Raw genomic sequence first — 117777 nt, 5'->3', positions numbered from 1 at the left:
TTCGCCCCCACAGGGGCTTCAAGCCTTCCAAATCATCCTGGGAGATCTCCTCAGTATACATGTGTAAACCTTCACTCCATGGCTCCACTCCAAGGTTTACACACTTATACTGAGATCACCCAGCATTATTTGGAAGGCTTGCAGTCCCTGTGGGGATGAAATTGTCAGTTGAGTGAGAATCTGAATGGGGTTATTAAGAGCACTGGTCACTTGTTCAACATAGAACTACACATCCTATATGGAATTATGATTTTTTTTTTAGCACTTTATGGACTTACAAATTTATTTATTGACTACATGTTAAGTTTCATAAGCACGTTGCACATTCAGGAATATGCAAATGTTGATGATTTCTATTACTTTAGCACTTGACACTTTAAACTAGTGATTGACTGATATCGGTTTTTCGTTGCCGATACCGATATTTTGGCCAATGCATATCGGTATCGGCCGATATTGACCAATATTTTTGTACATTTTAAAACATTTTTTTTTATTTTTATCACTTGACAGGTACTCTTGTGGAGGGATCTGGGGGCCTAAAAGACCCCAAACCTCTCCTCTGCACTTAAAAGCATTCAAAACGCCAAGTTTTTCTGTTTTGAATGCTGTCATTTTTTTGAATCTGGCGCCAGTACCCGGAATTGATGTCATAACATCAATTCATTGCTTATATCTTTAATTTGTACATATGTGAGTGGCATATTCAATAACATTTGTAAACTGAATTATGCTATGTGACATCATTTTACCCTTACATGAGCAATATTTGGAATATCTGAAATATCGGCCAGTTCCGGGGCCGATACAGATATATCGGCAAAAGTCAATATCGGCCCTCGATATATCGGCCTTGCCGATAATCGGTCAATACCCACTTTAAACACCATATAGATAAGATTTCATTAATGGGTTACAAACAAGATAGGGTCTGTAGGTTTGTTCTTAAGTCTAATTTGTTTGCAAGTCGGAACAGGTACATTTTTTAATTGTACCACAGCCAAAAGAATAATTTAAACGTTTTTTGGATAGCATAGGTAAGGGTTAACAGCCCTGTACCATTTGTTTTGCTGTTTCTAGCCTTGTTCAGAAGATTTCACCTCACTTTCTGTCCCTATGACAATTGGATTTTGAAAATGTTGGGTTGTTGTGGAAACAAGGATTGGTGGTAAAGCTTCAGTGGAGACACCTTCTTCCCATGAGAACTCTTACAGGGGTGAGTTTCCCTTCCTGGGGCTAGATTTTTCCTCACTTCCTGTCGTCTCCCTCCGTTTTTAAGTCGGATGTTTGTAACCCGGGGACCGCCTGTATACCCTAATGTAGGAGGGTATTTCATGCATTCACTCAGATTTTCTATTACAAATTAAGCTTTTTTATTAGGAAAACATTTAATGGAAAGTCACATACCCACCATATACATGTAATATAACCCACCTTTACGTATATACCATTGTAAAGGGGTAGTGCAGTAATCCTTTAGGTGACACACTACAGTGCCTTGCGAAAGTATTCGGCCCCCTTGAACTTTGCGACCTTTTGCCACATTTCAGGCTTCAAACATAAAGATATAAAAACTGTAACTTTTTGTGAAGAATCAACAACAAGTGGCACACAATCATGAAGTGGAACGAAATTTATTGGATATTTCAAACTTTTTTAACAAATAAAAAACAGGAAAAATTGGGCCTGCAAAATTTTTCAGCCCACTTAATTTAATACTTTGTAGTGCCACCTTTTGCTGCGATTACAGCTTTAAGTCGCTTGGGGTATGTCTCTATCAGTTTTGCACATCGAGAGACTGAAATTTTTGCCCATTCCTCCTTGCAAAACAGCTCGAGCTCAGTGAGGTTGGATGGAGAGCATTTGTGAACAGCAGTTTTCAGTTCTTTCCACAGATTCTCAATTGGATTTAGGTCTGGACTTTGACTTGGCCATTCTAACACCTGGATATGTTTATTTGTGAACCATTCCATTGTTGATTTTGCTTTATGTTTTGGATCATTGTCTTGTTGGAAGACAAATCTCTGTCCCAGTCTCAGGTCTTTTGCAGACTCCATCAGGTTTTCTTCCAGAATGGTCCTGTATTTGGCTCCATCCATCTTCCCATCAATTTTAACCATCTTCCCTGTCCCTGCTGAAGAAAAGCAGGCCCAAACCATGATGCTGCCACCACCATGTATGACAGTGGGGATGGTGTGTTCAGGGTGATGAGCTGTGTTGCTTTTACGCCAAACATAACGTTTTGCATTGTTGCCAAAAAGTTTGATTTTGGTTTCATCTGACCAGAGCACCTTCTTCCACATGTTTGGTGTGTCTCCCAGGTGGCTTGTGGCAAACTTTAAACAACACTTTTTATGGATATCTTTAAGAAATGGCTTTCTTCTTGCCACTCTTCCATAAAGGCCAGATTTGTGCAGTATACGACTGATTGTTGTCCTATGGACAGAGTCTCCCACCTCAGCTGTAGATCTCTGCAGTTCATCCAGAGTGATCATGGGCCTCTGGCTGCATCTCTGATCAGTCTTCTCCTTGTATGAGCTGAAAGTTTAGAGGGACGGCCAGGTCTTCGTAGATTTGCAGTGGTCTGATACTCCTTCCATTTCAATATTATCGCTTGCACAGTGCTCCTTGGGATGTTTAAAGCTTGGGAAATCTTTTTTTATCCAAATCCGGCTTTAAACTTCTCCACAACAGAATCTCGGACCTGCCTGGTGTGTTCCTTGTTCTTCATGATGCTCTCTGCGCTTTAAACGGACCTCTGAGACTATCACAGTGTAGGTGCAACATTGCACCTACACTGTGATAGTGTAGGTCAACATTGGATCATTCAGAGATCCTCACTGAACTTCTGGAGAGAGTTTGCTGCACTGAAAGTAAAGGGGCTGAATAAGTTTGCACGCCAAATTTTTCAGTTTTTTATTTGTTAAAAAAGTTTGAAATATCCAATTAATTTCGTTCCACTTCATGATTGTGTCCCACTTGTTGTTGATTCTTCACAAAAAAATTACAGTTTTATATCTTTATGTTTGAAGCCTGAAATGTGGCAAAAGGTTGAAAAGTTCAAGGGGGGCAAATACTTTCGCAAGGCACTATATATTTTAAAAGCTTTATTGCAGCGCCACATCCACCTATATTGTAACTACCATACTAACCCATCTGTGGATTGGGTTCTGAGTGGAGGCAGCAGCATTCTTTCCTTTTGTTTTTTTCCACAGCACAGATTCACTTAATAATAATATTAAAATTAATGGCAACCCATATAGCTCACAAGATCCCCCAAAAAAAACAAAATGGGAGAACCCACATAGTATAAATTCATATAAAACTTTGAATGTAATTCAAAGTGCATAAACTGCTCACATTTTAACAATAAATCAGCATGTATGTATGAACAACATTCCCAGGCAATTTTGCAAATAGTCCAAACAATTACTGAATCCAGACAGGTTTGGCAATGTCACATGCATTAGCTTCGCACTACGCGTTTTGTAATAACTGACATAATCGGGGGCATAACCGTCACCCAAGTCCCCATACCAATATATACCTATCCTATAGGGGAGGTGACACCTTAATTAGAGGTTATCCAAGCCTCATTTCTTTCCCAAAATGGCTGACTGGACTAACCCAGCCACGTTTACAAACAAAGATTGCCTACAGACCCTGAGATAGCTCAGCCTCATTTTCAAATTAAGATAGCCGACCAGCCGATAACCAGGCCTCAATCTCAGTTTAAAATGGCTGACCAATCTCATAATATCCTGTGGGGGGTGGAGACCATGCCTCTGTGTAAAGTAACTAGAACAGGACATGTTCAAGCTTCACTCCTGCGTTGGAATGGCCAAATGGTAACAATAAAATAAAAAAATAATTCAAATCCAACTGCACCGCTATGTAGTGATGTGTGAACAAAAAAATGAATTAAAAGGTCATTAAGCAGATGTAAATTCTTGGTCGGAATAATGAAATACGCTGATTAAAATCTGCCCATTTCTGGGCAAAAGCGGCCACAATATTATAGAATTAAAAAAAGAATATAACTAAAAACATATTTTCATAAAAATTATGTATATATTTATTGATTAAAATATTAATATTTTAATGGTTAAAAGACAATAGAGTCTCCCCAAAATTTGGAAAAAAAGGTTGGTATCCCTAATTATATAGAGCACATATAAAGGACCACCACAAGATGATAAACATTTATGTGGGCACAGAGAGATAATTCTCTTTTTTTTTTCCCATAAAGTTTATTTTATTAAGGAACAAACAAATGTTACAAAGTACAGAAATGTTAAACATCTGTAAATCAGCATTAGCATACAACTGTAGGAGAACTTCAGCAATTTCTAACTTACAAAACCCGGTTCATCATAAAAAAAAGTAGCTGCCATTTACAACAAGAATACAGCATTCACATGGGAAACCAAGGGGATGGATGGGGGAAGGAATGGTATATAAGAAAAGGGGGACAAAGAGGTGAGTTGAGAGTATTTCTACCTCCTAAAATATGAGGCGGGAGAGTGTCAGTAAAGAAGAAGCGTATTCAATCGAAAGAATTAAGAATATAAACACGGGCCAGGTGATAGCCATAGGTGTCAATGATAGTTATGCCAAGCAAGAGTACCTTAAGGTATGTTGAGATATGTTATTGTTAGATAATTCTCAATTGTATCTAATACAAGATGTATCCATATGGTACATGGAACCAAACTACCTATTACCCCATAAGAACACAAAAACAAGAGAGTTTATTGGGGGTGGGGGGGGGGGGGGGGGTTACGACATTTGGGTCCACTTGTAATTGTAGGGAAGGAACTCCTCTGTAAATTACATTTGGTTTATTGGGTAAAAGAGGGCCAAAAAATTTTGTCATTTTTGAAAACTGTCCAATATGGATTCATTATACTTTTAACTTGTTTATGTTGCATGTGTAAGATGTGACAAGGGACCATCTGAATTGGTCAGGGGTGGCGATATCTTTCTCTTTATCCCATAATAAATCATCCCTATTAGTGTTTTTGACCTATTCTATCTCCTCATCTAGGTGCATTTGGGTGAAACCTTTTTGACGAAAGCAATCTTTTAAAATAAGTGCCTGTCTCTCACAGTGATTGGCTTCTGTGCAGTTGCAATGCAGTGTCAGAAATTATCTGCGAGGTACTGAATGCAGCCAAGACATATGATGACAGCTGTCCATGGGAATATAAGAATTATGAACCATACATTTAAAGTGTGTACAGGTTATTAACCTCCGATCCGCCACTCTCATTGCCCCCCCCCCATAAGCCCTCTTTTTTTTGTGATCTTATGGGGTACTATCCCTGCATGGAATGTTCTGTCTTTCAAATAAACCAATTTAAGAGTAGAAAATTAAGCACATTTATATCTATGAACACTTTAAAATTTTATTCTATTAATTCATTTATGACTTAGGATTCTAAGAATATTATTTACCAAATTTTTTGCCCCTATGGGACTATCCAATCTTTCTCAGTGTGCAATAGTGAAGATATTAGGAACCTCCAGAAAGTCATGAAAGAGCACAGTGTTCCAAAACATTATTCATGCTGTCACAATAGGGACCCTAAAGGAACCCTCTTCATAGCTATAGACAAGTATGAGGCACCTTGGAGAGGGAGATGACTAAAAAGGGGGGTTCTCAATTAAAATCCATGAATTGAGGACCTATAGTTCACATGGTATGAACATTACAGGTAGTTTGGTTCCATGTACCATATAGATACATCTTGTATTTGATATGACTGAGAATTATCGTTTTGTGCCCACATAAATGTTTATCATCTTTTGATGGTGTATATTCCTTCATATTCATAATACTGTGGTAGTTTTTGCCTGGAAATAGTCAGTTTGTAATATGCGTATTTCATTTTTCCGACCGAAAATTGACATCTGCTTAATGACCTTTTAATTTATTTATTTTTTTGTCCACACATCACTACATAGTGGTGCAGTTGGGTTCTATTTTATTTAACTCTATTTTTACTGTTATCATTTGGCCATTCTGATGTGGGACTGAGGCTTGGACATCTTCTGTTCTAGTTACATCACACAGAGGCTTGGTCTTCTTTCCCCACAGGATATTATGAGATTGGTCAGCCATTTTAAACTGAGATCGAGGCTTGGTTACCGGCCATTTGGCTATCTTAAAGGGGCTATCTTAAAGAGGAAGTAAACTTCCCTCTGTAACTTTTACCTATGGGTAAGCCTATGATAAGGCTCACTATTTACGTTACATTCAGCCAGTGACATCACTGGCGTATGCACTCTGAAGGAACGGCCATACATGCCGTTCCTTCAGAGCCCTGTGCCATGAGCAGTGGCTCCTGAGCAGGAGTGAAGTCATCGTGGCTTTGGCCAATCAGATGGCCAGAGGACGCGACCTCGAAAAGAAGACGAGTGAACATGTTGACTGTTTCAGCGGTGAGCAGGTGCCGCTGGAAGGGGCTAAGGCAGTATTTCATAATGAGCTAGTATGCGATGCATCTGGTTTCTAATTGAGAACCCCCCCCCCCCAATTTTTAGTGGTCTCCCTATACAAGGTGCCTCATATTTGTTTATGTGCTTAATTTTCTATGCTTGTATTGGTTTACAGTATTTGACAGACTGAACATTTCCTGCAGGGATATTACCCCATAAGAACACAAAAACAAGAGCGTTTATTGGGGGTGGGGGGGGGGGGGGGTTACGACATTTGGGTCCACTTGTAATTGTAGGGAAGGAACTCCTCTGTAAATTACATTTGGTTTATTGGGTAAAAGAGGGCCAAAAAATTTTGTCATTTTTTTTCATTTTTGTTCCGCCCATACGTCAACGTCACGTTTCGGGCGGAACCATACATCAACGTCACTTCCGGTTTGCAGCTCACCGTGTGTGGAACGCGGAAGCTCAACAACGCTGCATACACGCTCTGAATTGATCTGCTACAGCACAACCGTGAGTCACTGCTGCTCCCATTTGTAATTTCAATTACATACTACGCTATGAGGTGTTCTGCTTTGTACTCAGATGGGATCCACCGGTCCGTAAGGATAGATTGATGCCTAATCTGGGAAAGTTTATTTCTTGCTTTACCCTTTGAAACCAGGATCAGTACCTTGTCAAGGGGTGAGTGCGACCTCTAGTGGAAGTTGGGATCTAAGCAACTGAAGCTCACTATCACCATCTTAAGCACATTTGTGGACACTTTTTTCACTTATATTTACTACTATTGTATATATGCACTATACCTTATCTTGTCACATTCATTAAAAATATTCACCTATCACTTTTGTAATTTTTTAATCATCCTGCCATATACATCACAATTTATAGCTGCACGATAATCATTGGATATACATCAAATCTCGCAATAGCACCATATTTTGCACAGTTTTTAATACATGGTCTGGATCACTGGTTGGTTTTATTATTTATATATAAGGTAGCGCCGTTTCCAACTACCCCCCCCCCCCTCTTTATGAGACTTGACCCCTTATTTTAGGGTTTGGTTGGTGGCTGCAACCTTGATAATCCAATAAGTCTCTGGAATATCATCCATAGCGCTGTTTTTTTTTCCTTTGTATTTACTAGCTCATTATGCCTTTGTCTTATAGGTTTTTATTTATTTTTTTTATTAGGAGGTTTACAACCTCTTTCATTTGAAAATGAGGCTGAGCTATATCCTGGTCGGTAGGCCTTCTTTGTTTGTAAACGAGGCAGGGTCAGTCCAGTAGGCCATTTTGGGAAATTAATGAGGCTTGGATAACCTCTAATTTAGGTGTCACTTCCCCTATTGAATTGGCACATGGGGACTGACGTGACGTTTATGCCCCTGATGAAGTCAGGTACGACAAAAGTGTTGGGCAGAACTAACGCATGTGATGTAGCCACACCTGTCTAGATTGGTAATTGTTTGGATTATAAGCATCATTGCCTGATTTCTTTTTCTTTTTATATATATATATATATATATATATATATATATATACATAACCACTGATTTATTGTTAAAGTGTGAGTAGTTAATTTCATGCATTTTCGATCATATTAAAAATGTTATATGGATTTACATTATGTGGCTTCTCCCATTTTGATTTTATGGTGGATCTCTTGAGATACAGTATATGGTACATTTATTTTAATACACATTGGAGAGTGGAAGACTTTGCAGAATTCCAGCCAAACAGCGTGGTTTAAACCTCTTCATGATGAGACTATCACTTAAAGGCTGATTTTACTCTGTAACAGGGTCTATCTGTTCCAGTAAGAGTCCATTTCTTACAATGGTGACAGTCCAGGTGGTGATTACAAGATTTGATTCAACATGATATTTGTATCAGCACAATAATGATTTTCCATTCAATTGGGACTGTCAATATTTTTTTTGCACGCATCAAATAGGACTTTATGATCTTTCTTCGGATTTCACATAAATTGTATGATTAATTTGTTTGCACATCATCACAGTTAGCTTGGCAAGTTATTTATTTCTTTTAAAGCCTATTTACTGCTGAGTATGTAAACATTTGAATGACCCTAACTAGTTTTACTTTAACACTGCACTTACTAAAATATCACAACTGACAAGGCCTACGTAGCCTCCTCTTTCTGGGTCAGGTATACTCTTATTCCTTGCTCCTTTTCCTTCTATCCTCTTTCTCCTACTCTTCTTGATCAGTTGAATTCAATATTATTTGAGTAGGTATGGAGCCATAAGCCTACATCATAACTCCACCATGACTAACAAAGGGACTAGGGGCCTTTTTAGTAATTAATGTACTTCCTCGAAGTTCAAGCAGGGTTTGGCAATAGGTCTATGACATAGTCTGTATTTTTAATGCTCTTCCGATTACAACTCCAAGGGCTTGGTCAATCATTTGCAGCTTTAAATATGCTGAACAAATCTATAAATGCAACACTTGTTTTGCCCCCATTTTCCATGAGTTGAACTCAAAGTTCTAAGAAAACCAGATTTCACCTGTGAAGAGACCACCTCTCCAAAGTGCCAGATGCCATCGAATGTGAACATTTGCCCACTCAAGTTGGTTACGACGACAAATTGCAGTCAGGTCGAGACCCCAATGAGGATGACGAGCATGCAAATGAGCTTCCCTGAGACAGTTTCTGTCAGTTTGCGCAGAAATTCTTTGGTTATGCAAGCCAATTTTTGCAGCAGCTGTCCGGGTGGTTGGTCTCAGACGATCTTGGAGGTGAAGATGCTGAATGTGAAGGTCCTGGGCTGGTGTGGTTACACATGGTCTGCAGTTTTGAGGCCGGTTGGATGTACTGCCAAATTCTCTGAAACACCTTTGGAGACGGCTCATGGTAGAGAAATGAACATTCAATTTGTGGGCAACAGCTCTGGTGGACATTCCTGCAGTCAACATGCCAATTGCACGCTCCCTCAAAACTTTCGACATCTGTGGCATTGTGCTGTGTGATAAAACTGCACATTTTAGAGTGGCTTTTTATTGTGGCCAGCCTAAGGCACACCTGGGAAATAATCATGCTGTCTAATCAGCATCTTGATATGCCACACTTGTGAGGTGGATGGATTATCTCGGCAAAGGAGAAGTGCTCACTAACACAGATTTAGAAAGATGTGAACAATATTTGAGAGAAATAGGCCATTCTTCTCCTGAAGAAGTCACGTGGGCCGTGACGATACATGTAGAGATGCAGGGATATGGAAGTGCGGCATCACTGACCGCTCGTAACGGACAGCTGTATACACCGACTACTGTGAATTTAAATGTAAGTTGCTTTTTTTTTTGGTCAATAAATGTTGTGAAATACTACACCAGAGGAAGATTTTGTCTGCCCCCATTTGGAAGCACACAGGACATAAACAGCTCCCTCCCTCACCCCTGGAAGGTGGAAGTCGGATAGGATTCAATTTAAATACCCCCTCCTAGCATCCCCTTTGGATACACACAGGAACATGGGATTAACACCATCCAAATGCTGTAACCTTACAGCAGTAAGGTAAGGGTCGAGCACACCCAGAATTTTTGCACATCTCCTTATTACAATTCACTGGTTGATTCCTGGAATCACTCACCTGATTTTACACCACCTGATTTGAAGCCACTTTCACTGCATGATGATTGAAGCTGCTACAGATCACTGAATGGACTTGTTTTATGGGATTTTTTTTTATTTAATTGTTTATTGGTTTTATACATCATATTATCATCCTACTGTTATGCAGCTGTTGTGCACTTGTCACTTTGTTCACTATATATATTTTGGAGGTACAGTTAGACGTCACACTGGGACGAAGAGTGTATATGTATTGACGTTCCTGGATTTATATATAATCTTCTTGCACTTAGCACCTTTGTCACAGCAGTTTGCACTTCAAGGACTATTCATGCTATTATATATTTTATTTTTACACATTCGATGGCACTAGGAGCACTTTGAATATATTAATCATTTATTATTTGATCAAGCACATTATTTATTGTTTATTCACTTATATTTATTGATTTTATATAATTATGTTAGGATAAGCGCGGCTTTAATATTATATACAGGCATACCCCACTTTTAAGTACACAATGGGACCAGAGCATGTATGTAAAACGAAAATGTACTTAAAGTGAAGCAATACCTTTTTTTTATTTCTCAAATCATGTAAATCCACTAGCTCCATAGGAAATCTTGGTCAGCTTGACATGGCATTGCTCCCAAACCATGTGACAAGGACACCAAGCTTGGGGAGCATGTTAAAGGGATCCAGGACTATGACAAAGTAGATTACCTAGGCAAGCTGACCAGCCACAAACAGGATATGTTGTAGTCCTGTGTCCCCTCTCGGTGCTCCCTAAGTTTGGTATCCCTGTCACTTATGGTTTGGGAGCAGTGCCATGTCAAGCTGACCAAGATTTCCTATAGACGCCAATGTTACAAACCGGGAGTAGTGTCATGCCAAGCTGAACAAGCTGTGTCCTTACTCGTGAGTGTACTTAAAGTGAGTGTACTTAAAGCGGGGTATGCCTGTACCTATCTGTGGCATTGTGCTGTGTGATAAAGTGGCTTTTTATTGTGGCCAGCCAAAGGCACACCTGGGAAATAATCATGCTGTCTAATCAGCATCTTGATATGCCACACCTGTGAGGTGGATGGATTATCTCGGCAAAGGAGAAGTGCTCACTAACACAGATTTAGAAAGATGTGTAAACAATATTTGAGAGAAATAGGCCATTTGTGTACATAGAATAAGTCTTAGATCTTTGAGTTCAGCTCATTAAAAATGGGGGCAAAAACAAAAGCGTTGCATTTATAATTTTGTTCAGTGTATGTATTCAACCCCAATTGACTTGTTTTGCCCACTCAAGTCGGTTACGACGACGAACTGCACTCAGGTGGAGACCCCGATGAGGACAACAAGCATGCAGATGAGCTTCCCTGAGATGATTTCTGTCAGTTTGCTGGGTGTGGAGGTCCCGGGCTGGTGTGGTTACATGTGGTCTGCAGTTTTGAGGCCGGTTGGATGTACTGCCAAATTCTCTGAAACGCCTTTGGAGACGGCTTATGGTAGAGAAATGAACATTCAATTTATGGGCTACAGCTCTGGTGGACATTCCTGCAATCAGCATGCCAATTGCACGCTCCCTCAAAACTTGCGACATCTGTGACATTGTGCTGTGTGATAAAACTGCACATTTTAGAGTGGCCTTTTATTGTAGCCAGCCTAAGGCACACCTGTGCAATAATCATGCTGTCTAATCAGCATCTTGATATGCCACACCTGTGAGGTGGATGGATTATCTCAGCAATGGAGAAGTGCTCACCAATATCACAGATTTAGACAGATTTGTGAACAATATTTGAGAGAAATCGGCCTTTTGTGTACATAGAAAAAGTCTTAAATCTTTGAGTTCAGCTCATGAAAAATGGGGTCAAAAACAAAAGTGTTGCCTTTATAATTTTGTTCAGTGTATGTATTCAACCCTAATTGACTTGTTATATTTAATTCTAGTGCTTCCCCTGTTGATATATGTAAATGAAAAAGTTCCCTCCCTTTAGGGAAAATATAGTTATTGTGTCTTTGTATACTCTTTTTTTGGAAAAAAAAATCAACAAAAAGATTGAACTATAAAATATCACAAACAAAAGTCTGTTTTCCCTGAAGCATATTATTTTCTGAAAAACAACAAGATCAGATCTTGTCTGTACATTTCTTAACAATTGATAATTAAATCCCAAATGTGAAAAAAAAAAAAAAAATAGAAGTTGTTCACAAGACCAAATGAGGCTTTTGGGATGTAAGCAATACCCAAATGGAAACAGATGTTAGAGTAAAAACCTCTTTTAATTAGTGTGGTGCTGCACTGCGATGCTTTATAAAGGAAGACAAAAGGAGCAACTAAACTAAGCACTTCTCCTAAATTTGAAAAATAAGGGGAAGCAGTATTATAAATTGTTTCAGAAGACTTGGCGGTGCAGTGTTGCGAAAAAAATAGAGAAATAGAAAAAGAGATATTTGAGATAAGAAAATGCATCATTTTGCATTATTATTATTCATTGATTTTTTTTTTTTCAGCAAAGTAAATAAATAATAAGTAAGCTTAATAGAAAGGTAAGTTTAGGGTAAGTTTAAGGGTATTGTTTAAAGTTAAACTTTAGGCATATTTAAAAGACAACTTCAGCTTTGTAATCATTAATTAATTATTGAACCTATTCTAAAATGTCAGCTGGGTAAGCATATGACTTTGCTTACCCAGGGCTGGAGTGTAAAGGAAAGAAGCAGCGAAAACAGATAATCAGTAAATCTACTAACTACAAAAATGATGCTAGTGAATTGCAGCAAAAGTCTTTTTTTTTTTTTTCTTCTTTTAATGGGCTATTCATTTGCATCTTATTATTTCAGGCTTGAATTCTGCTTTCATGTTTCATGTGTTTCACATTGAAATACCTACATTGTGTACATGTTGTACTTCATGTAATTTTGCAAGTATGCATTTCTTACTTTTAATAATGTTATGGCACTTTGTACATATAGTGATGGTCTTCATGCATGCACTAATTCAGCCTCTACAGTGGTTGGAACAATATGGTTGACATAATGGTGGCCTACACATAGCCCAGTAGTTGTAAGCATATTGTGTGACATTCCTTGTTATGACAAAGAGTCAATATGGCCATTTAGAGTTTAAACCTTAATCATTTTGTTTGCTAAAGCCACGTGGATCATACACTGAACAAAATTATAAACGCAAAACTTTTGTTTTTGCCCCTATTTTTCATGAGCTGAACTCAAAGATCTAAGACTTTTTCTATTTACACAAAAGGCCTAATTTCTCTCAAATATTGTTCATAAATCTGTCTAAATCTGTGTTAGTGAGCACTTCTCCTTTCCCGAGATAATCCATCCACCTCACAGGTGGCGCATATCAAGATGCTGATTAGACAGCATGATTATTTTAAAGGTTTGCCTTAGGCTGGCCACAATAAAAGGCCACTCCAAAATGTGCAGTTTTATCACACAGTACAATGCTACAGATGTGTAAAATTAAAGGTGCGCTGATAAACTTTCGTAAAGCTGCTACCAAGGTGTTGTGCTTAAATGACTGTGAAAAATAATTGGTGCACTAAACTTACTAAATTTATACTATTCACAATAGTGCAAATGTAATAAAAGCATATGTGAAGAAAAAGTCCAAAATTAAGAGTCCATCCATGTGTAATAACGTGCAAAAAATGAACTAATAACCTTTTGTGACTTGAATGATGATGTGAATCTTGTTAACTCAATTCAATAATTGTGATATCCCCGTGAGACGATCCCCACCACCGACAGGTTAATCTTCTTACCAGATAAAACTTATATATAGCGTGAGTATTAAACATATAAAAATGTCAACTCGATTCCCATGCACCTTCACCCGGCGTGTATGCACACTGCAAGCCGCTTACCAGATGCCCAGAGGAACGTCACTTCCGTCGGGACCGAACAAGACGAGCGAAACTTCTAACTTTGAGATGGTGAATAATTGCCTGTTGGAATGTGGGGGAGAGCTGGAGATCGAGAGCCCTCGGTGCTAATTGCGGAGCCATAAGGAGACAGGATACCATCTATCTTGGGATTGTTGTATCAGTTGATAGCTATATTCTGGAGTGAGGAGAACTTTATTCCCTATGCTATGTTCATCTGACATCTGGTAAGCGGCTTGCAGTGTGCATACACGCCGGGTGAAGGTGCATGGGAATCGAGTTGACATTTTTATATGTTTAATACTCACGCTATATATAAGTTTTATCTGGTAAGAAGATTAACTTGTCGGTGGTGGGGATCGTCTCACGTGGATATCACAATTATTGAATTGAGTTAACAAGATTCACATCATCATTCAAGTCACAAAAGTTTATTAGTTCATTTTTTGCAAGTTATTACACATGCATGGACTCTTAATGTTGGACTTTTTCTTTACATATGTTTTTATTACATTTGCACTATTGTGAATAGTATAATTTTAGTAAGTTTAGCGCACCAATTATTTTTCACAATGCTACAGATGTCACAAGTTTTGAGGGAGCGTGCAATTGGAATGCTGACTGCAGGAATGTCCACCAGAGCTGTTGCCCGTGATTGAATTTTCATTTCTCTACCATAAGGCGTTTCAGAGAATTGGGCAGTACATCCAACCAGCCTCACAACCGCAGACCACGTGTAACCACACCAGCCCGGGACCTCCACATCCAGCATCTTCACCTCCAAGATCATCTGAGACCAGCCACCTGGACAGCTGCTGCAACAATTGGTTTGAATAACCAAAGAATTTCTGCACAAACTGTCAGAAACCGTCTCAGGGAAGCTCATCTGCATGCTCGCCATCCTCATCTTAACCGACTTGAGTGGCAAATGCTCACATTCAATGGCATCTGGCACTTTGGAGAGGTGTTCTCTTCACAGATGAATCCCAGTTTTCTTAGATCTTTGAGTTCAGCTCATGAAAAATGGGGGCAAAAAAACAAGAGTTGCTTTTTTAATTTTGTTCAGTATAATTAACATCCATTTTTTTATATATATTGTTTAAAATCTTTTGTTGCATCTTAGGAGGTATTTATATAAAAAGAACTGAATGTCCTTAAGGTGTATGAATAGGTGCAAACATAAATGTTATTAGGCTATTTTCTCTTCAGGTTAAATGTTTTTTTTTCCTTCATACAGAATAGAGTAGACCAGGAAAATAGTGATCTTGTTGACTACTTGAAGTTCAACCACTGTCAACTCAAATGCTCCAGAGATCACTATTCACTGGTAGATTACTCTTACCATGTTACTAGAGATGTACTGAACTGTTCGCCGGTGGACAGTTCCCGGCGAATATCGCTTGTTCGCGTCCGCAGCTGCGTGCGAACATATGCGATGTTCGGTCCGCCCCCTATAATTCATCATTGAGGCAAACTTTGACACTGTACCTCACAGTCAGCAGACACATTCCAGTCAATCAGCATACCTTCCTCCAGCACCCTCCCACCTCCTATAAAAAAGCAAACCAAGCAATCCAAGATCTGCAACTTCCGGGACGCTGACGAGCGAGCGGGGGTCCGGTAAGCGGCCGGCAGAGACCGTAGCACCATACATTGTCCATATGTGCTGTTTTTTCTTTTATTTGATGTGAGTGTAATGGGTGAGGGGGGAAGTAATCAATAAAGGTGCATGTTTTTATCCAAGCGGTATTGCCCTATGTGTATCTTTACTCCTTCCTTATGCACCGCATCTTTGAGGACATCACAGCCACGAACAGTTCCCATAGGGATCGGATCATTGGGAGAGTCCGGAGTGGAAATAGACCTTACAGGCTTCAATAATAAAGCTATCTGGTAATCGTATATACCCGAGTGTCTCACAAGTGGTGAGGTGGAGGTGCACATCGAGCAGCGCTACACAGGGAATATATACTACATAGCAAATCTACATGAAATACTGTTGGTGATGGACTTTCTGTTTCACGGACTCTGACCCTATTATATGTATTTTACATTATACATTTTATGCATTTTCCTTTGTGAGAGACCTATATATGATAGGTTTGGTTACTCATTCTTATAGATTGTTTGAGGTATAGCGCCGCTTGTGCGTATTTCAATATGCGCCTTTTTATTATAAATATGCACTGTTACTGTAGTAATGACACTGGCAGGGAAGGGGTTAACTTTATTGGTGATACAGGGGTTAAATGTATGCCTCATGTTTACTGACGTGTGTGAGGGGAGGGGATTGTGTGACACAGACACAGATAGCAGGTTCAGCTATGCTGAATCCTGTAATCTGTGACTGTCTGTCACATAGGAGATCCGCCCGCTTTGTTTACACAAGTGGGCGGATTTCCTCACTCGATCCCCGATGATCGGGGAAGAGCGGCGGTGATCACAGCCTCTCCTCCCCTGGCCCGACTCTCACTGTGTCTAAATACAGCAGGAGCAAGCCTCCGGCGGCGTGCGCGCCCCGCCGAGAGGGGGCATTGTCTACGTCGCTGGACGATAATGAGCCGCTTTGCCAGCTCAGTGAGCGGTCGGCAAGTGGTTTTAAAGCCGAGTACAGCTTTAATTGTGACATCTAATCTATACATACATGATAACAAATCCCGGAAAAAAAGGAGGTTTAGAAATGAGAAAAGTAAATGACTCTATGCAACTTTAGATCTTTATATTCTGATGAATAATAGGACAGAGCTTAGACATGTGCAGAACAGAAAAATTTGTTTTGTTTCGGATAGATTCCTTATGTTACTAATTTCGTTTCGCTATGTAATTCATTTAGTTTGGTTTTGGAATTCATTTTGTTTTGTTTCATTTTTATTAAATTTAATTTCATTTTCAATAAAAAAGCCGGCCGCCCACATCTTTAACAACCATGAGTTATCATCTATCAGCGGGCTTCCCCACTGACAGATGAATGTAGAGATAAGAAATGCTGTTAAAAAAAATAAGAGAAAAATGTTAAAGAAAACAGGGTAGGGTCCCCCCCCACCCTCAGTCCATACCTGGACCTTCAGGTCTGTTATGAATATGAAGGACAACCTCATGCCAAAATTAAAAAAAAAACTGGCGTGGGGTCCCTCCAAATTCCATACCAGACCCGTATCCAAGCATGCAGCCTAGCAGGTCAGGAAAGAGGGGGGACAAGCAAGCGCCCCCCCTCCAGAACCATAGCAGGCCACATACCCTCCACATGGGGGGATGGGTGCTTTGGGGCAGGGGGGGCTCCCACCCCAAAGCACCTTGTCCCCATATTGATGGGGACAAGGGCCTCTTCCCGACATCCCTGAGCTGTGGTTGTTGGGGTCTGCGGATGGGGGGCTTATTGGAATCTGGAATTCCTCTTTAACAAGGGGGCCCCCAGATCCCGCATCCCCCCATGTTAATGGGTATTGGGTACGTCGTACCCCTACCTATTTACCAAAAAAGTGTCAAAAAATAAAAGCCACGGGAAACAGTTTTAAATAATTGGGTCCACCACGAAGCCCGCCGACCCAAAAAATTAAAAAATTTGCAAAAAAATGCTTTCCGCCATATGCTACTGCCCCACCCCCCCCCCCCCTGCTGATATCATGTCACATTTTTTGCAATTTTTCTTATTTCCAGATTCCAAGCACCCCACCCGCAGATCCTGACAACCACAGCCCAGGGTTGTCAGGAAGAGGCCCTTCTCCCCATCAACATGGGAACAAGGTGCTTTGGGGTGGGGGGCACAGAGCCCCCCTGCCCAAAACCATCCATCCTCTCATATTGAGGGCATGTGGCCCGGTATGGTACAGAAGGGGGACGCTCGCTTATCCCTCCCTCTTTCCTGACCTGCCAGGCTGCATGCTCAGATAAGGGTCTGTTATGGATTTTAAGAGGAACCCTACGCCGTTCTTTTTAACATTTTTCTATTGCCGGGCAATTGTGGGCATTCTTTTTTTTAAATTAACAGCATTCTTTAGCTTTACATTCATCTGTCAGTGGGGAAACCCGCTGACAGATAATGACTCATTGTTGTTAAGGATGCTTTCCGGTCCTTATCAAACAGCTATTTCTTCACACAGAATCGGTCGATCGTTTTTTGACCAATCCGAATTCTAACCGCTCTGAAAAGTTGGAATTCCTTCGAAAATGAATAATTGGAACAAATTTTAATGGATTTCAATGAAAATCATTACTTTTCATTAAATTTCAATAATATTTGAATAACCAAAAATTTGGCTGAATATGTATTCAGACCACAACAAATTGCATATGTCTAACCGAGATAATATATATAAAGGGCTACATTTATAAGCTATTGACATTGTGAAATATTACAGAAAAAGGAACAGGAGAGAACATAGTATTTATTAATATTTTCTATATCATTGATGCGGTAAAATCTATGCTTCAACTGTGCCATGAATTGGGTTGTTTTTTTTTTTTTAATATACATAATATGGTTTTTCTAAAGTAATAACATTTGAGAAAGTATTATACCTTTTGTTTACTGTTGGATTTTTTTTCAGATTTTTTTTTAATGAAATGTTTATTTGGATTTTACAAGATACATAAGAAAGCAAAAAAATAGAAGAAAGCAAAAAATTGTACAAAAAGGTTCAGACATTATATCCAAAGAAATAATGGGATATAGGTATGATCAACGCAGGTAAAAAAACAATCAAAATAGCACTTATTAAAGCCAGAAGTGCATTAACATTATGATGCATGTAACATATTGACGTGGAATTGGAAATCGTGGATGTTGAAGACAACCCTAACATTTGTTATCTGATTATTAATGATTTAGCAACTATCAATATAGAATTGGCAAATGTCAATATTCGTTTGAGCTGTGTTACAATTCTGAATTTGGGTATGGCAGAAAAATATTTATTTAATCTATATTAAACTTTTTGTTAAGTGCTTCTAATACTATTATACTATTTTAAATAAGGAATCCCAGTATCCTTTACCTTTAGAGCATGTTAGCCAGATATATTGGGGGATACCTTAGTTTGAGCGACCTCTTCAACATTTATTGTTAGAACTATAATTTGCTATTTCAAAGGAATTGGAAGTCAATTGATGTGAAAAGTTATGTTAAAAGTTCCTGGTATTTTGTAATATGTGATGCATTACAAGGTATCTTACATATACAGTAAATCATAACACATTAACAAAATAAATTAAAGCGCTGCACAAACTGTTGGTGCTATATAAATCCTGTATAATAATAATAATATTTTTTTTTTATATGGGAAAAGGTATTAGAAACTCACATGCAAGTTTTTCAAAATGTTTAATTGAATAAAGAAAATTGGACTATTGGCAAGCAACTGAAATATGCCTACTTTTTGTTAACTGGCTGTCAAATGGTTTTATTCCTCATTCGTATCTCCACCTAATGTGTTCTTTGGATGAAGAATCGGCATGATCACCACCTTTGTGCAGTTACCATGAAGGTGAACCAGGGAGTCATAAAGTTGTTTTTCTAATAACATTCAAAAATAGATTTCACAATGTCCATCTGCAGAACCAAAAGCAATATATTTGACATTTAAAAGCAAACTCCACGTTATCTATACAGCCTGTATTACTCATGCACAAGAAAACTTAGAAATTATTAAAATTATCATTATTTTTCAGTCTGCAATCAATTAACAGTTTCCAAACCCAACAAAAGATGTAAATTTATTTTTTTTCCCCTTGCAACCAATGCAACATTTTTTGTAAAGATCATCTGATTGGCTCAGTGAATTTGTCAAAAGTCTGCAAAGAGCTAAGGTAAAAATTTCCAGCATCCTCCACACTGTCCTAAAAGTGACTGCTATGTACCATCCATCTTTGGTAATAAGCTGGGATTTTATCTTACAGGGATGTTGAGAATGTACCATTCCAGTGGGACTGATCATGTCAAAATAGAGAGTGGACCCTCCCGATTACAGAAGTGGTCGCAGTGACTCGTATTATTGTCTATAGAAGAGAAATAGGTATAAATCTGAAAAACTTGAGTTTCACTTCAAAGTTCTAGTTGGCCTTATGTGTAGAGTTTTAGGTTCTATCTCTTATATCCTTTATCTTTATTCTATCTCCTATATCCTGTTAATAGATGCAATATCTAAATGTGTGTTTATATGAGGGTCCTATAATTCCCTATAATTCCCTGTACAGCAGCATCAGAGCCAGTTAGGGCTTTGCTAGTCTAACAATGTGAACTTGCTTGCAGGAGGGAGATTTAGGGATGACCACATCAATGTGCTCAGAAAATGCAAACATTGACAAGGTATATCCTTGTACAGCATGAGACTGGACTTTTAAGGCACAGCATGCGACATCATTATGAAACAAAAATTGTAAACTTTATTGCAAACATATTAAAATTATATTAAAAAAAAATAAAAAATAAAAAAGAGGAAGACCCCAGTATGAGGAAACCTCCTAGATGTATGTTCCTCTCTATTGGATATTGGACATAGGGCACTTGCCATATATCCAGTGTAGTATCATATGTATGAACGTGATCAATATACTCAAGGTGTGCTTGTCCAATTCTGAAGGTCAACCGGTTTTGCATATGGTATCGCTACTTCAGGACCATAGAGTGAGAGGGTTCAACTAGATTAAATACCTGTCAAACGCCTTATAAGATGGGTTTATTTCAGAGTGCTTTTCTTCTAGAAGGTGGTGCACTGCTTTTCGTTCTTTCCTGTCTTGTCTTCTTTCCATCTATATATATATATATATATATATATTTTTTTTTAAAGCAGAGGCCCTAAAGAAGACATTGGTGTGCTTTGACATTTTTAAATGTCACACGGTATTTGCGCAGCAGCTTTTAAATACAATTTTTGAGACAAAATACACTTTTTTTAAAAAAAAATTGAATGCAAAAAAACAATACATAACCCAATTTTTTGGTAAAATGTAAAATATGATGTCACACTGAGTGAATAGACAACAAACATTTCATGTTTTAAAATTGCGCATGCTCGCACAGCGGCGACAAACAACATAATTTTTTACTATCCATAGGCAAGGTTTTAAAAGTCTACCACTTTATATCTGCAGAGAAGGGCTAGTGCTATAAATACTGCCCATGATCTGACATTTGTGGCGATACCTCACACGTGTGGGAAGATCGCTGTTTGCGTGCGTGCAGGACCAATGAACGCATTTGCGCTAGCACGGGGGGGGCACTTTAATTTTTTTTTTTATTACTTTTATTTTATTTTATATATTTTTTACACTGTTTTGATCACTTTTATTGCTATTACAAGGAATGTAAACATCCTTGTGTAAAAAAAAAAAAAATCCCTCCTTTGCACTTGAAAGCATTCAAAATGCAGAGATCGGCGTTATTGAATACTTTCAATTTTCAAAAAATGCCATCATTGACAGCCAGGTAAACAGGAAGTGATGTCATGTCATCGCTTCTGGCTTACCACAGTGGAGACCCGATCAAAGCCAATTCCAGCTTTGTATGGGTCTCTGGCCAGCCAAGCTCGGGTCTCCCGGTGGGATGGGTAAGTTTGAGAGAACCACAGAAGGCTGCAGACATCATCCCGGTACAACCACTTGAAGTCAAATGAACCAACTACATTTAAAATACAGAAACAATTCCACAAGAAGTCAAGATTTTGAATATATATATATATATATATATATATATATATATTGTATGCTCACATCAATATGCTACATATCCTTTATTGCCCAATAAACACACTGGGGAAGGAAAGCTGCCTATGTAAGCAGAAGTTTATTATAAATTTATCCTAAAGTCATTCATCAGATGGGTGACTACTATTATTATGAATTCAGGTAGAGAAGGTCATTCAACCATTCAAGATTTTGCAGTGGAAATGTTATGATAGGATGGATTTTTAGGGCAAAATAGCTGAGAGATTCTGAGATTAGGAGATATACCTAGTGAGCTGAACAGGGAGCTGAACAGGCTTATATGCAAGTAAATGGCCATAAAAGGGCTATGGGCCATGGGGGGTCTGGGTACTGCCCTGGGGGACATGTATCAATGCAAAAACTTTTTTTTAAATCTATTGTTTTTTTAGGAGCAGTGATTTTAATTATGCTTAAAGTGCAACAATAAAAATAAAAAATTCCTTTAAATATAATGTCTGGGGGGGGTTCCCTTAATGTGCCTGTAAAGTGGTGCATCTGTAGCATATTCAGAAAATTCTGCAACAAACATGACATTTCTAAAGAAAAAAAAAAAGTCAAATTCCATTTAAAATGACTCACGGTTACAATTGCGGCACCCGGCTATTGAAAAAATAAAGGAAAATTTGGCATGAGTTCCCCCCCCCCCCAGTCTATACCAGGTCCTTTGGGTCTAATAAGGATTGGGAGGGGAACCCCACCCAAAATTAAAAAAAAAATGGTGTGGGATCCCTTCTAAAATCCATACCAGACCCTTATCTGGGCATGCAGCCTGGCAGATAAGAAAAGGGGGGGGGGACGAGCGAGTGCCCCCCCCCCTGAACCATACCAGGCCACATGCCCTCAACATAGGGAGGTGATGTGGACAAGGACCTCATTCCCACACCTGTGGCTGGTGGTTGTGGGGGTCTGCGAGCAGGGGGCTTATTGTAACCTGGAAGCCCCCTTTAACAAGCCACCAGATCCTGGCCTTCCCCTATGTAAATTAATTTAGGGTGCATATTACCCCTACCCATTCATCATAAAAGTGTCAAAAACTAATAAAAACAAAAGACAAGTTTTTAACAATTCCTTTATTAAAAAATAAAACAATCACTTCCGGTTCCGGCGCCCATGTAACAGGCAGCGCGGAACGGCGGCACCGGACTCATCGGCTACTGCATCGGCATCCATCGCCCATCCGAGCCATCCGACCCCCTGGAGAGACTCCCACAACTGTCCGGACCTGGTAGGCATGGACAAATTCGTCCTCCACGGCCCCCCCCCCCCGTCCGCTCCCCCGGGCAAGGCTCCCACTCCGGACCAGGCCTCAGGCACCATTGAAATGGCGGATGCGGCCCTCCCTGCCGCCTCACCCGCTCCGCAGTACTCTGCATCTCCTCTCCCTGAGGCGCAGGTAGCCTCGCTGGCTCAAGCAGTGGCGGCTCTGCTATCCCCCACCATCACTCTTGCGGTGGACAAGGCGATTTCCACGGGGATGGCCCAGCTCCAGCAGGAACTGAGTGAGCACTCCCATAGACTGACTGAACTAGAACACAGGCTGTCAGATATAGAGGACGAGGTTCAGGGCTCATTTACACAGGACCAGCAGGCCAGGCAGACTCAGCAGTATATTTTAGAAAAGCTGGATGACCTCGAGAATCGCTCGAGGCAAAATAATTTGAGAATCATCGGTCTGCCAGAAACCTATCAAGCTGATTCACTGCCTGACATCTGCATGTCTCGCCTTCCTGCAGCCCTGGGGATCAGCTCTCCCTGCTCTGTGGAAAGGGCGCACAGAATTGGCCCCCCTTCTAATGAACGGCGGTCCCCTCGCCCCGTTATTTTGAGGTATCTCAATTATGCTGATAGGCAGCAGATCCTCAAATCCTTTCGGAACTCCTAAGGCCTGCAAATCGACGGACACAAACTACTGATTTTTGCAGACTATTCTCAGGAAGTGTCCAAGCGCAGGAAAGCCTTTCAACCTATATGCCAATCTCTGTACAGCAAGTCTATCAAATTTACTCTTGCTTATCCGGCTACTCTCCGCATCACGGATGCCTCAGGAGAGGTCAAATCCTTCACCCATCCGGATTTCCATGCCATGGGGTGCTTTCCTGGATGCTCAGCTCCCTCTAGTTTTTTTAGTGCTTGTCTTATGCTGGAGTGTACTGCCTCTATCTCCACAATCTCTTTCTTTCCTCCCTTCTGTGTTCCCCTTTTTTACCCTACTTGTTTCCTCCCCCACCCTCCTTCCCCATCCCTTCCCTACCCACTCCCTCCCTATCATTCCTCCCCATATATTACTCAGGGTTCTCTATTTTGCACTCTGTGGCGGCTCTGCCCCCGCTGACAATGGTTATGGCGCCCCTGTTCAGAGATGTACGTACCGGATCCCCTACTTTCATGATGTGGATCCCCTATTCCTTGACACAGAAAGTTCCCTCTAAGGGGTGTCGGGATTGGGGGAACCACTGCGTTATTTCATCTATAACCTTCTTGTTCCGGTTTTCACCTTTTGGAAGGTTGCCCTACCCTGCGGACCCCTCAGATGGGCCCACGTTCACTTGGTATTCCCACAGGCCCTCTGTTAACCGCACCATTATGTTATGTTCCCCATTTGGGTTTACCTGTGATCCCTTGTTGTTCTTTACATGTATTATGCTGTTTACATGTGTATAACCTTTGTACTTGGTGTATTACTAAGGGCTCCTTTACATGCCCTTACTGTGTTGTTCTTTTTGCACTATGTATGTTCTTTACTTCAATAAAATGTTTTGACAAAAAAAAAAATCCTTCACCCATCCGGAAGAAGCTACCCATTACATTCAATCCTCTTTTCATATTGTTTTGGATGCATCCTCTGGGCACCCACCTCAACGGTCTCCCGTCCCCCGAGATCAGAGGAGCCCTAGGAAGGAACCACCAAAAAAGCAAAGGGTCTCGGGCCACAGATCCCGCTCACGCCCTCACTGAGGCTATGATGCTTGTTGATTAAATGCCCTCATCTTATCGGATGTCAGTAGGTCTGCACGGTTTATACTTGTTGACGCTCACAGGAGCCCTCTCCATCTCTTGTGCGCTCCATGGGTCACTGCCTTAATGTTTGCTCATTATTGTTATCTGTATGCCTCAAGTTTTCTTTCTTAATGTTATGCCTTAATGTTTAACCTGTTTCCATGTATTTTATTTAGGGGGAAGGTGGGGGTCACCCCCCCCCCCTTCTCTCTTGGGACACAGTCTTACCGGACTCTAATTCTTGGCTCATCGGGCTCCCACCCAACGCTCTACGCTCTCCCTGGGGTCGAGACTCATCAGCAATCTTCCTCTGGGCATCGAATGACGATTCCGGTAACACTGTTCCTCACGATGTTTTATGTTACATGTGGAAAAAAGAGAAGTTCAGGCTTCCCAGACGGTGTCCTTCGGGAACCCTGTCCTTGGGCCTTTCTAAGGCTCCCTTAACCCTCTTTCCTTGTCTTCACTCCCTTGTCATATCCCTTTTTGATTTATCATACTCTGGCTACTATGGCGTATGGAGTCATTTGAATGATGTATTGTTTCTGCATAGACTGTTGAATCTGCTCTTTAGTCTTATCCAGTCCCGGCTACTCATATGACAGTGGTAACTTGGAATGTTAAGGGCCTCAGATCCCCACATAAACAGGGTTCTACAGGAATCGCATTTACCAGAAGCTGATTTTCAGCGCATGAAGAAATTGTGGGTTGGACAGGTATTTGGTTCCCCTGCAGTCAGGGGGAAGGATGGAGTTATTACTCTCATCCATAAGCGTCACCCAAGTGTGCTTCTCTCCTCCCACTTTGACGAACAGGGGCGGGTTGCCATCCTACACCTACAAATGTTGCAGCAGACGTGGACTTTGGTGGGGATTTATGCTCCTAACTCCCCCCGAAGTCTTTTTTTCTGTCTCTCACACCACTACTGGCCCCTTACCTACATCTCCATCTCCCTCTGTTGTTGGTGGGAGACTTCAACCAATGTATGGTACCCACAGAGGACAGAGCGGGAACCTACGTGCCCTCACATACCCGCACTACTCCTTCTCCCTCCTCCCTAGCTGCATTTGCTAATAGCCTTTCCCTCACTGACACCTGGAGGCTATCCCACCCTATAGATAGGGAATTCACTTTTTTCTCACATCCCCACAACACTCTCTCTAGAATAGACTATGTCTTCTCTAACGACTACATGCTACCCCTCACCTCTCGATCCTTGATACATGATATTGTTATCTCTGACCACGCCCCTGTTTCAATTAGAGTTTCATTCTCTTCCACCACTCCAGGCACACGACCCTGGAGATTCCCCTCGTACCTGGTCAAAGATAAAGATGTTCGCACTATACTCCATGCCACTTGGCAAGACTTCCTGACCCACAACTCATCCCCAGACTGCTCCCCGACCTTACTATGGGAATCAGGGAAGGCGGTCTTAAGAGGTCGTGTCCTCTCCTATGCCTCAGCCTATAAAAAGAGGATTAACGCAGCCCACATGGCGGCCAGTCGGAACCTTCGGGAAGCGCAGGCGGCACTGAACCGCTCAAACACGCCCCTTAACAGGGAACAATGGAAAACGGCGAAACTGCGCTTCGAATCATGGGCGGAGGCACAGGAGAGTCTACACTCCTCCTTCAGGGACTGGCAGTTCCATCGGTTTGGGAACAAGCCAGGAAAACATTTGGCTTCCCTGTGCAAGCCTCCTTTTACCCCCACGACCATCCTGGCTCTCAGAGACGCCCAGGGTACTGTTGACGACTCCCCCCCTGAAATTGTAAAAGTTCTAGAACAGTTCTATAGCTCCTTATATGGCCCGGACCCTATTGATGAGGCAGCTGCCTCTGACTTCCTTGCCGCTGCTCACCTACCCCAGGTAGCCGAGGAACACCTTGACCTACTCAATGCTCCCATTACTGTTGAGGAAGTTCTTACTGCAATAAAACAATTACCGCCTGGTAAGGCTCCTGGACCGGATGGGTACACCTCTGATTTTTACAAGATTATGGCCCCTGTATTGGCTCCAACCCTATGTGACGTCTTCAACTATATTTTCAAGGGAAACCCCTGTCTCCCCACGGGCTTTCAAGCTCTTGTAAAGCTCATTCCGAAAAAGGGAAAAGACCCTCTAGATCCTGGTTCTTTCCGCCCCATCTCCCTCCTCAACCTTGATTCCAAATTACTTTCTAAAATTATTGCCAATAGGTTGGCATCGTTTCTGCCTACCATCATTCATCCTGCTCAATCTGGTTTCACCCAGGGCCACTCAGCCACTTCGAACATCCGAAAGGTTCTGGTTGCACTTGAGGCGGCACGGGCCGACCCGGGTCTAGACGCTGCCAAATGTCAGATTCCGGTGGTTGGAGTTGGTCCTGCTGAAATTCGGCTTTGCTGGCCCTTTCCTCCACCTGATTAGTGCCATGTACGCCTCACCTTCAGCACAGGTCATGGCAGCTGGACTCTCGTCACAACCCTTTCGCTTGTTCAAAGGTACTTGGCAGGGCTGCCCTCTCTCCCCCCTCCTCTTCAATTTTGCACTTGAACCCCTCTCTAGGACCCTGACCTTCCACCCTTTGCTTCAGGGGATACGAGTGGGAGATAAAGAGCTTCGCTTTGCGCTATTCGCAGATGATGTTCTCGTCTTCACCTCAAATCCCCCTCACGACCTCCCTGTCATTCAATCCCTATTTGAATAATTTCGCCACTGCTCAGGCCTACGCATACATTTTTCAAAGAGTGAAATATTGCCCCTTAACACCTCTCGGGCTCCCCCGTGGGCCTCCTCTTCTCCCTTGAAACTGGCTAACACCCACATTACATATCTTGGCATCAAAATTGGCCCTCACCCCTCCTCCATCTATCGTTTGAATTTTTCACCGGCCATAGACAGATTAATAGCTGGCCTTCAGAATTGGACTCCCCTGCCTATCTCGTTTTTTGGGAGATGTCATCTTTTCCGTATGTCAGGCTTTCCCAAGCTGTTGTACCCGTTACAAACCATCCCACTTTTGCTCAAGCATGCAGACATCCACAGGCTTCAAAAAGCTCTCACCTCCTTTTTATGGAAGGCTCGCCGGCCACGGATTGCACTAACTAAACTGTTTCTCACAAAGAAAGAGGGGGGGATAGGTCTTCCAAACGCTAGACTTTATAATTTGTCTTGTCTGTTAAGAGGTTGCCTGGACTGGATAAGGCAGGAGTCTAGATATACCAATTATGAGTTAGAGTCCAACATGGTTGCCCCGTATGATTTAGTCTCTCTGCTACACTGTGCACATAGGGACCTACCTTCGAATCTCAGACCCAATATCTTGCTCAGGGACACTATTGCTATTTGGAGGGCGATTCGAAAACAACTCAAAGTGCCCATGAACATCTCCAAATTCCTTCCTATCCAAGGCCACCCCCTGTTCTCCCAAGCTCACCAGCATCCATATTGCTCTGCCTGGACTGCGAGCGGACTAACCAAAATTTCTCAACTTTTTGACAATGTCTCTGGTACACCCTTGTCTCTTGAGGACCTCTCCGAGCTATATGGAGTTCTCCCCCAACATCATCTCTTTGTTCAACAATGCCTCAGCTTCGCCAGCTCTCTATGCTCCTCCAGACCCCTCAGATTTAAGGCTCCGTTCACATGTAGGCGTTTTGGGGCGTTTTTGGGGCGTTTTTCTGCTCTAGGATCAGCTCTCAAAACACCCAACAAGACAAATCCTATTCATTTCAATGGCCCCTGTTCACATCTGAGCGTTTTGAAGCTGTATACAAAACGCCCAACGCTCAAAAAAGTACATGAGCTTCTTTTTGGGCAGATTACAGGCGTTTTCCATTGATCTCTATTCAATCTAAAAACGCCTGCACAAAAATCGCGGTAAAAATCGCGGTAAAATCGCGGTAAAAATCGCCGCAAAAATCGCGGTAAAATTGCGGTAAAAAACGCGCGAAAAACGCTACGCTCAGGTGTGAATGTAGCCTTAAGCTTCACAGATGGACACTTGGATTCTATCGCACAAGCATAAAATCGCTCATCTTTACCAGCCGCTCAATGTGGACAGCCTTCAGATGGTCGCCTCGCAAATAGCCTCTCCCTGGAACAAAGTGCTTAATTCTCCTCATGCCCATCAATACGCCTTGCAAGGATACCGCTATACTTGCCGCTTTACCCAAAACAAATTCTGGAGAGAGCAACAATTCAAGATCTTGCACAGAGCCTACTTCCCCCACCTTCGCACTTCAAGGGACCTGCATCACCATTACTGCACACTCTGCCACTCCTTACACCCCTCTTTGCTCCACAAATTCTGGGAATGTCCCCCAATCTCTGCCTTCCGGGATAGTCTTCTCCTCTTTCTCTCCCGACTTGTGAATGCTCCTTTACCTAAAGACGTTTATGCTCTATTGTTCGGCCATTTGGACTTGCAACTTGCCGCCCTGTCCTCACAACACAGATCATCTCTGCTACGTTTTAAGCCTTGGCTTTCCACCTGCTATATGGTTGCCCGTAGAGCCATACTCAAACATTGGATGGACACCTCCCCTCCCTCACTCTGTGAGCTGAGAGCTGACCTTACAGCACTTTGGAAAATAGAACATTTGGACCTCATCAGGCAGCCTCGCACAAACCCAGCAAAGTTCAAAAAGAGGTGGGAGGTCTTCATCCCTGACTCGCCCCCTCCCCCGCCACATGGGATCGGAGATGCTTAGTGACTCAGTAACTTTCTTGCTTATGTTTTGCCCTTCTGCATTCCCCTTATGGTGTTAATGTGTTGATACTTTTGACAGGATAAATGGTACCGCCTAGACCATCCAGCCTCATTATAATAGTGACTCCATGCGCCACCCTGGTTAGCTCCCTCTTGTATGGCATAGCCAATTGATACGCCTATTTTTCTTCTCCCCCCCTCCCTCCCTCCCTCCCTCCCTCCTCTCTTCCCTGCCTTTCCCTGGTCTTTCTCAGCTCTAGACCCACTGATCCCCTTGGGGACGAGTCATTTGTAATAGTTGGTCTCCTTAGGACCAAAAGAAAATATATATTTTTGAGACTTGTAGGACAGTTTGAGTTATATTATTATGTGCCTATCCATACCTGTAGATCTTGGTTTTACATTTACTTGACAAATGCACTATCTCTTTGCTGTAATGTTATACAAGTTTCAATAAAACTTTGTTAAAAAAAATAAAAATAAAACAATAGTGTACCTCAATGTAAATCCATTGTCAATTGCGATGCCCGTTGACCTGAAAAATACAAAAAAAAACAAAAGCGCTCTGCCTCCTGGGACAGCCTCCTGCCAAATGCCTGCTCTGCACTTTGATATTTCTTATATAGATAGGGAGCGGGCCCACCTAGCTACATCACCATGTGGCCCCACTCCCTTCTGACTTCACAGACAGGTGCATGCTGGGCATGTGATGTTACAAGGGGCCACACCCCCTTTACCCATATAAGAAATGTCAAAGAGCAGAGACGGCCGACTCAGGAGGTGGAGCGTTTTTGTTTATTTTTCAGGTCAGCAAGTGGTGTGATTGACATTGGATTTGTATCAAGGGACACTATTTTTTTAATCTTTTTAATAAAGGATTTGTCAAAACATATCTCTTGTTTTTATTACTTTTTGACACCTTTTTGGTGAATGGGTACCCGATACTTATTCACATGGGGGGGCCAGGATCTTCCAGATTCTGATAAGCCCTCTGCCCACAGACCCCCACAACCACCGGCCATGGTTGTGGGGATGAGGCCCCAACAGAGCCCCCCCGCAACAGGCAAATGTTTGGCCCAAACTCATGCTTGGGCCAAACTGTTTGCCCATCCCTACTAGCAGGGAGGTCTAAATGTTTAGGAGAATAGTCTCCTTAGCATTAAAGGTTAATACTGTATTATTTTGACAAGCTTCACACTTTTGCCTTTCATATGTAACTAGTTTAACTAAAAGATCTTTCAGTAACCATGCACCAACAAATAAACATTTTCAATATTGCTATACATTTTATCACATTTTAATTGCATATACTCCTTTATCACAGATTTGGAACTGTTAATATGCGAACTGGAAACCAAAGCATTGTCTCAGAATTTATTCTTCTTGGACTTTCTGTGGACCCTTTGATACAAATTCTGCTGTTTTCCATTTTTCTGGCAGTCTACATGGCCACACTAGCCGGAAATGTACTTCTCATAGTCGCTGTGAAGACCGACAAACATTTGCACACCTCCATGTACTCCTTCTTGTCTAGTTTGTCTTTCATAGACATCTGCTACACCTCCACTGTTGTACCTAAGATGTTGGCGAACTTCCTTTCTGTGAAAAAGAGTATTTCATTTGCTGGCTGTGCCATACAGTTTTTCTTTTTCCTGTTTTTGGGAGAAACTGAATGCATCATTCTGGCCATGATGGCCTATGACCGTTATGTTGCCATCTGCAAACCTCTACAGTACAATATGATCATGAACACAATGGTTTGTTTGCAGATGATCAGCATGTCCTGGTTGACTGGCTGCTTAATTTCAGCTGTAGATACATATTTTACATTTCGCTTAACATATTGTGGTCCCAACACCATCAACCACTTTTTCTGTGAGGCTCCTTTACTGATACAGCTTTCTTGCAGTGATACCTCATCAGTCAACATACTAAAACTGGTTGGCATGACCATCTTGCTTTTTATCCCACTTTCACTCATTTTCATGTCATACCTTCGAATCATAATGACAATCATGACGATTCACTTGGGGAAGAACAAAGCATTTTCAACATGTATTTCCCACCTTGTGGTGGTGGCCATTTTCTATGGGACAGCCATATTCCTGTACATTAAACCTGAGCATTCAGTCCCTGAGAATGTAGACAAAATGGTGTCAGTATTTTACACAATGATAACTCCCATGCTGAACCCTTTAATCTATAGCCTAAGGAATAAAGATGTTCAAAGAGCCATGAGGAAGCTAGTAGGAGCTAAGTAAGATTTTACCACCCAAGTAGAGATGGCCACTTTGATTGAGAGGCCTGGATATTTCAGATGTCAGTTTGTTTGTCAGTCAGCTTGTCTTTGTATGTAAAATTTAAATTTGTCAGTAGCACCAAAACAAGTAAATATCTATAAAAAATACTGTATTTTCTGGCGTATAAGACTACTTTTGAACTTCAAAAAAATCCCCCAAAAATGGGAGGTCGTCTTATACGCCGAGTATAATATCTCCAAGGTAACCTAAGTATAAGTATTACCGGTAGATCATGTAATAGGGGGGGCGTATAAGACGAAAAATACGGTATGTTGCTTTTCTATTTCTAAATAAAGAATTGAACACCATAGAATAGAATCCTACTGTACATATTTATATAGCATTGAGCATTTCTATTTTCTTCTGTAAAAGTCCATTTTTGTTTAAACTTTTTTAGAAGTTGCATTTGCTGTTTGTTTCCCAGTTTGAGAGATTTCCCTTGGCTTCCTGAAAATTTGATAATTGTTACAGAAAACAGAAAGAGAAGGAAAACTCCAGTTCCTCCTGTATATTTGATAGTTGGTAGAATGAACAGAAAATCAGACAGCCATTTAAAACAATCTGATGAAGGAGGCCATATAACCTCTGGATTTTCTTGATGTCTTTTATTACTTTAGGGAAATTTCTTCTTTCTTCCTGTCCATGGTGTCAGAATAGGAATTTAATGAGGACTGATGGGAGATCACTTCACAATTAACAGAGTATTAAAAATATTCATCACCTGCATATTGAGACTTTTAGAGTTTCAATAGACATACAAATTACTTAAAATATGCTTTATTCCAAAATGTACTGTATCATTAATTGAACTAAATTACTGTATGAAAGGTAAGTGGAAGCCATCACTAACACATCCTGTAAATACTGTTTGAACAGCTAATGAATAAATTCATCACTTTCACGTTACAATTTGAAGGTTTTTCATATACAGTAATTATTATTCAATGCAATTGGTGTGTAGTTTCTTCAACAAGGTTTGCAATGAGCTTCATCAGGAAGATATGCTACATAATGAAGATCTATCATATAAAAAATCCCAAATGTAAACAATGACATACATAAATATATACACTTTATAAATATATTGTTAGCCACAATCATTTCACCACACTTACATGTTGTACCCACTGAAAGGGTCCCATGGGACATTACTAGTCACAAAGCCAGAATGGTCACCTACAGTACCAATAGGGAGCCAACGGTGTACCGCAAGGAAAGGGAGGAAAACACTTGACAACTCAGTAATATGGAAAAAGAATTACCAGGATGTACAAAACACTTTACAATGCAGGAGTTCAGAACCTTGAGGGATCTCATTCTGTTGTATGATGGGGGGCTACGGTTTATTTATCTTCCTCTCAATTGGGTACCCCCCCTGCAATTGGGTACCTCCCCCCCCTCCCTTCCTCCTTCTTTCCCTTCCTTTCCACTGCCTGGCAGTGGCATTGGATCACAAAAGACTCTTTAAATTAAAGTCACACAACTTTCCTTCCTTGATTACATGCCCAGCCATATGGGTTTTTTTTACCCTTAAACAACAAAATTGGCCTAAATTGCCTTCCAATTTATCACATAGGCAAATACATGCCTTGACCAAACTACAACAACACGCAGAACTAGTTATCAAACCCTCTGACAAGGGTGGTAACATTATCCTCATGACACATCAGCAATACCAGCTCGTGTGCTTACAAGTACTAGAGAACCGCACTTGGTATAAACCAATTACTTCTACCTCAGTAACAGAGTTAATTTCAGAGTTTCCGGCCCTATGTATCAATGCTTTTTGGGAGGGTTTAATTGACAAAGACACAATTGAACACCAAAATACCATGTACACCTACGTTTTACACCTTCCCTAAAACACACAAAAAATTCCATACACATTTCCAGGCTAACCAATTGTCTCAGGCATGGGTTCTCTGACAGAGAATGCCAGTAAGTTTCTGGGTGCATTTTTAATGCCCCACGTCCTGAGCCTCCCATTATTCATCTGTGATACCACTGATCTCACATAGAGGAGGTGTCCTGCTCGTGGCCATATATATATATATATATATATATAAGCTCTATATTCTAGTATCCCTCAAGAGCAGGGCTTCCAGATGGATGGATCTCTTCTAAAGGAACAGGACCAAACTACATGGGCTCTGAATGCCTTTCTCCTTAAATTGTTATACTTTATTCTACTCAATTTCAAGGTGTGACCATGGGCACATCCTGTGCCATGCCCTACGCCAACTTATATCTATGTGGCAGGGAGAAGATGATATTTACAAATTCAATTTTTTTACCATTTCTGTGCCAAATTTTATGTTGGCACAGATTTATTGACAATCTATTTTTGATATGGACGGGCCCTAAAGCTTTGTTAATGGACTTTATGAGATTACTCAATGTTGACAACTTTAATTTACATTTTAACTTTAACTTTGACCACAATCAAATTCCCTTCTTGGATTTATCTATCATCATTGACCTGAAGGGCCATATTAAAACTGATCTATATTGTAAACCCTCAATACTGGCAATACTTTATTACATGCGTCTAGTGCGCACTCCAAACCACTTTTTCGCAGCATCCTGTACCCTCAGTATTTGCAACTATGTCATAATTGTACAGATGAAAGGGATTTTAGACAGGCTAATGCCCTCCGTGAGCGACTTTTGGCGTGAGGTTACTCACGCACAAATTTGAGGAAAGATTTCAATAAAGCAATGCTGCACTCTAGAACCACCCTACTTTATGGGCCCCCAAACCCAAACAAGTTGACTGTGGGAGGCTGGGACTGCTTCCAAAGAAGAGGAATACAGCTCCTGGCCAGTGTAAACAGGAGCGGAAGGATCGATTTCCGATAGTACGCCCTCGGAAAGCTATTATGGTGGAGGAGGAAGAGGGCTGGGCTCAAAGTGAGGGTGTGATCTGTGAATTTTTGGGCTATGCGAAGTACCGCCGACCAGAAAGGGTGCAGTCAGCTGCATGACCAAAATATATGGAGAAGGGATCCCACCCCTTCCCCACAGTGCCAGCAGAGATCAGAACAGGAGAGGAACATCTTGTGCAGCCTGACCGGTGTATAGTACCACCTGGTCAGAAATTTATATCCAGCTTCTTGGTACTTAGAGCATGTGGAGGTTTTATAAGCAAAGAAGAAGATGCGGTCCAGACGTCACAAAAGAGGCCCCTGGCGGCAAGGATTGCAGGAAGTGAGCGAGTTGTATCTTTTGCCAAAATGACAGAGCATCAAAGGAACTATGCGAGTACAGTGTCTGTCTGGAGACCCATTGTCCCCGACAAATAAAATGTCTAGCTTGATAAAAGCCTTTAGCCTTCAGGGTGCGAAAACCAATATCATGCAAGCCCGGTGCAAATTCCGGATTATCAATCACAGAGAGCAGAGGAGAGGGTAGGGTAGCAAGCTGGCCATCCTGGCACAGCCGTCTGCCAAGAGACAGGGTGGCGCCTATCGTCAGGTGAGCTGTCACCAATCTCGGCAGGGGGAGTGTACCCCACAAAATAGATTCCGGGGGAGACTCCCCAGAGAGCCGTTCAATCTGCACCCATTGTTTCAAGGGCCCATGCCTATGCCAATCCAGAATCCTGGCTAGGTGACAGGCCGAGTAATACAGCGCCACGTCTGGGAAGGCCATGCCCCCACTCAGTTTGGGCATGCGCAGGACCTTTAGCGCTAGGCGGGGGGGGCCTGATTCAAAGGAGCTTTCGTAAGGTCCCATTTATCCTCCTAAGGAAGGCAGGAGGGGCGGCGATAGGGAGGGCCTGGAGCACATATAGAAGACGGGGCATGGCATTCACTTTGATAATGTTACAACACCCAAACCACGAAAACATAACTTTCTGCCACCCTTCTAAGTCCTTCCGGACGTGAGCAAGAAGAGGAGGGAAGTTGCATTCAAAGATTCATTCGGGACAGTTGGGGAGGGATATGCCCAAATACTTGATATGAGAGGAGCTCCACTTGAATGGAAAATCAGTCCTAAGGAGGGTAGATAAAGCAGATGGCATTGCGACTGTAAGAGCTTCGGATTTTTGTTGGTTTATTTTGTATGATGACAGGGCCTCATAAGCACAGAACTCCCTCATAAGATTAAGAAGAGAAATAAGTGGTTTGGTAAGGAAGAAAAGGAGGTTGTCCGCATACGCCGCCACCTTCGGTGCGAGCAATGGGGAGACCGATAGCCCCACGATGTCAGCATTGGCCTTGACCATCCTCAAAAAGGGCTCCAGTGTCAAGATGAAAATCAGAGGAGACAAAGGGCACCCCTGATGCGTCCCATTGGTAATCTCCAGGGGGCTGGAGAGCAAACCATTAATATTGATGCTCGCAGATGGTCGGGAATAAATCCACGACATCATACGATGTCCCAAGCCAACGTGTCCCAGGGTCTCCAGAAGGAATTGCCAATTCATCAGATTGAACGCCTTTTCGGTGTCCGTCGAGAGAAGCAGCATAGGAGTCGTCAGGGTGCATGCAAGATGGAGCAGGTCAATCGCCTTTGTTGTGTTGTCCCTAGCTTCACGGGAAGCTACAAATCCCACCTGATCGTCGTGTACCAGCTGCGGGATCAAAGGAGCCTGGCGCGATGCCAAAATTTTGCTGAAGAGCTTCAAATCAATATTAAGAAGCAAAATGGGTCGATAATTCTGGCATAGAAGAGGGTCCTTTCCTTCTTTCGCAATCACAGTGATGTGTGCTTGAAGCGAGACCCTTGGGAGATCCGCTCCCGTATCTGCCGCATTATATGCAGAGAGGAAGTGCGGAGAGAGAATATCTTCGAAGCACTTGTAATAAAAGAGAGAGTAGCCACCAGACTACCCCGTTGTGTCTCGTTTAATGCTCTAGAGAGTTTGGCTGGCTGAAGCGGCTCATCAAGTTTTTCAAGGGCGTCCAGGGGGAGGCTGGGAAGGCCTGAAGCACGAACATACTCTTGAATAGCAGGACAGGTTATTGTTTCATTTTAAGCATCATTAAAATCCCTGCTCCTTTAAAAATGATCCTTTCTAAAAAATAATTTTTGCATTGATGCATTTCCCCCAGGGCAGTACTCAGGCCCAGTGCTGTATCTTGGCCTAGGCCAACAAGGCCTAGGCCTAGGGCAGCACTTTGCAGGGGGGCAGCAAAAAAGCTGCACACCGCAATAAAAAAACAGCCTCCTCCCAGCTCCCACACGAAAAGGGTCCCCGCCGACTTGCGCAACACTTTTAGTTTAGTGCCAGTATTATGGGGCGAATTGGGCCAGAGGGCAGGGTCCAGGAGGCAAATCAGTCTGGCACCCCCATAAAGCAGTCACACTGCTACCTGACGGTATGATAGGCTGCACTAATGGGCACTGATAGGCAACACTGGTGGCCACTGATGGGGCTGTACTGATGGCCACTGATGAGGCCACACTGATGAGGCCGCACTGATGGGAAGTAATGAGACGGCACTGATGAGGCTGAACTTATGAGAACTGATAAGGCTATGCTGATAGGCACAGATAGACTGTAGTTGTGGTCTGTGGGTCATATTTAAATTAGGGGGTGCACAAACTTAGTCAGGCCTAGGGCAGCACAAAACCTAAATACACCACTGCTCAGGCCCCCATACTTTTTTTATGGCCAATAACTTTCATATAAGCCTTCAAAATGGTGACTTTTGATTTTTCATATTCGGGTCCTATATACTTTAATAGTGTTTGTGGCTCAGGCCAAATTTTTTCCCTCTTGGGGGGTTCTGGTATGAATCAAACAGGGGGGTGTTCAGCCCATCTCTACTAAACATTTCTAAATGTTCATTTGTTGTACTTTTGAAGATAAGGGTGGAGTTCCTCTTTAAAGTATATTTACACTTTTGAAGCCAAACTTTATTTGTTACATGTTCCCATTAACAGGAATAACGACTTTGACTTGGCCATTCTAACACCTGGATATGTTTATTTGTGAACCATTCCATTGTAGATTTTGCTTTATGTTTTGGATCATTGTCTTGTTGGAAGACAAATCTCCGTCCCAGTCTCAGGTCTTTTGCAGACTCCATCAGGTATTCTTCCAGAATGGTCCTGTATTTGGCACCATCCATCTTCCCATCAATTTTAACCATCTTCCCTGTCCCTGCCTAAGAAAAGCAGGCCCAAACCATGATGCTGCCACCACCATGTTTGACAGTGGGGATGGTGTGTTTAGGGTGATGAGTTTTGTTGCTTTTACGCCAAACATAACGTTTTGCATTGTTGCCAAAAAGTTTGATTTTGGTTTTATCTGACCAGAGCACCTTCTTCCACATGTTTGGTGTGTCTCCCAGGTGGCTTGTGGCAAACTTTAAACGACACTTTTTATGGATATCTTTAAGAAATGGCTTTCTTCTTGACACTCTTTAATAAAGGCCAGATTTGTGCAGTATACGACTGATTGTTGTCCTAGGGACAGAGTCTCCCACCTCAGCTGTAGATCTCTGCAGTTCATCCAGAGTGATCATGGGCCTCTTGGCTGCATCTCTGATCAGTCTTCTCCTTGTAAGAGCTGAAAGTTTAGAGGGACGGCCAGGTCTTCGTAGATTTGCAGTGGTCTGATACTCCTTCCATTTCAATATTATCGCTTGCACAGTTATCCTTGGGATGTTTAAAGCTTGGGAAATCTTTTTGTATCCAAATCTGGCTTTAAACTTCTCCACAACAGTATCTCGGACCTGCCTGGTGTATTCCTTGTTCTTCATGATGCTCTCTTCGCTTTAAACGGACCTCTGAGACTATCACAGTGCAGGTGCATTTATACGGAGACTTGATTACACACAGGTGGATTCTATTTATCATCATTAGTCATTTAGGTCAACATTGGATCATTCAGAGATCCTCACTGAACTTCTGGAGAGAGTTTGCTGCACTGAAAGTAAAGGGGCTGAATCATTTTGCACGCCCAATTTTTCAGTTTTTTATTTGTTAACAAAGTTTGAAATATCCAATAAAATGTGTTCCACTTCATGATTGTGCCCCACATGTTGTTTATTCTTCAAAAAAAAAAAAAAAATTACAGTTTTATATCTTTATGTTTGAAGCCTGAAATGTGGCAAGAGGTCGAAAAGTTCAAGGGGGCGAATACTTTCGCAATGCACTGTATATATATATATATATTTTTTTTTTTTTTTGTTTCTTTTTTTTTTTTTTTTTAGGTATGCTGTGTGAATGGGAACACATAAACATAGATGGGGGTTTTCTAAAATTTGACTGCAAAAGTGGAAATATGCATTGATGTACAAAGAAAGGGCCTTCATTCTCTTTTCTTCCTCAGGCCATGTTTGTGTACACACTTGGTTGCAGCTTCTAAAATAAACCAGATTTAATGGACATTTTAACCAAGGATGGCGGAAGTTTTCTATATTTAGTAATGCAAACAACATTTCTATAAGGAATCACTACATTCATTATTGCTGCGCTTGTAAAACCATGATGTGTATACAAACATTGCCTATCTGTATTAAGAAAACAATCAGGCCCTTGGGATAATTATGGATAATCATGCCTCAATAGAGTGAAAACAAAATATCATGTGAAGGTTATATGAATAATTATAAAGTCCGGGAATTAAGCAATACTCAAGGGGACTTTAATACTGTGTTGATTTTATTTTATGATAGGCATTGTATGTAGGCAATGGGAAATACATTATAGGAAAAAGCTTGTTGGTGCCAATAATAAAGTGAGGAGGAGGAGGAAGATGGGTTGTAACCTTGAAATTTCAATATAACAATGATAACTGAACAGCAGCTGCTACCAATAGTCTTTAATTTTAGGTTGGTGTTAAACTGTAGGACACCTACTAAGGTCCAGGGCCAGGTTTACACTTCTTGCTCCCTGGGCACATTATCTTGCACTGACCCCCCTCCTGTTCCAAACTGCCTAGCCTATGTATTAGATGTCATTGCCACACAAAGCACACTGGGGCTGTGAACACAAAGGCTGAAAGAAACAATTTTGCCTATTCTACATCAGTAAACCTGGAAGCAACGACATTAAGAGTAGGCATATTGGTGTTGGTTTACTAAAGACAAATAGCACTTTGCAAGGGAAGTTGCACTGTGCAAGGGAATATTCTCCAGAGTTTAGTAAATGTGGGGAAGTTCTGATGATTTCCATCACTTAGTCATTTTTTTTTTTTTTACGTACTATATACCTTACAATTGAATGGGTATTCTCTGCAAAGTGAAATTTCACCACATTCACCATGCTCTTAAAAAAATGTCTTTGCCCATGCAAAGTGCACAGCCCCACTGTCACCCATTGTACTAACCATTTGTATCTAAATTTATAGGGCCAGACTTGGTGAAATACAGTATACCTGAACAATACGATATTTCAGGAAAAAAAAAAAAGAAATAACTGTACAGAGGACATAAAACACTGAAGATGTGACTGAATTGCACTGGCAGCCAGAGAGGCAGCCTAGAATCTGTTATTCATGGTAATTATTCTGGATATAGTGTAAACTTTGCAGCACTATCATAGCTCTCTACTTACACGTGAATATACTGGACAATAGTTAGTTCATACTACTTCAACACGAATATAACATATATATATATATATATATATATATACTATATATATATATATATATCCAGGGTTACCGCTAGCAACAGCAGCACAGTTAGGCATATTCTCCAAGTGTGAGCACGGAGACAAGAATCATTCCAGTACCTTTGGGTTTTTAGGTTTATTAAGAACTTGGATGGGAGATGGCGTGAGTGGGATACTCTTCTGGCTCAACTATGCAAGATATTAGGGGGACAACTGAAAAAATGCCCGCTGACGCTGACTTGACGCTGGCTGAATGCCTTTCAAAGCTGGTTGGCGCTAATGAACGCTGACTTGCGGTCTGTTTGCACTGAACTGACTCCTGTCACTTTCTAGTGGCACAAAGTCCTTGTAGAAGCTCCCTTAACTCTTTCCTGTGAGGTAGCTACTTCTACATCTGCTGCAACGCTTAACACTTCAGGGCCCGCACCAACGCCCTCTTTACACACACACTTCTCTTCAGGGTTTAGACTCAGGCACCCCCTTTCTAAGTTTCCTCCTGGTTAGCTGGCTCCTGGATCACTCTGACCTTCTGGTTCCCTATCCTAGGCAGACCCCTGGGCAGTTTACAGTACTCACGACACTGCTTTCCTGGAAACTTCTGCCCCAGCAGCTCCACTCGGTTCACAGCACACTGGATGCCTCTCTGCAGCTCAGCTAAACCTTCTGTCCTCTAGGCCAACCACCAAGGACACCTTTCCTGACACTGACAGGAGGAGAGACAGCCTTCACCCTCCTCCTGGGACTCTGCTTCCCACCAAAGACCCCCTGTCATGTGTTCCCTCCGACTTATATCCCCTCCCAGGATGCACTGCAGCAGATTCTGCCCTCTGGGGTAGATACAAGCCCTGGTATGCTATTGGTCAGATTTCCTCCACTGTCCAATGAGAGCCCTCATTGGACACAGTGGAGAGACTCCCAAAGCTCAACAGGCACACCTGGAAACACATGACAGCCTAGCTGAACAAATAGGCCCCCCTGCTAAGCAGACAGGGCTTCCCTTATGGTTTTCCTAGCACCTACCTCGGAGGGTGCTACTAATATATATATATATATCTATACACTGAACAAAATTATAAATGCAACACTCTTGTTTTTGCCCCCATTTTTCATGAGCTGAACTCAAAGATCTAAGACCTTTTCTATGTACTCATAAGGCCTATTTCTCTCAAATGTTGTTCACAAATCTGTCTAAATCTGTGTTAGTGAGCACTTCTCCTTTGCCGAGATAATCCATCCACCTTACAGGTGTGGCATATCAAGATGCTGATTATTGCACAGGTGTGCCTTTGGCTGGCCACAATAAAAGGCCACTCTAAAATGTGCAGTTTTTACTGTATTGGGAGGGGGGGGGGGAGTATCTGGTGTGATCATCATTTGCCTCACACAGTGCAACACATCTCCTTTGCAGTTGATCAGGTTGTTGATTGTGGCCTGTGTAATGTTGGTCCACTCCTCTTTAATGGCTGTGCGAAGTTGCTGGATATTGGCAGGACCTGGAACACGCTGTCATATACGCCGATCCAGAGCATCCCAAACATGCTCAATGGGTGACATGTCCCGTGAGTATGCTGGCCATGCAAGAACTGGGATGGTTTCGGCTTTCAGGAATTGTGTACACATCCTTGCAACATGGGGCCATGCATTATCATGCTGCAACATGAAGTGATGGTCGTCGATGAATGGCACAACAATGGGCCTCAGGATCTCGTCACGGTATCTCTGTGCATTTAAAATGCCTTCAATAAAATGCACCTGTGTTTGTTTGTCCATAACATACACCTGCCCATACCATAACCTCACCTCCACCATGGGCCACTCAATCCACAACGTTGACATCAGCAAACCACTCACCCACACAACGCCATACACGATGTCTGCCATCTGCTCTGTACAGTCAAAGAAATCACCTCTCCAAAATGCCAGACGCAATCGAATGTGAGCATTTGCCCACTCAAGTCGGTTACGATGCTGAACTGCAGTCAGGTCGAGACCACAATGAGGACGACAAGCATGCAGATGAGCTTCCCTGAGATGGTTTCTGACAGTTTGTGCTGAGATTCTTTAGTTATGCAAGCCAATTGTTGCAGCAACTGTCCGGGTGACTGGTCTCAGACAATCTTGGAGGTGAAGATGCTGGATGTGGAGGTCCTGGGCTGGTGTGGTTACACGTGGTCTGCAGTTGTGAGGCTGGTTGGATGTACTGCCAAATTCTCTGAAACGACTTTGGAGACGGCTTATGGTATAGAAATGAACATTCAATTCACGGGGAACAGATCTGGTGGACATTCCTGCAGTCAGCATGTCAATTGCATGCCCCCTCAAAACTTGAGACATCTGTGGCATTGTGCTGTGTGATAAAACTGCACATTTTAGAGTGGCCTTTTATTGTTACCAGCCTAAGGCACACCTGTGCAATAATCGTGTCTAATCTGCATCTTTATATGCCACACCTGTGAGGTGGATGAATTATCTCGGCAAAGGAGAAGTACTCACTAACACAGATTTAGACAGATTTGTGAACAATATTTGAGAGAAATAGGCCTTTTGTGTACATAGAAAAGGTCTTAGATCTTTGAGTTCAGCTCATGAAAAATGGTGGTCAAAAACAAAAGTGTTGCTTTGTATAATTTTGTTCAGTACAGATACAGTATCTCCAGAGATGTATAGTAACTAAGTAGAACTACTTAAGTACTGTACTTAAGTACCGAAATGCGGTATCTGTACTTTCCTGGAGTAGAATTTTTTTCTCCTACTTCTATTTTTCACTTCACTACATTTTTTCGATAAATTTCGATACTTCTACTCCGATATTTTCTTTTTGTGCTGCATCGTTACTCGTTACTTTTCTCTGCCTTTCCCTTTTTTGTTTGGTTTCCCTCCTTACTGCTCTCTCCTACTCTTTCAATTATCCTCCCTATTCTGCCTTCCCCCTCCCCTCCCCTTTTCTATAGGAAGGCAAAGGTAAAGATACCCCCCTTTTTCATGGGTACCTGGTCTCTGGCCATTTGGGTAGCGTTGTTCCGCTCCAGGCTTCCGCTGGGCCGGCGTGGAGTGCTCCCACATGCGCCTCTCGGCGCTCTGACATGTGTGGCGGCCTTCGGCCACTCCGCTCCTCCCCTCCTTGTCTCCATTCGCTGACGTCTCAGCGCTGGGAGGCGGGGATTCCGGCGGCCGCGCAGTAGAGGCACGTGCGCATGCGCAGTGAGATCGAGGCACTGGCTGCCATCGTGGTTAAGGGAAACATGGGGGGGGTCTCTGATGTAAGGGGGCTCTGTGTGGGGGGTCTCTGATGTAAGAGGGGTCTCTGATGTAAGGGGGGCTCTGTGTGGGAGGGCTCTGATGTAAGGGGAGCTCTGTGTGGAGGGGCTCTGATGTAGGGGGAGCTCTGTGGGGGGCTCTATGGGGGGGCTCTGATGTAAGGGGGCTCTGTGGGGATGGTCTCTGATGTAAGGGGGCTCTGTGTTGGGGTCTCTGGATGTAAGGGGGGCTTTGTGTGAGGGGTCTCTAAAGTAAGGGGGCTTTGTGTGGGGGGTCTCTGATGTAAGGGGGGCTCTGTGTGGGGGGTCTCTGATGTAAAGGGGGCTTTGTGTGGGGGGTCTTTGATGTAAGGGGGCTCTGTGTGGGGGGTCTCTGATGTGTGGGGGGCCTTTGATGTAAGGGGGCGCTGTGTGGGGGGTCTTTGATTTAAGGGGGCTCTGTGTGGGGGGTCTCTGATGTAAGGGGGCTCTGTGTGGGGGTCTCTGATGTAAGGGGTCTCTGTGTGGGGGGTCTCTGATGTGTGGGGGTCTCTGATGTAAGGGGGCTCTGTATGGGGAGGGGGGTCTCTGATGTAAGGGGGACTCTGTGTGGGAGGGCTCTGATGTAAAGGGAGCTCTGTGTGGAGGGGCTCTGATGTAAGGGGAGCTCTGTGGGGGGCTCTATGGGGGGGCTCTGATGTAAGGGGGGCTCTGTGGGGATGGACTCTGATGTAAGGGGGCTCTGTGTTGGGGTCTCTGATGTAAGGGGGGCTTTGTGTGAGGGGTCTCTAAAGTAAGGGGGCTTTGTGTGGGGATGGTCTCTGATGTAATGGGGCTCTGTGTTGGGGTCTCTGATGTAAGGGGGGCTTTGTGTGGGGGGCTCTGATGTAAGGGGGCTCTGTGGGGGGTCTCTGATGTAAGGGGAGCTCTGTTTGGGGGGTCTCTGATGTAAAGGGGGCTCTGTATGGGGGTCTCTGATGTAAGGGGGCTCTGTGTGGGGGGTCTTTGATGTAAGGGGGGCTCTGTGTGGGGGGTCTCTGATGTAAAGGGGGCTCTTTGTGGGGGCTGGGGGGTCTCTGCTGTAAGAATGCTCTGTGTGGGGGGTCTCTGATGTAAGTGGGGCCTCTGTGGGGGTTTCTGTTGTAAGGGGGCTCCGTTGGGGGGTTTCTGTTGTAAGGGGGGCTCCGTTGGGGGGTCTCTGATGTAAGGGGGGTCTCTAATGTAAGGGGGGCTAAGTTTGTAGTGATCATAAAAAAGAAAAGTCAAATGAAGTGCAAAAAAGTGCAAGAAAAAATGAAGGCGCTGGTGGGGGCGCCACAGGATCAGCTCGCACAGGGCGCTTGACCACCTAAGGCCGGCCCTGGTTGGGAGGTTCTTTCCCATTAACAGCAGATATGAAATTATATTCATCTTGTTTTGTCACATATATATTTGAAGATTCACAATATTTTGAACTTTTTATTGACTTAGATTTCATACACTCTTCCTTTATTTCATTATTGGAATATATTGTTGTATATCACATTGGTTTATATATGATTTTGCGCACCAATAAGCTGTGGAGAAAAAAAAACATGCAGGGAAGAGAAGGAGGGATGCTTTAAAAGGGGAAGGGAGGGACATACTTTATCTGTTTTTTGTTTACAAAAAGTTACAGCCTAAGGAATTGTGATTGTCCTTTAGGTTAATCATTTGAATAAATCATTTGAAATAAATTCAAATAATAAAAAACAATATGATGTTCAAACTTTTGACTTCTTTCTTTAATAACTACATAACACAGTACTTCTACTTCTACTTTCAGTACTTGAGTAGAATTTTTTTTTCAAAACTACTGGTACTTTTTACTTTTAGTACTTAAAGCGGAGTTCCACCCTAAATTTATACTTACCTCCATCTTCTCGCTCCGCGTCACCTGAAAAACAAATGGATAATCGCAATTTTTTTTTTTTTTTACTTACCTTGTAGAGAAAATATACTCACCTTACTTCCTTCTTCCTCCCCTCGGTGGCCACGGCGATTCGTCACTTCCTGGCTTTTGCAATGATTCCTGGGAGCTGAACGTCATCGCTCCCAGGAATCAATGCACTGCACCGGCCCCGACGTCAGTTCCGGGGCGCGCGTGTCATTCCTTTCTAAACAGCTTCTGGGCATGCCCAGAAGCTGTGGAGGGATGACGCGCGCGCACCGGAAGTGACGTCGGGGCCCGTGCAGTGCATCGTGGGACCGAAGAAGAAGGAAGAGGACGGAAGAGGACGCGGAAGAGGATCGCGCTGGCTTCAAGCTGCCCACACCTGAGATGGCAGCGCTGGACAAGACATTTTCAAGGTAAGTATTTCTCCCAAAAGGTAAGTGCAACCTGGGACAGATCAGAGGCTATCCATTGTGGAATGTGCTAGCCCTGACTGTCCCGGGGGTATTTTTATTAAAAAATGTATAACCAGGGTGGAACTCCGCTTTAAGTAGCATTTTTTTTTGAAAAAACTACTTGCAATACTTAAGTAAAAAAAATGTTGAATACTTTAGCACTTCCACTTAAGTAACTTTTTGATCGAGCACTTGTACTTTTACTTAAGTAGAAATTTCGAGTACTTTATACAAGTCTGAGTATCTCACAAAAGAGAGTACACCCCTCATATTTTTGTAAATATTTTATTATACTTTTTCATGTGACAATACTAAAGAAATTACACTTTGCTACAATGTAAAGTGGTGAGTGTACAGCTTGTATAACAGTGTAAATTTGCTGTCCCCTCAAAATAACTCAACATACAGTTATTAATGTCAAAACCACTGGCAACAAAAGTGAGTACACCCCTAAGTGACAATGTCCAAATTGGGGCCAATTAGCCATTTTCCCTCCCTGGTGTCATGTGACTCGATAGTGTTACAAGGTCTCAGGTGTGAATGGGACACAGGTGTGTTAAATTTGGTGTTATCGCTCTCACTCTCTCATACTGGTCACTGATGGGCACTGATGGATACTAAAGGTCAGCACTGATGGGCAATAAAAGGCAGCACTGATTGGCATCACTGATGGGCACAGATTGGCCTTACTGATGGGCACAGACTGGTGTCATTGATGGGCACAGACTGGTGTCACTGATGAGTAAAGAGTGGCATCACTGATGGGCACTGTTGGGGCTGATTACCTTTTCCTTACTCCCCAGTGAGGAGATGTCACTGATTGGCTCTCCTCCCCTCACACTCTGTCAGTGGGAGGTAAGGAGAGCCAATAAATGGCATCTCCTTGTTAACATGTGATCGGCCGTGATTGGAAACAGCTGATCACATGGGTAAAGAGCCACGTTTGCGGCTCTTTGCCGTGATTAGGGCCGCACGGTGTCCCAGGGACATGGCCCGCCCGCAATCATAATACTGCCTTCCCCCCGCAGTTGCGCGATTGCGGCTAGACTGGCCGCCATCATATGACCTCGTCTCACAGAGCAAGACCTGCCTCATTACGCCATCATTTGTCTATATGGGGGCATGAGGTGGTTAAGGACACCTGCCGTGTAGTGTGATCCAAAGCCTGGTCAGTAGTGAGATCACACTATGTGACAGGTGTCTAAACCATGATTTGCAGTCAATGCTGAAATGAGTGCATGTAGATGTGAAATAGCTGGAAGAGGCTGGAGGTATTAAACAACACTGAGATGGTTAAAGAACAAGAAGATAATATGTGAATACAGTATTTTATGATAATAATTGGCAATTGTTTAGGATACACAGTGCACAGAGCAAACTAAATGTCATCCAGTTAGGTTTACATCTACTTTAAAATAAACCAGCACTGAGAGAAACACAAAGGGCTGCCATTGGTAATCATGATCTTAAATTGTTAGTTACTTGTTTACTGTGCTGTTGCAATAGTTTAAATTCTTTCTAAATCATTGACGTCATACCAAGGATTTTGTTAAAGCGGAGTTCCGGGCACAAAAACAATATTTTTTTTTTTGTGCCCCTCCGCTAGGTAGACCTGACCTGAAAAGGAATTGGATAGTTATTTTTTTTTTGTTCACTCACCTTTTAATTGAAGATCGTAAATACTCACCTCACAGTACTTCCTCCCTCGGAGCCGCGGCTCTCCCCGTCACTTCCTGTCTCGCTATGATTCCTGGGAGATAAACGTCATAGCTCCCAGGAATCAATGCGACGGCACCGGCCCCGCTCGTCATTTCCGGGCGACGCCGTATTCCCCTGCTAAAAAGCTTCTGGGCATGCCCAGAAGCTGTTTAGGAATGCGGCGCCGCACCGGAAGTGACGAGAGGGGCCGGTGCAGGCGCATTCTGGGACAAGAAGACGCGGAAGAAGACACAGAAGAGGACCGCGCCGGCTTCAGCTGCCCACAAGAGAGATGGAAACGCTGTGGAAGAAATTTTATAAGTAAGTATTTCTTCTAAAAGGTAAGTGCGAACCGGGACAGATCAGAGGCTAGCCATTGTGGAATGTGCTAGCCCTGACTGTCCCGAGGGTATGCTTATTGAAAATTGACTTCTGTGCCCGGAACTCTGCTTTAATAATATAGCATGGTCCAGCACCAATCTTAGCCTGTAATTGGGGGACACACTGGACACCTTTGCTGCCAATGTGCTATGTGCTGGGTGTCCAGTGTGCTCTTGTGCCTTTAAGGAGGTTTGTGCTACCTCCAGGTTCACCTGCCCCTTATCTATCCATTAGAATGCATGTGGAGACTCTAATAAATTTAGAAGGGTTAAGACTGCAGGTAATAATGGGTGCCTTGAAGGGGCCTTGCAGCTTATGCATGTGTTTGCAAATGTGTGCTAACTAAACCCCTGTTTTTAACGCATACTGTGGGACAGGTTAATTCGGTTGGTAAGCAGACTGGTTGGTGAGTTGAGCTGGGAATTTTCTCTGGTTTTGTTTTTTATGCGTTTGCCCTTCCATGTGCTCCTTGCTGTGAAGGCCAAATATAGGTAGGGGCAGGGGTCATTTCTTTGTTATGATGGAGTAACAACACACTAATGAAACTATATGATCTCCCCTCTGTTAGCTTCTAGTGCTACTATTTTACCTTATCTAAATATTATATTACCTCTTACCTCAATTCAGCATTCTCAGAGACAGCGCGGGGAGTGCTATACACAGACAGATTACATTATAATCAAGGTCGGTACAAGGCTCAACTTTTATTTCCATGTTTCCTCTGTTTTTAGGGTTTATAGCAATAACACGATACAGGATATGACAAGAAATAAGGGTATAACTTAATTATATGATAGTTCTATATAAGGACACCGTCAACATAATGGGGTGTGTTTGTATTTTATATTTACATATCTAAACCCTTCCCATAAATGTTCTTATGAACTTATTGTGTTCTTGTTCCTAATGATTTACAACTTGAGGCAGGTATATCGACTGGACTACACACACCAGGCTCACTCTGCCTTATAGTGCAGGAGCTGGTGACCCTTACCTTATATCATGAGAACTTTATACTGAATCCATCTGCCTCATATCTACACTGGACCTTATTGGGTTTGAGCACCTAGCTATATCTAAGTCACTACTAGGTGTATTTGCAGAACCCGAATAAAATATGCCAATACAAGGCTATTGTATGATGCCCATACTGCAGATTAAGTGACTACTTAACTCCTGATAGTATAAGTGGGAGGATTCCTTAACATAAATATAAGCATGTGGAGATGCACTTCCACACCTGAGGACTTCTAGATCAGTGTGATATTCTGCTGTCATCACCGCTGCAGTTTTATTTTGTGAATAAACTTTATTCAGTGGTCCGTCTGTACACTTTGCGCACTTTGGTTCTATACACAGTGGGAAATACCGGTCTTTTCTGGTCTCTCTAGCCCTGAGGAAAGCCCTATGTGAAACGCGTTGGCTTGCTGGAACCCCCAGACCGTTTTCCATCAGAGACCCTCTAACATCTGATTTTAGTATCGGCATTCCCTTAAGGGAATGTATTTCTGCACATGTGTTTTTTGTTTTTTCTTGTATATGTGTATGGGATTTTTTGTCCTTGTATGTACATGTTTTTAATAAGTGTTCAATAAAGATGCATTTTTTATAATTATGTGTGATTCATTATCCTCCTCCTCCCAATCGGCCTAGAAAGCCCCATATTTACTGTCTTTTTTTCCTATAATGATATTACAAATAATTGTGGTTAAGCCAAACCAGCCACACTTCCCTATTTTCTATGCAAGCCATTAAGCTTTAAAGTAGTTCCATAAAGCATTGCAAATACATGTAAATGATTAACTTCTGCATAAATTCCATATTCAGAGAGATCAATTTCCTATCACCATCCATTAGGCATGTTCGTTCAACACATTCAACACAAAGCAATACAGCCCTAGTTAGCTAGAAGTGTTTCATCCCGCTTTGCCAGGCTTAGTGGTATTTTGAAAAAGGCAAACAAAAAGCTAAAAGGAAAGTCTTATTTGGGTGCTTATAAAATCTTTATGTAACTATACTGTACATTTAATCATTTTTAATGAACAAACTTTATCAATAGACTAATTTTCTCTCTTATATCCACCTGCAATTCAGCTAAAAAAAAGTTATTGTTTTTTGAAACATTTGTAAACTATGTGTTTAGCATAAAAAAAAAAAAAAAATGTGTAACAATTTCCAATTAAAATACTTTCAATTATAGGTCCTACCACTGAACTATAATCATATTGTATGCTAACTTAAAGGAGCAGTGCTAAGACTCCTTCCAGCCAGTATTAATTTCGTAAATGAAAATAATTACGTTATAATTTTCATCAGCTTTTCCAGTGACCAAAACAAATTTTTTTTTCAATTGACGAAAACTATGATGAAAATCAATTTTCGGAATCTAACGCAAAAACAACAAAGGGACGGGACGTTTTACTTATAAAGACATTGTATAACAGCGTCTGTATAGTTTGTTTAAACCTTAGGCTCCATTCACACTACCGCGACTTGTCAGGTGACTTGTCAGCCTGACAATTCGCAGTCCCTCGCGGTCCATTGACTGCTACAGGACCCGTTCTAATAGGAGCGACACAAGTCGCTCCGACTTCGAAAAAGGGTCCTGTACTACTTCGGGGCAACCTCGGAGCGACTTGCATAGACATTCATTATATGAAGTCCGTGCAAGTTGCGCCGAAGTCGCAGTGCATGGGACTTGTGAGGTCGCCCCCGAAGTCGTGCAGAAGTCGTGCTGCTGCAGTGTGAATGCGGTCTAATACCATAAAAAATAATATGTTATTAGATATTTTTTACTCCAGGAGTTTATAACGAGTTTGGAAATTCAAGAGAAATGCCTAACCACTTGCCGACCACGCTATAGCCAAAAGAGGGCTACAGGGTGGCCGGCTAGTTTTGGGAGCCCAATCACAGTGACCTTTTACCATGTGATCACTCCATCCAATGATGGAGCAATCACTTATCAACAAACCGGGATCATGGCCTGTGCAAAGTGAGAAATCAGCCCAATCGATGATTGAAATCAAAAAGTCACTCAGCTGCTAAACCCAGACTTTTTCACTAAAAAGTAGATATTAATTTTAACAAATGGGGGTACAGCGCTAAAGTGAATAAGTGCGAAATGATGTAATAGCTGTAGATATCAATACCAAAAAAATATTGAAATAAAGTGGCAGGTGCTTAATAAAGTGATTAACAATATTATAACAATAATAACTATATCAAATAGAAAATCCACTAAAATAGTCCATATATAAACTTCAATCTGCAAATTAGATACGGTGCAAATACCTCAGTGCAAGTGAAAACAGTGCATACCAAGAGAAAAAAGGAAAGATAAAAGAGTAGTGTTAATTAGGACAAGTCCATTCAAAATGTGCAAAATCAGCAAGATAAGGTGCTTGTCAGATGCTTCCAAACTCAGTGCTGTCCACCACCACAACTAATGGATAGCCTCTCACCTTCCCTCAGGTTCAAAGAGCAGAAAATAATCCCGGTGGCAGTGTTCCTTGGTGGAAATGTCATAGATACACTACTCCATCCAGCAGATTATATGGGCAGTAAATGATCCCAATGGAAGTGATCCTTGTGGGGATATCAATGAAGCACTACTCCTTAAGGGGATATGAGGAATGTCCACATATAGCCACAATAGCTCCCGGCAAGCATGTAAAAGAAAGCAACAGGAGATCTAATGCTCTGTGGTATAATACCTTTAATATTAAAAAGCAATAGGATACACTCACAAGATAGGCACAATCCACAGCTTGTGCTAGCTGGTAGAACTGGTAACAAATACAAAAAGCCTCTGGAGGAGCCATGCTGCCATGTCACCGCTCGTAGTAGGCGGAGCTGCGGATTTGTGCCTATCTTGTGAGTGTATCCTATTGCTTTTAAAGGTATTATACCAGAGAGCATTATATTTCCTGTTGCTTTCTTTTACATGCTTGCCAGAAGCTATTGTGGCTATATGTGGGCATTCCTCATATCCCCTTAAGGAGTAGTGCTTCATTGATATCCAGACCGGGATTGTGCCCAGTTAAGCTGGCGCTGCTGCTGTGTTTCTCTCTCCTCTCCTCATATGCTGTATCAGTGTGAAGAGAGGAGAGAGAAACACCAGAGCAGCATAAGTTACATAGTTTGTGAGGTTGAAAAAAGACATCAGTCCATCCAGTTCAACCTATAATGTGTGTGTGTGTTTGCTGTTAACCATACATTGTATACCCCTGTATGTTGTGGTCTTTAAGGTGCCCATCTAATAGTTTTTTGAAACTATCGATGCTCCCTGCTGATACGACTGCTTGTGGAAGCAAATTCTACATCCTTACTGCTCTGACAGTGAAGAATCCAGTATACAGTATACTCCACATCACCCAAATCTGTACACTCTTCATTACATTGTATACTTTGCACTGCTGCACTATATATACTAGGTTGTACATTATTTTGCACTTTGCTCCACTCTGTATATGGTCTACATTGCATGCTCCATTCCGCTCTACTCTGTACAATATGATATACATTAACCCAGTAAGTATAGTATATACTTTGCCACTGTCTATTGTCCACTCTAAGAATGACCAGACACCATACTTGTCAGGCCAAATTTGTCCCGAAATGGGCATACTTTACTAGTTTTAGTGAAATAGTAAAATCTGTGCGAAACATCGCTACACCATGAATTCACATGTGGATAGGGTTTTCTGTGATGTGGCGTATTCTATTACATTATAACATTTTCTAAAACTTGCATGGTATGTTGTGTGCTCATCATTACTAGAACAGTATGACAACAAATTAGGTCTCAGTTCCTCTTGCACTGCAGAAAATTTTGAAATCTGGTTATTATAAGCAACACTGACTGAGGAAAGAAACAGACAGGCTTTTCTATAGATAGATAGTAGGAGCCAGGAGGTTGCTTCTTGAGGACAATCCTTGGCTGCTTAAGTGAAGAAGAGCACGGACACTTCATACAAAAGTCTTTGTATCGGTGTACACACTCTTAAGAGTAACCGGTGGGACATAATATCATACATTTACATATATATGTCCACTGAGACAAGACCATGGGGTTTCTTTTTTTTTTAGGTTTCATGTGCAGATGTATTCCTCGAACAATTAAGTCCTGCTAAGTGTACCAGGAATGGAAATAGTTTCCATTTTTCTCTGTAGTGCCACTACAGTGCTATTAGTGCCCCTTCTGTGCCATCACAGTGCCATCAGTGCCCCTACAGTGCCACCAGTGCCCCTGCAATGCCATCACAGTGCCATCAGTGCCCCTACAGTGACATCAGTGCCCCTACAGTGCGCCTACAGTGCCATCAGTGCTACTATAGTGTCATCAGTGTCACTACAGTGCCCTACGGTGCCACTACAGTGCTCATCAATGCCCTACAGTGCTCATTCGTGCCACTACAGTGCTCATCAGTGCCCTACAATGCTCATTAGGGCCACTACAGTGTTCATAAGTTCCCCACAGTGCTCATTAGAGCCACTACAGTGCTTATCAGTGCCCTACAGTGTTCATTAGTGCCACTACAATGCTCATCAGAGCCCTACAGTGCCATCAGTGCCATCAGTAAGTGTACATCAGTACTCTACAGTGCCATTAGTAAGTGTACATCAGTGCTCATAAGTGCCCTACAGTACCATCAGTGCCTTATAGTGCTCATCACTGCCACTACAGTGCCATATTAGTGCTCATCAGTGCCCAATAGTGCACATCAGTGCCCATTAGTGAGTGCTCATCAGTGCCACCTATTGGTGGATCCTTATCAGCGTCCCCATCAGTACCGTAAAAATGTGTAAAAAAAAAAAAAGAAATTTTCATTTTCTTTCCACAAATTCTAAAAACTTGTGGAAAAAAATGACATGTTCAAATGGCTCATTATGCCTCATAGAATATACGTTGGGGTGTTTGGTTTCCAAAATTGGGCAATTTTGTGTGCATTTCCATTGTCCTGGTGCTCCAGGGCCTTTAAAAGAATTATAGGTTGTCAGGAAATTAGATATGTATCTTACTTCCCAAGAGCACCCGACGGTGCTCCCTAAATGTTGGGCCACTCTTTGTGGCTGGGCTGTGAAAAAGTCTCACACATGTGGTATTGCCATACTCAGGAGAAGTGGCAGAATGTATTTTGGGGTGTCATTTTTGATCTGTACATGTTATATGTTTTTTCAATATCTTATGAATGGAAAAAGAAAAAATGCATTTTCATTCCCAGTCAGTGCCGTAAAAATGACGCTTCTTATTTGTGAAAGGTTACATAGGAAACGTCAAGATCACTCTAGCCACATTTTATGTACCAAATAGCCAACAAGACAATTTTATAAAGAGAAACATTGACAAACTGTTAGAATTTAAAGAAGGGCACTTAATACTAGGAGGAGATTTTAACATTCCATTAATACCGACAGAAGATACATCTCAGGGAACCTCTTCTATACCAGTGAGAACTCGAAAAAAATATTTCCAAATGCCTGTATAAAGCCCAACTATGGGACGCATGGCGCTTACTACACCCCGGGGAAAGAGATTACTCTTTTTATTCACCCGTCTACCAGTCGTACTCCCGAATAGATTATTTTTTTATTCCCCATAATCAATTACAAGCAATTAGAAGCATAACAATAAATGTGATTACTTGGTCTGACCATGCCCCTATAGTATTGCACAATTTGAGATACCTTTAAAGAGAGCCCCATGTTGTTTCCAATCTTTACCGGAATTAATGCGTACACACCCAATCATTGGACACACAATTAAAATAAGTTCAAAAATCATCACACAATTTGGATTAACAAAAAAAAATTCGGCCCTATTCCCAATTCTGGGAAACCCCCAATTTACTCCGGGATACTTAGATAAAGGATTTAAAGCCTTAATTGAAACAGGAAGCTATCAGAGGAATCATTTTGTGACACCAACAGGATGGCCCACAGTGAAAGAGCTGATGGACCCAATAGGAGACTTTAAATTAGATAGTTGGAGAGCAATGCAACTCCGACATTTTCTAAATTCCGTACCAATATCTAATCAGGAAGACCGAGAACTGACACCTTTTGAAGAACTCTGTGGGCAAAGTGGACCTTTAACACACACAATATCTAGACTATATACGATGTTGATAATACCAGAGGAACGATACCATCTCCCTTATATTACAGAGTGGGAAAGGGAACTTGAATGTACCCTCTCCACAGAAAAGAAAGGACAAATAATTCAATCAACATTCTTTTCATTAATATGTACAAAGATACAAGAAGTTAACTATAAGATCTTAACGACATGGTACCAAACACCAGTTAAAATGAACAAAATGTCAGGAGGGAATACTGATAGATGCTGGAGATGTGCGACAGGAAGAGGAACAATGTTACATATTTTCTGGTCATGCCCTAAACTGAGGTGTTTCTGGGCACAGATCAGTGAAATAATTCAGAAACTCACAGATCAACAGTTGGGGTTAAACCCGGCACTCTTCCTCTTACACGCCTCCAGCAGCCCTAAAAATCTATATAAAGATTCGATAATTCCTCAGTTGCTGAATGCAGCTAAAATATGTATTCCATTAAAATGGAAAATTACAGCGCCACCAGACATAAAACTGTGGTTTAGGAAAGTGGAGGAGATTAATAAACTGGAAAATTGGGTATTAAGTGCTAACCATAAATTAGATAAATATATCCTGAGATGGAGTAAATGGAATAACTTTGTCTGTTCAAAGGAGTGTGATTTGTCAGAATAGAACTTGAGGAGATAAAGAGCCTAAGTAATAACAGATAAAAATAGAAAAATATTTATATACATGGAAGTTTTTTTTTGTTTTTTTTTCCATATATATATATATATATATATATATATATATATATATATATATTTTTTTTTTTTTTTTTCTTTTCCTAATAGATCCCTTATCGCCTTCCCCTCTTGTCCCGACCCTCCCCTCTCCCCCCTTTTTTATTTATTTATTTTTTTTATTTTTTCGTCTGTTTGTTTGTCATGCCTCGTTTAGTTTTGTTATATTAAGTCTGTCTTTATGATTTGATGTGAATTTTGTTCCATATATAAAAGAAAAATGGAGGCCATAGCGTATTCAGATATAAACAATCATCTAGGATAAAAAAATGGGTGAGATAGAACAGATCCAAGTAGATGAAATGGTAATTTGTATTATAATTTTTTTTTCCTTGTGGATGATAAATGTGGTGATGATTGTAAATTTTGTAATTAATTATAATAAAGAAAGTAAATAAAAAAAAAAAGAAAAATGAGTAAAAAAAAAAGAGGAATTTTCATTTTCTTTCCACATTTTCCAAAAACTTGTAGAAAAAAATGACATGTTCAAAAGACTCATATTACCTCATAAAATATACGCTGGGGTGTTTGCTTTCCGAAATGGGGTAATTTTGTGGGCGTTTCCATTGTCCTGGTGCTCCAGAACCTTCAAAAGTGTAATAGGTAGTCAATAAATTAGATGTGTAATGTGTGTCCTAAGAACCCCTGACGGTGCTCCCTGCATGTTGGGCCTCTGTATGTGGCCAGACTGTGAAAAAGTCTCACATATGTGGTATCTTTATAACCAGCAGGAGTATCAGAATGTGTTTTGAGATGTAGTTGCAAGTATGTATATGCCATGCAAGAGAAATAACCTGTTAATATGACAATTATGTGAAAAAAAATTTCATTTTGCAAAGTTTCGTGGAAAAGAAATTACAACTTAAAAAAACTTACCATGCCTCTTACTAAATACCTTGAACTATCTACTTTTCAAAAAGGGGTAATTTGAGGGGTATTTGTACTGCCCTGGCTTGTTAGTGTCTTAAGAAATGGGATAGGCCATCAATACATCAGGTGTGATCAATATTAAGTGATAGGTACCATATCTTGTAGACCAAATAATATACACTAATTTGGGTTATTTTTACCAAAGAAATGTAGCAATATAAATGTTGGTCAAAATTTATGAAGAAGAATTACTAATTTGCAAAATGTTATAACAGAAACAAAGAAAAATGATTTTTTATTTTTTTATTTTTTACAAAACTGTCTTTTTTTAGTTATAGTGCAAAAAAGTAAAAAAAAAAAACAGCATACCACCAAAAGACAGCTCTATTTGTGTGAAAAAAGTACAAACATTTTATATTGGACCATGTTGCATGACTGAGTAATTGTAATTTAAAGTGTGAGAGAGCTGAAAGCTGAAAATTGGCCTGGTTAGGAAGGGGGTGTAAGTGCCCAGTAGGCAAGTGGGTAAATAATACATTGCAATTTAACTAAACCCATTCAATTTTAGTTGACTAAAAATATTTTATTCTTCTAAAATGTACTGGTGATTTTAATTGGCAAAAATTTAGAAAATTTTAGTCAACTAAAACGTAATGCAGATTTTAGTCAACTAAAATACGACTAAAACTAAAACAATTCAGATGACTAAAATACAACTAAAATGACACTTTAGTCAAAAGACTATGACTAAAACCAAATCAAAATTTGACATCAAAATGAACACTACTTCCACCATCATACAGATCAATGCTTAAGTCTAGGGCAGGTGAGAATCAGGGGCAACCTTTGTGATGCTCTAATTTTGCTACTAGGCTGCAATATCCATGTGATGTTAAGCATAGAGGACCTAACTTCCTGTCCAACCAGCACTGAGATATGCAGAAGATTTCAACCATTTCCTTATGATGCTGGTTGCACATGGGCAGAGGCACAAAGGCAGAGGCAGAACTATCTTGGTTCTTGGAAAGGGTACCCTTTGCCATATTTTTCTTAAATGCTAGAGAACCTTGTCCTGGAACTGGCTTCATAGTACTGGCCTTAGGAAAGTTTAGGCCATCCCAAAGGATCTTCCTCACGTGCATCTATATATATATAAGTGGGCATGTAAATTAATTCTGGGCCCTTAAATGGTTCTCACACAAAAGCTCTTTGTTAACTATGTCTGTCACTGAAGAATGCCTGAGAATGTACAGTATATTGGGAAAGAAAGATGTGCTTTTACTGTGAGGGTTCCACAGGTAGCCTGAATGTTGAAAAAAGGGCGAATTATGTAGTGCAGTTGAAAAAGTGAAATTCAAAATTAGAGATGGGCTTTAGAGATACATAGGTCTATATTTAAACTACCACCCCTATCCCTACTACCCCTGAGTAGGACAAATTTATGACTTCAAACATTAACTAGTTACTGAGTGATCCTAAATAACATGAGGATGAAGAGGGATCATTTCCAAGGCTTTCAGGGCAGTCATTCGCAATTGGCTCCGAGGGTGGGTTCCTGCACCCACAAACGTCAGGGACACAATTGTCCAGCAGGGACACAGTTCTGGAGGATGACGAGGATGAGGAGGAGGAGATGGAGGAGAATATAGAACCATGTTCCCAGCAGGGTGGCACCCAGGCAAGGTAATGGCCATCACTGGTGCATGGCTGGGGGGATACGGAGGACACAGAGGATACACCTCCCACAGAGGACCGCTTTTCGTTGCCTCTGGGCAGCCTGGCACACATGAGTGATTACATGCTGCAGTGTCTCCGCAACGACTGCCGAGTTTCCCACATAGTAACTTGTGCTGATTACTGGTGGATCCTGCTGGATCCCAGTTACAAGGACAACGTACCGTCCTTAATTCCCTCACTGGAGCGTGATCGGAAGATGCTCGAGTACAAGCGCACGCTGGTAGATGCGCTGCTGGTGGCATTCCCACCTAGCAGTGGGGGGCACAGTGGAAGCACAAGGCCAAGGCAGAGGAGGAGGAGGAAGTGGTCGCCAACGCAGCCAGGGCACCGCCAGCACCTCAGAAGGCAGGGCTAGCATGGCCGAAATGTGGAAAAGCTTTGTCAGCACGCCACACCAAGCAGCAGCACCACCAGCTGATATGGAACGTGTTAGCAGGAGGTAGCATTTCACTAACATGGTGGAGCAGTATGTGTGCACACGCCTACATGTAGTGAATGACGGGTCTGCCCTCTTCAACTTCTGGGTCTCCAAGTTGGGCACATGGCCTGAGCTTGCCCTTTATGCCTTGGAGGTGCTGGCATGCCCTGCAGCCAGTGTATTATCTGAACGTGTATTTAGCACGGCTGGGGGCGTTATCACAGACAAGCGCAGCCGCCTGTCCAGAGCCAATGTGGACAAGCTCACGTTCATTAAAATGAACCAGGCATGGATCCCACAGGACTTGTCCGTACATTGTGCAGAATAGACATCTATACCGGTCTTACCCAGCCATTGTTGGATTTGATCTTTTTTACTCTTTTGGGGTGTACCCTAATTTAAAAAAAAATTTAATTAAAAACCAAAACCAGTGTTGGCTACCTCGTCCTCCTCCTCCACCGCCGCTTCCACCTACACCGCCATATCCTCCGCCACCTCAACCTCTTACTCCATATGGGCCTCGTCCTCCTCCTACATCATTCAAGATGAATATTTTTTTATTTGTCTGTTTTTTATGTTATTTTAAGTTATTTCCCTATCCACATTTGTTTGCAGAGCACTTGCCATGCTCTTAAGATGATTTTGCTGCCATTTGGAGCCCTCTAGCCCTTTCCATGTTTGTTTTAGAGCCATTTAGGTGCTCAAAAGATCGTGTCACCATTGACTTCAATGGGGTTCGGGATTGGGGTAAAGTTCGGGTTAAGTCTGGGTCACGAACCCGGACTTTTTTTTCAAGTTCAGCCGGACCCGCCGAACCCGGTCATCCAGGTGTTCGCTCAACTCTAATGGTAATATATGCATACAGGTATATAGTATTAAAACAGTAGTAAGATTTGATAAGAACAATAAGGGATACATCATAATATAATGGTAAGCTGTAGTCATGCTTCATTTGAGCAGGCATGCTCTGTAAAGACTCTACTGAAGTGGAATAGTGTCTCTTGTGTTTTTTTTTTTTCTTAAATTTGGATTGGTAGTGTTGTATTTGAGCTGCATGGTTGGGGATGTAGGTTATCCTAAATCAGTGGTTCTCAACCTTAGTCCTTAAGTACCTCAAATGGGCCATGTTTTGGGAACTTCCCTTAGATAAAATCGCTCTTATCAATACCATGACTTTGATACTGATTTAAAGCAGCCGTGCAAAGTAAAGGAAAACCTCAAAACATGGCCCGTTTGGGGTACTTGGGGACTGAGGTTGAGAACTACTGTTGTAGATTATCTAGGTTCTACACTGAACATAATTATAAATGCATTACTTATGTTTTTGCCCCCTATTTTCATGAGCTGAACTCAAAGATCTAGGACTTTTTCTATGTACACAAAAGGCCTATTTCTCTCAAATATTGTTCATAAATCTGTGTTGGTGAGCACTTCTCCTTTGCTGAGATAATCCATCCACCTCAAAGGTGTGGCATATCAAGATGCTGATTAGACAGCATGATTATTGCACAGGTGTGCCTTACGCTGGCCACAATAAGAGGCCACTCTAAAATGTGCAGTTTTATCACACAGCACAATGCCACAGATGTCGCAAGTTTTTAGGGAGTGTGCAATTGGCATGCTGACTGCAGGAATGTCCACCAGAGCTGTTGCCCATAAATTGAATGTTCATTTCTCTACCATAAGCCGCCTCCAAAGGTGTTTCAGAGAATTTGGCAGTACATCCAACCGGCCTCACAACCGCAGATCACATGTAACCACATCAGCCCAGGACCTCCACATCCAGCATCTTCACCTCCAAGATGTTCTGAGACCAGCCACCCGGACAGCTGCTGCAACAATCGGTTTGCATAACCAAAGGATTTCTGCACAAACTGTCAGATACCGTATCAGGGAAGCTCATCTGCATGCTCTTTGTCCTCATCGGGTTCTCGAGCTGAATGCAGTTCGTCATTGTAACCGACTTGAGTGGGCAAATGCTCACATTTGATGGGGTCTGGCACTTTGGAGAGGTGTTCTCTTCACGGATGAAACCTGGTTTTCTTAGATCTTTGAGTTCAGCTCATGAAAAATGGGGCAAAAACAAGTGTTGTGTTTATAATTATGTTCAGTATAGGATAAGAGAAAGGAGAAAGGACTTAAAAAATAAAGAAAGAGGAGACTGAGGTGGTCATGAAAGAGGGGGGAGTGAGAGCGGCATTAGGAGTCAAGGGTAGTGGACAGGAAGAAAAGCGGAGAGGAGTAGGAGGAGGAAGGTTGGTAAGTGACAGCTCCTGTGATAACCCATGAATTATCCTGCAGGTCCTGTCAGGGTTTGTGTCATATAGTCTAAGGTGTGAAGATTGTGAAAAAGTTATGTAAGCAACCTAGGGTATTTTGTTACCATAATCCCTGAACAGTTAGATTTAGAAGAAACCTTCAGTGAAAATATCCCCATAGAGTTCTTAACAAATTGTGTTATCTAGATACAGTAAACAAATTTAAGACACATTTACTGGGGATTTGAAAAAAATATAAAAAAAAGGTCCCAACGGATGCTATAGGAGCTGTACTACAAGGGTCAATGTTACCCATACACGTGGCCCTGCCTCTTTCTTATCAAATTTCTGACAAAAATCTATAGATTCTTCTCAATGCTTTTCCAAACTCAATTTGGGTGGGACTCCTAGCATTACAATTGAATATCAAACTGGACTAATTAAATTTAAACAAAGATGAGGTAATGGGTTCCTGGGTAATGAAATCCTCTCTACCACAGATAAAACAAGATATGTTTATGAGAGTGTGGACACCTTGGCTTGCCAAAAATCTTCACACCTAGATTTAGAAGAAACCCCCCCTTAGGTGGATGGGACTTTAAGGGTAACAGATTTATAAAGCATATTTCCAAGTAATGTAATACAATATATTAAAATGCTTTTATTGAAATGTTGATTGCAAGAAGCTCTCAACCAAATGTCAATTCCTCAATGTTTAACATTTAAATACAATACATATAGCCAGAAATCCAATTATCTACCACTCCTATAAGTAGCATTATATGTTTTTATATCTATGTAATGTGTTTCATAAGCCAGCATGTTTTCTGGCTATATGTATTGTATTTAAATGTTAAACATTGAGGAATTGACATTTGGTTGAGAGCTTCTTGCAATCAACATTTCAATAAAAGCATTTTAATATATTGTATTACATTACTTGGAAATATGATTTATAAATCTGTTACCCTTAAAGTCTCATCCACCTAAGGGGGGGTTTCTTCTAAATCTAGGTGTGAAGATTTTTGGCAAGCCAAGGTGACCACACTCTCATAAACATATCTTGTTTTATCTGTGGTAGGGAGGATTTCATTACCTAGGAACCCATTACCTCATCTTTGTTTAAATTTAATTAGTCCAGTTTGATATGCAGTTGTAATGCTAGGAGTCCCACCCAATTTGAGTTTGGAAAAGCATTGAGAAGAATCTATAGATTTTTGTCAGAAATTTGATAAGAAAGAGGCAGGGCCACGTGTATGGGTAACATTGACCCTTGTAGTACAGCTCCTATAGCATCCGTTGGGACCTTTTTTTATATTTTTTCAAATCCCCAGTAAATGTGTCTTAAATTTGTTTACTGTATCTAGATAACACAATTTGTTAAGAACTCTATGGGGATATTTTCACTGAAGGTCCTTAGAGTAGAAACCTAGTCTTTTAAAATATCTTGGGAAATAGATTGAAAAACACATTATATAGATATAAAGCAACATTTATCAAAGAGGAAACACCACTACATCTACAGGCCAACATAACTACAGTATGTACAGTTTTTAAACCTGTGAAACTTCTGTATCAATATTTATCAGATGTACATACATTTAAGATCCATCAAAGTCTCTTATTTCTGGAAAAAGTTTGGGTCAAGTTGCTTTGAAATACTCTGTGGCAGCCTTAAAGTGGTTGTAAACCGTGTTTTGTTATTTTTACCTACAGGTAAGCCTATAATAAGGCTTACCTGTAGGTAAAATTAATATTTTCTAAATCTACACGGTTTAGGAGATATGACGTCAGCGGCACATGCATTCTGAAGGTCCGGCATACCACGCCGGAACTTCGGGGCTTCTTGCCGGAACCGCGGGAGTGACGTCATCACGTCTCCAGGCACTCACAGAAAAAAGGATAGGAGAAGATGTCAGCCCTCTCAGTGGTGACCGGGCGCTGCTTAGAGGGCTTTGTTCTATAGTGAGTATTTCATAATGTGCTAGTATGCCGGGAACTTTAGAGTTTCTTGCCGAAAACACGGGAGTGATGTCGTCGTGGCTCCGGCCGCTGCGCCAGAGCCCGCGATTCTGGAAGAAAGCATGAGAGAAGATGTCAGCCCTCTCAGTGGTGACCGGGCGCTACTGAGAGGGCTTCATTCTCTAGTGAGTATTTCATAATGGGCTGATATGTGATGCATACTAGCACATTATGCCTTTGTCTTGCAGTTTTCTTTTTTTTTTTTTTTTTTCAGCAGTTTACAACCAAAGTGCAGTTTAAAATATTTATTGGCATAAATGTGAATTTCCATCATCTTGCATTTAAAATTTGCTAACCATAAACACGTCACACTACCTCTGAATAAAAGCTCTTTGGAGCAATTAAATAACTACAAAAAATAACATATTACTATTGTTTATTAGTATTCACATTTTTTATAATGGGATTGTGTGGTATTATGATCATTCTGGATAATTGTATTCAGAGACACTGAGCAGTGTCCACAGCTCTGATTTTTATAAAGTATTTAATTAGGATATCTGGCATTTTAAATACAAGATATCAAAAATTGTGTTTTACCTGTTTATTTTTATAGATGAAAACTAAGCAACAACAGCATGAATAAAAAAATAAAAAAAATAAAACAAATGTATATATTGCTTTGAAATGCTGTATAGTCAAATCATGTTTTCTTTATAGATAGAGTAGGGAAGGGTTTGAGCCTTTTTTAGTTTTTTTTGTTTCTTAATGCTGCCTGTGTTTCTGCTAGTAAGATTAAACCCTTTCCATTTGTCATGGTGACCATTATCACCATGACAAATGTGATGGAATATCCAAGTGATAAGAAAGTGACGGAATATCCAAAATGTTACATTTGTCACCAGTATAAGAGATGGGGGACCATCTTTAATAGGGGCAGCTGTTCCAGTGGCAGCTTTCTAAGAGGGAATTTGCTTTTGCTTTCTGTCACTCTATTTAAACTAGGTGGGGCGACTGTCACTGCTCGAACATAGTTTAAAGCACCCCTGAGCTGCTGAGGTGGATATTTATAGCCTAGGTTTAAACCCTGATCCTGATATTATAACATGAATGCAGAGCCTGAATCCTCAGCCTGCATCCATGACCCAGCCATTGCTGCATTATTTAAGCCTCTGTGGCATCTGAACCCAGTTTCTGCTGCAGCTGCATCCTAAGTCCCCATTGTACCTCTGCCTGGTCACCATGTCTCAGAAGCCCAGCCACCACTGCTGTAACGCTGAGCGCTCCGATCCCTGTTCCTGGACTGGAGCGCTCGCGGCGTTCATCCCAGATCCACTCACCTGTGCCCGCTTCGGCTCTCTCCTCCGCTCCCCGCTTACGTGGTTCCCGGCGTGCGCGTCCCTGCACCATAGGGCGCGCGCGCGCCGGATGTTTGAAATATAAAGGGCCAGTGCACCAGTAATTGGTGCCTGGTCCAAACCTCCCTTCCTGTTCTCTGTTTCCTGTTTCCTGTTTCATATATAAGTGACCTGCCCCTTCTTGCCCTTGCCGGATCTTTGTTGCCTTGTTGCCTTAGTGAAAGCGTTACCTGTGTTATCCTTTGCCTGTTGCCAAACCCTTTGCTAACGACTACCGCCTCTGAACCTGTGCTGCCTGCCCTGACCTTTGCTACGTCTGACTACGCCTCTGCCTGTCCCTCTTGTACTACGCCTATATCAGCAGTCGGTGAGGTTGAGCCTATATCAGCAGTCGGTGAGGTTGAGCCGCTACCAGAGGACACGACCTGGTAGTTACCGCCGCAGCAAGCCCATCCCGCCTTGCGGCGGGCTCTGGTGAAAACCAGTAACTACTTAGAACCGATCCTCTGGTACGGTCCACGCCAATCCCTCACTGACACAGCGGATCCACTCCCTGCACCGCTCCTGCTACCAGTCCGGACCCTGACAGTAAGATCCGGCCATGGATCCCGCTGATGTGCCTCTGCCTAGTATCGCGGACCTTACTACAGTTGTGGCCCAGCAGTCGCAGCAGATCGCTCAGCAAGGTCAACAGCTGGCACAGTTGACCGCCATGCTGCAGCAGCTTCTTCCAGCACAGCAGCAGCCGCCTCCACCGCCTGCATCTGCTTCACCACCGCAGCCTGTGGCCGCCGCCACTTCCAGAGTTCGTCTGTCCATGCCGGCCAAGTACGACGGTGATCCCAAGTTGTGTCGCGGATTCTTATCCCAATGCTCCCTTCACCTGGAGATGTCGGCTGACCAGTTCCCCTCGGAGCGAGCCAAGGTGGCATTTGTCGTTAGCCTGCTTTCGGGGAAGGCCCTGGCCTGGGCTACACCGCTTTGGGACCGCAACGATCCTGCCACTGCCAGTGTCCAGAGTTTCTTTCAGGAATTCCGGAGTGTTTTTGAGGAGCCAGCCCGGGCTGCCTCAGCAGAGACTGCATTATTGAACTTGTCCCAGGGGAGTTCCTCTGTCGGAGACTATGCTATCCGTTTCCGCACCCTGGCTTTGGAACTCTCCTGGAATAACGAGGCGCTCTGTGCTACCTTTAAGAAAGGCTTGTCCAGCGCCATAAAGGACGTCCTGGCCGCACGAGAAGTCCCTACCAACTTGAGTGACCTCATCCATTTGGCCACCAGGATTGACCTGCGTTTTGCTGAGCGACGAGAGGAACTGTTACAGGAAAAGGGAAGTGCTCGTCCCAGACGCTTTCCTCGTCTGGCTCCTATCTTCCAGCATCCACCGCAACCCTCTTCTGGGCCTCCCGCCGAGGAAGCCATGCAGGTGGATCGGTCTCGCCTGACCACGCAAGAAAGGAACCGCCGTAGAGACGAGAACCTCTGTTTGTACTGTGCCAGTACTGAGCACTTTTTAAAGGACTGTCCTCTCCGTCCAACCCCGTCAGTGAAACACCCGCACCTAGTCAACGTGGGAGAGGCGTTGCTAGGTGTGAATACCTCCTCTCCACGCATTACTGTACCCGTGCGGATTTCCGTGTCCGCCAAAATCTCCTTTGCTGCCTCTGCCTTTCTGGATTCCGGTTCAGCCGGTAACTTCATCGATGCCTCGCTGGTGAACAAGTTCAACATCCCTGTGGTTCGTTTACGGAAGCCCATCTTCATCTCCACAGTTAATGGAGAGAGACTCGACGGTATGATGCAATTCCGTACAGAACCCCTCCAGATGGACATCGGAGTCCTGCATTCTGAGCGATTGGAGTTTTTTGTGTTACCCCATTGCACCTCGGAACTCCTCTTGGGTCTGCCCTGGCTCCAGCGCCATTGTCCCGTTCTGGATTGGACCTCCGGAGAGGTTCGAAGATGGGGTTCGGCTTGTTTCGGCAGATGTCTCAAGTCGGTACGAGTCAAGTCTGCACCTGTTATTTCTCCTCCTCCCGGTCTGCCTGAACCATATGCAGATTTTCCAGACGTTTTTTGCAAGAAACAAGCGGAGGTGTTGCCTCCACATAGGCCATATGACTGCCCCATTGACTTGCAACCTGGCACTACGCGCCTAGGGGAAGAATCTATCCTCTCTCCCCTCCAGAGACTCTAGCCATGTCAGAGTATATCCAGGAGAACCTGCAGAGAGGGTTTATCAGGAAATCCTCTTCTCCTGCCGGAGCAGGATTCTTCTTTGTTGCGAAGAAGGACGGTACCCTTAGGCCTTGCATAGACTTTCGGGGTCTCAACAGCATTACTGTAAAGAACCGTTACCCTCTTCCCCTGATTACGGAACTCTTTGACCGGTTACAAGGTGCCAAGTACTTCACCAAGTTGGATCTCAGAGGGGCCTATAACCTTATTCGCATCCGAGAGGGTGACGAGTGGAAGACGGCTTTTAACACCCGAGATGGGCATTTTGAGTACTTAGTCATGCCTTTTGGACTCTGTAACGCTCCAGCAGTCTTCCAGGAGTTCGTTAATGACATTTTCCGAGACCTGCTCTATACCTGTGTCGTGGTCTATTTAGATGACATCCTCATCTTCTCTACTAACTTGGATCAACACCGTGCTCATGTCCGCTTAGTACTCTCCCGTCTCAGGAAGAACCGTCTCTACGCTAAATTTGAGAAGTGCTTGTTCGACCGTACCAGTCTTCCCTTCCTGGGCTACATCATTTCTGCCAAGGGACTACAAATGGATCCTGCCAAACTGTCTGCCATCCTGGACTGGCCTCATCCCTCTGGCCTTAAGGCCATCCAGCGATTCCTCGGATTCGCAAACTATTATAGACAGTTCATCCCGCATTACTCCACCCTTGTGGCACCAATTGTAGCCCTAACCAAGAAGGGGGCTAACCCGAAATCTTGGCCGCCCCAGGCCGAGAAGGCCTTCAGCGCTCTTAAGTCTGCCTTTGCCACCGCCCCAGCTCTGTCCAGACCGGATCCTACTAAGCCGTTCTACCTGGAAGTAGACGCTTCCTCTGTTGGGGCTGGTGCTTTGCTCATGCAAAAGACTACGAGAGGCAAGTCGGTTACTTGCGGGTTTTTCCCTAAGACTTTCTCTCCCGCTGAAAGAAATTATTCTATTGGGGATAGAGAATTACTCGCCATCAAGCTGGCCTTGGAGGAGTGGCGGCATTTACTGGAAGGATCGGTACATCCCGTGAACATCTACACGGATCATAAAAATTTATCTTACCTCCAGTCTGCTCAGAGACTAAATCCTCGCCAAGCTCACTGGTCTCTATTTTTTGCCAGATTTAACTTCCGGATCCACTTTCGTCCAGCGAGCAAGAACCTCAGGGCCGATGCCCTCTCTCGTTCGTCTGATGTCACAGGAGAGGAAGTCAAGCCACAGCACATTGTGCCCCCGGAATGTCTGGTCACCGTGGCACCTATAGACTTGCGTAACCTCCCTCCCGGAAAGACCTATGTTTCTCCCCGTCTTCGCCTAAAGGTTCTTAAGCTGGGACATTCTTCTCTTCTCGCAGGACATCCTGGCGTCCGAAAGACTCTACAACTTATCTCCAGGAGATATTGGTGGCCATCCTTGGAGAAGGACATCTCTGAATTTGTACAGTCCTGCTCTGTATGTGCCAGAGACAAAACCCCTCGCCAAAGACCCGCCGACTTCGTCCAGCCACTTCCCATACCAGAGACCCCTTGGTCAAATATCGCGATGGACTTTGTTATGGACCTACCACCATCTCACGGGAAAACTATAATTTGGGTCGTCGTAGATCGCTTCTCAAAAATGGCGCACTTCATCCCGTTGCCAGCCTTACCATCCGCACCTCAGTTGGCCAAGCATTTCCTCCGGCACATCTTCCGGTTACATGGCCTGCCTTCACATATTGTCTCCGATAGAGGAGTCCAGTTTGTGTCCAAGTTCTGGTGGGCTCTTTGTGGACGGCTTAAAATCAAGCTGGATTTCTCTTCTTCATACCACCCCCAAAGCAACGGACAAGTAGAGCGGGTCAATCAAATCTTTGTTTCCTCCCGTCAAGACGATTGGGTCGACCTCCTCCCGTGGGCGGAGTTCTCCTATAGCCACAAAGACTCTTCCGCCACCAACAAGTCTCCCTTCTTCGTGGTTTACGGTCGTCATCCTCTGCCTCCTCTGCCGTTATCCTCCTCCTCTGGTGTACCTGCAGTGGATGACCTGGTGCAAGACTTTTCTGCCATCTGGCGTGAGACGCGCCTGTCCCTCTTACAGGCCTCATCCCGCATGAAAATCCAAGCGGACAAGAAACGTCGGTCTCCTCCTGTCCTGGTTCCTGGGGACAGAGTTTGGCTCTCCTCCAAGTATGTCCGCTTCAGGGTTCCTAGTTACAAGCTTGGTCCCCGTTATTTGGGACCCTACAAGGTCAAGAAGAGGATCAATCCTGTGTGTTACCAACTCCATCTCCCTTCCTCCCTTAAAATTCCCAACTGTTTTCATGTCTCCCTCCTCAAGCCTGCGGTCTTTAATCGCTTTTCCCCCAAGAATCTTCCTCCCACGCCTGTATCCGGTACCTCGGATGTCTTCTCCGTTCAGGAGATATTGGCCTCTAAATTGGTCAGGGGGAGAAGATATTATTTGGTGGACTGGGAGGGCTGCGGTCCTGAAGAGAGATCCTGGGAGCCAGAGGAGAATATCTTGGACCGTAACCTCATCCTCAAGTTTCTGGGTACCAAAAAGAGGGGGAGACCAAAGGGGGGGGTACTGTAACGCTGAGCGCTCCGATCCCTTTTCCTGGACCGGAGTGCTCGCGGCGTTCATCCCAGATCCACTCACCTGTGCCCGCTTCGGCTCTCTCCTCCGCTCCTCGCTTACGTGGTTCCCGGCGTGCGCGTCCCTGCACCATAGGGCGCGCGCGCGCCATATGTTTGAAATATAAAGGGCCAGTGCACCAGTAATTGGTGCCTGGTCCAAACCTCCCTTCCTGTTTCCTGTTCTCTGTTTCCTGTTTCCTGTTTCCTGTTTCGTATATAAGTGACCTGCCCCTTCTTGCCCTTGCCGGATCTTTGTTGCCTTGTTGGCTTAGTGAAAGCGTTACCTGTGTTATCCTTTGCCTGTTGCCGAACCCTTTGCTAACGACTACCGCCTCTGAACCTGTGCTGCCTGCCCTGACCTTTGCTACGTCTGACTACGCCTCTGCCTGTCCCTCTTGTACTACGCCTATATCAGCAGTCGGTGAGGTTGAGCCGCTACCAGAGGACACGACCTGGTAGTTACCGCCGCAGCAAGCCCATCCCGCCTTGCGGCGGGCTCTGGTGAAAACCAGTAACTACTTAGAACCGATCCTCTGGTACGGTCCACGCCAATCCCTCACTGACACAGCGGATCCACTCCCTGCACCGCTCCTGCTACCAGTCCGGACCCTGACCCTGACAACTGCAACCATAGGCAAAGTCTCCACTTCACTCGAGCCTGGTCTTTATTGCACCCACAGCCCATCCATTGCTGCAAGCCACCCTGGTCTCCTCTGCACCTGCATCCTCAGTTTCCTCCACAGCCTTTACCACACTTCCAATGCATATGCAGCTTCCATAACTCCACAGCTGCCCCACAGCCTCCAGAGTACCTACAGCTGAAACCTCAACTTCACATCTCCCTAAGCCTCAGCTGCACCATCTCTGCACTTGCAGTCCCAACTGCATCCACATTGAGAGTCCCATTAACCATCCCTGCACTTGCAGCCTTCAGAAACACTCCTGACTTTGGCTGCCCAAGTGCTTTGTGCCTTTCTCAAGCTCAAACACCATTACCTGGCATCAACCCTCATCCACTTCTACATTTACCTGTTGAGTGACCTGTGGGGTAGTGAGTAGCTAAACCCAAACTCTCATGAAGGAGTCTTTGGTGGAACACCAGCTCTTAATATCTCAGATATTTACTCTAATTTCCTTTTGCAGTAGTGGAAGTTAAGAGAAAGTTAAGAGATATCTCTCCAACAGAATATAAAACAGCAATACATAACCTTATGGGGGTTTAAACTCTTCCCTTATCTATCAAAAACTAAAAAAATGTTTGGCTACTTGCATTTTAAATATTACAGTATTAGCATGACTGGCTAACTTTAGGAAAGTAGAAAATTAAACATTTTCCAAAGCAAACCAATTTTAATGCAAAATTTACAAAATACAAAAATGTAGTAACAATGTAATATTTAATTATTTTTCATGAATACAAGCTAAGCTCCAAGATATACATACTGTATAATTGCAGTCTGACTATGAGCCTGATTTGGATAGTTTAAGAAGGATCTGTATTGTGTCCAAAAAAAGCAGAAAGAGGGCAAAGGACTAGTCACTAGCATTACTTGAAAGCACTTTGATGCTGTTCTTAATTCAATACGAACCTATCATGCCTTGTTCAGCACTGTGTGTCCTTGTAGAGGTTGCCACCTTGGTAAAGGTGGGTCTTTGCTTCCTTTTGTCAGGAACTGCACCACTGATGACTTATTATCCCATGACTGGAGGGGTAATGAACAAGAAGCAGAAAGAGAGGTGGAGGAAGCACAGATTCACTGAATAGATTAAACCAAAGCAGGGAGATCCTTCCACTGCTGGTCCTCAGGTACAGATTTCTCTCTAGCAAGAAGAAAAGTGATCTTCTCAGTTGTGACGTTCCTAAAGATTTTTGAGGCTACAGAATAAGACTGCCTAATTTATAAATGTGCTCCACCACCTGTAATGAGGGAGGCCACTAACCAGATGGCTTTGGGCCACCAGGACTTCCTGATGAGGTCCTTGAAGCGGTGGTATTTATGGTTTCGTAATGTCCGACGCAGGTGGAATGCATGCCAGCTCTAAATCTGAGTGGCAAGGATTGTACATTTTTATGTGGGTACCCAGTGCTGTCTAACCATAACGTGCTTAATTTGTATCTCTATTCATTATTTGTGCAGAAACATAATATTTAAATCACAATACATAATACTTTTTTAAAAAAATTAAGGTACAATCAGTGCAAAAAATGTGCAAGAACAAGAAGTCCTTCAAAGTGCTGGTTATCTTATTCTTCCAGTGCCAGTATGTTCCAACAAGTGCCGTTGTGCTCCCCTCCATATGCGCCCTTACTCACTGACTAGTGATGGGTTAACCTGTGTTTCAAAAATAATCCTCCAGTGGTAAAGAATGTTTTTTTTCTTTCTTTTGTGACTCCAGCAGGTAGGTCAAAGAACCTCATATGAGTGTAGGGAGATAAAATCAGGAGAAATCCATAGTGTAATTGCGTTTTTATTGTTAAAAAACATATAAAAGCCAATTGCGCACAAAACTCTCCTCTTGCGTGTAATGACACCGTTCTGGAATTCAAAAGTCGCGGTTTGTGTTCCAAAGAGCGGACGTGACATAACCAGAAGTATCCACCTGCCTAATGCATTTTGCTCCACCCAAGAAGTGTCCTCAGAAGCTGGGAGATTCTTGTATCTTATTCTATATTTATATGGTTAGCACCTCCTACTACACCCATCACTACTTCATCCTTTACCTATTACACCCATACACCCATGCAGCCACTTCCTCCCCACACTGCGTGACTACATTGTATGGATTTTCTTTTGTGTCACTATTATTTATTTCTATGACTCTACCTTTCTATCTTTTTCCCACTTACTTTGTATGTAAACTGTTTCAGAGCGGCATCACACATCTCCATATTCACATTATTAGAGTCATCATAATTAACATAATAAATGTGCAAAAATATAAACAACAATGAAAATAAAGATAAAAATTAACAATAAAAATATGTTTTTAAATATATTTAAAAATTATTCATCAACATTTTTTTTTCAAGCAAATGTTGATATGTTACTATCAGTTTTTCAATAAAAAAATAATTAAACATATGAATATGCATGTGAGTCTTAGAACTTTTCCATGTAAAAATATATAAAACCTCCCCTTGTTTATCCATTGTTCTTCCTCTTGGTTCTATACTACTTTTTGATGCTCATAGATGTTTTATTTTATATTTCTTATTATGAATTTTGGTTTCTATTTCCTAATGATTGTGTATGAAACAATTTCTATTTCAACGTTTAGACCCAAAGGCGTCATAGTATTGAGCCTGTGGATCCAAAATGTTTCATTTTTTGAAATGGCCTGTTTTCTATCTATTACACAAATTTTCAGGTCTTTTGAAACTTTATTGTGATGTTTCTTAAAATTTTATAACACGCTATGGGATTTAAAACCTTTTTTTAATATTGTTTATGTGTTCTCTTAATCTGAATCACAATTCTCGGGTAGTTCTACCCACGTACTGTAACCCGCACGTACATTCTAATAGATAGGTGATGTGTGTAATACAGCACGTGATAAACTTTTTAATCTCAAATGTCTTTTCTGTATAATTGGATTTTAACTGTGTGCTTTTTCTGTTGTTATTTTTGCATGTCCTAATTGCCATGCATCTTCCGCATTTGTAAAAACCAATCTGATCCAAAAATGTTTAAAACGTCTAAAATGTCTAAAAATGGTTTTGCGTGGTGGATCAGGGATACTTTCGACCAGTCTATTCTTTAATATTGATGGTCTTTTATAAATTAATTTGGGGACTTTAGGGAGGATTTTGTGGAGTATAGGAACTCTACATAGGATTGGCCAATGTTTTTTAAAAGCTTTTTCTACCTGTTTGTACTTTCTATTAAATTCTGTAATAAATGGTATGCTATAATCCTTTGGTTGCTTTTGTTTGTGTTGTAACAATTTTTCGATGTTCATGTTTTGTACTCGTTGCTTTATTTTTTCCCATTTTTGTGCCTTACATCCTTTCTCTATGAATCGATTTATAATCGTATCTGCTTGGGATTCAAACTCCCTTTGTCTTGCAAAATTCCTTTTTATTCTGATTAGCTGGCTCATAGGTATGGCTTCCAACCACCTAGGGTGGTGGCCACTTCCTACCGGAATGTCCACATTTCGGTCAGTTTTTTTTAAATGGGTTTTTGTACCCAGTTTTTTCTCCCAATGGAATATTTCCAAATATAGGTATTGTACCTTATCTTTATCAGAGTTAGCAGTAAAAGATATGTTATATTTATTTTGATTTGTTTCCTCCAAAAAATTCCTTAAATTATTTTCTGAGCCCTCCCAAATTATAAAAAATATCATCAATATATCTGTAATATGCTTTAAATTCTGGTCTGTTTTTCCATGAATTTCTTCAATTCCACACCTGCTCATAAAAATATTAGCTACTGTCAGGGCATATTTTGCCCCATCGCCACACCCTTTTCTGGGCAGAAAACTGTGTCACGCCAAAAGAAATTTCCTCCCATGGCTAGTTTAAGTGTTTTGATCATAAATTCTTTTTGTTTTCTTTTTAATTGGGTTTTATCATTGAGAGACCATTCTATATCCTGAAGTGCATCATGTTGGTCTATATTAATGTATGGTGAGTTAACATCAATGCTAGTAAGTATGCAATTTTCACTTATAGGAATATTTTTTATTTTATTAATAAGATCTTTGCTGTCTTTCATGTATAATGGATAGCTTTGTGCTATCGGCTGTAGAAAATGGTCCAAATACTACCCTATCCTGGAACATTTGGAATTGATTCCACTAATAATAGGTTTCTAGGGTGGGTTCTTTTCATTTTTATGTATTTTGGGGACCCAAAATATTATAGGGATTTTCGGGACATCAGATATCAAATAGAGTGCCTTTTTTTATTTATTATTCCTTCTTTTTGTGCTTTTTTCACTAATTTCATTTGTTTGGTTTTCAGTTTTATTGGTGGGGTTTCCTTTTAACTTTCCTTTTAACTTGTCGATCAACTTCCTTTATGTAGTCCTCTTTGTTAAGGACCACAATTCCTCCTCCTTTATCTGCCTGGTAATTATAGTTTTCTTTTTTTCCAGTTGTTCTATTCCTTTCCTAAAGCCATTTTTTTGGTTTTACATCTATGACTTCTATTTCTTTTTCCATCATCATTATGAAAACCTCTAAACATGACTATTATTCTTTTTGGGGTTAAATGTTGATTGGTTTCTAAGACCACTGTGTACATACTCTGTTTCTTCCTGGTTGCGAAAGTAATCTTTTTCAGCAAAATGTTTTTTAATATCAATTTTTCCCATACATTTTTGAAGATCTACATATGTTTTAAATGTATTTATATTTTGCTGTTGGGTATGTAGACCAGGTGATCTACAGTGGGTGCCACTTCATGGCACAAGGAAATGTGCGTATACTGGCTTATGTTTTTATGGGAAAATTTTATAAATAAACATATTGCACAATTATCCAGTATTGGTTTTTCATTTTGGGATATTCCTGCTGGTGACACTGGATTTAACCTGAGCCCATACCAACACCAAGGATATCCATATAAGCTGTGAGGGTCCTGGTGGCCCAAAGCCATCTGGTGATTGGCTCCCCTTATTTCAGGTGGTGGAGCACATTTATAAAGAGGAGCACTTTTAACCGCTTCCGGACTGCGGCAGGGCGGCCCTCCCGCGTAAGCCAACTTGGGTCTAAGTTGGTCGCACGCCTGCAGTGGGGACTTTGATGCATGGGGCAGGCAGCTCCGATTGCCACCTGCCACCTGCGATCGTTCCCCGCTGGGAGAGAAGAACGGTCAGTTGTTGGAAACACAGCTGACCGTTCTTCTCTCTGAAATGTTTACAGAGCTCCTGTGATCCTTCTATATAGGAACACAGGTCTCTGTGATCATTTCACAAGCCCAACCCCCATACAGTTAGAAACACGCCCCTAGGTACACATTTAACCCTTTGATCACCCTGCCAGTGTCATTATTACAGTAACAGTGCATATTTTTAGCACTGATTATTGTAGCAATGTCACTGGTCCCCCCAAAAGTGTCAAAAATGTCAGTTAGGGGTCTGTTCTGTGTGCCGTAATGTCCCGCTAAAAATCTCAGATCGTCGCCATTACTAGTAAAATAAAATAAAACAACAATAAAAATGACATAAATCTTTCCCATAGTTTGTAGACGCAATAACTTTTGCGAAAACCAATCAAAATACGCTTATTGTGATATTTTCTACCAAAAATATGTAGCTGAAAACAAATTGGCCTAAAATGTTAAAACATTTGGATTTTTTATTTATTTAATTATTTTTTTTTTTTTTGGGGGGGGGGGATTTGGGGACAGTGTCACACGACCATGCAATTGTCCGTTAAAGTAACGCAGTGCCCAATCGCAAAATATGGCCTGGACATTAAGGGGGGAAATCTTCTGGTCCAAAAGTGGTTGTGCATTTTTTGGTTACATACCAAAATTGATGTCAGCTGCTTGATGAGAAGTTAGAAGCTCTATATGGGTGCCATTTCATTGCTATATTTATATTTATGCTATATATTAAAATTACCATGGTTTGTCTCAACTGCCAGAATAATACCTGCTATTATTAAAATACTAATGGGGGGCAGAGTGAGTGAAAAAATAAGAATGTAGATGAGAGTCATCCTGTACTTGAGCACTTGAGATCTGCTTTTTTCATAAGGCTTCATCTATTATTGGTGAGCATTTGTTTGTCACAGAGGGAGAGGTAAAAGGAGTTTATGCATGAGCACTTTGGTTGTGAGTGAGTTGAAACAAAGGTTGGTGAAGAAAAATCCCTTTATTGTTAGCATTCTACTGGAGATACATTTTTACAACAAAGATATGCTTATATGGACTGGATGGACACTGATTTCATTTGTATTTCTATAGCACTTATAGCACATTAGCACTTTACAATAGTGTGAAATGTAATGGTTACAAACGACTTTGATAGTTTGGTAATTTAAATTGAGGGCTACACCCATTTATATATTTTTTCAGTTTTAGATACACTTTATGCTCAGGCCTCAGATTCTAGACATCACTTGATGAAATATTTATCCACTCACAAAGCAAAATGATTTGTATAGTTTTTGGTGAAAATTTTATATCCAATATATTGTTTACATCTAATATTCTGCGTAATGATTATTAAAGGAAAATATAAAAAGCATCTCATTCATTTTCCTTTTTTACAAGTTACATTCTTTGCAATTCATACAAGTATTAATATAAAATCTATTTATAATTCTTGCCCTAGTATGCATAATTTTCTTTATTTTTTAATAGGTATTTGCATACACATTTATTTTGTGTTGATGTTATCTTCTACAAATATAATGTGAGGTTTTCAATGTTAATAATTTAACTTTTCCAGCTTTTATTAATTGCTTTCTTATTGAAACCTCACAGTATTACTTTTTTGTACAATTCTGTGCAGTATTTCACTTGGCTTCATCTTTTACGTTTTATCCACCATAAACCAAGTATACAGTATCCAGCTGCGATATTACAGCATTAAAGCGGAGTTCCAGCCTCAAAATCGACATAATCGATTTTGAGCCATCCGCTTGCTTTAGGTCACCTGAAAAGCAAATGGATAGTTACGATTATTTTTTTGTTTACTTACCTTGTTATTGAAGAAAATATACTCACCTTTCTTCCACTTCCTCCCTCTGCGGCCGCGGCCCACACGTCACTTCCTCCTTGCATTGATTCCTGGGAGCTGAACATCATCGCTCCCAGGAATCAATGCACCTGCACCGGCCCCGCTCGTCACTTCCGGTGCGGGTGCCTCATTCCCTGCTAAACAGAAGCTGGGGAGGGATGACGCGCCCACACTGGAAGTGACGAGCGGGGCCAGTGCAGGCGCATTCTGGTAGAAGAGGACATGGAAGAGGACGCAGAAGAGGACGCACTGGCTTCAGCTGCCCACACCTGAGATGGCAGCGCTGGAGAAGAAATTTTCAAGGTAAGTATTTCTTCTAAAAGGTAAGTGCGACCGGGACAGTACAGAGGCTATCCATTGTGGAATGTACTAGCCCTGACTGTCCCGGGGGTATTTTTAGCTAAATTTCACCCCCGAGGCCGTAACTCCGCTTTAAATGGTGCCTAGATATAACTTTGCTCAACTTTCAGCAAAAGTTTAAAACACAAAAGTCAATAACAAATATGTAATAAAAATAACTGCTAAAATGTTTGTGTTTTGTGTCTACAAAATGGACATAAACTGGTAGTCTGTAAGTTTACTGGTGATTTATTTTAAGATTAAAGTTTTCCCTCATATAGGTCTTTCTCATTTTGTCACTAATGCCACAAAGAATTCAGCTGTGGGCCAAGCTAATATTTTTAGAAGAGTGTGACCATGGCAGCTGAGAACCAAAGTACAGTAACAGAATTTATTCTTCTTGGACTTACAGACAATCCCAAGATGCAACCATGGCTGTTCCAGTTATTCTCACTTGTCTACATGACCACGCTGGCTGGGAACCTTCTCCTTATAGTGGCCGTCAGAACACACAACCATTTACACAACCCTATGTATTTTTTTCTTACTAATCTGTCCTTCTTGGACATCTGTTACACATCAATCATTGTGCCCAAGATGCTACTAAATATTGTTTTGTCTGCAAAAACTATTTCATATTCTGGTTGTGTTCTTCAAGTTTACTTTTATCTTTTTATGGGTCAGACAGAGTGCATACTATTGGCTTTAATGGCCTATGACCGATATGTAGCTATCTGTAATCCCTTGCGTTACAATGTTATTATGAATACAGTCTCCTGTACCAGGATGATCGCCTTTTCTTGGATGGTTGGTGGTAGCATAGCCTCCTTTGATATATATTTTATATGCCATTTAAAGTTCTGCGGACATGTCACCATCAATCACTTCTTTTGTGAAGCCCCATCCTTACATCAGCTATCTTGCGGGGACATCACACTGAACAACATTATAGCATTGGTTGGTGGGTCCATATTGCTTTTAATTCCCTTGTGCCTCATCCTCTTTTCATATACACAAATTTTCTTTGTCGTTGTGAAGCTCCATTCCGGGCAGTACAAAGCCTTCTCTACATGCGTATCCCATCTTATTGTGGTGACTATCTTCTATGGAACAGCCATATTTATGTACATGAGACCAAGGAATTCAGATACCATAGTGACAGACAAGATGGTGTCTGTGTTCTATACAATTGTTACACCAATGTTAAACCCTTTAATCTACAGCCTAAGAAATAAAGATGTTCAAAAGGCTATTGGACAGTTGGGAAGATGTATAACTGTGCTAAGGTGACAATCCGAACTGGATAAACCACTTGACAGCTGTTCAATTTCAGACCCAATGGCCTTAAAAAAAACATTGTAAAAATATTTAGGTTGGCAAATTAGTCATACAGTTGTCAAATTAACAAACACAAACTGACACTGTTAAGTTTTAGCTGGGCATCAGGCCTATCATTTACTGTAATTCTGCTCATGACAGGGATAAGCACTGAAAAGCCATGTGATAATCTGTGCGCACTGACTTTTATGGTCAAAATGCCTAAAAAATCAATAAAAGTTTGTTGTAAAAGAAAGACAAGCTCCAAAACAAGAATATATATATCCTAAGTGGATATTAAAGCAAAGGTATCCACGTCCCAAAATTCATTGAAAAAATAGGAACAGGAAGGGGCAGGGGGACTTTTAAAGGGGATACCGTCATCAGACCAATAATTAGAGTATATATGGAGTAAAAACAGTTTTTATTGGAAGAAACCGTAGTCATATATAAAATTACTGTATTGAAAAACATAAATAATGTATTGCAGATATTGTAGGTAGCATGCACAGAAACCCGAAGGGTAACATAGGTTTGATGTAGTAATAAACGTTGATGCCCATACACTTGCCCAACATGTTTCGCGGGTAACCGCTTCTTCAGGGACATATACACAGATAAGGGACATCCCAAATGCTACCAAAACAAGAATGAGAAAGAAAAAAGCATGATGAATGGAATAAGATATCACACAAAATATAATACATTCAATATATTGGTCTGTCCTGTTGGTCTTCGGATTGGTCTGGTTGCAGGTGGGTGTTATGGCCTACTGTGTGCCTCTCCTTGTGACCCCTACATCTCAAATGATTACTCATATATTGAATGTATTATGTTTTGTGTGATATCTTATTCCATTCATCAAGCTTTTTTCTTTCTCATTCTTGTTTTGGTAGCATTTGTGATGTCCCTTATCTGTGTATATGTCCCTGAAGAAGCGGTTACCCGCGAAACATGTTGGGCCAGTGTATGGGCATCAACGTTTATTACTACATCAAACCTATGTTACCCTTCGGGTTTCTGTGCATGCTACCTACAATATCTGCAATATATTATTTATGTTTTTCAATACAGTAATTTTATATATGACCACGGTTTCTTCCAATAAAAACTGTTTTTACTCCATATATACTCTAATTTTTGGTCTGATGACGGTATCCCCTTTAAAAGTCCCCCTGCCCCTTCCCGTTCCTATTTTTTTCAATAAAAGTTTGTTGTAAATTCAGCTGATCAGCAGTGATTAGCAAAATTGACTGATTTTGATTTGCCAAAATTGGGGTGAAATTTGGGCCAAATAATTTATCAAATAAGAGATAATATTTAGCGCACAATCACCAATATTAAATTGCTATAAAAACTGCAGCTGAACACTGAAAGGTCAAACCAAAAACCTCTAGTAAAATGTTATAGAAAAATAGTGCAGCGCTCATGATGCAATAAATAACATATAAAAGGAACATCCAGCGTGTTCAATTTTCATAAAAATAAGTCCATATATGATGCAATATGTGGCTGGTTAAAGAAGGGAAGGAAGCCTCATGTGGAAAGAGATGAGATCAAACTCAATGCACGAGTCCAATGAGGATACAGTCCATCCACCAAAGCAAACACTGCCTCTCACCTCAACACCTCGACCACTAGGGGTCACAAAGCCTGTACACACATCCAAGGACCGATCCAATCCCAGAGAAGGATCCCAGTAATATCTCCAAAGATTTCCAAGTAACATGTAAAGGAAGAGAAAGGATCTAGTGCTCTCTTTGCTGTAAGGTTGTAAGAACAGTATTACAGAAGAATAAACTTTTATTTCAACATGCGCTGCACTATTTTTCTATGACAAATAATTTATCAGCATTAAGATCACTAGGAAAGACAAAATTAAAATGTTTTTAATGGCTTCTTAGGATTAGAAAAGTCTCTTTAAAAACTTAAGCCCCGGAAGATTTTACCCCCTTCCTGACCAGGGTTTTTTTTGCGATTTTTTTACTGCGTGATTTTAACGGACAATTGCGCGGTCGTGCGACGCTGTACTCACATGAATTTGACGTCCTTTTTTTCCCACAAACAGAGCTTTCTTTTGGTGGTATTTGATCACCTGTGCGATTTTTTGATCATGCGCTATAAACAAAAAAAGAGCGCAAATTTGGCAAAAATAACAATATTTTTCACATTTTTTTATATGAAATTCCCCCAAACAAAATGTAAAAATCAAAATTTTTTAACATTTTCAGCCAATTTGTTTTATGCTACATATGTTTGGTAAAAAAAAAAAATCGCAAAAAGCGTATTTTGATTGGTTTGCGAAAAATTTATCGCGTTTGTCATTTTTGGTGGGGTTTTTTTTAACGAGTAATGGCGGCGATCTGCGATTTTTTTTGCGGGACTGCGACATTGCGGCGGACAGATCGGACCCTTGACTGACATTTTTGACACTTTTGGGGTTACCAGTGACATTACTGCAGTAATCAGTGCTATACATATGCACTGCTACTGTAAAAATGACACTGGCAGGGAAGGGGTTGACTGTATTGGAGAGGGAGGGGTTAAGTGTGTCCTAGGGGCTTGTTTATAACTGTGATTGGACATGGCTACTAGTGTAAAAACAGAGATCAACGGTCCTACATACTAGAACTGTCTGATCTCTATTTTTACACAGGGGAGAATGACAGGCAGCTTGTTTACATTAGCCGCCTGCCTTTCTCCCTTCCCGGTGAACGATCGTGAGTGACCGGCGGACATCGGGTCGCCCGCTATTGGCTCACAAGCCAGTGAAAGGCTAGTGGCGTACCAGTATGTCACTTTGCCTGGCGAGGGATGACCGCCGCAGTATATGTACTTGCGGCGGTCGGCAAGTGGTTAAACTATGATGGACTTGCTTTTTTGGCAAACCTGATATTAAAAAATGACAATATATTCAACATTCCCTCACAAGGTAAATAGTTAATAGTATGTAGTACTGTATGTGTGAAATATCAGTTTCTACTTGTTGCTTTCTGCCAGGTGAATCTAACATTCCCTTATCATTCAATCCTGAGAAAAAAAGCCATAAAAACATTTGACCATAATTAGGGAAGCACTGATACTGGTATCGGTATCTGTGCCGATACCAAACATTTGAGTGAGTATCGGTACTCACTCAAATGTTCCTGATACTGAAATGGATACTTTGATGTGCAATTTGTGTCAATACAAAATGAATGGGCGCAAATCAAACCACAAAAAATCACATGCCCGCCAGAGGGGTGAAAACAAGGAAAGGCTGAGCCGGGCCGCAAAGCGCCGCTTCCGCCACAGACATTGCTCCATCCACCTGCTCCTCTCCTCCCCCTCCTCCGATGACCAATCTGTCCTCTGTGGATGCGGGTGACAGCTGGCTCAGGAGCTGCAGCTGTCCTGGAAGGAGGGGATCAACATAATGCTCCATCCACCTCCAGCATGCCTGAGCTTCACACATCCCTTCTTCCTCCCTTCTGTCACTGACTGTGTGCTCTGTCTGTGAAGCCGACAGTCACATTGAAAAAGAAGCCGCTGACTGAGCCAGTGAGCCCCCGAGACCAGCCAAGTGAGTGAGCACTGACCAGACCCTGCCCCCCCTTTCTCTTTCTCCCTGCCTCCTCTCTCTTCCTGCCCCCCTCTATCTCCCCCTCCCTCTCTCTCCCAGCCCCCCCTCTCTCACTGCCCCCTCTCACTCTCCCCCTTTCTCCCTGCCCCCCTCTCCCTCCTCTCTCTCTCCCCCCGCCCCCTCTATCCCCCTCTCTCCCCCCTGCCCCCTCTCTCTCCCTATCGTTCTCTGTCCCCTGTCAATCTCCCCGCCCCCCTCTCTCTCTCTTTCCGTGCCCCCTCTCTCTCTCCCTGCCCCCTCTCTTTCTCTCTCTCTCTCGCATGCGATTTGCACCATTTTTTTTGTATTGGCGCAAATCGTACTGCATTGTATCTGTACTCAGTATCCGCGAGAACTTGATCGAAAGTATCAGTATTTGTACTCGCCGATGAAACAATGGTATCAGTGCAACCCTAACCATATTAGTTAAAGAAAAGTTACTAATAGAGAAAATAGCATAACACTATAGGCTAATTGTAATCAGCCAAAAAGTTAAACATTTAAAATACTACTGCTAAATGAAATAGCTTCTTGCTCAGGGCTGCACTCACCAGTATTATAACTAGTAGTAACATATCCCTGCTTGGCACATTCAGCTGTTGTCAGGGATTTTTGGCTGACAGGTGAATATAAACAAACAGCAGGGATAGTGTTGAAAAATTGCATGAGGTCCCTAACAAAATCCATACCAGATCCTCATCTGAGCATGCAGCCTGACTGGCCAGGAAAGGGCATGTTCCTCTTTTTTTTTTTACAAAAAGCTTTATTGAACATAGTACACATTGAAAAAGGGTACAACAATTAGATCATTCCGATCAACATTCTCGGTGATCCAATAATAACTATAATAATAACAAATCGAAAATGTATAGTGTTGTATACACAATAACAGAGAAGAGGTTCAGATGCATATAATTCACAGATATTAAAGCTTATTTAGAATGGAACATATGAGTTCCGATGGGAACGCTTTCCTTATGGAAAATTAAATGTGTTTTATAACTGTAATTTCTAAATATGAAAAGACTCCATCATGAATCTTGGAAGAAGCTAAATCTGGAGTCTAACCCCTGAACCATACTAGGCCACAAGCCCTCAACCCTGGGGGATACCTTTCTAAGGAGGACCACTGGCAAAATATCTTGCCGCCATGTTGGTGAGAGCAAGAGCCTTTTCCCCACAACCCTGGCCCAGTGGCTTATTGGAATCTTGAAGCCTCCTTTAAAAATAAGAAGCCTCTAGATACTGCCTCCTCTACGTGAATGTGTAAGAGTAAAAAGTAACCCTAATCATTCACACAAAAATGTAGTAAATAATTGTAGTAAAAAATGCAGTAAAAGAATATTAAATAAACACAAACACAGTTTATGAAAAGTCCTTTCATTAAAAAAATGTCTCACATTGTAAATCCACCATCAATCACATTGTCCAGCAAAGCAGGTCCATGTCAATAAGACACCCAATGGCCATCAAAAGAAAATAAATCTCACCTCCTGCTGACACAGTCAAACCTATCATTGGACTCCAAATTATATCTCTCAATCTGAGCCACCACAATATAAACAAAGGGGGTGGTCTCCTTGGTGACATCATTGAACATATATGGACATGACCATTTTTGGTCAATGACATCACTTGACTCCCCATGATGACATTGACCCAATATGGTCATGTCCAGATTAGATTGATATTAAAGATACAGTAGCTGATTGTCTGGGGCGTGAGTCAAGCTCATGCCTATGTTGCTCCCTGCCCCCCAGTCTGCTTTTCTGTTGCCAGGCAAAGGAGATGACGCCCTCACTCATTCTATTAGTCGGTCTCAGTTCAGCATCTTTGTTGCAACATGCCTCATTCTGTGGACACTGCCTCCTCCTTCTTCATTGGCCAGAGGCACTGCACCTCCTCCACAACGTACCAGTTGCTTGGTAGTGCTGTTGCATTGCTTCTACCTGTCTCTATAGCTTTATTGGCTTTGGCAATACAGTGCTCTATTTCAGCATCGTAATTAATCTCAGGGCTCTAGGCTTCCGATACCGTTTTGCTTTCTGACTCCCTACCTGTTGTACATTGAACGTCCCTGCCTGTCAACCTGTATTTTATTCCCTTGTTGCTGACCTCTGCTTTCAAGTTGGATTACTCTTTTGGATTGTTACCAGCCTTGACCCCAGACTCCTTACTAGATTATGCTTGCCCACTGCCTGTCCTGACCTCAGAACCATTCTCTGTATTACACAACAAGCCTTTCCAGACCCCCACCAGCTTCTGGACTTTGGCATAGATGCTCTTCTGCAGTGACCGAAGCAATGACTTCAGGTGCCTTTTCCTGTTTTCTTTGCTTAGTCCTAGTGCCCTCTGGCCAGGAACGACACTATTTGTACTAGGACCTGATAACAACCAGGTACCAGTAGTCCTGCTTGCCTTAGGAGAACTTGGGCTGTTAAAGGCAGAAGAAACACTCGCCAGATAAAAATTCTTGACTTAAGCATTGAATTGAGCGAAATACTGACATATCCATTCCATTTATTCTACTGTTTCTTGCAAATTCAGGCCTTCACAGACATTAGTGGGGTTTAGACATGCAGAAACAACCCAACATAAACACTCTGAGATGTCTATTCCTACTGCTGGATTCCTAAGCTGCTTATGTGACCATTTGCTTTTAGGCAATGAAGAGAATCAGTAAAAGTATGCTTTTAACACTTCTGGTGCTGGTTTAACAGAGGATAGACAAAAGAAAATTGCACAATCATTTCCAAGCTATTTGTTTATTTCTTCCCTCAACAAGCTTATGGTGTTTATCTAAAGTCCTTTAGGCTTGGCTGGTGTTTTTTTAAGCATTATACCTTTATTGCATTTTATATTAACCACTTAAGCCCCGGAGGATTTGGCTGCTCAAAGACCAGGGGCTATTTTGTGATTCGGCACTGATTGACTTTAATGGACAATTGCGCGGTCGCGCGACACTGTACCCAAATGAAATTGACGTCCTTTTTTTCTCACAAATAGAGATTTCTTTTGGTGGTATTTGATCACCTGTGCGATTTTTACTTTTTGCGCTATAAACAAAAAAAGAGCGACAATTGTGAAAAAATAACAATATTTTTCACATTTTTTTATATGAAATTCCCCCCCCCCCTAAAAAATGTAAAAATCTAAATTTTTTAACATTTTATGCCAATTTGTTTTCTGCTACATATTTTTGGTAAAAAAAAAATCGCAATAAGCCTATTTTGATTGGTTTGCGCAAAAGTTATTGCGTTTACTAACTAAGGGAAAGATTTTTGTCATTTTTATTGTTTTTTTTTTTTTAACGAGTAATGGCGGCGATCTGCAATTTTTTTTGCGGGACTGCGACATTGCGGCGGACAGATCGGACCCTTTACTGACATTTTTGACACTTTTGGGGGTACCAGTGACATTACTACAGTAATCAGTGCTATACATAGGCACTGTTACTGTAAAAATTACACTGGCAGGGAAGGGGTTAACTTTATTGGAGATGCAGGGGTTAAATGTGTCCCTAGGGGCGTGCGTCTAACTGTAAAGGGGTGTGTCTTTTCATGTAACCACAGAGACATACGATCCTACATAGCAGGATCGTATGATCTCTGCAGTAACACAAACGAGAATTACAGGCGACTTTGTTTACATCAGCCACCTGCCTTTCTCCCTCTGCAGCGCACGATTGCGGGTGGCCGGCGGACATCGGAGCCACCGGTCACTCGCGCGGGGATGACAGTGAACGAGCGGGAGCGCGCCTCTGGCGGCACGCGCTCGCCCCCTATTGGCTCGCGGGCGAGTGACATATATATACGTCACTTTGCCCAGGAGGGGATGACCGCTGCAGTATATGTAGTTGTGGCGGTCGGCAAGTGGTTAAAGGATGGACAAAGTATTTATGCAAAGTATACAAATCATATTTTTGTGATACATTGTAAGTCAGTTTAGAAAAAAAGGACAGTATATTTTGGCAAGTCATAAGATTTGGTAGAAAGGTAAAAAAGAGGGGAATTACAGGGCCATGTACAATATTCTTAATGTTAGGGTCTGTTTGCAAAGGTAATATATGGTAACATCAAGATGACAGTTTTTGACTTGCCATAATATGATTTAGACTAAGAAAAGGGTGAAAGTGGAGTAACAATACCAACATCACCAGTCTTCTAAACAGGGTAAAGTTTATGCAGTAATATAAAATATCATGGGTCAGAAAGCCATGTAGTCAAAGAGATGATACATTTATTATAGATATTACTCTTATAAGAAGTCATCCTTTTCATTAGACATTAATTGTGTAACCCCAAAACCAAATGCCAAAATATTGTGCTACCAAAATAAGACCTTACATGTTTCGCTCAAACAAGAGTTTCGTCAGGGGTGAGAAAATAAATATAAGGAACAACCAACATAATCAAGGAAAAGAGAAAACAAAAGGAGGGGTGCAACTTATTCCCACATGGCAAGAAAATGGTGGCTTCCCCTAATTTTTTCCTATTTATAAATGTTTTTAAAGATGGCCACCACATTTGATTTTGGGGTTACACATGTTTTTTTGGGTGGGGTCTTAAGAACTTCTGTATATAAGGTGGTCTTGTGTTAGCATTTACGTAGTTTGGAGGGAGCAAGCACAAGAAATAGGGAGGTTTACTTTGAAGATCCTTAACCAGTTCCAGACCGCCCACCACATATATACTGTGGTAGGGTGACCTGGCTGTGCAAAATCACATACATGTACGGGATTTTGTGCAGCAGATGTCGGAGGCGCACTCCGTGATGGCCGCCGGGAGTCGTGAATCGTTCAGAGGCATGACAGAACGGCGGTCTGCCTATGTAAACTAGGCAGACCGCTGTTCTCTCAGGAGGGAAAAGAGAGATCTTATGTTTCAGCTAAGCTGAAACACAGATCTCTCTTTTCCTCTAGTGCATCCACAGTTAGAAAGCACTCCCTAGAAGCACACTTAATCCCTTGATCTCCCCTGGTGTTAACCCCCTTCCCTGCCAGTGTCATTTATACAGTACCAGAGAATTTTTTAGCACTGTATTGGTGTGACTAGTCCCCAAAAAGTGTCACTTGGTGTCAGATTTGTCCGACGCAATGTCGCAGTCCCACTAAAAATCGCTGATCACCGCCATGACTAGTAAAAACAATAATAAAAAAAAAAAAGTCCATAAATGTATCCCATAGTTTGTAGACGCTGTAACTTTTTTGCAAACCGATTTTTTGAACAAAAATATATGGCAGAATACATATTGGCCTAAATTGAGGGAAAAAAAATATTTTTTAAATGTTTTTATTGGGTATGTTTTACAGCAGAAAGTAAAAAAAATGTTTTTTTTTTTTCAAAAGTATGGTTCTCTTTTTGTTTATAGCGCAAAAAATAAAAACTGCAGAGGTGATCAAATACCACTAAAAGAAAGCTCTATTTATAGGGAATAAAAAAGACATAAATTTTATGTGGGTACAGCGCTGCACGACCGCGCAATTGTCAGTTGAAGAAATGCAGTGCCAAATCGCAAAAAATTTCCTGGTCATTAACCTTCCTAGCGGTATTCCCGAGTGTGGCTCACCTTCCGGAGTGTGACTCACCTTCCCCTGTGATCCCCCGCCGTCCTCTCCAGCCTTCCTACAGCCATCTCCTGCTGTCCTTTTGCTGTGTGCTCGGCACCTTCTTGCGGTTCCCTTCCCTGCGAGCGCTGCATCCCAGGGGGGTGGAATCTGTTAGAATTACAACTTTGTATCATGCCATTTCACTTAAGAGTCTTTTCCAGTGCCCTGCCTGTACTTTTTTGTTGTACCTTGTGCCTGGAAAAGTGATAACGTCCACGGCATCATAAAAGCGTTCTTTTAGCTCAAAAATGCTTTTGGATGAACTGGAAAACAGCAACAGTGTATCAGAATTATTTGAAAACCGAGTGATAGCGATTTGTGGGAAAATTCATCATCGGGTACTAAAAGTGACAATAGCGACGATTCTGCGACTGAGCTCAGCGATGTGCGGACTTGGTGCTCTATTGACTACAATACAGGTCAGGCAGCGCCCCTGAGTACAGTTTCCCCCTCATAATGAAATATCTCCATACCTTCGAAAACAATGAAGAATTTGATGAAATGTATTATTATTATTATAATTTATGATTTTGTGTCTTAAACGTTATCATACCTGGGATGTTTACTAGACTCTTGTTTGGACAGATTTAAGTAAGTTATTCCTAAGAATTACAGGCCTAAAATATAAAACATATTTCCATTCAAAACAATGTACCGCTTTTAGCGCAGAATTTCGGACATAATCAGACTGCCAGGGAATTTAAACCTTCCTGAGCTAAAGTGGTTAAAAGAATGGCAGACCCTTAAGGCCCGTACACACGTACCGATTGTCGGCCGAAAATGTTCGGCGGCCGATTTTCGGCTTGTTAGTATGATGCTTCCGACACCCGACAGCGCACTTTCGGCCGAACAGAATCTGTCGTGCAAGCATTAAAATTTTTGTATGCCGACACCAGAACGGACGATTGTTCGCCAGTCAGTACAGAATTCAGCCGACACACAGCTACAAATCCCAACACGCATGATCAGAACCAAATAACGTCCCGGAAGAATATTCTCAAGTAAACTCAACATTTTTTCCAGAAAGAACTTTCGACTCGCGGCAGTCCAAAAAAATATGTGAAATGCGGAGCACATGCTCATCTTGATAAATGTGAGAAGAAGGAAGATGCTGCTCATAATTCAATACTTTACAAATAAAAAGGCATGTGTTCTGTTATGATGAAGATAATGTTTGTCTATTCTATCTGTTGTATCAAATTTTAGATTTTAATAATTTTAACTCTTCCCCATTATCTTTGTATTTTGGGGTGAGTACCGCGCTTTAACCGCTTGCCGACCGCCGCAAGTAAATTTACTGCGGCGGTCAGCCCCGGCCAGGCAGAGTGACGTTAATTAACGTCACTAGCCTGGGAGGGTTTGGGGAGCGAGCGCGCGCCCGCGGAGGCGAGCTCCCGCTCCCGCGCGGTCACGGACCCCCCCGCGCGTGTGACCGGTGGACCCGATGTCCGCCGGTCACTCGGCGATCGTCGGGGGAGAGGGAGAATGTCAGGCAGCTTGTGTAAACAAGCCACCTGTCATTCTCCTCAGTGTAAAAACACTGATCAAACGGAATCTACTATGTAGATCCGTTGATCAGTGTCCTTACAGCTCAAGCCACAGCCAATCACAGTAGAAAGCACGCCCCTAGGGACACACATAGCCCCGCCCTTTAAAAAAAAGTTAACCCCTTCACTGCCAGTGTATTTTTACAGTAACAGTGCATATGTATAGCACTGATTACTGTAGAAATGTCACTGGTAACCCCAAAAGTGTCAAAAATGTCAGTCAAGGGTCCGATCTGTCCGCCGCAATGTCGCAGTACCGCAAAAAAAATCGCAGATCGCCGCCATTATGCGTTAAAAAAAAAAAACAACAAAAATGACAAAAATCTTTCCCTTTGTTAGTAAACGCAATAACTTTTGCGCAAACCAATCAAAATACGCTTTTTGCGATTTTTTTTACCAAACATAGGTAGGATAAAACAAATTGGCCGAAAATGTTAAAAAATGTTGATTTTTACATTTTTTTTTGGGGGAATTTCATATAAAAAAATGTGAAAAATATTGTTATTTTTGCAAAATTGACGCTCTTTTTCTGTTTATAGCGCGTGATCAAAAAATCGCACAGGTGATCAAATACCACCAAAAGAAAGCTCTGTTTGTGGGAAAAAAAGGACGTCAAATTCGTTTAGGTACAGCGTCGCACGACCGCGCAATTGTCCGTTACAGTCACGCAGTGCTGAATCGCAAAATACCCCCTGGTCGTTTAGCAGCAAAATCCTCCGGGGCTTAAGTGGTTAAAGTGCTTAATGTGTAATTAAATCATATTAATATGTGCAAAAACTGCCTAAGTGCTTTTCTATATAATTCATCAAAATACATATTACAATGTGACAATATACAATCACCAGTTCTATTCCATAAAATTATTCCGTAAAAGTACTCATAAAACTTAAATATTCTAAAATCACAATGCATATAAAATATGGGTGGTACAAGATAAAATATATAGTGCTTAAATATATGTCTCTTAAACTCAAATTATTCCAGTGCTCTTAAATAGGTGATATTAAAATATAAAGTGCTGAAGTGTCCTTTTAAATAAATCTTTCAATCTGTGGTGAACAACAAAAATTCTTCTCCAAATTGCCACATGCAGGTGCTCTTTTGTGCGGTGCCCACTAGGTGTCCTAAGCGCTCACCTCAATGCTCTTAATATAAAGCCTTAAGCTGTATGTTTCCATATGCCGCTCCTTCCTCCTTATCGGCTTGCGGGTACCATACTATATACCAATTATATCCTCCCTTGTGTATATAGCCATATACCAGGGATATAGACGATCCTTGAGATCTCCAAAAAATCTAAACGGGCCACAATAGTGAAGTACGTTCTTAAAACCGGAAGTGACGTATCGGCATAGTCTGTTTGTTATGCTCTGAACAAGACGGAAAAACTTGTGAGTGTTACTCTACTTTATTTGGATTAAAATTTAAGAACGTACTTCACTATTGTGGCCCGTTTTGATTTTTTGGAGATCTCAAGGATCGTCTATATCCCTGGTATATGGCTATATACACAAGGGAGGATATAATTGGTATATAGTATGGTACCCGCAAGCCGATAAGGAGGAAGGAGCGGCATATGGAAACATACAGCTTAAGGCTTTATATTAAGAGCATTGAGGTGAGCGCTTAGGACACCTAGTGGGCACCGCACAAAAGAGCACCTGCATGTGGCAATTTGGAGAAGAATTTTTGTTGTTCACCACAGATTGAAAGATTTATTTAAAAGGACACTTCAGCACTTTATATTTTAATATCACCTATTTAAGAGCACTGGAATAATTTGAGTTTAAGAGACATATATTTAAGCACTATATATTTTATCTTGTACCACCCATATTTTATATGCATTGTGATTTTAGAATATTTAAGTTTTATGAGTACTTTTACGGAATAATTTTATGGAATAGAACTGGTGATTGTATATTGTCACATTGTAATACGTATTTTGATGAATTATATAGAAAAGCACTTAGGCAGTTTTTGCACATATTAATATGATTTAATTACACATTAAGCACTTTAAAGCGCGGTACTCCCCCCAATCTTGATTATCTGTATTGTGTAGGTTACCAATCTTAGTACCAGCAGCATTAAAGGCAATATTCTTAAACACTAGAGAGACAGCGCGAGAATTACACCAACCCATCTTTGTATTTTGACTGCAAAGATCTAACTATTGATATGTCCCTTTATTCTTTTATGAATTAATGTATAAAATATATTTTGCTGGTTATGCACAATATTCAACATGTTAACAAATTAAGATACGCCGTTTTTTAATTGCAATCTTATTTATTTTTTTAAATCAGAAAAAACAAACAGAAAACATTAATACATTAATACTTTCCGTATTATAAAAATAAACATAAAAAAGGTCCATTTGGACTAAATTAACTTATAAAATGAGAAACAGGGGTAAAATAAATAACAGGGTACAAAAATTATAATTGACTATAAGTATAGTCAGGCTGCCATGAGGGCATGTTGGCATCATGTTGCCCATATTGCCACTGACTGCCATGTGGCATTTGGCGAGGTGGTGGCTGGTGTTGTGGAGGTGGAGGTGGAGGGCACGAGTGCTCATCGCACGTGTGGCTGTGCTCCGTAAGGCAGCCCCTTTCGGCCTTGTGCAGCACATCCAATATTATTTTTTGGGCATATTGGCGCTGCAGTAGGTCCACTTGCCCTAAAGTTTTGCCCGTTAAATTCCCGAAGGACTCATGTGCTTCAGGTTTCCTACGGAGGGCTATGGTGGCCTCGCTTATGAACTGGATGGTGATCTCATCCACGTGTTTCCTTTTTTGTCTGCGTTTGGCAGGAGGTGGAAATAATACCGAGGGCTCCACAGCCTCCTGGCTGCAACCTGCCTCCTCCTCAGTGATACTTCCCTGTTGATGAAATGAACAATTGATTAGAATGTTATAGTGTATATAAAAATGCATGTTTGTTATATTATTGTGAACAAATAGCAGACTTTACATACAGTGGCGTATCTAGGGTCTCCAGTGCCCTTGTTGAGGAGCTGTATTTGGCAACAACAACCCCCCCCCCCCAAGATCAATGTAAAAATTTAACCACCCAAAAAAATCTAAAAGGGCATTAAAAGTTTCTCATTTGTCCCATGTTTGCCCAGTGTACAGCTCTCTAGTGGGCAATCATTGTCTCAGGTGTGAACAACAAGAAAGAGAGGAGTGAGAGATAGAGAGAGGGAGAGAAAGAGGGGGGTGTGAGAGAGAGAGGAGGGGGGTTGCAGAAAGAGAGGGGCCTGAACTTGCAGAGGGCTTGATGTGGGGCATTGAGGGTGAAGCGGTGCAGGTAAACAGGAATAAGGAAGCCACCTGCCTTGCTGACCCGGAGTGAGAGACCAGAGACATGGAAGCAAGGATGGATGGATCATTTGCAGGAGCTGTTAGTTTGTTAGTTTATTAAAAAAAAAGGTTGAGCCGGAGGAATGCTGAGGCTACAGCAGTGTTTGTTAAGATCGGAGGTGTGCTGGGGATGCAGTGAGAGGCAGTCTCAGTCTCCTGGTCTGTTGGCTCAGCTGCTCTCAATGTTTTACACCTGCATGAAGCAGCTCTCAATGTTTTACACCTGCATGAAGCAGCTCTCAATGTTTTACACCTGCATGAAGCAGCTCTCAATGTTGTAAACCTGCATGAATCCGCATGCAAACTGGGGGTTCTGGGGTGTGCAGGCTGAGTGGATTTTGAAAAAATCCCTAAAACAATGCCAATGTTTTTGCGACCCCCCTTGGCCTGCGCCCCTTTACATAAAGGGTCAATTATGGTTTTGCTTATAATTTTGTTACATGATTACATTTTTAGCAGACAATATATTGTGAAATGCCATACCTGAGTCAAACTCTCCTCCAGGATATCTTCCTCCTGGCTGGGATCAACTGAGGCCTCTGCCAAAGTAGAAGGCAGTGTTGAAATGGATGGCCTGGATTCCTCCGTGTCTGCCAGGAATCGCAGGTTTTCAAAGTACCACAGCCGTGGTACAGGGACATCATCTGCAGCAGCTCCAGACTTTGTGGCGTCCTCAATTTTTTTCACCTCCCGTCTGTAGGCAGTCCTAATGCTATTTATTTATTTTTTTATGTATTGTATATCTGCCCTCGGATATATGGGCTTGTACAAGGCCACTAGATGTTGATAGGCCTCTTCTTTTAGATGCTTTTTTTTGTAGGCTGCAGATTTTACTTGCCACAAACAGGGCAGTTGCCTGTACTCCTCAATGAACTGGAGCAAAAATTCATGGCTGGTGAAAGTGTCCACCATAATGCAGTACAGTATATGCCTGCAAGACACAACACAACACAAAAAATAGCATGTATTTTGTGACATAATAAAGATATTCCCAATAAAAGCTGTATAGGGCCCAAAACACACACTTTCTAATCAAATAGTCGTACCTTTGTTTGCGGGGAAGAGTCGTGATTCGCCGATCGCTCGTGCTCCAACCAACCATATGTCCGCTAGCGAATCGTCGACCGAAAGATCTGGCGTCCTTTAAATACAGCGCATGCGTCAACTCCTCCTCCAGTGGCGGGCTTGTGCAGGGGTGTGTACGTGCCGAAGATCAGGCCTACATGCGATACACACACACCTGAGGTGGTGGAACAATCTTTGGCAAGAAACATGTCTCAAAGATCTGAGAGTTCAACTAGTGTGGTCCGAAGTGGTTGGGCCACCAAAAAAACCAAAGCTACACCCATGACCAAGGGGGAAATGGTGGAGATGGTTGGAATACTAGAAAGGATGGACTATGATGGCAAGTTGGAAAATTATGAGAGGCCCAATGCCAGGAAAGACCGCATTATGGACAAGGTGGTGGCCTGTTTAAAGAAAAAGTACGGTGTGGAGCGATCCAAAGACCAAATCAGGAAACGATGGTCTGATCTAAAACATCGTGAGCAAGATCAGCTTGGGCAAATACATCGTATTCTGAAAAAAAGTAAGTTATTTATTTTATCATGCAATATGTTTTGTTTAAATTTGGTGTATGTTGTATTAACATGTCTAGATTATAATTTCTATATAAAAAGTACTATTACTCATTTTATTGGTCATGTCGTGATTAGATCGATCTATTGTTGATTTTTTAGTATATTACATTAAAAGACAGGAAGCCATAGTTAAAAATATATGTATTGTATTGCAACGAATGTTCTTTTTTGGCACAAATTTTCTCTGCAAACATTCCTATTATTCACATATTATTATTCTAACCTTGAAATAGGAGAAAAAAGAAAATTAAAAGCCAAAGAATGGGAAAGGAGGAGGAGAGGTTTGGCAGCTCCATCTACAGTGGAGGAAGAAGCAGAGGACATGGGCCCAGATGCTGGCACACATTCTCCAAAAGGTAATTGGTTCCTATGCGCAGTCAAACATTAATGTACCATATTTTTATGAGATAACCATGTACATGTCTTAATATTTGTTCATAAAATAGCTATCAAGCAGGGCACCATGTCCTAACAAATGTACCTCTTGTGACTTTTATGATATGGCAACTTTTTTGTATTATGTAGATGAAGACATTCTTCCAGAGTGCATAATGGTGGAGCCAAGAAGTGTGCAGCCACCAGAGCAACATGAAGGTTGGTAGGCACAGATTTTTGGGTAGTGGGATAATAGAAATATGTGTATTTGCAATGATTGTTTAACCTTATATTCTTGTATTCCCTTACAAATTTACATTGCAGATGTTCCCTCATGCGAGGATGTGTCATCTCCAGCCGGATGGGATGTTCATACATCCGAAGAAAAATCTCATGGCAACTTGCCAAGCAGCCTTGCTGGCACATCTGCAAATGTTGAGGATCATGGACCAAGTGTCGGAGAGCCAGTTGTGTGCCCACGTAGGTTTTTTAATAATGACTTTTAAAGTGTATTTGTCATTTGCTGTATTTGATGTAATGCTTCAAAGGAACGACCTGTTTGTTCAATAATGTAAATCAGGTGTGGCAAGCTTTGAAAATATGTGTCCATTATATAATCATATAGTGTAAATTCGTCATTATTTATCTTTTTTTGTGTTGATTTGTGACTATATGATTATATATTACACACATGATTAAATTGTTTTGTGCACCTGATTGACATTTTACATAAAACATATGTTTTTGACGTTTGCAGGTTTCTAGGCCCCTTGCACACGGGGCATGAGCTAAAAGATGTGACAAAGCTTTGTTTAACGCCAGAAAAGCAGCTGTAAATACCTGTTTTCATTATTTTGGAGAATTTGCGTAATCACACTTTTTGCCATGTTGCTTTTATCAGCGTTATTTTCAGCCTCCATTTGTAAACACTAGTTCCCTATGGGAGCCTCTTTATTTGAATGGAAGTCGCACCGTAAGTCGGATCAGGATGATCTGACTTGCGGGGCCACTTGCGCTGTGAAGATTATTGAGGGGGAACTACACAGAAAAATTGGATAACCCGCCGTGGGTGTCCCCCCCCAAGTTCCCAAGCAGGCCCTTTGTGTGTGGTATTGAGTTTGAGGGTAGGCCCACACCAAAAAGACGGCGTGGGTTACCCCCAAAATACATACCAGACCCTTATCCAAGCATACAGCTTGGCAGACCAGGAAAGGGGACGAGCAAGCGGACCAAACCCCCCCTGGACCACAGCAGGACACATGCCCTCAACATGGGGGGGTTTTGTTGCTTTGGGCCAGGGGGAGCTCTGCACCCCACACCCAAAAGCACCTTGCTCCCATGTTGAGGAGGACAAGGGCCTCATCCCCACAACCCTGTCTGGTGGTTTTGGGGGGTCATGCGGCCAGGGGATTCCTAGGACTTTGGAAGCAACCTTTAACAAAGGGTGGCCCCCAGACCCCACTCCCTATGTGAATGGGTATGGTGTACATAGTACCCCTACACATTAACCACATAAAATGAAGTGTATGTGAATAACGCCAGGAGACGGTTCTTAAAAGGTTCTTAAATATCTTCATCCGGTCTTCTCCACTCTGCTCTTTGGATCTTCTCCTCTCCACTCTTCTGCTGTCCAATCTTCTGCTCTTATGTTGTCTGCTCTTTTGCCCTAGGCTCTTCTTCTTCCTCCTGTCCTCCTCCGATGCTGTTGCCATGGATTCTGCCCGTCTCTGGTCTCTGCAGCTTAATATATATACATTACGACCATGCCCTCACAATGATGTCATCATGCGTTCACACCCCCTAATGAATATATAGTAAGCTCCGGAGACCGGCAGAATCATCAGCAACAGCATCGGAGGAGGACAGGAGGAAGAAGAAGAGCCTAGGGCAAAAGAGCCTAAGAACAGGGTAGTTATTAACTCGAGAGTAATTTAAGATAAACTGGACACCAAATGTTTCTATTTTATGACCTCATGTAGGTGATTCACATTGACTCTGTTTTATTTTTTTTTTACAGATCATGTTTTACATAGTTGCACTCTTGCAAAATTGACCACTGAGGCTCTACAATGCTGCTCAGACCTTGAAAAAATTAAGGAGACTGCAACAGCTCTACAGAATAAAATGCGAAACTTCGTGGACATGACTGGCAAATTTAAAAAAAAACTTTTACTACGTTTTAAATGTTTTTATTGGGATGTTCCAGATTTTACCCATTTTGTATTGTCTTTTATGGCATATTTATTGCACTCAGCTGTTAAGGGTGTACCCAGGTTTGGGAAAAGCACTTTACAACACCCTAACCCTAACCCTGTGAATGTTTGTTACTAAAACATTTTTACATTCAACAATGTGTGTTCGATTCTTTATTTGACTTTCGTTGGGGGGTCCAGGTCTAAAGCTGTGTAAAGAAGCACTGAATGTATGATGGCTGTCCTATTCACATATTTACATGTTAATGAAAGCAGTTTTGACACTGCCATATGCGAGTTGCTGGAGGTGTCAATGAAATGTTAAAGACCCCCCCAGTTTTAACGCATATCACAGTGCGATCTGACATTTCACACAGGATCGGATCACACAAGTGTGAACGACTGTGCGATCCTATCCTGATGCGGCTGAATAAATGCATCATGTGCGACTTTTGTGCGAGTGCAGTGCGAATTTAGCCATGCAAACTGTATAGCTGATTTTGCCTTGAACATCTGATCGCATGTAATAAAGGAGCAGTGCGCTCCGATATTACATGCCATCAGATGTGCAGTGTGAATTGAGCCATACACTTTGTATGGCTACATTCGCACTGAACCCGCACACAAGTCGCACATGACCCTTTATTTCTGATGTATCTGGATTGGATCGCACAGTGCTTCACACTTGTGGAATACAATCCTGTGCAAAAAGTAAGTGGCGGGTCACCCTTATGCGATGCAGGAAGGCTGCAAAGTCGCAGACTTCCCGCATCGCATAAGTGTGACTCAACACTCAAGGTACTAGCAGTCCTAGGATTCAATATGGCATTGATATTGCCAGTAGCAATCAGTGAAGGGAGATCGGTGTAATCTATAGTGTATTGCTGGTTCGTTGCTCTAGTTCACTTTACATTACCTATATATAACACTTTGAGATCAACAATGATCAAGTTTCACATAACACTGACATATCCTAACATTGGTGGGCAGTGAGAAGGATGTCATAAATGAACACAACATTACAGGTGTAGGTACGTTGTTAATACCCTAAGGTATTATATGAAATATATAGTATGGGCACCTTCTGGACAATGACCACCAATGTAAGGTGACATTAGATGAACCTTGGGTGTGACCTAGTTCTCAATGTGACAGGGTTTGTGGAAATGTAATGGGGTGCAGAAGGCCCTTGTATTTACACCACTGGATAAAAAATAACACATGGCCATCATCACTTTGGATAAGCTGGGGAGAGACTACAGTAAAGAAACACACTGATGAATGTATTAACCCTTCCAAAGTCACACATATATAACACATGATTAACCCAAAAAATTATGTTTGGCATATGTGCCCAAATGGTTTAATGTGTAGAAAAATCTTATATCTCTGACATTTATCTTGTGTGTAAAATATTTTAGAACATTAATGGGTGTGTGGCAGTGATTGCTGCCAGGACACAGCTCCTCTCCCCACAAAATATTCCAGATATTCCTGGTGGATCTGACGGGCCCTTTGTGATGCCAATCCTGAACGTCCAACTTGCATTGAGGTCATGGACTCCATTTGCTCATGAGGTTGTGCCTCTCCACTTGTACCTGGCATAGCAGGGTCAGTATCCAGTTGCTGCATAAGATAGTTTTCTGCATTCCTGCGTAGAAAGTTGTGTAAAATGCATCAACAGAGGACCACGTTATCTACTTTGTAGAGTGCCAGGTGTATGGACGTCAGGAATATCCGGAACCGGTTGGCCATTATCCCGAAGGCATTCTCAACAACTCTGCGAGCTCTGGACAACCGGTAGTTGTAGATCCTTTGCCCGGGGGTGAGGTTCCTCTGAGGGTAGGGCTTCATAAGATGCTCCCCAAGCGCAAAAGCATCATCTGCTATAAAAACAAAGCTCATGCCCTCAACGGTTTGCTCCCTGGATGGCAAGTTCAGAGTGCCGTTATGAAGACGACGAGCGAACTCCGTCTGCTCAATAACTCCCCCATCCGAATTGCGGTCATTTTTGCCAATGTCCAAAAAAATAAACTCATAGTTTGCATTAACTATGGCTAGCATGACTATACTAAAAAATCCTTTATAATTATAAAAAAATGCGCCGGAATTCAGAGGGGGGACAATGCGGACGTGCTTCCCATCTATAGCACCCCCACAATTGGGAAAATTCCACTTTTCCAGAAATTGAGCAGAAATCTCCAGCCATTGCTCTGCGTTTGAAGGAAACTGTGGGGGAAACAAAAAAACAAGATTTAGTGCTTGAGCACATCACATTATTAATTACACACACAGTTGTCTGTTAAATGCTTATGCAACTTTGATAAAATATAAACAACAGGAAGGCAATCGTTTGGATTTGGGGATGTAACATCTACATACATTTATTTTACACCTCCTAATGTTATTATATTGTATACTCACCAGCTAGAGCAGAGATTCTCAAACTACGGCCCTCCAGATGTTGCAGAACTACACATCCCATGAGGCCTTGTAATTCTCTGACATTCACAGACATGACTAGGCATGATGGGAATTGTAGTTCATGAACAACTGGAGGGCCATAGTTTGAAGACCTCTGAGCTAGAGCTTTGGTATATGCTGACTTTTAGATTTAGCATGTGGGTGGGGGGATGGGTAAGTAAAACTATGCATTTATACATCAATAAAGGCTTGTGGTCAGTGAAGGTTTTAACATCATTACATAAATATACACAATCATAGGTGGGAATGGATGGACTGATGTGTTTAAGATAAATCATAAACTAGGTACTAAAACATTGGCCAAGGAATAATTGTTTGAGGTAAAGTTATAAAATGACACAGATTCAAAATACTGTTAACAGGCAATGCGTTTAGGGACACATAGGAGAGAATGGTGGGGTGGTTAGTGGGTAATTTTACAAATGGTTAAGATAATCTACATCTTTACTACTATGTGCATGCGGACAGAGGGTAGTTACAAAATAATGGCCTGTGTAAATTGCTGTACATCCAAAAACATCATAATTCGGGTGAGATGACTAATACATGTAATGTAATGTAAAAAATAAAACATACCTTGATATAGTCCTTCTGCAAGACCTTGATGATAGCAGAGCAGGTCTCAGGGATGATGATACCAAGTGCTTGGGGGGAGATGCCTGTGGTGAACTTCAGGCAAAAAAAAAGCCTGAAAAACCACATGAAAAAAGCCCCCCAAAAAAAAACTCCTGAAAAACGCCTGAAAAAACACATGAAAAAAGCCCCAAAAAACGCCTGAAAAAAATACGCTCAGGTGTGAATGGAGCCTAAAACCTGGATATATCTTTCAGCATTGATGGTGCCTTTCCATATGTGCAAGCTGCCCATTCCATATGCACTAATACAGCCCTATACCATCAGAGGTGCAGGCTCTTGAAATGAGCGTGGATAACAAGCCGGAAGGTTCCTCCCTTCTTTAGTCCGGAGGATGTGGCACCCATGGGTGCCAAAAAAAATGTAACATTTTTTTTTGTCTAACCAAAAGAGAATATATGCGCTTGTGGTTAATAAACAAAAGCTGCTGAACACTATACCTCTGATACCAGGCACATAAATAAACAACAAAAAAAAGTGCAGCGCATAACGCATCAAATATACAAACTGGGTCATAGATAATGAGCTAAGTGACAACTCATTTAAAGGATGCAATATTCCAGGTGAAATAGTGTATAGACAAACAAGTATTATTGTGACCCCAGAGGAGGAGAAAAAGCAATTAAAAAGTCCAAAACTAGAAGGGTTGCAAGATGGTTAATCAGGATGAAAAGTCCCACATGGAAAACACAGGATAGGTACGGTGTCACCAACCAAACTCATGCTACGCTTACTGGAAAATGTGTGACCTCTTATATAAGAGTGATCTGATTGAGCTTCTTTACAATAACAGAGCCAGCACCAAAGGCTATAAGGTACTCCTCCATAATCTCCAGATGGCAAAGCAATATGGTGTACTGAAGCCTCAGTAACAGATACAGGCTTACTATAATCCAGACTCCCGCACAATGTTAGAATCCACTGGCAGGAGTAGGAAACAAAAGGATACTCCGTATAGTGTAATATTGTATAACAAAGTCAATTTAATAGATAAAATTATGAAAATAAACCGTGCTCTTACATCATAAAATACATATCACCATAGTGAATAAACAATAGTGAATAAACAAATAAATAAATACATCTTCACTTAAATGATAAAAAAATACACAAAAATTGTGAAGTCCATATATATAATCCCACATGAAAATAGTGTCCTCAGTGAGTATAAGAAAATTTCCTCTCCAACAGCATTCAGACACACTATACACTCACCAGATTTAATTGACCCCTATTACAGGGAGTCAAATTGCACATATGGGAAAATCCAAGATGTCATACATGAGGTAAGAGGAATGATTTCAAACCGCTGCTATCATCCATTCAATATGTACTGTATATAAATAGCGTATACAAAGCTCCAGTTGAGGGGGCGTGACCGGATGTCAACGAGGCTGGTCGTATCTCTCCGGAGCTCCATTATTCTCCGGCTTTAATCCAGTTAGTGGTGCTTTCCCATCTGGTTCTCTAGAGCCTCTCACAGCGGAATACCCTCCTGACACTTTGGGGATGCCTGCCGGAGCTATCAATCAGTAAGGGAAGGTGTAGTTAGAGCAGCGGACAAACCGCTAAACACGTGGACGGAGCTCAGGCCCTGCCTCCACTATCTTACCTCCAGCGCTGGTCTCTCCACGCGGCCAAACACCAACCGCCAGCATGGAAGCTACAGAGGCTGCATCTGCCTAGGACCCCGGGGCCCCTCCATCAAAGCCCTCAGTGGCCGATGACGATGCAGGACCTTCACTAAACCTTTTCTGGAGGCCATAGATGCCTGTAGGGCGCATTGATGGTTCGCATTGACCACCTGGCAACAGAGTGCACCTTCATCAGACATGATTTGGATAAGATCTGGGGCAGGCTGACTACCGCATTTCTGAAGTGGAGGATACCACACACTCCCATGGGACACAACTATCAGAGTTGCAAGACCTGGTAAGAGCACTCCAAAACAGGGCTGATGATGCTGATGACAGGCAGCGTAGAAATAATGTACGGGCAGTGGAACTAACCAAACCTGTCATTTTCGTGGTAAATTTCTTTAAACAAACTCCTAGCCCTAGATGACCTTCCCACAATGTATGTGGTAGAAAGAGCCCACCATGTGCCCTGCTGGAAATCGCCCTCCAAGTGCCCAACCGTGGCCCTTTCTTTTCAGGTTCCTAAACTACAGGGACAGGGACATGATTCTTTCTTAAGCTAGGAAACACCAGGAACTTAAATTTGAGAATGGAAAGATCATGCTGATCCCAGATTTCTCTGCAGAAACCAAAAGGAGATGGCGCTCATATAATGATATCAAGAGGAGGCTGAGGATCAAAGGATTCCAATACATCATGCTTTATCACAAAGGCATTGTCAAGTTGTTTGACACCCCACAAGAAGCTAGTGCTTGGCTTGACACTGATCCATGAAATACTTACAGCACAGGGCCGTAGATACATTTTTGTTCGGGGGAGGGGGTTCAGCAGTAGGTATTAAGTAAAAGTCTTTTTAAAAAAAATTTAAAAAAACAATCACATTCTTAATTTTATTTTCCCAGATCCTCTTGAAAATTGAGCCTGATTTCAGTTTTGCCTTCTTCCAGTTCTTATGAACATTGCCTAGTTTGGTTGGCTATTGTCCAGCCTAAAGCTGGGTACAGGCTCAAGGAAAAAAACTGATAAATCACAGTACTAAAACTCACTGTGTTAGTATAGCGATCCCCCCCTAGCTTTGCTATTGTGTACCCCCCCTCACCAAAACACAGTGTACAGTGCCCTCAGCCATTGGACTGCCCACAGGGTGGTGCAATGTAATAGCCAATCTTACTGGGCAGATGCAAAGGGTACTATTTTGTGGAAGGAAGCACTCACTGATCTTTTTGTTAACCTGGCATACCAGACAAGAGAAGCGGCACTGTGCATTGTTCATACATACAGAACATACTTCACAACTTCCGAGCTTCCGAGAATGAGGGACATGACAGGGAGGAAGTGACTTGCGGTGCGCTTAGCGGGGCACAGCAAAAAAGTGGATGTGGCAAAACATAAGAGTGGGAGCGGGTCTAAGAGACATTATAATGCGGTGCACCTGGGAAACATAACAGTATCACAACAGCAATGGAAGACTCAGCGCAGCCTTAGTCGATGTCATTAAGGCCCTGTTCACATGTAGTAATTTGGGATCAGGGGCTGGCAGTATTCCCGTGATTCTGCCTGCAATTCCAAATCACACTGCAATGCTGGCAAAACGCAGCACGTGTGTTTGTGTTCCTTTCATTTTTAGTGGCACCAAAACATGGTGTGGTTTTGGATCCTTGTGTGATAAATTGCTCAACAATCACAGCAAAACCACACCACATTTTGGTGTCACTAAAAATTAATAGAACACAAACACACGTGCTGCGTTTTGCCAGCATTGTCATGTGATTTGGATTAGAATCTGGGTGTGGCGGCGGGTGGAATCACAGGGATATTCTGCCCACAATCCCAAATTGCTACAGTAAGGGCCTAACAGACTAACACAACAGCAATTATAGAAGACTCAGCACCCAGCACCTCAATCAACAAACTTTGCAAGCAGTTCCCACAATCTCAGATACCTAGTCATAGTATGAATCAATGACAGGAAGAAATTCTGCACTGCAGTTTTAGCCTGACGAGCACACAAGGGAAAAAGACACACACACACACATAAAATCCAAAAATTGAAACTGCGCTTGGAAAACATCATTATTAAAACCACAGCTAATTGGTGATATAAGCAGCGACTCTGCTCTGCTGTGAGATAATTAACACAGAATACATTCAAATATGTAACAAATAAGTTGCGCAAAAACAAAGTGATAATAAAAATAATGTAATAATAATAATGTATGTGATGCATATTAGCACATTATGCCATTCACTTTCTGGGAGAAGATTTTTTGTGGTTTACTACCACTTTAAGCTAAGACCAGTAGGCCTGACATCGCATGGAAAGGGTCAACAACTTTCTCAGCAGGACTACAATGTAGCAGGCTAGCAGCATACATTTAAATAGGGATTAATAGTAGTAGCACAGCACTCCATACAGCTAAGGGTAAATCTCAGAATGTTCTCACTGTTATGTGAATGTGCAGATAGCACACACATGGGGAGAGAGAGCCTGTTCATTTGTAGGTTGCCTTCCTTTTTTTCAGAGTCAATCTTTGTCATTAAATAAATAACACAAGAGCAAAGAAAAAAAAAGTCCATCCTGCCCACTGTGCTTATATTCAGAATGGCAGGGTTGGGTTTTGTAAGAGATCATCAACCTTACACCTATTTTACACTCTAATGTTGAGACTGAGGTATGCATTGCAAGCATGAAATAAGAGGAGGGTAAGAAGAGATATTATGAAAGAGTTTATTAAAACAGAAGAAAAAACTGAACTCCAACTGTTCTAGCAGCCCTGAACTTGATCTATGGTTGAAGTTCAGATCTAGAACACAGCACACAGAGAGAGACACACCTGGTGATTGTTGACCTGTCCTCCTGGAGTTAAGGTTAAGGTCCAGACTCCAGCACAGCACAGCACAGCACAACAGCACTTCCGAGAAAATTGGGATGATCCTTTCATGTGGTACTGGCAAGCAGGCTCAGCTGAGCTAACAGCACTCAGACTCAGGCTCAGGCAGCTCCTTCCCCAAGCAACAGCCAAAGGCAGGAAGTGACAGCTCGAAGAGAGGAGGAGCCGATCATATGTGTCAGTCGGCGAGATAGGTGCTGCCTGCGCTTTCCCGCTCTGCTCTCAGTGCTGCTGTTCTCCTGGAAGCTTCTGTAATTGGCTGGTACTGACTGGTACTGTCAGGGAATCAATACCCTGCGCAGGCACACTGGCGCCGCCAACCGGTGAATGCCTATGCGCTTGCGCGTACGAAGAGGCACCTTGAATAGTTAGAGGCTACCTTACAATAGCTCAAGTAGTTTGAGGCTACCTTGCAGTAGTTCAAGGCTACTTTGGAATAGTCAGAGGCTACCTTGGAATAGTCAGAGGCTACCTTGGAATAGTTAGAGGCTTCCCCAGTATAGCTCGAGGCTACCAAATTGGCCTATTTAAACACAGCTGTTACTACAGGAAGTTGCTGTGGTATCTTCAGCTCTCCTGTTTCCTGTGCCTGTTTGTATTCTGCTGTTCCTGTTTACCTGACCCGGCTTGTCTTTGGATTCTGATTACCTGCTGCCCGCCTTGACCTTGGCTTGTCCTGACTATTCTCCTGCCTGATCCTGATCTGTTTATCCGCTACCGGCTATTGGTCCTGGACCTGATCCTGGCTCCACCAGGGAATCCGGGGGACCGCGACCTGGTGGTAGCAAGTAGCCAAATCCATACCCACCATCTGGGGCCCTGGTGAAAACCGGCTAACACTTAGACTCTGCGCCTCTGGTGAACCTGTGCCACGCCAGTTACCCGGTAGCCACTCCTCTTACGTCAGGCTCTGCCACATTACCCCATGACAGTATAACACAGCCCATGACTGAGCCTGCTAGAGGAGCCTCTCCTATGGACGACATCTGCCAGCATCTCGCAGCCCTTACCCAAGCCGTTAAGTCTCCGCAGGAGGGCTATACCCAGTTGGAGGGTCGTGTTCAGTCCCTAACCTCCTCCGGATCCTGCAGTTTCTGCTGCTTCCATGGCTTCCTCTGGGCATCCCTCGGGTCCAACGGTGGTGATGCTGCCTCCTGAGCCAAGGGTCCCTACGCCGGAAAGGTTTTCTGGGGATCGGAGCAAGTTCAGAGCCTTCCGCAATGCCTGCGAGCTATACTTCTCCCTGCAACCCCGAACCTTCTCCCTGGAAGCAACCAAGGAAGGGTTCATCATATCCCTGATTCAAGGTGAACCTCAGTCCTGGGCTCACTGTCTGCTTGAAGAGCGCAGTAACCAGCTGGATACCATGTCGGCTTTTTTTAATGCAATGGTGCAGTTGTATGAAGATCGGCAGCGTACTGCTACCGCAGAAACCGCTCTCACCGCACTTCAACAAGGCCGTAGAGCCGTGGAAGATTACGTCACTGACTTTAGGCGTTGGAGTACGGACACTCACTGGAACGACGCAGCCTTGCGACATCAGTTCCGCCTGGGTCTGTCAGAAAGTTTGAAGGATGAGCTGGCCCGAGTGGGCATACCTGAAACCCTGGAGGCATTAATCGCCTTGGCCATACAGATAGACCGCCGGCTCCGTGAACGCAGGGCAGAGAGGTCAACGCAGCAGACCTGCCCGGTCTGGATGATGCCACGGGTCCCTAATCCCGTCCACACCTTCTCCTCTGGTTACCGTCCCAGCAGCACAGCTCCGGTTACTCCTGAATCGGATACTTCAGAGCCGATGCAACTTGGGCTCATGCGTCCCTCCTTATCGGCAGAAGAACGCTTACGGCGACGTCAGAACAATCTGTGTCTGTATTGCGGAGAAGCCGGACACTTTGTACGCACATGCCCAGCGAAGATGCGTAAGTGTCTTTCTATATCTCCCTCAAGTTACCCAGTTTCTGGCAACAATACCACTCACCTGGCTCTCTCTATCTCATTCCAGCTTCCAGAAGGCCTGATCCCGGTCACCGCTATAATTGATTCCGGGGCATGCAGCTGCTTCATTGACCTCACCTTTGCTGCACAACAAGGCATCCCACTTCGACCCAAGTCGCAAGGACTTTCCATTTTCCTAGCGGATGGGTCCCACATCAAGTCTGGGCCAGTAACTCAAGAAACCCCTCCATTGCCTGTGGTCACCCTCGAAGGTCACAAGGAGTTGTTGTGCCTGGATGCCATCTCTTCTCCCTTGTTCCCCGTTATTCTGGGGTTACCCTGGTTACAAGTTCACAACCCACAAATAAATTGGACTTCTGGAGACGTCAAGTTCCAGTCCCCTTACTGCCAGAATCACTGCCTGCCAGTACGCTATAGTGCTCCTAGCACACTACTTTGTATGGACACTGATAAGGAGATACATTCCTCTGTCCCATTACCCTATCATGAATATCTGGATGTCTTCAGTAAACAAGGGGCCGAGACTCTACCCCCCCCCCCACCGCCCCTATGATTGTCCGATTGAGTTACTCCCGGGGGCCGAGATCCCTTTCGGACGTATCTTTCCTTTGTCTGAACAGGAATTGGGTACCCTAAAGGACTATGTAACGGAGAATCTTGAGAAGGGATTCATCCGACCCTCTACTTCTCCGGCAGGAGCTGGGATCTTTTTTGTAGAGAAAAAATACCATTCACTTCGGCCATGTGTGGACTACCGCGAATTAAATAAAATTATGGTCAAGAACCGGTACCCCCTACCCTTGATTCCTGAACTCTTCCAGAGATTAAGAACCGCCGCTATATTTACCAAACTGGACCTGCGGGGAGCCTACAATTTGGTCCATATCAGGGAGGGGGACGAATGGAAGACAGCATTCCGCACCCCATTCGGTCATTATGAGTACTTGGTAATGCCTTTCGGGCTCTACAATGCCCCGGCCACCTTCCAGCACTTCATCAACAATGTCCTCAGAGACTATCTGGACATCTTTGTGATTGTCTACTTGGACGATATCCTGGTCTTTTCTTTCTCCCTGGCCCAGCACCGAGAACACGTTAAAAGAGTACTCCACCGACTCCGGCTACACAGGTTCTACGCAAAACCTGAGAAATGCGAGTTTGAACAGCAGAGTATCCAGTTCCTTGGTCTAGTAATCTCCTCTGAAGGGGTCAAAATGGAGCCTCAGAAGGTCTCCGCCATCCTGGATTGGCCCGCACCTGTGGATAAGAAGGGGATTCAGCGTTTCATAGGATTCGCAAATTTCTACAGGAAATTTATCAAGGGGTTTTCCTCTACCATCGCCCCTATTACCCTGCTCACCAAACAGGGTACCTGTTTCCACTGGTCTCCCGAGGCTCAAGTCGCATTTACAACTCTAAAGGAGCTGTTCACTTCGGCCCCTATCCTCAGCCACCCGGATCCTGCCCTACCTTACATCCTTGAAGTTGACGCCTCGGAAATCGCAGTAGGAGCAGTCATCTCCCAGCGTCAAGGCCTCAAGGACCTGATCCATCCGGTGGCTTTTTTCTCCCGTAAACTTTCTCCTGTGGAGAGGAACTATGATGTACGGGACCGGGAACTCCTTGCCATCAATACCCCCTTGGAGGAGTGGAGGTACCTGTTGGAAGGGGCGGCACATCCCATACTTATCTACACTGATCATAAGAACCTGGAGTATTTGAGGACGGCCAAACGCTTGAGACCTCGCCAAGCACGATGGGCACTTTTTTTCCCCAGGTTTTTATTCCATATAACGTACCGATCCGGTTCCAAGAATACGAAACCCGATGCTCTCTCCCGAATGTACGACAGTTCTAAAGGAATCCTTGTACCTGACACCATGTTGACCAAAGGTAATTTCCTGCTATTACAGTCTGACCTTCTTACCTCTCTGAGACAAGCCACAATAAATGCTCCCCATCCTCCTGGAACTTTACTGGTACCCAGAAATGGATTGCTATGGAGAGGAGATCAAATTTTTGTTCCAGAAATTGCACGGGTGTCCATCCTGGGACTTTGTCATGACCACCCGATGGCTGGCCATTTTGGGATCCACAAGACCCTAGATCTGGTTCAACGCACGTTCTGGTGGCCCGACTTAGAGAAATGTTGTAAGCAGTATGTCTCCTCCTGTACTATCTGCACACGAAGCAAGACAACCCGAAACAAGGCATGGGGACTGCTCAGACCACTACCAGTCCCCGGCAGACCATGGAAGATGATTGCCATGGATTTCATTGTGGAACTTCCTCCTTCAGACGGTTATTCTGCTTCTTCGTGGTAGTGGGCCATCTGTCGAAAAGGGCTCATTTCATACCACTGAAGGGCACACCCTCCACGCTCGAGATGGCGCAGGTCTTCATCAAAGAGATTGTAAGACTCCACGGGGTTCCAATGGAGATTGTGTCGGATAGAGGTGTTCAATTTACTTCTCGCTTCTGGAGAGCTTTAAGTGACTCATTGAAGATCAAGTTGTCAATGTCCTCCGCATACCATCCCCAGACTAACGGGCAGACTGAGAGGACCAACCAGACCCTCGAGCAATATATCCAATGTTTTACCACCTTTGTTCAAGATGACTGGGTCTCATTACTACCGTCAGCGGAGTTTGCATACAATAATGCCAAACACTCGGCTACAGGTCAGTCCCCATTCTATGCTAACTATGGGTTTCACCCATCCTTCTTGCCCTGCTTTGTTCCTGAACCTACAGTGCCAGCAGTCAGGGATATCATGGAGTTCTTTAAAGAGAACAACAAATTGTTACAGGATGCCATGACCAGGGCTCAGACCACCAATAAAGAGGCCTTTGACAAAAGGAGGAGAGGTGAGTTGGTTCTTCAACCTGGCAACCTGGTATGGTTAGCCACTACCAACCTCCGATTGACATGCCCTTCCAAGAAACTGGCACCCAAGTTTATTGGCCCGTTCCCGGTGAAGAGGAGATTAAATGAGGTATCATATGAACTAACTCTACCCGATTCCCTCAAGATCCATCCGGTCTTCCATGTATCACTTTTGAAACCTGCAGTACCTGATTCCTTTCCAGGTAGAAGTTCGGAACCACCTGCTCCTGTCACCATCAACGGGGACGAAGAATTTGAGGTGGAGGCCATCCTAGACTGCAGAAGACGGAGGAATCAGTTACAATACTTGGTTAAATGGAGGGGCTAAGGCCCCCGATGAGAACTCCTGGGAACCGGTACAGAATTTCCATGCCCAAGAATTAATCCAAAAATTTTTCTGCAACCATTCCCACAAAAGGAATCTTTTGGGCACCCGGAGGTTGCCCTTAAGGGGGGGGGGGGGCAATGTCAGGGAATCAATACCCTGCGCAGGCGCACTGGCGCCGCCAACCGGTGAATGCCTATGCGCTTGCGCGTATGAAGAGGCACCTTGAATAGCTAGAGGCTACCTTACAATAGCTCAAGGCTACCTTGCAGTAGTTCAAGGCTACCTTGCAGTAGTTCAAGGCTACTTTGGAATAGTCAGAGGCTACCTTGGAATAGTCAGAGGCTACCTTGGAATAGTTAGAGGCTACCTCAGTATAGCTCGAGGCTACCAAATTGGCCTATTTAAACACAGCTGTCACTACAGGAAGTTGCTGTGTTATCTTCAGCTCTCCTGTTTCCTGTGCCTGTTTGTATTCTGCTGTTCCTGTTTACCTGACCCGGCTTGTCTTTGGATTCTGATTACCTGCTGCCCGCCTTGACCTTGGCTTGTCCTGACTATTCTCCTGCCTGATCCTGATCTGTTTATCCGCTACCGGCTATTGGTCCTGGACCTGATCCTGGCTCCACCAGGGAATCCGGGGGACCGCAACCTGGTGTTAGCAAGCAGCCAAATCCATCCCCACCATCTGTAGCCCTGGTGAAAACCGGTTAACACTTAGACTCCGTGCCTCTGGTGAACCTGTGCCACGCCAGTTACCCGGTAAGCCACTCCTCTTACGTCAGGCTCTGCCACATTACCCCGTGACAGGTACAGTCAAGACATGTCTCTGGAGTCTCAGTCTGGACTAGAGAGGAGGTGTGTAGGTGGAGCAGACAGACGAGAGCATTGTTAGCCAGAGCCTCTCTCATCCCAAGCCAAGCCTACAGCCCCGGGCGGCACTCCAGGTGGTCAGGTGGATTAACAGCAGGCAGCAGCATTAAAATAACAATGCATTAGTGCCTGGTGCCGAGCAAAAAAAAAAAAAAAAATATATATATATATATATATATATATATATATATATATATTTTACAATGTATATTGTACACTGATGCTCTGGGGAGAAGGGGGCTAGGGGGGTTTAACCCCCCCCCCAGAGCATCAGTGTACAATATACATTGTAAAAAAATGTTTTTTTCTTTACAATGTATATTGTACACTGATGCTCTGCGGGGGTTCAACCCCACCTACCCCCCTATCTACGGCCCTGCCTGTCACTTATGCTGGTGGCAAGCGGGCTATTTAAACTGGCATCCCTATGAACTCATTGCTGTTTGGTCTGCAGCTTCTGCGTGTGTTCTAAATTTCTGTGTTGACTCCTGACCTACATATGTCTGCTACCTACCGTGACCACAGCTTGTCATGGATTTTGCTTCTGCCTCTTGTCTCTGCTTGATTGATCTAATGTTACTGACTTGGTTTGTGACCCGACCATCCTGCCATCTGCTGTCTATATCTGATCTGCCCAACCAATACCAACTCAGCTCATCTGACCCTGCATCTTGCTCATTCTGCTTGCTACAGCTCTCAGTCCAGCAAGCTTTCACCGGGTTCCTGCTTTCTTCTGCTTACTACAGTCTGCCAAGTTCTGTGCCAGCTCATCTACTACCAGCCTGCCTGCCGCCACATTCAGCTGACTGCTGCCACGCGGACTACTGGACTGAATATAGGCACTCCTACGCTGCCATGCACCTGTGGCTGCTGTCACACTATCAGTGGCCCCCCGAGACAGAGCTGTATGAGAGGCTCTCCTCTACACGTCAAGCTCACAGACCAGGTAAGTGACAGTATTAGTGTCACTGGTTCCCACAAAGTGTCAAAAGTGTAAGCTAGTGTCAGGATGTCTAGCGTAATATTTCAGTCCCGCTATAAGTCGCTGATGGCCGCCATTACTAGTATAACAAATAAATAAAAATCCCAGTATATATCCCATATTTGCAGGGGCACGCAGTGCTGCGATCATGGCCGCACCATGTTGCTAGGACACGGTGCGACCCCAATCTTGGTAAAGAGCCAATGAAGTGGCTCTTTACCCATGTGATCGGCTGTGTCCAATCCCAGCCAGTCACATGTAAATGAGGAAGTGGCGTTATTCGGCTCTTCTCACCTCACACTGTCAGAGTGTGTGGCGAGGAGAGCCAATCAGTGGCTCTTCCCCAAATGGGAGTCAAGGTCAGGTAATCAGGACACTGATCATCAGTGCCCTGATTACAGAACAGTTAAAAAACAGTGCCCACATCAAAAACAGTGCCTGCTCATCTGTGCTGCCCATCACTGTCCACGAGTGCTGCCCGTCAGTGCCTTTCAGTGCCACCTGTCAGTGCCCGTCAGTGCCACCAATCAGTGCTGCCTATCATTGCCCACCATTACCGCCTTTCAGTGCTCATCAGTGCTGCCTATCAGTGCTCATCAGTGTCGCCTATCAGTGATCATCAGTGCCGCCTATTAGTGCCACCTATCAGTGCCCATCAGTGCAGCATATTAGTACCTCCTCATCAGTGCCACCTCATCAGTGCCCATAAGTGATACCTCTTTAGTGCCCATCAGTTCAGCCTATCAGTGCCCATCAGTGCCGCCTCATCAGCGCACATCAGTAAAGTAGAAAAATTACTTATTTTCAAAATTTACTAGCAGAAAATAAGAAAAAAAAAAATATTTTTCCAAAATGTTCTGTCCTTTTTCTTTTTTAGTAAGAAATACAAAACCCAGCAGTGATTAAATACCACCAAAAGAAAGCTCTATTTGTGTGAAAAAAATGCAAAAAATGTAATATGGGTGCAATGTAGCATGACCATGCAATTGTTATTCAAAGTGTGACAGTGCTGAAAGCTGAAAATTGGCCTGGGCAGGAGGGGGTAGGGGGTGAAAGTGCCCAGTATTGAAGTGGTTAAAATTTCTAGAAGGACTCTTTTTTCCATTAAACGACAATGGTTTGCTTGGCATCAATAGAATAAAGTTTGCCCGTTTTCATTGGAATTTATGTAGTTGATTAGGTAGTATGGAATAGCATTTTTTTTTCATCTAGGTGATATCATTTGTTGTGAACTCTGTGGGGATGTTTTTCATTGAAAGTCCTTAGAGCATAATCCCAGTCCTTTGCAATTAGACTAAAAACATTGTATATATTAAAAGATATAAAAGAGAATCTATTGGCAGACATAACTGTGTACAATTTCTAAACCAGTGTAATTTCTGAATCAATATTTATAAGATGCACATATAATTTAAGAGTCAGGTAAGTCTCTTTTGTGTAGTAAAAGGTTGGCATGCATTGCTCTGGAATGCTCTGCGGCCTCCTATTATTCAGGCACACAGTTTTTATATATTCCTGTAACAAAAACTCCAAATTCCACCATCTCAAATTTAGGGTTTATTGACCATTCGTAATTTAAACACCTTCACAATATCGCCAAAAATGAACTATTTGAAACATTTTAAATAACTGCGAAAAATAGCATAATATTGTTAATTCTATCACTGTCCACAGACTTTTAACACATTTCAAAATTCATAATGATATTTTAAATACAGAAATATAGGACAACGAATCTGCTTTTCACCTAATTATTTTTAGTGATGATAACTCAGCAACAACAACACTAATTTTATATATATATATATATATATATATACAGTGGGTACGGAAAGTATTCAGACCCCCTTAAATTTTCACTCTTTGTTATATTGCAGCCATTTGCTAAAATCATTTAAGTTCATTCTTCTTCCTCATGAATGTACACATAGCACCCCATACTGACAGAAAAACACAGAGTTGTTGACATTGTTGCAGATTTATTAAAAAAAGAAAAACTGAAATATCACATGGTCCTAAGTATTCAGACCCTTTGCTCGGTATTTAGTAGAAGCCCCCTTTTGATCTAATACAGCCAGGAGTCTTTTTGGGAAAGATGCAACAAGTCTTTCACACCTGGATTTGGGCATCCTCTGCCATTCCTCCTTGCAGATCCTCTCCAGTTCTGTCAGGTTGGATGGTAAACGTTGGTGGACAGCCATTTTTAGGTCTCTCCAGAGATGCTCAATTGGGTTTAAGTCAGGGCTCTGGCTGGGCCATTCAAGAACAGTCACGGAGTTGTTGTGAAGCCACTCCTTCGTTATTTTAGCTGTGTGCTTAGGGTCATTGTCTTGTTGGAAGGTAAACCTTCGGCCCAGTCTGAGGTCCAGAGCACTCTGGAGAAGGTTTTTGTCCAGGATATCCCTGTACTTGGCCGCATTCATCTTTCCCTCGATTGCAACCAGTCGTCCTGTCCCTGCAGCTGAAAAACACCCCCACATCATGATGCTGCCACCACCATGCTTCACTGTTGGGACTGTATTGGACAGGTGATGAGCAGTGCCTGGTTTTCTCCACACATACCGCTTAGAATTAAGGCCAAAAAGTTCTATTTTGGTCTCATCAGACCAGAGAATCTTATTTCTCACCATCTTGGAGTCCTGCAGGTGTTTTTTAGCAAACTTCATGCGGGCTTTCATGTGTCTTACACTGAGGAGAGGCTTCCGTCGGGCCACTCTGCCATAAAGCCCCGACTGGTGGAGGGCTGCAGTGATGGTTGACTTTCTACAACTTTCTCCCATCTCCTGACTGCATCTCTGGAGCTCAGCCACAGTGATCTTTGGGTTCTTCTTTACCTCTCTCACCAAGGCTCTTCTCCCCCGATAGCTCAGTTTGGCCGGACGGCCAGCTGTAGGAAGGGTTCTGGTCGTCCCAAACGTCTTCCATTTGAGGATTATGGAGGCCATTGTGCTCTTAGAAACCTTAAGTGCAGCAGAAATCTTTTTGTAACCTTGGCCAGATCTGTGCCTTGCCACAATTCTGTCTCTGAGCTCTTCAGGCAGTTCCTTTGACCTCATGATTCTCATTTGCTCTGACATGCATTGTGATCTGGAAGGTCTTTTTTTTTTTTAATGTTCTTTTTTATTGAAATTCAACATCATACAAGGAAACCAACCTTAACACAGTCAGATACATTGCAACATTAACAAAAATGCAACAGTAAATGGGGAAGAGGGAGGGGGGAGAGAAGGGAAGGGAATCCGACATAAGGACCCATACATTATACCATCAGCAATAAAAGAGGAAAAAGAAAAAGAAAGCAAGATTCCAGTATTAACATACAAAGTAGGCATATCCCATATGCAAAGAGAGCCCGTAATAGGGAGGAGCGAGAGCCGCCCCCACAGCCCCCCGTGGGAACATACTTGCCATGGGGGAGGCCCCCGCATCCCCTCCACACGCTCAAAGTACATTCAGGGATAGTAACTCCAGCACCGCCACACCTTCACAAAGTGACCATAGGAAAGGGAGTTTACTGCCAGCGCTTCTTCTAGCACATAGTTGCCGTTGACCGTTGATACTACTTCAGAGAAATTAGGCACTTCTAGAGAACGCCATTTGCGCAGGATCAGAGTCCTGGAAGCTAGAAGGATATGGGTAACGACCTGTCTGTATTGGGCAGGGTAGGACTCAATACCCACGTTCAGCAGAGCCAGTTCCTTCCTGGGGGGACCCAATATACCCGTACATTCCGCTATACATCTAAAGATCCTGTTCCAGTAACTTGTCAACGAGGGACATTCCCACAGGACATGTGCCAACGTCCCTCTATGGCCACATTCACGCCAACAGAGATCAGGAACAGATGGAAAAATTTTTGACAATCTGTGTGGGGTGTAATACCACCTATTAACAATCTTCAACATCATCTCCCAATGCGAAGTACAGTGGGAGTACTGGTAAGTAGCGGAAAGGGCCCTGGACCACTGTTCCGGGGTGACGGCAACACCAAGATCTCTCTCCCACCTCTGCATAGAGACAGAGACCGGAGGATCCGGCCTGCGCAAAAGCAAGTCATAAAACAGAGAGATGCCCTTGGTCTTTTTCAGTGAGGAATGGTAAAACTCCCATGCTTTTATAGGGATTTCCACGGTCCGCAGGGGATGCTTCCTGAGGAAGCTACATATCTGCAGTATTGGAAGGTAGAGGGAGGGGGGCACCCTAAAGTTGTGCATCAGCTGCTGAGGGGTCAACAGTTCACCGTTCGCATAAAAATGTGAAAGTTCGGAGAGGCCTAAATCAAGCAAACGGGACACTGACAGAAAGGGTATGTGTGCGGATAACACAGTCACAGGCAAGGACAAAGAGGAGTGGGGAGCCACTCCAACTTTGCCCACGCATGTTTCCCCCAACTTCCTCCAGGAGAGTAGGGCCTCCCGCAACGTCGGGGGGAGCCCCGATAGCTGCCATCGTATCCAAAGGTCACTCAGGAGCAACAACCGAAGGTCTTTGATAGGCGCCATGTGACCCTCCAGAGACTTCCAAGGGAAGCAGTTCCCAGGGTCAAACCAAGCCCTCAGTTGATCCAGTCTAGTGGACCAGTAATACGTCGAGAGATCCGGGAGCTTGGCGCCCCCCAAAGCCTTGGGCTGAATTAACAGGGATGTAGCGACTCTGGCCCTCTTCCCGTACCAGATAAAGTTACGTAAACTACAGGATAGGGCAACCATGTATTTCCTGGGGAAGGGGATGGGAATCGCCCTGAAGATGTAGAGTATTTGTGGCAGGATCATCATCTTGTAGGCGGCCATCCGACCGCCCCAGGAAATGTCAGTCTTAGCCATGTCCCCCATTTCTTTGTTGATTTTCTTAAGCAAGGGGTCTAGGTTAGCAGGGAGGAGTCTAGCAATACTCGGGGTAACTCGCACCCCTAGATATGGGATTTGATCCACCGTCCATTGGTAGGGATAGTTCAGTTGGAGAAGGGCAGCTACCTTCGGATCAATTCCCATGTTGAGTATTAGGGATTTAGAGGCATTGACCTTATGGTAGGAAATCTCCCCAAAGGCCAGCAGTATCCTGTGGACCGCCGGGAGGGACCGGACCGGGTTTGTTAGGACCACCACAACATCATCCGCAAACAGGTTAACCTTGTGGACGGTGTCGCCCATACGGAACCCCTCGACCCCGTCGTCAGAACGAATGGCCTCCGCCAGCGGCTCAATCATCAGATTGAAAATCGCTGGAGAGAGAGGACAGCCCTGGCGGGTGCCATTAGAAATGACGAACGGGGCCGAGGCAACGCCCGAAGTGATAACCTGTGCCGAAGGGCAGGAATAGAGTGCCAACAGAGCAGACAAAATGCCCCCCGAGAAGCCGAACTTCTCCAAGGTCATCCGCATATAGAGCCAATTGACTCTGTCAAACGCCTTCTCTGCGTCCAATGTGAGGAGCAGAGAAGGGGTATGAGAACTTTCAGCGAGATGCACCAGGTCAATAATACGCCTGGTGGCATCCGACGTCTGTCTGCCAGGCATAAACCCCATTTGATCATTTTTGATCAGGCACGGGAGGACGTTCTGTACACGGGTGGCCAAGATCTTAGCATATATTTTGGTGTCGCTATTCAGTAGAGAGATGGGCCTGTAATTAGCTGGGAGACTAGGATCCTTTCCTGGCTTGGGGATGGTAGTGATGTAGGCACCCAACATTTCCCGCGGGAAGGTGGATGTCGACATCGCTTTATTGAATACCTGAGCAAGGAATGGGCTGAGGGTATGGTTGTGGAGTCTATAATAATCGTTGCCCAATCCATCCGGGCCCGGAGACTTACCAATAGGAAGGGACTGGATCACCCTAGACACCTCCGGTACTGTGATCGAAGCCGAAAGGGTACTAAGTTGGGTTTCAGATAGGGAGGGGAGGGACAGTTTAGCCAAAAAGCTCTGGATGGCCTCAGCACTGGGTTGGGCGGTGGAGGAGTCTTGGGACAGGTTGTAGAGAGAACCATAGAACCTCGCAAACTCATTTGCGATGTCCTTCGGGTGCGTGAGTTTCGTTTTGGAGGCATGATGCGTTAGGTGGGAAATGCGGGCAGACGCCCGCCGTTGTTTGACCCGGGAAGCTAGGACCTTACCCGCCCTGTTCGCATGAGCATAGTAGCGAAGTCTAAGGCTCTTTAGGTGGCGATCATAACGCTCCATAAGGTGGGATCTAAGGGACTCACGCCTGCGGGTCAGATCCCTAGTCA

General features: G+C 42.7%; 1 protein-coding gene across 1 annotated transcript; it reads left to right on the top strand.

The window, feature by feature from the left end:
- Positions 1-30679: 30679 nt before the first annotated feature.
- Positions 30680-78520, top strand: LOC309550083 (olfactory receptor 10C1-like; the record flags this gene model as incomplete). The annotated part of the gene is made up of 2 exons (XM_082250545.1): positions 30680-31585; positions 77576-78520. The coding sequence occupies 2 exons, from the start codon at positions 30680-30682 to the stop codon at positions 78518-78520; spliced, it is 1851 nt and encodes a 616-aa protein (XP_082106671.1).
- Between the last annotated feature and the right edge of the window lie 39257 nt (positions 78521-117777).

The sequence above is a fragment of the Pelophylax lessonae genome (genome assembly GCF_965119305.1).
Source record: "Pelophylax lessonae genome assembly, chromosome: 3".
Taxonomy (NCBI): Eukaryota; Metazoa; Chordata; class Amphibia; order Anura; family Ranidae; genus Pelophylax; species Pelophylax lessonae.
This window is presented reverse-complemented; position numbering and strand designations above follow the sequence as displayed.